General features: G+C 40.6%; 1 protein-coding gene across 1 annotated transcript; it reads right to left on the reverse strand.

Annotated features, from left to right (window-relative positions):
• Window positions 1–2,839: 2,839 nt before the first annotated feature.
• rab26 (RAB26, member RAS oncogene family) lies at window positions 2,840–107,792 on the reverse strand. Its single transcript, XM_083933054.1, has 9 exons — window positions 107,610–107,792; window positions 105,309–105,419; window positions 56,273–56,314; window positions 53,380–53,446; window positions 35,175–35,227; window positions 7,423–7,488; window positions 6,098–6,154; window positions 5,065–5,141; window positions 2,840–2,964 (listed from the first exon to the last, which is right to left on the reverse strand). Exons 1-9 carry the CDS (start codon window positions 107,784–107,786, stop codon window positions 2,862–2,864), a joined length of 753 nt encoding a protein of 250 aa, XP_083789180.1. The 5' UTR covers window positions 107,787–107,792; the 3' UTR covers window positions 2,840–2,861.
• Between the last annotated feature and the right edge of the window lie 4,400 nt (window positions 107,793–112,192).

Here is a 112,192-nt window from a genome sequence, read left to right on the forward strand (position 1 = left end):
ATTGAATCTGTAAAGTATTTCATGATATAATTTATATATTAACATAAGCAGATAGCAGTATGAAACATTCTTTGATAAAACAGAAAAAAGGTGAACATGCCTGTGAAATGACTTAGTTCAGCAAAGATCCAATAGCAATGGCTATATCTCTATGCAACGACAGGTATTACAGAACTTCAGGAAGGAAAAAGAAGTGAGAAAAACATTTGATCAAACCTTCTAGGTTTCACAAACTCACAACTTGAAAAGTACAAGACTGGCACATTGTATTTCTATTTAATTTCTGTTTAATTTATGTTATTATAAATCGTTGAAATTATAACTGGCAAAGTCAAGAAAAAATCCCATTGTCTAGTGCAGTAGTTTTAAACATTTGTGTCCACTTATTATATTTACTAGATTTATCTGGAGCTTCTAACCAGTGTATTTATTAAGATGTGTTCAGACCAAACGCAAAGCAAGTCTGAGTGTTGAAATGTTTCAACTTGTGACGCTGTCATGGAAACCTTTTAGCATTTTCTTGATATCACTGAGAATTAGAAAAGGAGGACAATCTTTTTGTCGGTGCATTTACATGCAGATTAAAAACCTGATTATAATCGGGTTAAGGGCACACTCCGGTTTCTCAAACACCATGTAAACACCATACACCAGGTAAAATCGGAGTTCTCAAACCCTGATTGACAGACCTAAAGAACGCCTTTAGTAACCGGAGTTCTCTTGCATATAAGCGCTTTACCTGGATTATCATTGGGTTTCTCATCTGCACATGTGCCGGGGTTAGAAATCCCCCGCTCCCCACTCCGCAGTGGTGACTTTTGACCCAGAAATAAACCAGGAAGCAACAGTGCCGAAAAACAAAGTAAAAAAACCAACAACAATGAAACCGAGGGAGGACCTCACAACGGCAAGTAACCTCACTACCAAGAAGACCCGTTTCTGTCGTAATTCTGTCCAAAAGTCGGCCATTTTCCCCCACGCTTGTGACTTGAGAAAGGTGAACTGGAAAAAAAGCTGCATGTTGGCAGAGTGCCACCTACTGTACCGGAGGTCGAGTTACTATTCAAGTTAGTTTTCCCATTCAACCCCCTCTCATGTATACGGGGTGAACTTCAATAATGCGATCATTCCCTTCACCAGGTATAGGCCATTTTCGGGTTACTGATGTGCATGTAAACACACTGACAGTCTGTGGACCACCGAGCCCAACGACCTTATATTAGTACTTGTAGAGAGACATAACAAAAAAGGGGAGGGCATGAAGAAAAGAAAGCAAAGCCATCAGATAGTTAAGTTAAGAAAATATGTACTCATTTAGCAATAGCCTCATAATGTCATATAAGGGTGAATATTTGCAAGTCACAGAAGACATCCAGCGGCCAAATATGCGCAAGAATTTGCTTCGTGTTTGGTCTGAACACACCTTTAGAGGTTCGACTCCATGTGCTCATGAAGTTCTGTAAGTTGAACTTGAATCAAAACATTTTCCAACTCCTATTTTTAGGGTCAATATTTTACTTTTTAAAATCCAAGTTAAGACCATATGTCACAAGAACCATCGCTTTGTAAAAATAATATTTGTGTCTTGCAATTTTTTTCTTTTCTCAGGTTTCTAAATTATTCAGTGCTAGAAGTTCTACAGGCAGAACAGAACCCAAGTCTCATTCATGCCATAATCCAACATTACTGATTTCTCCCTGAATCTGTAAAACTCAGAGAAAAGTAAGTCTTTTTACTGATGATCTTGTTTTTTACATTTAATACGGGCTACTAATTACAGGAGGTGTTCCTGTTAAAATGCTTTACATAACAGCTTTAAAGGAGCAGTGTGTAGGATTTAGTGGCATCTATGGATGAGGTTGCGTATTGCAACTAATTGAATACCCCAAGGGTGGCCGTCAGATAATTTAAAAATGTGAAATGCCCTCTCCAAAGCAAGTGTTTGGTTTGTCCATTCTGGGCTACTATAGAAACATGTTATTGCAACATGGAGGGCTCTGTGGAAGAGAACAGTATCTATGTAGATATGAAGGGCTCATTCTGACAAAAACACACTGATTATGGGTTTCAGGTGATTTTACACTAATGAAAATACAAGCATGAATATTATATTTAATTCATGTCCACACATTGGTCCTTTAAAGTCCAAATGAACAACCTGTCTTTAGAAGAGCTCAAATTAAACTCACACATCAGCATAATGATAGTCATGATCACAGGAATAAGTATTAAAAACAGTTATCATATGATATCCTGTACATAAACAGCACACAGTGCCATTTGGCAGCTTACATTAGGTGAGTGTAACTGTACAAATGTGTTCATAAGATCTATTTATTTTACTGTATTACTTTAACAATATCTATTTAATATTTACCATGTGTCGATGTTCTTCTATTTCAACAAGACAGGCATTTACAAACTACAAAGCTTCAGGGCACAGAAAAGAAATTACATTTAAAATATGTACATCACACTTAATGGATTGAACAGGCCATAAAGTAAACAAACTTAGCTGTGTATATGTGTGTGTGTGTGTGTGTGTGTGTGTGTGTGTGTGTGTGTGTGTGTGGGTGTGTAGATGAATGTGTATGTGCAAGCATGTAGATAGGAGGTATATTACATTCACAGTTGCAGAGGATGGGTGGGTTCGGTGAGAGAACATGTCGGCCATATTACCACTGATAGAAATGTTACAAACACTGAGAATTTCAGGTTTATTCTCAAAAACACCTGCTTAATTACCACTCTAATATAATATACCTGTGTGTTCTCTTTCTCTCTCTCTCTGTCTCTCTCGCTCTCTCTCTCTTTTTCTCTCTCTCTCGAACACACTCACATACACACAGATAGGATGTGGTCTACGAGCGGCAGCAACCGACAGTCCTCATTTCTTTGTCGACGTACTCCTGCAGCTGAAACTTTGGCTCATCGGGCTCCTTCATGGTCCTGTGCTTCAGTTCTCTGAGAGAGAGAGAGAGAGAGAGAGAGAGAGAGAGAGAGAGAGAGAGAGAGAGAGAGAGAGAGAGAGAGAGAGAGAGAGAGAGAGAGAGAGAGAGAGAGAGAGAGAGAGATTATACACATGAGGCTGGGCTTACTCTGCCAACAACAAAGACATATTCAAATTGCAATGGCTTCTCTGCATTATAGAATATCACAATAACAATTTCACTGTTATGACAAAGTGTCGTGGCATTTAAACAGTTAAAAAGGATGCACCATTTCATGTTTTAGACATGGAGTCCACTCATCCACAGTATTTCCAAAGCATACCATTAGGTTTTAGCTCAATGACTGTGAGATTACAGGCGGCCAGAAACATGGCTAATACAAGCTGACGTGAGAGAAAAATTAACTTGACCAATTGAAACATATTCCTAAATATATCTCTCCACTCTGGAATTATACAAATTAAGTCTAGGTTTGATTCATACAATAAAAAGGTGCAGCTGTGAAAAACAAAAAAACAAAACATGCGCTTGAAAATTTAACTTAATGTAAACATCAAAAGTTAGCCCAACATAACATAAATTATATAGCTACACATTTTTTTTCACAGTCCCTGAACACCCACACAGGTGTTTTCAGTAGTTGATTAGACCTCTTCTCAGGACTGTGTGGGTGTGTGTACTTTCTCCAAGGGAGAAATACAGAATAGTTGCAGTTTGATTTAAGGTGGCCCGTATGATTAACAATGTCAACTTATTTAGAAGTTACGAAAACACTCCACCTTAAAAATTCCTGGCTCTGTAAAAGTGTGTGTTGACAGACAGGCTGTCACCCTGCTTATAGAGGGAGCATGCAGCAAAGGACCACAGGTCAGAATCCAACCCGGACGCTGCAGTACTCATTTTAAAAAGCCCGCGCAAAGATACGCGTGCACAGATCAGTTTCTGCGCTGCGTTCTACTACACCATTGGATAAAAGTGACTACTCTCTACGTGTTGTTGTGGCGTCTGTACTACCACACGTCACCCTTCCGCTTAGAGTTATATCAAATCAGCAACTGGGCTTGTCTCGGGGGAGAAAAACGTCCCTGCTCTGCAACAGGGTAAAAAAACAGCCGGTCAAACGGCCACTTGGGGGACTCACATGCAAATTAGGGGCGTTTGGGCGAGAGAGACCCGCCTCATTCCAGGTATTCGACCTTAATGGAAACGCACCTACTGCATTCACATCAGCGGGAGGGACAGATGGACCCAAAAACCCGATGCCCCTGGCCACGGCTGTCACGGAGGCATAAAAAGAGCTGGTCTGATATTCTGTATTTGCATGGTGTGGGCCAGACTGTCATGCTATTCTTGCTAACACCCAACCATGCCAGCCTGTTACCATAACGAGGCTATAAATGTAAAACAACTCCCACACAAACTGTCTGACACTACACATTTCAGTGAGGCTCAACACGGTGGTGTCATTATTAAGAAATAAAAGACAAGCACAACTATTAGATGTTGCTGTCAAATTAAACATTTGGCTTGATCTCATTATAAAAGCTGAATTTCTAATTTGTGTCCCTGTCTATTTGAATGCTTAACGTTAACTTTCATTATCATATCATGGCCTGAGGGAAAAAACAATTTATGTCAAAAAATAAATTGTCAAAACCCTCCTCTCCCCTAACTGCGCTTGTTTTTCAAACTATCTTGAGCTCCGCTTTTAAACGTTTTATGTGGTAGGTCTTAAAAAAGTCCTCCAACTACACCTGCCCCCATTAGTGATGGAGAGCTTTTGAAACAGAATGTGAAGGCTCTCAAATAGATTCACACACAGAAATATAAGGCCTGTTCGGAAGACTCATTTCAGCTGATCAGACCTCTACGAGGGCCTCATCTGTGCAGCTGATGAAGCCCTTGCTCTTCCATTATTCTGGAGTAGATGCCGTAATTATCACCCCTATGTGTTGAATCGAAAATCATTTTGAATCAAATCGTGAGATTCCAAAACATCACACCGCTACAGGGGACAGTACTGTTCCGGTCCTCATCACTGCAAGGATTTGAGAGTTTGTGTGCTCTGTCGTTGTGTGTTCCTTCATACTGTGGTGTTGTGTGTGTGACTCACTTGGCCACTGCTGTGAAGGCCAGCTCCACATTCAGTCCAGATTTAGCACTCGTCTCCATGAAGGGCACTCCAAACTCCTGCACAGAGAAACAGAAAAATCTGTTGTTGTGTGTATTTGTGTGTGTGTGTGTGTGTGTGTGATGCTGACAGAACAATTTAGTTTAAGATTAATATGGGCTTGGAAGTTTAGGTTTAAAGTACCAAGAGAGGGACTGCTGATCAATACCAATAATTGAACAATAATTTTGATGGGTGCTAATAGGCATTATTAGGCATGAAAGATGCTCCCAGGTATAGTAATCTCATTCTGTGTGTGTGTGTGTGTGTGTGTGTGTGTGTGTGTGTGTGTGTGTGTGTGTGTGTGTGTGTGTGTGTGTGGGTGTGTGTGTGTTTGTGTGTGTGTGTGTGTGTGTGTGTGTGTGGATGTGTGTGTGTTTGTGTGTGTGTGTGTGTGTGTGTGTGTGTGTGTGTGTGTGTGTGTGTGTGTGTGTGTGTGTGTGTGTGTGTGTGCACGTGCGTAGAAATGCTGTTGAAATGCTTATGTTTCTTAAGCTTGTGTGTGCATACCATTTCTGTTCATATCTACTCTAACACGCCTCTCAGAGATAATCTGAGCAAAACGGCCTGGAAAATTAAGTTAGCAAGCCCCCGTCATTTATTCCAAACAATAACAACATTATGTGCCTCCATGAAGACGTAATTACACACACTAATCAAGACACAGAAGCTTCATGGGGCGTCTAAGGGCACACATGACTGCGTGGGCAGAGCAAAGCATCTCTTTTATCCTTGTTACGTGTTTCAAATTGACCATGTATGTACATACATATGTATGCTCCCAGGGTCCTCGTTGTGAGACACAGTTTCGAAAACAATTTCAATGGTAAAAATCTTTTAATCCACTGTGGAAATATTGATATCAACAAAAACATTGCTCCTCCATCTGTCCTATTAAGACAATATTGAGCTGGATAACATAGGACCCTGAGAACAAAGATGCTTCCTGTGCATGTTTGTGCAATTTGAAGCTCACCTTTGCTAGCTTCTCTCCCTCCTCTCGCTTCACCATCCTGTCATGTGTGGAGTCAACCTAGAATTGGACGCACAATATCATGTAAGAAACTAGAAGCTCACATCCCAAGTCCTGACACACTGCGTATTATGGAGAGTGGTTAATGAGGGAATTCACATGTTTATACACCTCAGTACTTAGTGATTTTTCATCTGCTTTCACAGTTTTTGTCATTTTTGGCTTCAATTTTCATGACCACTGCTTAGGAAAAACATTTGGGCATAAATGCCACAGAAGATATATAAGATTATTGGTTTTTTGTTCACTTGGAGGCAGGGGAGCTCCATTCAAGCTACACAAAACAACATCTGGCATTTTATCCCCTTAGAAAGCTGCACTAGCTAACGTTCTAGCAAAAAGTTGCCTATCTACACTTTTACCGGACATGTTTTAATTAATTAGGAAACATGTTTCTGGCTTTAGTCTCCACCACCTACTGAGAAAAACATGTAGCTTACAATAGTTATTTGTGAGATAACTTGCCATCTGTGTTTAAATTGATTTGTTTTGAAAACACCAGGAAGCCTAGTTATTTAATTAGCTCAGCTTAGCTTATAGCCTTAACTAAGATTGTCAGACTAACAGACTAGAAACATATGTCTATCTCCTTCCACTCAGCATGGATTATGTGGTTATAACTTGCATATGATATTAAGATAATTTTAAGCCCCTGGTAGTATAGTTTAACATTTCCCCTCTGCCAATACTGGTTGGGCAGGTATCGTCTAGTTGGTCCCCAGAGCTTTTTCTTTGAAAAAAATACCTCCTCCTGCTGTGTCCGGAAACAAGATAGAGGAGCAAAAATGCTTAAAGTTTATATAGAGACATGTTAGCAAACATTACCTATTTACACATTTAGCAACTACGGAACAACAGCATTCATTTAAGTGATGTTTAAGGCCGCCAATTGTAAGAAATTGAAAGCTAAAAGATGCTCATCTGCACAGAGCTGAGTTGAACTGCAGAGTTGTTAATTATTTGTGGGTGGGCTCTATTCACACTACATACAGTCATATGATAACACAAAATGTCAAATATTGATTGAGTTTTATAATTTCATCTTTAGTCACTTTTCCAACAGAATGTCCTATATCTTATATAATGAAAAGAAACATCCCGAGACATTTTGTGACATTTGAAAATCCAGTCTGCAATAAATTTCTTTCCCTGTTTTTAGACACATCAATAAATCTATCCTTAGACTTCTCCTCCTGCCATATCTCCCTCCTTCCCTCCCTCTATGAGTCCATCTGTCCATCCATCTCCCAGGGTTGGCAAGGTCTCACCTTGTTGCCCAGCAGCATGATGACCACATCCTGCTGGGCATACTCGTGGATCTCTGTCAGCCAGGCCTGGAGACGGAAAGAGGAGTGGTGAAGAAATCCAAAAACATAAAAAGGAAAGAAGAGAAAGAAGAGAGTACTGAGTAGATAGGCATTATACAGGGGTAGGGATTAGAGGCAGATAGTGATGACAGAGGAGATAAATGGATCCATAGAGAAGAGAGAGAGAGAGAGAAAGACAAAAGATTCATCGGTTGTTCACTGGCTGCAGTCCATCTTCTCCTCCCTTCCACCCTCCAGATCCCCTCTTCACCCATCTTCCCTGCTCCTGCATCTCAAATTCATCCATCTTCTTCCAATTACAGGCCAGGAGTGTCTTGGCTCTCTTTTACCTGGCTTGGTTAAAAAGCACTTCTCTTACTCTGCTCACATGCACTTTCTTAAGAGATCTCATTGTTAGTTTATTACACCATACGTGCAGCACTCAACTTTAAAGCAAACTTTTGGAATGACCAGGGTCGTCACTGAGCAGGCAAGAAGATGGATGTAGCTCAAACAAACAAGAGAGAGAGGCATGGTCGCTAACCTTCGAGATCTGATTAGTATTTGACAAGTCACTCTTTACTGTCAGTTAATATTTCATTTAACATCATTCACAGGAAACAAAAACAAATAAACGCAAATAGCAATATTCCAGTACACTGATGGAAGGCAACACAATCAGGACGGGCTCTGTTTATGTGGGAACAGAACAGAATTGGATGTGACATTTCTGGGAGGTTGGGATGGATAGATATTTTGCATAAACAACATCTGATGCACAATGACAATGACCTGCTTATAAAAGGATTCAGTCAGGTTGATATTGTTGGTTTTAGGGCTGAACTGAAAAGTTGGAAGCTAGATTTATAATGTTGACATTTGAAATCTAGCCCATTTAAAGTTAAAGTTCAAATCAATATGCCCTATTTGTTCTGTTTAAACCCTGTATTTTTGCACAGTTGTAAATAAAGGTTATGCTAAACTACTATTATTATTCAATTTATAGAATTAGATTGCTGTTTTTTGTACAGTTGTTTTTACACCTGAGGCGAACCTTACTTGAGTACAAATGAAATGTACTCAAGACAAGCTTTTCAAGTCGACACCTGCTGCAGACAGAATGGAGGTAGGCTAATGCCATTAGCTATAGTTACTGTGTTGCAACAGTATCTACACACAAAAGCACAAAATGATAACTGCAAACATGTCCGTCTTTCCAGAATTAAGTTTGATTACATTGCAGCCTGGTTCATGGCTGCTGGCTGCAGAACTCCAACATTGGACCACTTTCAATAACTGATCCCATTAGTCACTTAGACACAAATACAAAGGGAAACAGGGTTAAAAAAATACTTAAATCCCCCTTTAACATTGTACTTGTGTCTTGTTATGATGACCACTTTTAATTTGTAAAATATGATTATTAATGCAGGCTGCAATTATTTACATTAAAGCCGAAATAACTGCCCTACTTTTATGTTTCTAATTAGCCTAGATGATTATGGAAATGATTTGAGTTATGGTAATTACTGTCCCTTAACATTCTCTGAGCAGATGATGCATTGTGTGAGTGCTTCTGTGTGTGCGATTCAATCTATATCCACTTTTGCGTTCAACTGTTATACATGAAGAAAAGTGAAAAGTTGGTTTTGTTGGCAGTAAAATTAGTTCACAGATAGTAAAGATAGAAAATAATGAACCATAGAGGATCACAAGATTTGTATTAACTTTCCAGCCTGCCTCATTTTTGAATTCACAGGATATCCTGGAGGACAGAGATTCTGCCTGCTAAGCCTGGATAAGAGAGAGGAGAAGATGGAGGTAGGTGTAATGAAATGGAGATGCAACAGTGAAATCAGCAAAGAGAGAGAGGTTCATGGTTGTGTCAGAACTCCTCTACGGTTTGAGGTAGGAGAAGAGGAAGGTTAGGCTGTTATGGCAGGGGAGAACAGACATTTCATCTGTATGTCAATTGTATACAGAAAGCTGGAAAAAAAAGATGTCCTCAACAAAAATGTGTGCAAATATTATCATTACATTTTCAGAAAAACAATTACTAAGCAGTGACCTCTGTGTCTGAGAAATTAAGCCAATGCTGAAGTGCCAGTCGAGTGGCCGCTTAAGGCTGGCTTCAGAACAGAGCAAATCCCCATAGATAAGGAAAGCAAATCAAGCAAACTACTACAAACCACACAAGAACGTTCACTCTGCTACTCTGACACTCTCAGGTCAGATGTGTCTGGGGTGGGAGCATGGATGTATAAAGACAACTGGATACAGTGTTGATCAGTCTATAAAATGACACGGTTGATTGGTTGATCCCCGACAGCTTGAATAGGAATTAAATGATTTAATTGGACCGAATGGATCAAATCATGATATGACCACCAGCCATTTTGCTGAAGTTGTGACAATCAAACAAAATATCCACTGAGTTACGGATATCTCCTTCGCCATGTAGTTCATTTTGGGCAACCCTGAAGTTGCAGTTCCACTGTTTGGCCACTATGTCAAATCGGCACTATGTCAAATCGGCTTCTATGTCCAGCACACTTCCTCATTGCTCAAAGGGTCTCAGTGAGGTTGTTTTGGTTCACACCTGCTCTAATGAGCTGGACCGAGGGGGGAAATGAACCAGACTAAACAGAAATCAGAATCAGAATCAGAATACTTTATTGATCCCCGGGGGGATATTCTTTCGTTCCAATGCTCCGTGCACAGTAGAAACAAGCCATAAAGATGAATAAAGTAGAAATAAAATAAAGTAAAGATTCAAATAAAATACAATTAAAATAAATCTAAAGTAGCTAATAAATAGCCAATAAAATACAGTACAAATTGATGCAGGTAGCAGTGATGAAATAATGGCCTTGTGTTGAGCAATCTCTCTAGCTGTCTTTGGTTGAAAGGCATCTAGAGAGCTGTAAATCAGCAATATATTATAATGCTATGAAACTATTATGCAACTTGTACCTTCATTTGCTCCTTTGGTTTTTCAACGTAATCAAGCAAAATTTGGGGCATTTTTCACTTCCAGGAATCCTCCAAAACCCAAGTGTGTGAGTCGTTGTTTTACTTGGATCTTCGAGTCCTTAATCAAAAGATCTGAAGGGTTTTTGTAATCCTTTTCCTAGCAAACCTGGGGGATCAGGCTTCGAATCTCTCAATTTTAAACAGAGCTGTACTGTACATGTCTCTTGAGCTGGTCTTGCTTTCCAACTTCAGATGAAATTCCCTCTTGATTCCAGAAATGCATTATAAACAACTTCCCTAGGTTGAATTTTAGGCCTAAATCAAATGTGCGACTGTAGGAATAAAGTAAATCAATTCATTTTTGTATTTTTCAGATAGAGCAAACTCAGTTTTTAAAAGTTTGCCGCGTGGGCTGTAACAGCGATGTAGATACACAGAAGGAGTATAACCTCAAACATGACAGACGTACAGCTAGACAGACAGCTGCCGTTAACATGTCAAGCATCAATAAGCATGTATTGATCTCTTCTGACTGGAGGGGAGCAGAGGTAAATATATTTTATTGCCGTCGAATGAAACAGCGAGAGAAAGGTCAGGTCTCTCTCACACACATTTCCACCTGCCCCCCTCCATTTCTCTCTCTCTGAGTTTACCATCAGACGAATACCACTCGGATCAGCAGTAATCCTTCCCCTCATCCACAGGTTTACAGTATGCTGCGCTCCCTCCCTGGGGGTTTACATCACTTCATTACACAGAGATTAATGTACAGAGCAGTCCCGACTCTTGACAACATGCGAACCTGCCAATTACTCACACAGCCTTGAAAGATCTCGGCGGCCTGTGTGGGTGGATTACGAGAAAGTGAAAGCAGGAACGCAGCTCCTGTACAGAAAGTGATCAAACTTCAAAAGACTCGCTGTCGACACTGAGCGTTAGAAGTCACACAGTATGTGGAAGCATGGGAGGAAGACACGTGTATGCGTTGGTCTACATGTGATAGCTTTTGACACGCAGTTAGATGAACAGATTTGGTCCAGCCTTTGGCTGACACTTTGACTATCCAACCATCGAATTTTGTGCAACGGGAGACCGACGAATGAGACTGAATGTCATGACCAGACAGGTTTATAAAAGGGGTAGCTGCAGAGTCATGTGATCAGTTTGCTGGGTGCTTATTTTTAGCTCTCCGAAAACATCCAAACAACATAGAAATGTAAAAAGAGTGTATGCTAAGAGAAGATCAAACCAATTGCAGGGTGTGGTTGCAGAGGACATCAGGAGTCACCAGAGAAGGCCACATTCTGACTTTCATAGTTGCTAAAACTCTCTGAAATTTGTGGGTTTCTTCAAAACAGATGAGTGAAATGTATAAATCAGTATTACCATTTTTTCTCCAAATCCCCAGAAGTCGAGAAAATACCCCCCCCCCCCCCCCCCCCAGGTTTGAAAGAGCTGTACTCAAAAATTGAAAAACGTGGACTGGGATTGCTTTGAAATACTGAAGTTTTTTTTCACAGAAAATCAAGAATCATTTTTTTTATTAACCAAGTTGTAACTGGTGAATAAAAGCACATTAAAGCACCTATGGCCCCATATTTTTCACAATGTTCTCATCTGTTTGGTAAAATTTTATGATCCTAATGAAAATATCACTTTGAGTCACCGGAGTTTAATCCTGCAAATAGCAGCTTTAGGTTAAGTTATGAGTTATTATCATGGTTATGCCTTCATCTTTGATGGTACTTAAGGATTTTCCAAATAGAAAAATGTAGCTACATTCCACTTGTAGGTAGTAACAAAACATACACAATGTCTACACAGACTGCATAAATACATTAGCGGAGCAGCAGCAGAACACGAAAGTCACAAAAACTGCAGTTCCTCAAATTGCCACTTGATGCTGGCTCAAAAAATGAGTTGATCCCCATAGACCCCACTGGTAAAATGCACAACTTTACATCAGAAATAAACACGTTTACAGCCTGGTAGAAAAAAAAAAAGGTTTTAGTCTGTAATACTTATTTGATATTCAGTTTTGCATGGTTCCCACGGGTCCTTAAACATTTTGAATGTCTCATCTCTCAACTTCAACCGCTTATCCGGGGTCGGGTCGCGGGGGCATTTTGAATGTAATATTAATAAATAGTTTTAACTTAGGCTACGTTCCACTGTCTTCATGCGTTTTCAGCAGTTGTGTCACTGTTTTACACGCCACCTGTCTTGAGAAAGTGTGATGGTCACGTGTGCATCACTGATTTCAAATGATGCAGGCTAAACAGCAGCAAGCAACCTCTGCCTCTTTTTAATAGTCATATGTGAGTTTCTGTAAAGCTTGCTGGTTCTCATTATGAAAATTCTCAGCAACAGTAATTAACAATGATCCGTGTCTCAAACTATGCCATATGGGTCATTTAATTCAAGGGAATTGGACATGGAAAGGCCTTTAAAGTCCTTATATGATGTTTAAGAAGGCGCTGGAACCCTGGTTGGTGATTATTTGTTCATAAACCAAAGTATTACCAAATGTCTTTACTGTTTGTTAAGACAGGTCACTCAGAACCACAAGAGTCAACCTCATGGTGGTGCAATGTGGAGCTCCAAAGTCATTGTAAATGAAAGTTCCGGATACTCAAACCTCACTGTGGAAAATAGTCGTATGTAAATATGTATTTGGATAAAAACTGAGCAAAGTGGGAAAAAAAGGTTCTCTGAAGTTTTGTTACAGAACGGGCTACATGTCCAATCACTCCTAACTGAAATGTGTTTCTCATGAACCAATACCTACTTTCCTATACGGCTCTTACTTCACGCTATGATGAAAACAGCTGTTAATCAACTTGACTGGTGTGAGAGCCCAGAGTTTCTGGGCGTTAGTTTGAGGAAGTTGTGGTCAGATGTGAGTGGTTTGCTGGGCGGGGAAATACAGAGAGAGACAGAGAGAGACAGAGAGAGAGAGTGATATTAGGAATGATGTGAGAGAAGTTAGTCCAGTTTGAGAACTGAGATCAACACACATCTACAGGTAAACAGTGATTATATTTTACATTGACCTTGATCTTGGACACAAACGTACTCACATTGTTAACATGTCAGTGTTCCTTTTGAAGTTTTTGGACATATTAATTTGAGGTTTTCAGTTTTCAGAGTTCATGTTTCAGTTATTTGGTTAGCCTGCATGTTTATTGTGTGTGCAATACAAAAGTAGTTTCATCAAATCCACTACTCTATTTATATAATTTAATGTAGGACTATGTAACTTTAGAGAGTAATCTTCCTCATAATACGTAAATAATAAAACTCACTATACAAAATTCTGTGCTGCTCCAGCCTTACTTGGTCTGGTATGCTTAGCTTATGTGGCTCTGTTGCATTGTTATTGTTAGCAAACCTAAGGCTATTATATGGTTGTAGTACATAACAGAGTCAGTTTGCTGACACTATGACTCATGTCCATTTGAGCTACTGTTACAAGAGCTTAGCATTGTAGCAAAAAAGCTAAACAGGAGTTATATAACTGTATAAATGTCATTAATGTCTTTTCAAATCAAACAAGTGATTTTCAGTTGAACCACAATGTCCTTTCAAAACTTCCCACGACTGATGGGTGTTGACATTGGTTATGAAGTGTGACTTTTTTTGAGAAGTCCAGATGGGCGTCTCCTTTTCCTCTTTTCTAAATTCAACATCTTGACATCCCCTCCCTCCTTCCGTCCTCTCACTTTCAACATGTTTGTCTTCACAGGGGTACAAACACTGAGGTGAGGTAAGGTGAGCCCCTTCAAGCAAGATGAGTAAATGTGCCGCTATCATAAATGGTGCCGCTAACCCATCCAGTGCTGATGGTAGCTATGCTAAGTGTGGCCAGATGAGTATAAAAGTGTCTGAAGCTAATCACGTGTGCATCAGAGCACAGGACAGACACTGCAAAAACAGACAAGGACCAGCACCTGTCCCAACACGCAGCCAGGAGCCCAGAGAGCGGCCTTTCTCAACAGTCTCCACCTCTAATGTGACCCCATGTTCTCATCAGAGGCGATGGTCGGCAGATTTTTGCAAGTGCGGGGCCTCCCCTCTTATTACTGTGAGGAAGAACAAGAAGGAACCACAGCCTCCTCAGCGTGGAGCATCTCTCCTTCGACCCCACACAGCATCCAATTATTCATCCAAACGCTACTCCCTCCCCCCCATTGGGGTCTTTAGCTCACCTCACCCATCCTCCTCCTCTTCCTCCTCATCCTCCACTTCTTCCTGCTCCTCTACTCCTCCTGTACAGACATCTGTCATCACTGGCCATGACCCCCGAGGATGGAAACTGCGTCCTAAGTCCAGCTCCACCTCCCCATGGGCTCGCACTCACAGGCTGTCTCTGCAGATTCCCCTCCCTGTTATCTTCCCTGAACCCAAATCTAGTCCTGCCACTAACTCTAAATCAGACGCTGCTAATCCAGATCCTTCTCCCAAAATCAAACCCCCTCTCAGACCCAAACCGTCCCGTCGCCACTCCGACTCGTCAGCCTTCCTCAGATCCGCGGGGACCCCTCTACCTGTGGTGACTCTTGAGGAGCTCTGTGCCGTGCATCTCCGCTCTGTCACCCTTTTGGATGAGCCTGATGATGTCTTTAGCGGGGGGTATGAAGAGGAGGTGAGGGTGACCGCTCGGCCGAGCAAAATGCCACCACCTGTTCCAGAAAAAACTGCAGTGGCGAGACAAATAGCACAGCTGATGGCTCATTCACACCAGCACTGTGGGACAGTTATAGCTAATGAGGAGATAATTTACACCAGTGTTATCAAGCCACAACCTACACATTCACACCAGACTGAGGACCGCAGAAGCCTGAATACAAGAAAAACTGGTAAGCAATGTTGAACATGTCCCACTAATTACCTGAGAAGAAGGAATAATAACGTAAACACAACACACACTGTACATCTAACAATGGGGTAATCCAATAATTTAGCATAGTACTTCTTGATAAGTAAAAGGTAAACAGACACTTACAGGATCTGGGAAGGTTCTCTAATGTGCAGATTTGGACATAAAGAATCATTGGCTCATATTTTAGTGCTGCCCTCCAGTGACACTGCTCTACTATCACAATGCAAATAGGGCTAAGGTTATGTAGTATAAGGCAGAAATGAACATGCAGACTTCATTTATGGACGACTTAAAAAGCGCCCATGGTGTTGAGCATGACCATGCTCCTTAGAGAACCAGAGCAATAATTTAACTTCAAACGTAAACGTCACAGTTCACTAAAATAATGAACATACGTGAATGTACTTTTGTGGAGGCTCCCTCCCCTTTTGTTTATTATTACTGAAGCATTAAATTCCAATTCATTTAATTATTAATTCAGCTTTAGCAACAGGATTAGAGTAGAGAGTATCTTTTTAAAGATTATTATTATTTGTTTTTTTGCTTGTATTTGACAGTACAGCTTACAGTAGGATCAACAGGAAAGGGGGGGTCCTTCCACACTGGATCCTTTCCACAATCCAACATGATTATCTCTTTCAGTAAAATGCAGGAACCAATGGAATAGTTTTTACGTTGTGTCCCGCACTGTTGCCACTAGTAGGACATTCTCTGCTGTTTGTGGCTGCAGAGCCGTCAGTGCCTGTTAGTGAGAGGAATCACTCTTTCTCACAGTTCTGTCAGTGTGCAAGAGAAACTGAAGTAAGAAAAGTTAACAAAACAAGACAGTCAAGAGGCTTTAAGGTTGAAAATAAACTTAGATTAGAAAACACTGAGATTATTCGTTTAAGCCATTGACGGTTCCTAACTGTATGTTTTAAGATTGCCTTGTGTTGTTGAGCCAACTGGCTAACTAGCATCTTGAGCCGTCTTTTCGCTCTCCCAATTCCCATTTTGAATCACGAATACAGACTACCGCCGCCTGCTGGTATGGAGAGTAATTTTCTCTCGCGCAGGCGCAGAACATATGTGCTAATTGTTGCAGTCTTTGTAGTGTATTCAAATACCTCTTCTGGGCAAGACACAGGCGACGGGACAGTCAGCCTTCTTCGCCACTAGCTCTTTGAAGTTGGCTCGGTATGATTCTTCCTGTCAGGTAATGACTTCCTTTGAAACCCCAGCTCGTAATGCTTTCCATTAAAAAAAAGTTCTACTAGCTGAAGCCATAATACCCCTTTATTACATCCTCAGAGGTACTTCCTTACACTTCCTCCAGGACGACGGATGACATTATATACTGTAGCTAGATTTATATACTGAGAAATGCTCCTCATGATGAGAAACTGAAGTAAAACGGCTGGTGCCCCTCTTTACACAAAGAGTAAATACATATAAGATATGATCTTTTGTATATACAGATGATACACAGCACTCTTCAAAGTTTGCAGATGATCCAATTGTAGATGTCCGAGTGCCTTTCACCCTGATTAGCTTTTGATTGATTTTCCTTTACCATGTGTGGAGAGGAGAGGAGAGCTGTTACAGGGTCCATCAATAGTAACAGCATTTTCGGTGTCTCAGCAGGGCTGTGTGTGGGCACCAGCTGCGACAGGGAGAGGTCCACTCCACGCTTCCCTGGCGGAGGAGACTGAGAGAGGAGACTCCTTCAACCTTCAATAATTGTTCATATTACAGTATGTGTATTGTATGTGCTGTGGATGGTATATCATGGCATATCAGCCTTCATTTGAAGTTTTTAATATTGCTAAACTCTTCCCATCTCTCATACAAATGACAAACTACTTCAGTATTGCATGATGTTTTACCTCTCTGCTATACATGTCTGTTGAATATCTGCTGTAATTATTTGGTTAACTTCTCTCTGTTGGGGAAATTTTACTTCTCCTTTGTGTGAGTTCAGGCAAGTGTTGCTTTAGAGCATGTGATGCTACTGTACTTGAGTAGGAAGAAACTAACCCTGCAAATGTTGTGTTGTAATTCCTGCTGGTAGCTAATAGAGATGATAAATCCCAAAATGTCGCTCTAAATTACTGTTGTATATTTGCTTGTATAGCATATGGTATTTGGCTGGTGTATGGCTCTGTTGGCTGTCAATATGATAACAGATATGACATTCTTTGCAGTAAAACAAGTGCATTTGTACTAGAAAAGAGCATTGATATTAGTTTATTAATGGGTTAATTAACCGACAGGAAATAAACTGTTAAATCCTAAATTAGTATTCATCTCAGTTTTTTTCAGTTATGTATTTGAAGCTGGGGAATGTATATATAATAAATCCCTTTCCTTTCTGCACAGCACAGCAGAGCTCCACATATAGACTATCATTTATGTTTTTAGTGAGGCTAAATAAATAACTGTATAAAACTTGTGCTGTCTGGCTGATTTTGTTTTCAAACTTGGCTCCAGTTATGTCGGTTATTATCATACACTGTATGAAAGGGATGGATGACAAACTCTATGCCTTAAAATGTTTGGCAGAGCTGAACACTAAGTCAGTGTCAGTTTCAATGGTGCTGCGCTAAATGCCAAGGAGGGAAACAGGTTAGTTTTAACTGGGTGACATAAGGGCGTCATCCCCATGTTCCCAGAGGGAACCCGGGGAATCAAATCCCTCCACTGGTTTGATTCAGCATTTTGTTAGGGTTACGGTTAGGGTCAGGGTCAGGGGGTAGTGTTAGGGTTTACATAGGCATATTTGCCGGGAAATTCAGCACTGATGTGGAAACAGGGAACATAAGACCCTTTCTGTGACAAGCAGGGTCACATACAAAGCACATACAAAGCGGGGAACATAGGACCCAGGGAACATAGGCACGAGTCATCCAAAGGACTGTTGAAAGTGGGTGAGCGGGGATCTCTGGGTTCTGGCATTGCTCACCTACATGTAGGACTACTGTGACACAAAGCCAGTTGAAAATTGTCAGTTTCCCTAAAGTTAGCCGGTAACTTTAGCTAGCGAGCTTATGGTGTATTTCATGGGAAAAGGTTTTTTTTATAAATTTCCTTACAAATGTATTTCAACAAAAATCTGTGATTGGTGTGAAAAGACTTTTAGCTTCAAGTGTGATGAGCTAGTTTAATACAATATTGATAATAGAGCTTTTTAACTGATGGTCAAACAAAGGAAACCATTTATTACATATTCATCATTTATTTATATTAAAGATATGTTATAGCCCTAAAATGACTGGAGCCCTGTGAATGTAGCAATTGTTTCCTGTTTTAATGAATGTCAAGAATTCATGTTTCTTTATCAGCACATTTCATGGACTGATGTTTCTAACACTCTGCCTCCAAAAGTATTTCTGCTGCTATGCTCCAGTTCAGTCTTGGCAGGCCCTTACTACATACAATACAATGGCAAATTTGCCCGACGGATATACAAATACACACTCACAATGTGCAGCAGCAAAAAAACAACTTACAATGCAATGTGAATAGTACACAGATATCACACGGGTGCAAAGTTCTGAATATCTTGCTGCATATCTGTACCGTCAAATAAACAGAAAAGTGGGCTCAAGACAGCAAAAAAGCTTTACTTATAGAGACCGTCTAATCACAAAGAAACAGCTGCTTACAGGGAAATCACTGGAAAAATAACAAAAAAACAGAACACACGTTACAACAAACAACAATAACAGTCTTAAAAATTCCAACTAATGCCCAAAAGACCCACGGTGTGTTTTTACAGCAACAACAGCAGGGGCAAATATGTAATTAAGATGAGTGAGAGGGACCAAAAGAAAATGCTAAAATGACAAGCATCGGTCAAAATCCAGAAAGTAGCAACTAAAGGACAACACTTGTTTGCCTTTTGGTGCCTTTGCCCAAATTTGCAGACTTACCAAGTATTCACGTTATTAACTTAAGAACAGATTGAGACAGAATTAAGTGTTGCAGGAAACTGAACTGAGTAACACTTCATTTTACAGGTCACAAAGTTTCCTATTCATCTCCTAGAATGGAACTGACCCGGTAATTGGGAAGGTTCCTGGAAAGTATTTAATTTAGTCCTATTAAAGGGGAAATGGTACACTTCAGTACACATCCAATTATTTACTTCCAATTAATTGTTGATGTAACTTAAAGAGTCTTTTATTTTCAGTTAAATACCCTCAAGCCCAGGCCAAGACAATATAACATTATCATAGTTATTTTTACAGTACATTAGTATTTTGGCCTTAGGATAGCATGAGTGAAAAAATGATCTCAATTTAAGGTGCACTTATTTTTTTCAGAGCTTTTAATGGCATCTCGAACCAACACAGGGTTTACGATGTCCTGTGATCATTGCAACCTAGTCACATCTTGCCTTCTTTCTATATTAACACAATGAAAATATTATCCTTCACATTTAAATATTTTGGTTATAGTGCAAAGAAAACCATAAGTGTTAAAGGTGAGATGCAGACAGAAATTTGGATGGAGTCAGTTCTGTGAATCTGGGTTTGGTCCGCGGAGATGAGCTGCTGGTTGTTGAGCCGAGCGGAGACAGATCTGCAGTGTAGGCTGGAAGCAATGCTGCCGGCAGGTGAGCAGTGGGACTTCAGATCATCATACACAAACGCATGCAGAGACCACACCTCCATACACACACACTCTCTACAGCACAACCTGTGCATGCAAATCAGAAGCTGCTGCATCTCATATTTCCACATTGGTTCACTTTTTATTTGCTGAACTACAAATAATGAAGGAAAAGTTGTGCCTGCATGAATTACAGTAGGGTTTATTCCTTTGACCTAAATCTAATCTCAGTCTTTACTGAAAATGCAAGTCCCATGCTAAGATATTTTTCTCTGTTTCTACTCTGCATCAGCTACTGGGAAATCAACTCTTTCTGTCGAGAAGAGACAGCAGCTCTACGGTAAACTCATTGGTAAACAATCACCATGAGGAGGAGTTTGGTCACATGAGAGTCATCTCAGAATCACTCTGCCAACACACAGTACAATCCAACCCCTAGTTTGTTGCCCTTGGTTTAAACAGGGATGGAGAACTTCACTTCTTTGCGTTTTCGTATTTGCTTTGTACTGGACAGTCAGGGGGGCGGCACGGTGGGGTGGCGGTTAGTAGTTAGTAGTTAGGAAGAGATGAAAGGGCAGCATTGTAAATTGGAGATAAGTGGTGTTGTTAACTGTTTACCAGAAGGAACTCAAATTCAGTCAGAGCATTCCATTAAGATGAAACTCAATAAAATAGCTCTCAGTAGCACAGTGTTAGCTGTTCCTGGTCAGAAATTACAGGAGCTAACCTCTGTCACTTCACTCCGCAGCAGAAACAACACATGGTACTCCTCTACGGAGTACCGGTCTTTATTTTCTCTCAAATTGAAAAGTGTGGCTGCTGTACATTCACTTGGTATCTTCACACATAGCTTGATAAACTTTGTATCTCCTCCGGTCGCTCTCTCGCATCCACTCAGAACACATATCCTTTCATATATCATGTCCTTTATTGGCCACGGCCCCAGAGAAGAAGGCTGCGTTGCTCTATCTTTTGATTGGCACACCCGCTGATTCACGGTTGAACCTGTTCGGACTGAAAATAACAGCTATTTACAGGTTACAGTTCGGAACCAACTTTTCAGGTTCTGAACCAAGTGGTTTTTGTTCGGAATGCTACAGCTGGTTCAAACTCTGGTGCACAAACCTGAACGGAGCACGTTCCCTGTCAGTCCAAAAAGGCTAACAGTGAGGTGTCCTTAGTGTACGTATCAGGACATAAAAAGTGGGTTTGATAAACCCCTACAATAAAGTCTTTTTAGGGCATCTTGGTGGATTTATTTTGATCTCAAAAGACATGTTCCCAATGCTCCAAACATAATAGGTGTGATAGAACCTCAGATATTAGCTTTCCCTCAAACTGAGTGATTAATAACTAAAGCGTGAAGGGTAAAAAGGAGAAAACTCTCAGGAATCCAAAATTAGATGATGGGATGCCTCTGAGGAGGATGAAAAGGCAGAAAAGACGAGATCTTTACCTCCTTCAGAGTGAGACAGAACAGCCTGACACAGAACTTAAATATTTAATATTATTTAATATTTAATAAGTCTTAACTGCATGATTACAATATTAACATTTTCCTTAAAGAGGTGGAGCTCTGTTTCAACCATGACAAATAACAACACAGTGGAAAGTACTGTAAAAAAACAAAACGACCAGCCTGCCAGACCATACTCAGGTAAAAATAAACTGAAATACATATGAGTCTCATTACAGAAACTTCCTAACTCTGAAATCCTATTTTGTTTCAGTTTAGGTTGACATTTAAGTTTCCAGCAGCCCCTTTGGCAGTAAGATGTAACTGCGCGAGTCTGTTCTTTCAGAGCCCTCCATCTTGTCTCGTTCATGGTCGCTAAGTTGTTTTTTTTTGGCTCTTTTGAAAATTTTATTGTGACACATTTACATCTCTACTTCCAGTCCGTCCTCTATATTGTCGCTGTCACGCGGAAACCTTATCTCCATTTTTTGACATTTTAATTTTTTTTTCATAAATGTGCGCTATTGGTCACGCTTCACATCTGTATGTGGGTTTTTAGAAAGTTTTAATCAATTAAAAGTATTGAAAAGAGGTTGTGAATAAACCTCTTAACTCCATTGGATCCTCAAACTGACGGCAAAACCTTGCAGCTCCTCCACCCCCTCTCCATTTGGAATAAAGTGACGGCCGAGCTTGAGCCGACAGTTCATCTACTTTACGAGGTAAGTTGATTGATCAGGTCATCGGAGCTCTTTATTAAGTGTTTTAAAATTAGCTAGTTAGTAGCAAACTCAAAACTCACAACCCGTAAGGTTCTGACCCACAACCAGCCCGGTGATCATGAGGTTACTGTACTGACAAAAATCACACAATTCAGGTTGTGTTTCCGTGTGACAAAGCATGAGCCCCGGACCTCCATAATTAAAGCGTTTCCATCCGAGACACGCAAGTAAAAAACATCTGACATGTTCACTGTTAAAACAGGGAGTTAGACATGGTCGGGCTAATAAAGTCAGTGACACTAACTCTGTGTGAACAAGCAAAAATTTAAACTAAAGTGCGATCTCACTTCCTCTGACCACCCGCTGTAAGGGACCTGTAGGTCCTGCGGTCACGCCGCAAAATGCAGACCTCTACTTTGGTCAACGTTTTCAATTACAGTAAAACAGAGTGCACACATAACTACACTAAACTTTGAAAGCTGTATGTTGCTGATAATGGAATGCGACACATCAGACGTGGCCGTTATAATCACTGACGGAAAAAACATGTATCTCCATATTCACTGGTTAAAAACTTCATAAGTCCATTTGAGTTTGATTGTGGTTAAATATTTATAATATAACGATATCTACCAATATATGACCATATATAAAGACACAATAACAACTTTGATGACACAGAATAAATTTGTTTTAAATCTACATTTTTTTTTAATTTCATAAAAAAAATGACCGTTTTGAACATACGAGGTTTCCGCCTGACAGCGACGATATGTTACCCTCTTAAATCACACACATGATCCTTTTACGCTTCTGCCCTTACTACAAGCCTGACTCAGAAGTTGAAAGTTCCCAATTTACGATTACAAGTGAACGCAGCATAACCGGCCCTGACGAGTTCGGACGAGTTCTATTAACAGACAAACTGCTGTCAGCAGACAGAGGGAACCACATACACACAGATTGAAATACAAGTAAAAGTGCTTTCATTAGTGGGTCATACCAACAGTTCGGCGAGGAGATGAGAGATTGAGCGGGCTGATGATACTAAACAGATGGCTCAAGGACGAGCCGTCTGTTTAGACGATACTGCTGAATCAATGTACTTTCTTGACAATTTTGACATCTTTTGGGAATGCAGGCACCTCTTTAAGGCAGGTGGATTTTGCTTTAACAGGTCAGAAGTACAGCTGCTAAGTTCCGACATTTGTTCGCATATTTTTTTGCGCCAGGCACCGGCAGTCCCTGTAAAGGACAAGAGACAAGAAAATCCAAAACAAAAGATAAGATGGTGCTCTGGTGAGGGCGCTGAGATAAGGATGGATCATGGAGAACAGCGGACTCAGAAAGAACCTGCAACGTCAAAATCTGCACCCCAACTAGTGGATTATCCCCTAAAAGGGGCGTCTCCCCCAGCCCCAACAGGAGACTCCCAACCGTCAATACTGGAATCCAACTAGCACAATGCCATGATCTCATTTTTCCCCCATCAACCTCCCACATCATCCACCCCCTCCCACTCCACCACCTCGGAAACAATCCTCGACCAAAAGTCACCAAGCCCCCCCACCTCCTTTGAATCATCATATCATTGTGTCTGACTGGTGGTGGTGGTGGGGGGGGGTTCCTTCATCCTTTATATCTTATCTTAGGATAGGAATTGAGCGAATACAGAACTTTCCTAACTTTTCACCAAGTTAGGAATATTAAAAAGGATGGTATAAATCCTCCGGTCCGGATCGGCAATGACAATGAAGATGAAGAACTGTGTAAGTGTGAGTCAGAATTCAGGGCAACAGCACATGCAAGAGCATGAGTGTGAATGTGTGTGGACTCTTTCCAGGACCTTCACACAGCCAAGATGGAGCCATTAAAGTTTCTGTCAAACCCCCGGAAAGGCTGAATAACCAATGAGCATCCAACTATCACCAGTCTTTGACATCTTGATCTGCTGCTCCTTGTCTTCTACATATTCATGAGACAAACATTGGCCCTTCCAAGCTGTTTTAGCAAACTGACTAAAATTGAAAATGAATTACCAATGGAGGGTAAGACGCTACCTTGGTTGTAAAGCAGCCTTGAAGAACGGGAAATCGCATGGAAAATAAACAGAGTAGGAAGCATAAAAGTCAGCGAAAGTGTGAGGGCTGGCGGGATGTCGCGGGGTAAATGGAGAAATAAACAAATATGCTCATGAGTTTGTGTGAGCAGAGACAGACTGAAAAGCAGAAAGAGGAGGGTGTTGGAAGGACAAACATTATTTGATGTAGCTCAATAAACAGGCAGAGAACTGGAGAGTGTTTTTTTGCATTGTTTTTACAGTACTTTTGCACTACAGTACTTTTGTAAATATAACAATTTTAAATTTGATATTATATATATATATATATATATTTCTATTTCTGTTTCCCCGAATATATAGTATATTGTCCGTATACTGTATATTGTTGTTGTTAAATATGTTGTTTGTATAGCTGAAGTTTGCAATGAAAATAATTTCCCCCTGGGATTATTAACGTATTTCTGAATCTGATTCTGATTGATTTATCGCTTTGGAAAAGACCTTGATGAGCAAAGCATCACCACTCCCTCATGCCAATCAACAGCGGGGGTTTTTGTGTCTTTTTGGTGTCTCTGCAGCTCAATTAGGGAAACAGGCACTGAGATTCATCAACGTCTATGTTGGAACTAGAGAGGCTGTGCTGGAAAATAATTGTTTTTCAAGTCAGCCCCCCTTTTTTTGTTGTTTAGGAAGTTTACTTTATTGTGTGACTGCAAACCTGAAATCGTCTAGACTTTACCAGGAGGAGCTGTATGCGACAATGTGAATCAGCTTGGCCAGACGTCAAACGGATGAGTACAAAGTCTGTGTAATGTGCGATTGAGCCCATATGTGAATAGAGCAGCTCATTGTTGAGTGGGTGCGATGTCATGCAGCTCGTGCGAAACCGAAAGAAAACAAACGTCCGAGTGTGAAGAAGAAGGGTAATTTACAGTGGGGTGGAGTGACTTTTCCACTAGGTGGGACTCCGGTTGGCTCATCTATGTCTATTTCTGCCCCTTCAACTTTAGGTAAACCATTTTGTTCTTCATGTACTTTTTACTGCTAACCCTTCCTACCAAATAGCATCTATATGTAAAGAGGAGATGATTCAAATGTATAGAGTAGTCCTCTCAGATATCGAATTGGACTTGATCAATATTGTATTAGCATATATAAGTAAAAGTGTTAAGTATTTTTTTAACCTGGAAAGCATACAGATGGGTTTCTAGAATAAACAAGACCAGGGGCCATATTCAAAAAACATTTTCTCTTAGTGCTAAAAGTAGCAAAGGAGCACTAAAAGTTCTTGGTTAAGAGTAATTTCTTCAAACCTATTCCCAAAGCCTCTGAGACCAACTTTTACTAAGGAGTTGGACTCCTAAGCTAAGACAAAAGAGGCGGGGTTGACGTAGTTGCTTTGGATGACATCATGTTCATACCTTGTATGCCCACAGTGATTGGCTGAGAGGGAATGAGTCCCTAAGGGCGCACTCACACTGTCCGTCCGTACCGTGCCCCATGCTTTAGGGTACTTGCCCCAGAGCAGCCTTCAGTACAGAAAGTGTGGCCTGTAGGCCTGTTGTTTAAATGCAATGGTGTGAATGGAGGAAAAAAATCATAAGAATGTTATATAATGTTATAAATATTTATTATATACTGGAATATTTTGGATTCAACCAAGACGTGAGCGGCACATAAGCATTCTGTCATTCAATCCGCAATTGACAAGCCTCTGTATGGGGCGAGTTGGGATTGAGAAATGGGCTGGTCTCAGCCGTCTGTCTGCTGCAGCTCCTGGAGGGCTGAGTGGACAGCAGCTGGCTCTAACCTGCCTTTATCAGAATGACTGACAGTAGAAGTATTTTCATGTCAGCTCCACAGGGAAGAAATCAACACTGTTTATGTATTGATTCATTTCACTTCCCCGCCAACCACAAGTGAAGGGAATCTGCCTGTCGTAAAACAGACACACACTCAAAGAGAGATTGGGAGCCTTGATTAATCAATGCAGATATAGTTAATGAGTTCAAAACACATACACAGCAGGATATTTGTGTGATTTAAATAGCTGTCTATGCAGTTTCTGCTTCACTAAACGCGTCAAAATAGACTTAAAGCGCAAAAAACCCTCCGTCAGCCTCACAGAGCCTATATAATGACACATTTAATGAAATGGAAGCGGATCTGTTCAGTGAAATGTGCTAGTGAAGGAGGAGAAAAACGCGTTACGAAAAACGCTCTCAGTGGGATAATGAGCAGAGAGGAGACTACATCAGTCCACGCTCGTCTCCAGAATGAATTGGAGGTATCCTCACTGTCCTGCATTATCATACAGTGTAAAAACCTGGTTAGGGGTTACATCTCTCGCCTACTTCCATACACTGCCTCACTCCCTCTTCTCCTGGCAGTTCTAGCATTAGCTCTATGCTGTTGACTGTGTAGTTGCTGTGGCTGCTTCGACCTACAATGTTGGTGTTAGTTTGCCATCTCTCATTATATAGACTGACTTTCTCTCAGCACCTCCCACTCCTGCTGACAACCAGCGTCCCTGGAAGAAGTATGAGGTAAATGCAACAGGATTCATATATAGGAAAGAAATCACAAATACGCTGTAAGAAAATTCAGCATGCTACAGTCTGCTCCACTTCTCTCCAAACACTTAGCTGTGTGCCAGCTGACACCCGCTGTACCTCAAATTGATTTTTACTTTGTTTGTTGTAGGAATCTTTTGAACAAAAAAGCCCTCCCGCTGTGAAAAGGCTTTCAGTGATTTAATGATTTTTTTCTGTGGCCGCTGCTCCCAAGCATGCTGATCGATTCCAATAAAACCTGTGCGTGTATGCGTGCCACTGCGTATATCCATGTGTGTGTTTGCCATGTGAGTGTGTGTTTAGCCAACATGGGGCATGGTACCAAAGCAGCAGCTGTAAAGCCCTGATAGGAGGTTGTAAAGGATTTATTCAAGGGTTTAAAGGCATCGGGCTGCTGAGACATTACAACTACATCAACCGGTACATGCATGCTGCAATACATGCTGTTTTCTTTCTGATCATCCAGATGAAAATCACGTAAATTGCCCCTCATGATGTGTTGTCTCTATTTTGCTATAACTTAATTTGAATCCATTTTGGGTGCCGCAATGGGAGACAATCAAGGTTGTAGCAAAAATGTTGAAATGGTGCGAAATGATTGCTGCACTGAAGGTAAAAACTCACAATAAGAATTACATGCAATCAATAAACTGTTGGCATGACAACCAGAAAAGCACTTAATTATGATCAACATGTCCTTGACCAATGAGCAACCTGAATTAAATTACAGATATACTCAGTCAGGGCATTATGTTTTAAAATTCCTATCACAACAGAAATGAGGTGTGTGTGTGTGTGTGTGTGTGTGTGTGTGTGTGTGTGTGTGTGTACCTGGACTGTTCTTGAGTGTGTATCACTACATTTGTATTTCTGTGTGTGTGTGTGTGTGTGTGTATGTGTGTGTACCTGGACTGTTCTTGAGTGTGTATCACTACATTTGTATTTCTGTATGTTTATGTGAAAACAGTGCAGCCTTGACATGTATACAGCTTGTATAGTGTGTCTATAGAACATTGATATATGAAGGCTTTCTTTCTTCTTCCGTTACGACAGGACATTACTGTCAAAACGGAAGAAGAAGAAATAGAGACCTCATCATGTTAAGACCTTCATGTATTGTAGGTAGCAGGCTCATAGCAACTATCTTTTTTACTGAATAGCATGAAGATTCATCCCCTTCACTGTTCACAATGAAGCAAATTGAACATGACGTAATTGAAGCAAATTGAGAATAGTGGTTGTGTGACGCTTTAACCTGTTATCATTCTCTATTCGTTACATACGATCTTAGGAGGTTGGGGTGGGGTCAAACAAACACGTTGATTGATTTTAACGATATAGCACAATTCAACAACAAAGCATTTCAAAGTGCTTTACATGACACATTAAAAACATTGGAAAGGAACACATATAAAATGACATCCAAATCGCATAAAAAAGTGACATTTAAATATTATAAAGTGATATTCAAATAAAATAATAAAATAATTCCAATAATAATAAAGCTGTCAATTAAAGGGAATAGCAGTTACAGTTATTCTTTTAGGATTTAGTAATTTTTTGTTTGCTGGAAGGCAGCGGCAAACAGAAAAGTCTCAATTTAAAAGAGCTCAGAGTTGAGGCAGACCTGGGGTTTTCTGGAAGTTTGTCCTAGATATGTGGCACAAAAAACTGAACGCTGCCCCTCCATGTTTAGTTTTGACTCTGGGGACACAGAGCAGACCTGTCCCAGACGATCTGAGAGGTCTGGATGGTTTGTTGCTGAGCAGACACGTGCCTCTGTAAGTTTCCTTACGTGCTTAGTTAATGTCTCTTAAATAAAATATGTGGCAAACACTTGTTTTAACCCAAACCACATTCTTTTCCTGAACCTAAGAAAGTAGTTTTGTTGCCTAAAAGCACATTGAAAAATGACGCTAAAGGGATTCTAGCCATGTATCTGTAAGTGACGAGATGAGAATGTGTTACGACAAAACCTCCATGTTAAATATCCAGCAAATGTAATATACTTATTATTTTCCTTCCCTCCTTACTTTAACAATAACAATCTGCATTTATCAGAATTACTGCAAATGTATTTGTCTTAAAAATAGAATGTTAAGCAGAAAACCCTGGACTACCGAAACAGAAAGGCAGCAGAAAATAAAGACGAAGTGAAACAGCAGCAGAGAGGAGGGGCAGATAGAAAACAGCGCTGGCCGTGGTCATGGTTACAGATGGTATGGAGAGTGGAGAGTGAAGTGAAAGAGCAAAAGAAACACATGGGAGACGGAATAAGGGCGAGTGAGTGATGGAAAACGCTGGGCACAGTGTCTCCATCTCTTTGTCATCCGAATGCTCTCTAGCCTTCACCCTGAGGCTCTGCTGCTAATGGATTTACACGGGAGACAACAGTGGGTGCTGATACAGTGTGCTGCAGTAGCCTTGAATGCACATGGATATTGTGAACACGTATACATTAATCTGGGCTAAAGCTCAAAGGTCTAATCTGCAGTCTTTTCCATACAACTAGATACGCACAGATAGCTTTTCTTGCCGCTCAGGTCTTGTAAACTTTCTACAAAGCCTTCTGTAAGGTTTTTATGATTAACATCAATCAAATATAAGGTAGTAGAGGTAGAGCTTGTTTAAGCAAATCTGTTTATAAAATATTCATGTAGTATGAGGTCCCTAACTTGGAGCCAATCCCAGCTGACATTGGGCGTGAGGCAGGGTAGACCCTGGACAGGACGCCAGTCAATCACAGAGCACATAGGTAGATAAACATAGGAGGTTGCTATGAGGTGTCAGTGCTTACCACCACACCAACGTGCCGCTCAAGTTCCTGAATCTCGTCTTCAAATTAAACCATATGTGACAATGCACTCCCTTTGGTCCCCTAGCAATACACCTGCAAAGTATGAAAGTAGATCGGATGAATGGTTCTCAAAATATTTGAAGGACAAGCAGAAAAGACAGACAGACAGAAAGACAGACATAGATTCCTTGCTTTATAGTTAGATATGAAACTACTACAAGCAGCCTGTTAGCTTAGCTTGGAAACAGTGTAACATCATACATTGTTGACTTGACAGTTTGGCTTTTGTACAAAATTTATAAACAAGATCCATCGATCCATCATCTGCAATCGCTTATCCCTGTCAGGGTCGCGGGGGGCTGGGGCCGATCCCAACTGACATTGGGCGTGAGGCGGAGTACTCCCTGGACAGGACGCCAGGCTAACGCAGGGCTGATATACAGAGACAGACAACCAATCACACTCACATTCAAACCTACACCAATTTCGAGGTGAACACCCACACAGATACTTCTGACAGAACCAAATTAGCTGTTTCCCCCTGTTAGCCAGTCTGTTAGTCAAACTTAGCTAACTGAGTACTGGAAATGTAGTGATTAAAGAGTAGGAATCAATATTCTCATCAAACATTTGACAAAAAAGAAAATAAGCATATTTTCCTAAATAAATGCATATTATTTTACAAAATCATTATGTAGCCTATCTTACATGTAAAATCCATATCTAAACCAGTAAACTTTTACAATAATTGTGAAAGTATATTTCAATATAGCAGGAGGCTGTAAAAGTGGCACTAACTAGCTAGAAATATTCAAGTAAATTACAAAGTACCTAAAACATACTGTATAATTGAGTTATACCTGTATATTCCACCACTGAACATAAAATGTTTAACACATATGTTTGATTTTGTACAGGTCTTCTTGTGAAGTGACAGAAATGCTACAGAATATGTGTGCACTGCATCTTAGCGGAAAATGCTCCATTTTATGTGTGCACATATTGGGCCTGCACAACAGTTGTAATTACAATCGATCGACATTAAGAAGTCCAAATCACCTTTGCAATGTGTGTGTGCATGTGTGTGTAGTTCAGCACTGTGCTGAACAGGTGGCTCTCTCACCCCTCAGAAGGGATTAGACACACACACACACACACACACACACACACACACACACACACACACACACACACACACACACACACACACACACACACACACACACACACACACACACACACACACACACACACACACACACACACACACACACACACACACACACACACACACACACACACACACACACACACACACACACACACACACCGACCGAGTTTGCATCTGCTCTGGAGCATTAGAGCCATTTTTCTATGCTTTTGCTGTTTTTTGTGGCTTAAAATACTAGTAGGCTTACATCCTCATACATGGAGAAATCTCCGCAAGGGTGGCTGCTTTACGCATGCAGAGGATATGATTGATCCTCAGAGGAGAAAAACCGTCTCAGGATAAGGAAGATTTAATGCACAGGCAATACAGAAATATATAAATGTTCAAAAAAATCAATCATCAGTTGTGTGCATGCTCCAGGTATGTGCTCCTGGATCTATACACAATCTATACACGTCAAAAATATCAATCTCCAGTTCCAGTTCCAGTTTTGACAAGCTTTCTGATTTAACATCACCGATACTCTTCCTGTCCCCGTGTTCTCTGATTGCTCCTATAATGCCTGGCAGTGTGACTGGAGATCCCCCTGTAGTTCTCAGGAACGTTCACATCAGAGACCCATTTTTGTGCCATTTGTGGCTTGAGTCATTCCACACAGCAAAGCAGTAAGCTGGATAACAAGGTGAGCTATACGGTATAGTGCACCCAGGCCAAGGACCCATTGTGAAATGTTATACATCTAAAGAGGAGGTCATAGGACAATTTTGTATTTTATCCAGATGATTGACAGACTGTCAACTGGTAAACCATGGGACCAAGCCCACGGTATAACTTTTCAATGTATCTGATGCGCTAGATTGGAACTTTGCATTTGTGTGTTAGCACTTAATGATGTGTCAATCATGTTTCTCCACGAGAATCTAGTGTTATCCCCGTGCAATCGGCGCCTCCAAAAAATGTTTTTATATTTATTGTATTGTGTAATAGTGGCAGGGCCTGTAAAATATGTGCTTTGTTGAGGAAAGTGCAGCTTTGCTCCAGCCCATTGTTTTTAATGTAGAATAACTGCTAACAAAGGTCCACTAATTTGGTGATGAAGACATTTAATTTCCTTAAAATTCTTGACAATAAAAGTCCCCCAAATATTTTTATCATGAAACAGCAAAATCTTGAAAAGCTGGGATTGCATCAGCAGTAACTTAACATAACTCCTTTACAGTTCAAAGCAAGAAAGAAACAGTAAAATAAAGCAGGGAAACTACAAACAGGACAAATACTCATTATGCGTTGTGGAGATGACCAGGCAAGACCTACGTTTGATCATATTGCCCGGATTGTGCCAAAACATTTTCAACACTTATATGAGATCTCAGTGCGAGCCTCGCCACCTCAACATGTGGTCTGGCCAATCAGATCCTGATGCAAGCAAGATCCAACTTCGGAGGGTACAGACTTGACATTTAATGTGTCCTGTCACAACGATCATGTCAGGTGGGAGGCTAAAAGTCCAAGGATCCAGTCTAAGTCTGGTCTAAGTATTGTAAACCTTTGTTTGTGACACATCTTAATTTCTTCAATATTCCAAAATCCAATGGTTTTATAATCCCATCATCTTTTTGTCAAGACAACCATGGCGATGCAAAAACAAAAAATCTCTGCAGAACTCTATTAGACTTATAGCTATTTAAATAGCTATTCTTTGGCTACATTCAATTAAATCTGCTTTAATCGGACAAACAAGAATCGGCCAATCTCCCCCTCTCACCAGGAGAGAAGAAACCTGTTGTCAGCCATGTTGTTTTGTAAGTTCCTGTCACCACTTGGAAAAGTATTTTAAAAAGATGATTGTAAAGTTATTTCGTATAGTATATATGGTAAATTATAGGTCAAAAGACAAATAATGATTAATATAAACTTTTTATGTGACCAGAAACAACCTCAGGCCCAACCCAAGATATGTTAAAAATGTTTGCTGAATAAAGCAATTAAGCACGGTGTCATGGAGAATGTTGTGCCTCATGTTTGAATTTTAAATGGACTTGCATTGAAACTCACACTGGTCTGCCTGTCTGTCTCCCCATGACATCAAAGGATTTAAATACCTACAAGAGTGATTTAAAGCAAACTATTCAAAGGATAAGGATGGCAACCAGCTGTTTGTAAAGAAGATACGCTGTGTCTTTGTCTCTCTGGAGCTGCTCTCCGTCCTCTGTGAAGGTATTTGCAAACCTACACGCACACCTGAGTGCACATGCAGGTCACATACCCATAACCACACACTAACAAAGTCTTGCGCACACACACACTTTCAGGTTTAATGCAAATGCATTAAAGCTAACAGATGGGAGCAATTCCTCTCCTTGATGTGTGAGACACACACTTTTATAATGGCCATATTCTGCTCTTAACTTTACTGTGTGCTAATCAAAGGACAGTAATGCACCTATCGATGAGGGAAGTGGCACCAAATTGGGCAAGAGATGGCTGGAAAATCACAGTTGGATCTGAGAAGAGACACGCAGCGACCCTCCATTTGGGGGGGGGGAATGAGCTCTAATCTAATCCTTTATTGCCCCTGTGGTCATCCTCACTCACTGTCCTCATTGTTCATGATCCAACCCCTGCTGAGTTTGAGTACACGGGCACCTTTGCACATTACTTACAACTGCAACATAAATCTACAGACCTCTCAAACATTGAATTTGTTCCTCCAAAGGGATCAACAGTGATTTCAATCATCCACTATTCATTACACCCTACAATTCAGACAGACTGTTTATTGTTGGCATAGACTGGAATTAGGGTGTAATCCAACTTCTGAATCTTGTTAATAAACAAAATAAATAAATAATTCATTCCATTCAATTCCCCTCCCCCATCTGGGTAGTCCAGATGTCCCTCAGCCCAACAACGTCTTCCAGCCCTTCCTTGAGGATTCCGAAGTGTTCCCAAACCAGATAAATAATCCCTCCAGTGCACTCTTATCGCATGTGCAAACCACCTTAACTTGCTCCTCTCGACGCAGAGGAGCAGTGAGCTTCTTACCCTTCCTCTGAGGCTGAGCCAAGCCACCCTGTAGAGGAAACTCATTTCTGCTGCTTGGATCCACAATCTCATTCTTTAGTCACTACCCAGAGCCCATGACTCATAAGTGAAGGTTGGAGAGTAGACTGACAGTCTTCATGTCAACGGTCTGATACACTGCTGACGCCTCACCAACCTGTCTGTTGACCTCATGCTTCATGTTACCCTGACTCATGGAAAAGACACCAAGTAACTCACTCCCAACCCGAAGGTGTGATATAAATTAATCAACTTCAAATCTTTCTTAAAAAAAAACTTTTTGGGGAAAGACAAAAACCAACTAACCTGACTCCACCAGATGGATTGATTCGTATGATTCGCATTTGCTCAGCATATCCATCTGGGAACTCTCATTTGGAGATCTTTAGGGAAGGGGCGAAAATACTGGTTGCTGATTGGATAAAGCATCTGTCTATCACCAACATACAGGGCAAATCAACCAAAGGGCCGCATTTTGCGACAAAAAAATGAGCTGGCGACTGAATTTTACATCTGGTCGCGCATGTGCAGATGTGTAGTCTACACTGCGGCTAACCCAAGTACTAAGCAAAGACACCTCAGCACCACCACTGCTCTCTGCTAAAATTAACCCCCCTGTAAAGAAAATACTGAAATTTTAAAATAGTGTTAAAATCTCCTCTCTTTCTCAGGGACTCAATATTGTGTATCGTCTCGTCTTGTGAGCTGAGGGTCTCGTCACACCCCTTATTCTGAATGTATGGTATATTTCTTAATATTGTACTGTCATGACAGCGATGGTGCTGTCGGTTTACCTTCTATGTTGCATCTTGAAAAGAGCACAATAAAAATGTGACACTGAATTTGAAACAGCACATTGTAATTTCTGCGTCTACTACTAATTTACCGTGTGGGCCTCTAAAATTTCTGGTTGCGCTCCTAAAATTTTCAGTTGGGGGCCACAGTGCTCTTAGTTGAAAAAGTAAGTCTGGAGCCCTGAGAGTGTTGAGGCAAAGCACAGAAAGTAAACAACATGTTGGTAAAGGATATTTGCCGTTTGTATAATGCAGTTTGCACAATATCAGGTGCCCGGTCCATATTCTAAGAGAAGGACCCAAGAGAAAAAAGCGTTAGCGTGGGGCTTGCTCGATAGCTGCGCTCATCTAATCTGTGGAAGCCGCCATGTTGTTTACACTGCATAGTTGCTTCTTGTTGCGTCACACTTAAACTCGCCTCAAAACCAACGTTGGGCGTTGGCTGGGCAAACATCTCCAAATTTTCTCCGTTGCACAATACCAGACTGATCTGCATGTAAAATACAATGGTCGCAAGATCAGGATGGTCTCACAAGGCTAAAAACCAACAAAAGTGAGCCATATCAAAGAAAGGAAGAAAGGGGGGGGGAGTAGCAGACAGACAAGTACGAGTGTGGTTATTCTTACCCGGATGTTGTCGAAGGATGCTTTGTTAGTAACATCATAGAGAAGGAGGAGTGCTGAGGAAAGAGAGGAAGAAACATATTTAAAATAACTTGACAGTTAAACTCATCCGGACACATTTCCATGTATGTAAAAATACTCTGCATTTAGTTAAACATGGTTTTCCCTTTCAAAAAGTTTTTTTTTTTTAAGAAAGCATACCAAGCATATCTATTCTTCTCTCTAATTGAGAAACACCTCAATAAGCACCAAGCCCAGCCCACCGCTGCTGCCATAGTTACGCTATTGAATGCCCCAGCAACAAGCTGACAGGACTGGTTCCTTAGGTCTGTGATGAAAGAGACCCTGGATCTTTAGCAAATTTCCCTTTAAAAAGCCCAAAAAACACAGTGGTTTTGCTCTTCCTAATTTTCAACATTATTATTGGGCAACCAACCCCAGAGCTTTAATTTTCTGGCAGGATCAGCTCTTTCAACATAGTGAGCTTTGTGATACACCTAAGTGGTTACAGCTTGAATGGTACGCTGCAAGAAATAGCTCACTCTTTTGTTTCGCACAAAATATTATCCTTTGCATTTGGTAGAGGATGGTTTTTTGCTGCATAATTCATTTAGAAATTTTAAAACAAATTAGGAAGGTACTTTAATGACCTGATTTTTCTAAATACTCTATTTGTTTTAACCATAGCTTTGTTCCAGCTCAGTCTGATCAAGCCTTTGTAGTCTGGTGACAAACAGGTCTGGTTACCTTCTCAGACTTCAGCTTCATTCTATTAGTCAAAGGAGAGCTTTTCTCCTCCTCAATGCCACTTTTTTTCCCGCTATTTACAAGTAAGGCATTGTGTTAATGAAAATGTAAATAACTACATAAATCCTAGCATGGAGCACATCTTTTTTGCTATAATGAAACAAAAGCCAGGATCTTAACACCTTGTTTCAAAATTGGTAGCATTGTTTTCCAAAGTTTCACTTTTGTCAACAAACCATATCAAGTCTGCATGGGGGGCAGATCTTGGTACGAGCTGTCTGATGAGGTGTGGAGGGAAGGGTTGGTAAAGATTCCCTTAGGTTCAAGTAATGCCAGGTTGCAGCTGATACAATATACAATCATGCATAGATTACATTACTCCAAGGTAAAATTGAGTAAAATGTATCCTGATATTTCCAATATTTGTGACATTTTCTCTTTGGCTCTCAGCGGAGGCGGTCGCATTTTTCCTTCCCTCCTCTCCCTTATCTTTCCCTGCTTTGCTTCTCTTGTCTCGTCTAGTCTTCTGTCTTATGTATTTATTTTTGAGAGACTCTCTCCGCACTGCTCTCCGAACCTAAAGAATTATGGAATTGATCAACTGGTCTCTGCACGCTATTGACACCATCTTCTCGATGAGAAGCCCGGGTTCGGGGGAACCTGACTGTCCTGCCGGAAAGTTTGCAGCTGGCTACACGATGGACGCGTGGGAGAGGTGGCGGGTCGTGTGCCTGGCGGCTCTTTCTGTGGAGGACGTCGAAGACATCTACCTATTCGGAACCGTGATAACAACTTCCCTGCTGATTGGAATAGGCACGGGCCTGGTTTTATCAGAGAATTCGGGAATCCATGGCAGCTGCCAAGAGCCCCACATGGCTGCCTGGAATGATTGAGGCGGTGCGAGTCATGGGCACTCAGACTGTGGCTTTGCACCGTAACGTGGACAATTTGAGCCGCGATGTGGGTACCATCAAGGAGACGCTCATGGCTTTGCAAAGGAAAGTGGATCGTATTGCTGACCAGAATGGACAAAGAGAGTAGCCGCGACATTGGAATGTGGCTGCTCGTCCCAAACCCAAACAACCCCAATCTTATCCTTTTCGGCCTCCCCAACCAGCAGTGGCCTTGGCCAAGGCTGCTGCTGGAACAACATCTCCCCTGGAGAACACTGCAGTGAGACGCTCTTCATTCCTTCCCCCACCTCCCATGGACACCTGCTGATTGTTGACTCTGCCTGGGTCATGATCAAGGCCGTCTCCGTTGGATCAGACTGAGGCACCGAGGCTGTGACGCCGGGCGGGGTGACGACCCAGGCTCACACATACAGTGACATTATACATTTATACAGATATGCATCCACCCTCCTCCCCTATCCCGCGTCTCTGCAGCTTTGTACCCCCCCCAGTGAGACAGACGGGTCCGTGACCAGCGCCGAATATGGCTGCAGGTCCGGGTGGGTGCTGTCTCTTGGGGTTACACCCCCCACCCTCACCCCCTCCCTGTTGCTAGTCTTGAGTTTTTCTGTTGTAAGAGTGATTATGTGCTTTTGTTGCTGAGGTGTTTTTTTTCCTGTTCCCACACTGCACTCCCTCTGGAGTACAGTCTGGGGGTTGCCTTTTTTTCTCTCCTCCCTCTCCTCATGTTATGCTGTAACTTTCTCAATCCAATTCCTGCCTCCTGTCCTGTCTACCCCTCTGTCACATTGTATGTACATGTATGTTTGGACAGGTGGCGCTGCAATTTCGCTGGTACTTGTGACTAGTGACAAATAAAGGGCTTCATCATCATCATCATCATCATCATCATCAGATGCAACTGAAGAATAGGGACCCTGGGGCAAATGTTTTGGCTATGTCCAAAGATTTTTTTGGCAACAGACTTTCTCATGGTACAGTAATGTTTATGATATGCAGCTGGAACCTGAACTTTTTGTAATGTTTTGTTGCTCCAAAGCCTCTTTTTCACTCCCACGCCCTATGCAGGTGACCATCAGATTTGACACTTTGATGGCAAAAAGGTTGTTACTATCCTCCTAGCTTTTCCAGATGGCTCAGGGAAATGGTCTCAGGGATACGCCTTTAGGGGCTTTGTAGAAATCCAGGCACAGTTACACCATCCGGGGAGTCTGGGGCCCCATTTCTGAACATATTAACATTTTGTCATATTTGTAGATGTTTGGGTAGGGTTTGTGTTTGTTTGTTTGTTTGTTTGTTGTTTTGCTTGTTTATCTCCTGTTTTGGTTTTGTGTGTTATTGTCGGGGGGTGGGAGGTGGGGGGTTTAACTGTTCACTGATCTTGTTTTTTTGTGGTGATTTTGGATAGATTTTTTTTTTAATATAATAAAAAAGCAAATTTCACTTTGAGACAGATAATTAACAGAATGCTCAGGGGAATATGCAGTTCCAAGGTTTATCATTAAATCCCAAACAGGTGTTCCAATCAAGCCACAGTAACTGTTCACTGATGAGGTGGAGCAGATTTTTCTGCAGTCAAAAACATACCGCAGTGGTCGTATCAGTGCACACAGTGAATTACTCAACACTGATCATGACCAGCGTTTATGCCAAGCTTCCAGTAACCCATTGGATAAGAATAATTCTGCTTTACAATTGCAGATCAGTTTCCAGAAAAAGGCAGGAAACTGTGGGAAATACATAAGTCTTAACAAAGAGTGAGAAGACATGAGAAAAGAAGAACAAAATGGAAAACATGTACACTGTGATGTGAACATGGTTCAAGGTTGTGCTGAATCATGGCATGACCCCTATGCACTGCAAACCTTAAATTATCCAGACATTAGCCAATGGGGCTGTATGTGTGAATGCAATTATCCTCAAAGACTGGGTGATCTCAGAGTGGGCTCGTGTGAATACAGCTGCATATTCTCCTGTGTATCCACAGAGTTGAATGGGGTGTTTTGATGACGTTTTCTACCATGTGTCGGCAAACAGCAGAGCAAAACAAACCTTCGACAGTGAAGAAGAAGGTTGATTGACGTCAATGAAAATGTCTAATTAGAGAGACAAGATTCAGAAACTTCTGTCAGTAGGGGCCAACTCTGAAATCATCAGACAAATTCAAAGAATGGCAAGAGATTTGGTTGTTTGTAACCAAATTAAAAACCGGCTTTACCCTCCCAACTGCACACTCTACCCGGGCACCACCCCCTGTGTTTAATCATGAGTGCATTTCCAGTAAGTGAGAACAAGACAGAGAATCTGTGATCGTATGCTGCATAAGTCTAAAGTCAGGGCTATCTCCAGACTTGACATAGTCTGTGGTTCATATGTGTAAAAGGTCTATAGATAGCCACCTTCTGATAAGGTGACTAGATGTCCCCAGTCTCTGGGGACAGTCCCTGGCTACTGCTGTTCCCTGAAATATCCCTGGTCACTGTGAAAGATCTCCAGTGTTACCATTTTTGTTTTTCAGAGACAAAAACAATATATTTTGTCTCAGAATGATTTCAGATCAGACGGTAGGGTGACCAGATTTCTGTTATCACAGCATTATGCATGTAATTCCGTCAAAAACAATTCTTTTTAAAATAAAGTGAACTGGGGTGGCCGGTGGAACAGTGGTTAGAGTAGTCGCCCCATGTAAAGAGGCTGAAGATCCTCCAGGCAGCAGCCGCGGGTTCAACTCTGACCAGCGGCCCTTTCCTGCATGTTTCACCCTCTCTCTCTCTCACCCCATTTCATATCTGTCCTATCTAATAAAAGGCTTGAAAACGGCCCAAAAAATAATCTTTAAAAAAAGTATTCTATAATACTGTCTTTCATCTCTGGCTTTGTTTATCATAAGCAGCAAAGCTGTAAATCAATTTCTGTCCTGTCTCTGTGCTAATTCATGAAGCCTTTGATCCAGTAACAGAGTTATCTACAATGCCAAGTCACATGAAATTGGATGTTAGGGTGGAGATATTCAATGTTCAAAATGATTCTTAACTGTTGCAGTTGTAGTAATTTACAACTGACCAAATCTAAATCCCAAAGGTGGCATTTCAAGTTAGAATTTAGTTATAAAAGCCTGATGATTATGCAGCCTTTTGGAAAGTCAGCCCAGTGAAATCAAATGCATTTCATGTCTTGTAATTCTTGACCCTAGGAATATACCACTTTCGAATCTGAAAAGGTAAACCAATGGTGAAGTGCCTTAAACCTCCATTCTTTCTTATGTCCAGCAGGGATGACTCGAGTAAATGTGTGTGTGTGTGTGTGTGTGTGTGTGTGTGTGTGTGTGTGTGTGTGTGTGTGTGTGTGTGTGTGTGTGTGTGTGTGTGTGTGTGTGTGTGTGTGTGTTTGTGTGTGTGTGTGTGTGTGTGTGTGTGTTTTCACTTCAAAGTTAACGGTTACATCATGGTTACCTTAAAATATCTTGATCAGCATTCGGTTGGATCTTGCTAACAAAGCTAATGTAAGTTGGCCAGCACTAAAGCTTTTTGACCAGCTCTGTGTCACTGCAGTGAACACAGCCAGTGACTGGAGCTCCTCGCTCACCTGCTGGCAATAGTCTGCCAGATGGCTTGCATCAGCCGGTTGCAAAATCGTCAGTTTCTCTCGTTTAGCTTGCCGCAACCCCATTGAAATGTGTTGAGGCGAAGCTTGGAGGTTACTTAGCGCTCCTCTCTAGCTCTATTTCTTGTCCAAATATGGTCATTTCCCATTTTAAAAAATAAGGTTGACAACCATAATGCCAATCCCCTCTTTTCATACCTATGGACAACGTCACAGTAACTTTGTTCATCTCTTTTACAGTCTATGCATGATACTCAAAGACACTTTACAAGGTCCTTTTGAAAGGGACAGAATGGTGCAATCTCTCATGTATTTGTGGCGGATCTGTCACTCTAGGTTGGGTGCTTGGTTCTGAGTGGTGTAAGGGAGACTTTGGGAAAGAGTAGGGTGGTGGAGAAGGTCAGTGAGGTAGGAGGGGGCCTTGTTATGGAGGGCTTTGTGGGTGAGGAAAAGGACTTTAAATTGGATCTGTCGCAGGACAGGGAGCCAGTGGAGGTTCTGGTGATGTGATTCCGAGAAAGGGAATGAATGAGCAGACCAGCAGCAGACTTCTGGATGTACTGAAGTTTATTTAGAGCTTTGTATGATGTGCCATAAAGAATGCCATTGCAAGAATCAATTCTAAATGTGATGAAGGCATGGATCAAAGTTTCGGAAGCATTCCGTGTTTTAAAACTCATGCGGTAGTGATTTCTGTCATGATTTTGTTCCACTGTCTCTTACACAAGAGAAACACAAGGGAGCAAAACTTCTGTATCGTCTTCCAGTGTTAGCTGAGCAAAGTGCTGAGCTCCACCATATACCAAAGCATTTAGTATTACACCTAACATCACTTGTGAATTCTAATTACCTCCAACTGCACCATGCTGTCATGCAAGAAAATATCACCTGCAGGGTGTGCATTATAAAGCTCTGTCAGACAGAAAAACTCATTACACCTACGATGGCAACTGTAACTCATTTTCTCAGCTGGATCAACGTTCACGTGGAATAATTAGGCTAAGCTAATATCCTCCACAACAAACATCCTCCTACTGCATGTAATCCCTCCAGCCATCTTCTCCTTTATTTACATCACAATCCATCCTCATTACAAAACTCTTTTCTAACCCCTTACCTTGTCTTGTCTGTTCCAGACCTCCACCCCTATTTTCACCAATCTATTTTGGATTAAGTCCACAATTTGTTTATTCCAGTCCGACAAATCTGTGAAGGGTGTTTAATTAGTTGTAATTACTGTGAGCATGGCCTTACTCTGTCAAACTGGGAAAACACAGAGACAGGGTTAGAAAAGAGGGAGGAAAAAGAGACAGCAGAGAGCAATGGCATGCCCCACAAGTTAATATCATCTTGCATGGCTCCTGTGTTTACCAGTATACTACAAAGAGTTGCTTTCTTTCACCCTACCCTAATCCAATTACATCTTGCCAAGTGCAAAAGACAGATGACGCTAGAGAGTTTTGTCATCACAGGCACATTGTGGTGCCAAAACAGTATAAGACAGAAATAACTCTGAAAGATGGAGGAATTTATGCTAAAGGGCACAGGAAGAGATAAAAAATGAAGAGGCTGGCGATAGTGAGAAAAGGAGGGCAGAAGATTCAGACAGGCAGAGACAAAAAGGTGAGTAAGATTAAGCATGTTAAAAGAAGCTAGATATTTCATTGATCGACCTGTAACCTCACCAAGGAACCGTGAGACAAGACCATGATGACAAATATGACAAATATGATAATGAGAGAGTCTGAGAGAGAATAAAAATTGAATTCCTCTGTGGTTTGGTGTCTTAAAAAGTAGGTTGAATACCAAGCCCCCACCAGAGGGACTTCCTTGTTGATCCAATATGGTGGGGCCAAAAATTGCAGTTCAGCGAGTGTCCACTAGGGGCTGGTTTCATATTAGAGCCGTCGTCACATCAATGCCCTTTTTTTGTAAGAGGAAGTGAGGAGGAGTTAAAGTCTGACAAGCTGGCGACTCCCTTAGGCGAGTCCGATTAGATCGGATGTAATTTGAGAGAACTGACTTCAACAAGTATGCTATGTCCATTTTTTATACAGTCTATGGTGAATACACACACTTGGTTCCGGGGTTATAAAGCTATTATACAGCATAAAAAATTAAGTAAAAAAAGCGATCAAATATTATTTTTTCATTTTTTTAATGAAATACAAGTGTTGAACTGCATCATTTATACTTTAGTGGCTGCACAGACAAGTCCCAACAAGCTCCTCCAGTTCTGATGTGTGTTTCAGCTGCTGTGCAAAGACCCAACAATAACTTTGCTTTTTTTGACTTTGTCCAGGAAACTAACCTAAACTTTTACAATGCTGTTGTATGTATGTACAAACGTTGATCACCACCAGCACACCAATATCATAACAATATCAACTACTGACTTGACTTTGTGAGCCACTACCACCTTAAGTATCAAAGCTCTTGCAGGGAAACCTGAGCAGCAAGAGAAGTGATTCATAAAGAGCACTGCCATCCATCATCACTCATATCTGTGTCAATAATCACTGGCTGACCTTTGCTGCTCTCCTTCCCCTGAATATGTCACATAAAGAAGTGATGAACGCAGACATATGCATACAAATGCAAATACACATAGGCCTGCAATACACAGTGTTTTTAAATGATAGGTGACTTTTAGGTTATGCTAAATATTGTTCCTAAAATCATACCATCTGCAACTGCAGCATCAACCAGTTTTTACTTTTACCTTTATTTAATGGGGTGTGTGGCTGTCCTACTCCATGACATCACAAATAAAATATGTTTTTCTTAAAACAAGACTGTTATCATACAGACTTGTGGCTTCTACAGTTGCATGAACCATTGCTTGACAACCTCAAAGCGGTACCTTTTATGGTTGAGACATTATGGCTGGAAAAACTATTCAGCACTTTTTCATTTGAAATTTAAAAAGGACATAATTTTCATTCATGTACAATAAATATAAAGCTAAAGCCAATAGATGGTTAGCTACAAAAACAGAGGCAAACTAGCCTGGCTCTTTCCAAAGCTAAAAGAATCACCCTCCCAGCACCTCTGAAGCTAACTCATTAACATTTTCTATGTGGTTTGTTTAAAACACAAAAAAATCTGAGTGTAAAAAGGACATGTTCTAATTTTACAGAGGGATCTGTGCGGCACCACCATGGGGTTGCTACAGGCCCTGTGGAAGTGCTCTGGTCTTAGACGTTGTAATTCCACCATTTGGCCCTATGTCAAATTGGCTTCTGCGTCCATCACATGATGCCTTAGGGCCAAGAAAGACTTTTTCCAATTGACACTTGGAGAAAGTGATGCAATTTAGTTGTTACTTTTTCAAGCAGCACCGCCAATGACTAGTTTTGCTATCAGAATTTGAACCACTCAGTCCGATAACGTTTCAAATGTCTATTAAATAATGTCTATTAATGCACGATTAAATCATTTAATACTCATTTAAGCCAGAGCACTAAACCCAACTTGGTTAGCAGCCTAATCAGCCAGCGTCTCTTGTGCAACTGATATATGGGCCCAAGAGAAGTAGTGCTGATCATCCAGGTATTTTAAGACGCAGCAATTTAACTTTTTGGGTTTCATGTGCCACTGAGCAACTTTCAGAGGAATGAACAGGGCTCCTCCTCAAACGCTGTATCCAGTTTTCTTTAAACATTCATGTGTTGCCAGGTAACCTGCGGAAAATTCAGGACATTAGCTGACCATGGAAAAAAAAGGCTCCAGCACATAACTCCCTGTGAAAACAGAGCTAGTTGCATTTTTGTACATGAAACTTTGTATGGAGCCAGCCTAGCTGTTTCCCCCCTCTAGTATTAGTGATAACTTATGCTAATCACCTGCGGTCGAACTTTACCTTTAAGTACATTAAGCTGACAACACTTCTACTTGTTAGGAGGCAAAGATAGGATTTCAGATGCTACTTTTCTAGATCGACTTACATGCACATTAAAAATGCAGCCTGAATATTTACACCAACTTGCATATGACTGCTATGTATAAACAGTCCTTCTTCTGCTCCATTACTGCCTTGAAAATTAAAAGCACACCTACTAATGCTCCACTGTGCATCTACTAATGAAAAGTGTGCGTCACATCTGACTGATGAGATTCAATTTATTCCCCCAGGCAAGTTTCTGTCCTGGCATTAATGTTACCTTATGACAAAATGAGAGTGATGTCTGAAATTGCTACCTGCATCCCCTTATTTCATCACCTTCATTATTCCTGTGACAGTTCCAGCAGCAGTTGTCATTTCTACCTTCTTCTAGCTAACCACAGCCCACGGAGTTCCATGCTACAGTCTCCATTTTAGAAAGGGGTGGAAATATCATGATGACAAGCGATTACTAAACTCCCCAGGTGTAATAACAGCTGAAGTGATTAATATTTGAAGCCAATCTTTTAAGATAAACATTTAAGGGATATGAACAGGTAAAGTATGTGGAATATGATAAATGGATCATATTTAAAGATGATGAAGTTAGACAGACATTTTAAAGTATAGACAACAGTGAGTAGGCTAGGCGCGCGCGTACACGTACACACACACACACACACACACACACACACACACACACACACACACACACACACACACACACACACACACACACACACACACACACACACACACACACACACACACACACACACACACACACACACACACACACACACACACACACACACACACACACACACACACACACACACACACACACACACACACACACACACACACACACACACACACACACACACACACACAGCCCCCCACCCCTTCTGCGCTTCCACTCAACTCACTTCACACAGATGCCCCAGACTAAGCCTCAAAGCCTTAAAAATGCCTTTGACTGTGACCTTGTATCCGTTTTAATATGCAGGAAGCTAGTGAGATGTGTGTGTACATGTGTGTGCGTGCATGTGAAGAAAAAGACAGAGAGAGCCCGATGATGGATCGCACAGCTAAGGGCTCTCCCTATAGTGGAGCAATATCTTCAAGGTGCGTTTCCAATCGCTGTTTCTCTCTTTTCCATACCTCTCCCTGCTTTTCTTTTTCCCTTCATCTTTTCTTTTCTATCATTTCCATCAATCCCTTCAAACTTTATCGACTCAACTCTTGATCAGTGCTCCCTCTGCAGCTGTCCGTCCTCCTGAGTCAGATGGGACGGGGGGCAAGCCCACATGAGCTGCTGCTGATTGAGGCCTCCAGTTGCTCATTAGTAGTGAAAGTAGTGACCCAAGAAGACCGAATAGAGAGAATATAAAATGATGAAGGCGGCATGGGATGAGGCAGAGCAGACCGGCAAAATGATGTAATGACACTGATTGAATATGCAATAGATGTAGTAGATGTGTCTTCCTGAGTCCTTCAATTGTCATTTGTCACTATGTTTTCTATGTTATTTTATTTTACCTGTTAAGCTCAGTTGTGCCATGCTAGTGACATTGTGGCACCCAGTCAAGAACAAGTTGAAACTCACACTGAGTGGTTAGTAACTACACTGCTCAAAAAAAAAGAAAGGGAACACTCAAACATGAATGAATGAAATATTCCAGTTGAAAATCTTTATTTATTACATTGTGGAATGCGTTGAGAACAAAATAACATGAAAAAATGATAAATGAAAAATCGAAATCATTAACTCACGGAGATCTGGATTCAGAATCATACTCAAAATAAAAATGGAAAAATACGATTTCAGGCTGATCCCCCTCGGTGGAAATTCAAAATGAAGATCAGTAGTGTGTGTGGTCTCCACGAGCCTGTATGCACTCCCTACAAGGTCTGGGCATGCTTCTGATGAGACAGATGTTCTCCTGAGGGATCTCCCCCCAGACCTGGACCAGGGCAAGCCTGGACAGTCTGTGGGTCGACATGCCGTCACTTGATGATACAAGACATGTTGTCCCAGAGGTGCTCTATTGGATTCAGGTCTGGGGAATGGGCAGGCCAGTTCATAGAATCAATGCCTTCTTCATGCAGGAACTGCTGACACACACCAGCGACATGAGGCAGAGCATCGTCATGCATCAGAAGGAACCAAGGGCCCACTGCACCAGCAATGGGTCTGAGGATCTCATCCTGGTACCAAATGGCAGTTAGGGTACCTTTGGCTAGCACATGGAGGTCTATGTTTCCCTCCAAGGATATGCCGACCCAGGCCATCACTGACCCACCACCAAACCCGTCACGTTGGACGATGTTACAGGCAGCAGAATGTTCTCCTTGGCGTCTCCAGACTCTTTCACGTCTGTCACATGTGCTCAATGTGAACCATTTATCATTTATCCGTGATAAGCACAGGAACCAATGGAGAATATGCCAGACCTGGTGTTCTATTGCAAATGATAACCATGATACAATAACCAACTGCCTGTTGTTTTTAGAACAAGGTTTTCAGAACTGGTTAGCAGTTTCATACATCAGTGTTTAATTCTGCAGAAGTGCACCAGCTGAGTCCATGGATGAAGAAAGTGTCTGTAATCTAAACAGCTAAAGTCAGTTAAACAGGTGAAGTGAAGAGAACATTGTCTGTAGCCAGTTACATAATGACCGGTAACACAAGGAACGCTATTGTGCTGTTGTATCTTTTGTTGAGCTAGAGTGTCACAGGATAAAATAGAGTGTTGATGCCACCATTCTCTGCGAAGGAAGTGATGCAATTTACGGTTAGGCTAAGTGAGCACTGCGCCAGACTCCATTTAAAAAATAGCCTTTTACATACTATGATATATCGTAATTTAAGAGGAAATCTGGTCTTGTGTGCTCTGAATACTTTTGCAGGCAGTTAACACACCAGTCATTTAGTTTTAATGAAAATGATCACCACAGCTTTAGAAGATGTGTTTTACAGCAAGTGGAGTGATGGATGTGAACGTGGTTCATGTGATTTTCAAAAGGAACTGACAAATATTTAAAGACACATTTGAGAATAGTATAAGGCTAGGTGTGGCAGTAGATTGTTTAATTGTATCAGCCCCGCGGCCCAAAATGAAGTTTTCCCTTGCAACCAGAATTTTAGAAAGTAAAACATAACTTAATACCTTCACCTCTACCACACTGAGAGAAGCCGATTAAGGCCATTACAGGGAAATGAAGCAGCCAAAGCTCCCCATTCTGAGCAATACAGCTCCAACAACCCTTTTAATCATATACTACCATTAGGAGCAGACATGTCTAAGGCAGCCATTACCTGTGCCATGAAATGCATTAACTCTGTCATTCTGTTTCTTTTAATTCCTCATGCTGGGTCTTTTTAAGGTAGTGGGAAAGGACATCTGAGGACTTTCCTCCATCATTTGAAAATTTGACATTTCTGTTACAAAGAGACTGACAGAGTTAATGGTAGTGACAGAGCATTCACTAGTCATTGCTTAGGAAACACAGTACACAACTACATTAAGTAATAATGTGCCTGCACATAATTTGTTATAAAGGATAAGTGCATGAAAGGAATGTAACAAACCCGCTCACCTTCTTCCATTACCTGAGCACTCACAACATGTAATCCCATTCTGCTTTAATTCCTCTGTACTCATAAGGTGCTATTAGTTATAATGTCGCTCCATTACAAGGCAAGCTTCTATTAAAAGCTATACAATGGTTTTTCTCTACCCTTTCATTCGCCCTGCTTTCCTTCTCTACAGTTGTTGAATAGTGGTTGTTTTTTTTTATTACATATTGGAACTGGTCTGACTGCTTTGCTCCCCTGGACTTCTTGTTTTCTTTTTATATCCGCGACCCGACCCCGGATAAGCGGATGAAGATGAGATGAGATGAGATGAGATCTAACTTAAAAATTCTCCAAATTTTACCCCTCATGCTTGCATTAGGTTTCAATCCATCTATCTTCTCTTTTTTTACATCTCTACCCCCCCCCCCCCTTTTTTTTTTTTCTTTTTCTTGTCCAGCCCCTTTGTTACTCGTCTTCACCAATAGTCTACTTTTGCATTTTTCAGAACACCCTGAGGTATTGCTTCATGCTGTGGGAACTGACAAACTGTCAGCTCCACTCAGGAAAAGGGAATAAAGTGGGTTTGGTTGGTTTCTGGACCCAGTAGGACCTTCGAGGCTCCCCACACACCAGCTGAGCCAAGCAAATTGCACTGGGCTTCGAGCAATCACCAGCTCATTTGCACTGATTGTCTGGATCTTCTTGCTCTTTCATTAAGGGTTTAATGCCAGCCAAGATTGGGACCAAAGCTGAATAAAATCAATAGTTGTAAAGGGGCAAAGCATTGTGGGAGAGAATCCTCCTAAACAAGATGAAACTATAAATCATCAATATAATCAGTTTGGTTTTAAACACAGCAATGCCCTGCATCTGTGCTTTGAAAGAAATGTTAGAAAGTTTTAGTAACTGCTTTATAGATGATACAGGCCTTTCATCAAATCAAGTCAGGACAAATTATTCAATAAATTGTATCTTAGAGAGGTCCCTAAAAAAGAATTCTTGTTTACTGGTATGCTTATCCAGCCCAGTATCATGCCAAAGCCTGAAATAGATACATTGGTCCACCTCACAAAGCTTGTGAGTGTCACGTTTTGCCTGACCAAAGCGTGCAGAGTACACGCTGTCTTCCGCCCATCAATTTTTTCCCAGCATTTTGTGCAATGGGAAAGCATGAGACATAGTATAAGAGCGCACTCACACTGTCCATTCATACCGTGCCCAAGCCTGTTTCACGGCCAAAGTCAATTTCGTTTGACCAGTGTTAGTGCACAGATGTACATGTACGGGCACGAGCGCAAGCATTGACGGCGGTCCTGATGTCTTTTTATATACCGTATTTTTCGGATTATAAGTCGCAGTTTTTTTCATAGTTTGGCCGGGGGTGCGACTTATTCTCTGGAGCGACTTATGTGTGAAATTATTAACACATTACCGTAAAATATCAAATAATAGCCCGGGCTATTATTTATGTCAGTCACGTAAGAGATTAGGCGTATATCAGCAATCGTCACAAACATGTCAACCAATCAAAATTCGGCGGGGGCGGGACATGGCAGAAGTGCATTGTGAAAAAAAAGATGCTACCTGCTACTTGGAGTTGGCGGAGTTGTTCAGAAGTGACACAGAGGAAGAAGAGTTCATTGGATTTAGTGATTAGGAGTGACAGATTGTTTGGTAAACGTATAGCATGTTCTATATGTTATAGTTATTTGAATGAATCTTACCGTAATATGTTACGTTAACATACCAGGCACGTTCTCAGTTCGTTGTTTATGTGTCATATAACGTACACTTATTCAGCCTGTTCTCTATTCTATTTTTATTTTAAATTGCCTTTCAAGATGAAATGTCTATTCTTGGTGTTGGATTTTATCAAATAAATTTCCCCAAAAATGCGACTTATACTTTAGTGCGACTTATATATGTTTTTTTCCTTCTTTATTATGCATTTTCGGCTGGTGAGACTTATACTCCGGAGCGACTTTTAATCCGAAAAATACGGTACGTTTTCTTGTGACAGACGTTTAAAAGATGCCACGAACGGTTTGCGGTGGCCTGATGTGGAGGAGAAGTGTTTACTGCAGATTTGGTAAGATAAAACGTTCAAAAACAGTTGGACAAAACTAAATCTCCAAGGGGTGATGACGTATAAGCAATGGAGCCGCGGGGGAAGAGGGAGAGGGGTCAATCACTCTAAAGCACGGGCACAGTAGGAATGGACAGTGTGAGTGAGCCCTGAGACAGCCTAAAACACAGGACCTTAAGCCAAGGGAGTGGGGTTCAATTCCCCTCTGTATTAAATCAATCCACCACCTTTTTTCTAATCCTTACCAAGTGTTTTTCATGACTAACCCTTACCGTCACCTTGTGTTGGCAAAAGTTGTTGTTTTGTTGGCTAAAATCGTTGTTTTTTGTTAAAATTGTTGTTCTTTGTGTGTTGTTGCACTTCCGGGTTGGTGATTTAGTTTATATTGGAAACATTAAATCTCTCTCTCTCCCTGTATTGGTTGTTGTTGTCTCTCGTCTTACCTGGGTGGTATGGATCAGAGACGCTGCAGTCAAATTATATTGACTGATATGATTAAAACAAAGGTAACAAGTAAGGAGCCCATTCAAATTTTCATTATCATCCATCATCATCAACCGCTTGACCCTAACGGGGTTGCGGGGAGCTAGAGTTGATCCCAACTGACATTGGGCGTGAGGCAACAGACAACCACATTCCCATTCACACCTACGGGCAATTTAGAGTCATCAATTGACCTAACACCTGCATGTCTTTGAACCCAGAGAGAACCCATGCAGACCACCACACCACTGTGCCACCCTTCTCAGTTATCATAATTGTGCTATTTAATTTGAAAAAGTAATTCATTATGTACCCAATAGCTCACCTGGTAGAACAGGCACCCCATATACTGGAACGTCATCACCACAGCAGCCCTGGTTCGACTGCGGCCCTTTGCGTCTCTCTCGCTCTCTTGCAATTATTTTATGAAACTGGAATTTCCGAGTAACATACCTTAAAAAAAAATTTGATTTTTTAAAAATTTTGTCTCCATCATTGCTGCCAATCTTTCAGTGATGGAGTTTTTTCTTACTAACTCCCTGTTACCAGATGATTCATGCAAGGTATGTCTTAAGAAAGGGTGATGCTGGGTATATACCAGCCTCCATCAGAGAGAATGAGCCCACAAAGCAGACATTTATTCAGAGGAAACGACAATGGATTGTGATTCATTTATTGTAGAATAATCTATTTTAGCTTGAGGAGTGACATAACCCACCGTCTGGAGTTGTTCCTGTTGCTGGCAGGCTGTCTTGACATTTTCATTGAGACTTGTGGACACTTTTCAGTTTAGCACCTTATGTGCTCATTTTTTTTTCTTAATATAGCAGATGGCGGTTTAGCTGTTCAGTGGCAGAAAACATTGGCTATAGTGAGGGGCTCCAAAGAAATATCTGTAACCGGGAAAGCAGAGCATATGCACTTGGCCAATGTTGCATGTGGAGATGAAAAAGAATAAGAAATACTAGCAAGAAGAATGCATGCAATCTACATAATTAGTGATTCTGAGGCAATACACTCATATAAATGAATCCATATAGATTTATGAATAATTTATAAAAGGTCTGATATTGTAAAAAGTGAGATGGCCATGCCTTTTTTGATTATAAAGCAGGTGAAGGTGATATATAAATACTGTGAGAGTATCAAAACACTCAATCCAAAGAGAAATGGACACTGCCGGACTGCTGGTTATGTCACTCTTCAAGCTAAAATAGATTGCTGCAATGACAGAAGAGACGCAGTGAGCACTGATGTGGATGACTTATCAGAGCAGACTTGGCTGCATTTTATGGCACTACCACACAAAGATTCCTCAACAGAGCAGCAATAAAGGTACGCTGCAATGCCGGCTTTTGTTAATTGACACAAAACCAAGCAAAGGAGGTGTAAAGCCACCCCAGTGTGGGATTTCTGATAGCAGCCAGCATTCTGGAAGCAAAACAGGCATCTGCATCTCGTTTGTGTGTGAGCCAGTTCGCACTGTTAATCTAACACTCAAACCCGTAGACTGTCAGTAGAAAGAAGGACAGAGATGGACTGAGAGAGGAGAAGAGATAATGGACTATGGAACGCTGTGTTTCTGTGAATTATTAATCATTTAGGCTACTGGGGATGCTGCTGTGTCACTTTTTGACCCTTCTGTTGACTCGTTCATCACTACTGCATGTTGTTCCGCCCTGCCGGCTGTCCCTTTCACCCAGACTTTGGTCAAATACAGAGTACAAAATACAAGTATATTCAGACAGACAGTATGAGAAATATAATGTGTGTTTTGAGCATTAAAACATGTAAAAAATGTTCTACTATGTAGGACTAGTACCCAAAATACAAGTATGGACCTGGAAATTAGAATAATATGTGACCTTTAATATGATCACTATTGGCTTTATTCAACCAGTTTTAAAATGGAAACTGACTCCGCAATTGTTTTGTCTTTTTTAAGACATCAGACTTGTTCACTTGTACCTGTGGATGCTCAGTAACGAGGCAGAGCCCTCTAACTGGCGGATGTTTACAGTACATTTCAAAGTCCAAGTCATGGAAAAACCATCTATTAGTTCACAGGAATTGCCATCTTTCGTGACAGCTACATTCAGGCTGCTTCCTCTCCCCAGACCTTGCCCGTCACACCGAATGAGCTTCATTTAAAAGTCAGTAACAGACGGACAACTCGGAGGAGCTGGTCCGAAGCTCCCTGGGTGCCTTGTTAAATATCAGCGAGGGTAAACTGTTGCACTGACAGATCTGAAAAACAACGGGCAACTGGCCAGCCACACGCTCACACATACACAATAACTTACAGATAACTGAATACATATATAATTTCATATATTTACATACTTACTGAAAACACATGCAATCACATACACTCATACATAAAGGTACAACAGGACCACATTCACAACAACCACTCATAACGATGCTATTTTTGTACGCAGCTGAATGTATTCTAAGTGTTTGTCTGCGTATGTGTGTTCCACAACACCTGCTCATTTAGGTCGGCCTGAGGCACACTGCTATCTGTACTCAGTGGGGTTGTTTTCATGATATAACTGTTGCAAACACACAAACTCATAAGCACACACAAGAATAGCTCATAGCTGTCCCACATCCTGCTGAGTGAGAGGCAGGCTCATTTTCCCACCCAGAGGTTAGCCTCTCACTTCAGGGAACCTGCACATCACGCAGCTTCATGCAAATGTCTGCACACACACATGCACACACCAGCCTAACAAATGAGCTGCAACCTGCGTGCTTTTTGCTGTCCCAACAGGGAAGGAGCTACAGTGAGACCACCGTAGTCAATAACACGTTTGAAGAAAACAAAGGCAGTGATAAAAAGGTAGAAGGGAGGATGTCAGTCACAATCAAATAGGGTCATACTAACAAACACAGAGGAAACCTACCGTTAGCATCGCGGTAGTAAGCATGTGTGACGCTTCGGAAACGCTCCTGTCCAGCAGTGTCCCAAATCTAAAAAGGAAGAACAAAAGGTCTGACCTTGCAATTTTCCTTATTGTTCTTACAATACTGCAATTAGCACCTATGGTTTGTATTGCATGATATCACTGTGGCAGTGACAATGTTGAATGGATGTTATAAATGGCATTCACATTTTTATCTAACCACCATCTTATTCCTTTATTCCACTCGCTGGGGGAACTTTGGTACTTTCTCTGACATTGTTTTCCTGCTTGATTATTTCTCTGTCCTTTTCCTTTTCTCACCATTAACTACGACCATTTAGACAATTTAGCGGAGGAAAAGGCTAATATTTCCGGTGTAGCCAGCTGATATTCGGGCGAAGACGTAATGAGCGTCATTCACTGTTTATGGTCCAATTATCAACTTGATACGCGAGAAAGGACAGTGTCTCTATTATAGATATTTGCGTATGAATGCAGATGAATAATAACAAAAAGTTGATAAAAAGGTGAATCGTCGCCAGACAGCAGCCAATTGGTTTTGACTCTTTTGCTCTCCACACAGACTGTTGACTGTTATGCAACCAAAGCCTGCTCAAAAATGATTGTTCAATAATACCGGGGCTACAAAAGGAAAACCAGACTGCTTCTTCTACTCAAATCGCTTGGCCTACATATTCTACATTCACCTGCTGAATCTGTTTATATAGATTACTTTCTCACAGGCTTGTGACATCTTCCATTTAAGCTCAAGTAATGTGTTCTAATGTGAAGCAATTCAAAAAGAGACAAATTATAAGAAGTATAAAAACAACTGTGCCGGTAATTAAATCATGCTAAGAGGATGCATTTTAATATAAAACAGAGTCAAGGAACAAATGCAACATGTCCAGCAAATGTTGAAGAGGAAATTGTAACAAAAGAAATTAAATTAAAAAGAAAAAAATTCTAATCTTATCACATCACACAGCTCTGCAAGTCCCCGCAGATTTATGAACCTTATTATCATTTTTCAGCTCATTGTTTTGGTTTCACAGTCCTCAACTTTAATGTTTTGATTTGGTATCACCACTGTCATCAGTTTCAAAAAGAAGCAGGCAGCGGATCAATCCTCTGATAATCCACTGTAACAAAGTTGGCGACTAGCTGGTGAACATAGTGGGGCATTTAGCGGGTAAAGAAACAAATTATACCCTCAGGAGGTGGTGGAGACCAAAAACAGAGCTAAAAGAGGAATGAAGATTAGATCTGCAGACGTCAGGTGGCCAAAAAAACAATAGAGAATGAATGCTAATGTTTCTCCATGTATGCTAGACATGTAAAGGTGCAACTGTTTGCTAACAAGTATGGTGACAATATGCCAGTGTAGTATTAATAGCTTAGTAGAATGCCCTCAAGTGACCTCGAACATTAATCAATGGAGGTTTAAACATTATCACAGGATACACAAATACGTAGAGAGGTATCAGTGTGGTGCTAACTAAGGGTTATATTACACATCATATGTCTAATAAGTCTTGTGACCTCACCAAAGTTCTAATTGTGATGTTTCCATAAAAGGTTTCCTGAGAAGCACAAGGGATTTCTGCTCTAAACATTCACAACTAAGGGGTTTTCTGAAATTTTCAACGTAGTCCTGTTTAGAATGACGCTTATTATGAGTATGTCAAATTTGAAGTAATTTTACTGTACATTATTTTATAAATTTGAAGGGAAAGTCAACATAGAAAATGTCATCATATTTGATCTGTCAACAAACCTCTTGAGGTGACTTATCATGTACAGTAATGCACAGTGAAAATACTTATGGTCAGTCAGAAACATTTTAATCGAATCCATTGCGGTTCTCAGCAAACCTGTTATGGAAACATATGTTTTAATCAAATTAGGACTTCTTTGGTGACATCACTTATTTAACAAGACTAAAATGATACATGTACACTGGGCTGGGTGACAGCGTGGCAAGCACTAAAGCGTACATGTGCTTTAGAAATTTGCACGTGCGACTTACTAAAAGGCGCATGTTTGTCTTAATTAAAAAAAAATCCTTTCCCTCCGAGGACTCTGTACTATTCTGATCCCATCCAATTTTTGCCATTTTTAGGTACTCTGGCATAATCTGATTAAATCTTAAAAAGATTAAATCTCAGAACAGGCTTCCTACGTCACGCCTCTGTCCTTCTGTAAAGCACCCACCTTAATGCAATGCAATTACTTTTTAGTTTCGCCACCCACATCAAGCCAATTAAAAAATGAACAGTTATTCTAAGGTTTGTTAAAATGTGAGTTGTGTCAAAGACATCAAAACAGCATTATGACATATTTAAAATTAACCATTCTATTATAGAAAGTTTTATGAAGTTTCATAAAAACTCTATCCCAGGAAAATCACCTAAAATATTACATTTGACAGATAGACTGTTGGATGAACACAGATCCATTAAAAATGAGAAAGATGGAGGGAGAGAGAGTGCGAGTGTTGTGTAACTGAAGTGAAAAACCCACCAGACAGTATCTGATGCGGTTTTTGAATGAAGATTCATCGGCATCTCTGTCTGTCTCTCACTGATAACTTCCAGGCTTGATAATCTGGTGGAAAGGCTGTTATTTCCTCTAGCGTCTTCAGTCATGCAGAGCAGCAGGCTAATTGACTGAAAAAGATTAGCTAAGGCCTGATTAAGTCATTGGCTGGGCGTCTACGCCCTCCCACAGCACCCAATAAAGATGTTTCAGAGGGATCTACACCATGGGAAACTGGTTGATGGTAAATTTTTATTAAAAAGAACACACATATATCGGCACTTAGACAAAATCAAAGCAGACTCTCTATCAAACGGAGACTAAAAGATCCATAGAGATGCATTGTTGTTCTTACCTGCAGTTTGACCTTCACAGCATCAATGGTCATTACTTTATTCTGAAAGACAAAAGAAGAAAACATGATTACGTATTTGCAGACATTGAAAGTAAGGCAACAGAAAAAACGAAGTAAAGCACTCAATTAGACACGAGTGAGTAACAACAGCTATTCAAAACCGTACAGGCCAGACTGAATGATGCTTTCAAGGGATGGTAGTACACTTTTCTAAAAGGAAATAGGGTTTGAAAAGCCAATCCAGTGGCGTAAAGCTGTATTATGGTTCACTTTTTGTGACCACAGTTGGCCTATTAAAAGGCTTGGCCTCTACCGTAATGCACTCCTTTATCACTGTGATGTTATCTGTGCACTATCTAAGCAGGCTCTAACGAAATGTACACGCACACACCTTTTGTTATGATGAAGACCTTTCATTCAGGGAGGGAACACCGTAGCTACCAAGCACTTTAGCATAGTACACACACACCCACACACACATACAAATAGCACTGCAATACCCATGTTATACAGTATCTTTTCCTCAGGAAAATAACTTTTTGTATGGATCTTTTCAAAATAACACCAGGTTAATTGTCTCCTGCATAATTTTCAACTGGTATACTCGATAGAGAGCGGATCTAACTTTGCCATCTGTCATTACACGGTATGCGATACCATTGGCAAACAAGATGGATGAGCGCACAGCCTTGGTTCAGGACCCAGTGGGAATATCAGCAATCCTGCTTAATGTGTTTTGCGGAGATACAGGTTTCTAACTGGTGCAAACGCATAACTTGTTTTTCTCTGCATTTCAAACATGCCTTGCTATCCTGTAGTGAAATATTTGAAATCCAACCCACATCACCGCCATCAAATGCTTGCTTGGATGTTATTGCTGTGTCTGTGCCTTGATGATGATGATCCCTGGACACATAATAGGTTTGTTCCTTCCTGACAGTCATTCAATATCTGTCTCTTAAGATAAAGGAGAACTGGCTGGTAGAATATCTGCATGCAGATGCTAAGGGTGCATACACTTATGTCCTGTGTATAATTAGACTACAGAATTTGCAATTAAGTCGCATGCTTTGAGATCTAAGGGGCAAAAGATGAAGACCTCTGAGAGCTCTCCTACTACTGCATCAGAAAAAATCAGTAAAAACAGTTTATACAGTGCATAACCAAGAGCCTTAAAACACTGCTAAATAGGAAGATGGCTTTACAAAGAAATCTGACAATTAAAGCTGAACCCCTTCCCCAAACTGCAATTATCCAGTCATAGCTTAGCAACCATAACTAGGCACAGCTTTGGATATCTCCACACATTGAAACAGGGTCATGGGGTTCAGGTAAGGGTGTACTTGCCATTAGGGATGCAAATTTTAAGCAATTTATTTAATCTATAGTCAGCTGCTTTAACATGGCAAAATCAGAGTAGGCTACATTAAGAGTTAAAAGAAGAACTAACAATCAAACACCAAGTTGATAGCCTAAAGTCAATGACACAGAATAATAACAAAATTTTAAATTGCTGAGCTCTTGTCTGCAGTCCTGATCTATGATGCGTTGTTCACTGTAGCTAATGTTAGTCCAGCTGCTGGAAACAGCTGCTCAGCTAGACGGATGCTCGGGGACAAACAATACTGTCGCTCTGACTTTATCTGTCCATGTCACAGCTCTCACTGTCACGAGTACAGTTTATCACTTTGTGTTGACTTGGTTGGAAGCATGTGTAATTAGAGTCCTGCTGTCTGACACAGCTATCAGCCTGCATTAACCAAGAGGCTGCTTCTCTTCCAGATGCTAGTTTAGTGTTAGCATGAGCCTCAGATAGCTAAACCACACAGCTCCCAACAGCTATTTGCATTATCGGCCAAAATTTTGTAAATCTGTTTAGTTATCAATGCCGATTAACTCGATAATCTATTCATCATTGACTTCCCTTTGTGGCATAGTATCCTGGGTGCCTTTTTTCCTGCCATCTAAAATTAAAAACACAAGAGTAAATGTGTAAGGAAAGGATTAAACAATGAGGAGTAAGAATCTTCAGCCTCCAAGACACGTTCCCCTATCGGTAGTTTAAACATGTAAAACTATGAAGACACATTTTGAAAGCTGCACATTATCCTGTCCCAGTGTTCTCAAACAAGGACTGCAGTAACTTCATTTCTCCATTTCTTTGTCAATAAGATTAGAGATGTCAGGGTTAGCATCCTCCCCTCTGCTACTCCATGTTCATCCAACTCAGCCATCAATTTTGAGCTCTCCTATTTCCCAGCATGACCTCAGCGATCTGGTGAGCAGTGTGAAATGTTTCTCATGCCCTGCAGATATTATACCACCTACCTTACTTAAAAATGTCTTGGGGCCTGTTGATATGTGTTTGCTCTCTATTATTAATAGTTCTCTGCAATCTTGTTCAGTGCCATCATATTTTAAACATGCAGGGGTTCAGCCTCTTCTGAAGAAAACTAATCTGGATCCATCCTCTACTGGTGCAGTCCCAGGAGAGACTAAAAGATTGGAAAGAGGAGAAAAAACAACAACACTGTATAGAACCACTAGAGGCTTAAAATGATTGACTAAACCACCGCTGCCAAGCAGCTGACTCAAAAACACCAAAATTGTCCAGGAGACCCAGAATACACTAAACGAAAGGCAAAGGCTGCCCAGGAGGCTGGCGTCACAAAAAACTCTCCAGCGCACCTAGAAATACACTGTGAAACAGGTAATTGACATCAAATACACACGGTTCTGAGCTGGTGTTTGTAGATACACTAACAATTTGAGAAGCCACAGGGAGAACCTCTCACTACCTCTGAAGGTAAGATAATGAGTCAGCAAAGAGCACTGGAGACTCAGGGTTTATGAAAACTCCCCACACCTGGGCTTAATCAGAGCCAATCAGTGGCACACACACCTGATTGCAGTGAGTTGATTCTCTCACCACTCTCACTGAGCTGAAAGATTGAGAGCCCTCACAGTAAAGGCCAAAACAGAAGCAGGAGATAAAAATGGCAACCAAGTCTTTTTATTTTAGTGAAGTTTGAGAGAAACTGGTAAACAAGAAAGAAAACTAATGGCAGTTCACTCAGACTAAAAGTGATGTTTGGTCAGACGACTGCATCAAAATTTCCAGATGAAGCCTTAAGGATAGATTATTTGGATTCCAAGGACAACAGGAAAAAGGTCTGCAAACACCTGGGGCCGTATTCCTAAAGATTCTTAGTGCAAAGAGTTGCTCCTAGTGGCAAAATTCTAAGAAAATTCTTAGAATCCTGATGTTTTATTAGAATTTCCCCTAAAAGTGAAGAGTAGATCCCAGTAAAGATAAAAGCTATTCCTAAAGAATCTTAGCTTTTAAGAGAGCTCTTAAGGTGAGCTTTATTAAGAGCAGGGAAGAGGACTTTTAAGCGGCTTAGGAGTTCCCTAAGCAGAGGACAAAATGGCGGACGGAAGAGGCAGGAGAGATATTCTCCAAACACTTGATGACACTGAATTAATGAAACGCTACAGATTGGACCGTGCAGGAATCATGTTTGTGGTTGATCCCATTAGAGATGAACTTACTTCTCCAACCCAACACCACAATGCAATACCACCCGAAATGAAAGTCATCACAACACTGAGGTATTTGGCAACAGGAAAAATGCGACAATGCAGCAGTGATGACTTGGGTCTGTCACAACCCTCCATCAGCAGGGTCATTAACCAAACACTGACAGCATTGTCACAATCTCATATTGTGACACAATTTGTTTAATTTCCGCTGGATGCCCGCACTTTAAAAGCTCACAAAAAGGGCATTTATGGACATCGCAGGATTCCCCCGTGTTGTGGGTGTAATCGATGGGACACATGTTTGAATAATTGCACCGTCAGAAGATGAAGCCGTCTTCGTGAACAGGAAGAGATTTCACAGCATCAATGTTCAACTTCTTTTCAATGCTGACTATAAGATTTTGGACATTGTTGCTAAATGGCCAGGCTCAACACATAATGCCAGAATGCTCTCTGAGAGTGGCCTCAGACAGCTTTTCGAGGGACATTATGTGCCAGCCAATTGCCACTTGTTAGGGGACAGTGGCTACCCGTGCAGACCATGGCTCCTGACGCCTTACCTCCAACCACGCCAAGGGCCGCAACTAAACTACAACAGGTAACCCAAACAATATAGAATTATGCATGCTAATAAAATGTAAACAGCATGTTGGAGTATCCTAGTAGTTTAAATATTTACCTCAAAATAGTGTACATTTTGATTATGTCTGTAATAACATGTAGGGCCCAAAAGACAACAAGGGCAGTCGTGGAGCGTGGCATTTGCCAACTGAAGAGGCGCTTTCATGTTCTCCACGGAGAGGTGTGGCTGACTCCTGATAGTCTGCAAAGTCATCATAGCCTGTGCAATACTACACAACATTTGCAAGGCTAGACAGATTGCAGAACCTGTTGAGGGTGATGATGATGAAAATATTCACTTTCCACAGGGGAACTTGGCCCAAAGTGGGGTCTGTAAGGCAGTCCACTTTGGGCCAAGTTCCCCTGTGGAAAGTGAATATTTTTGTAGGACCTCATGAGGAAAATGCTGTTCAAGGAGTTTTTGTGTCTGGCTGTCTCCTCAGCGTTGCAGGAAGACAATGTAGATAAGACATTTGTATGCTTGTTTCGATAAGAGATAAGGTTTGGTTTACAACCTCGGACCCTCCTAGGGTAATAAAACCTAGAACTCCAGGATAAAGGACCTCCTTTTAACCTAAATCAACGTCAAATCTGATCGCATTTCGAACTGGAGGAGCTGTCTCTGTGAGACAGATGGACTTTCATTAATAAAATCTAAGCAACAGAACGTTGTGTAGATGTTTGGAAAAACAGTTAAAGTTTGATGTTTCATCTCAACTGGCTGTTCAAAGACATTCTCGCAAGTGTGTAACAGTATATGCATTATTTGTATCTTGTTGTGATTATGTTTGTGTTTTCAGAAGTGCAAAGTCTCTGTCTAATTCCTGAAATAATTTGTGTTTTAATAATAGGCCTGTCACTATATCCAGGAGAGTGTGATGATGATGTGTAGTATCTGTATCTGTTAAAACTGTCTGCCTAAAGATTTTGGTTAAATTGGATATCAGAAAGCTTAATAACAGAAAAATCAACCAGAGATAGTTTAATCTTCCCTGTTAGAATTCCGGCATAAAAAGCAGTTAAGTCACTCAGAACCAGAGGGCTGGGTCAGAAAGAGCAGCCTTCTCAATACCCACGTAGATAAGAGAGGGACAGCTCTTGACCTCTCTCTCACTCACTCTGAAACTTGCTCCTGCACCTCTGACCCCCCTCTGTTACTTCACCTCCTGCACTTATCTTTTCTCCCCTCTTCATTTCCTTTGTTCTTTTGTCTAACTTTGTTAACCCAAAGTTAGCAAGAGACGTTGTTTCCTTACTTAAGTATTTTTCGTTTATTAATCTATTTTTAACACGCAACTTTATAAGTTTCTACGACACGTTTTTAATTTTCCTAAGTATAGTAAAACCCCTCGTGCCGTCTTTTCCTTTCTGTCTGGCCGACAAATTGCATCAAATTCTAGTTCAGAACCGGTCAGAATTTTTGTCAACCCACAAACAACTTCCAGAGGCAAGCCACCTGTAGAGCTGAATTCAAGTCAGGACAGGAGCAGACGAGCCCGCCGAACCAACCACGCAGCTGACCCAGTCTACAGAACCAGAACTAAGGTCCGCCAAACACCGGGACGCGGACCTACGAATCTGCATCGGTTCTGTAAGACGCCAGGGCAACTGTAATATCAACTGCAAAGTAAGGTTGGCCTTTTAATGCAACTCTTGGTTAAACGTTGGTGACAGTTAAATTCTGATCCGAGTTCTGTTGACAGTTTAATTAGAACCAGTTTCGGTCCGCCAGTAATATTATATGTCAGCCCGTAGGTCAGAATCACTCTGGTCTTAAACTTTTTCATATCCACATTTAACCCTTTTTCACTTCTCTATTCAATTTTGCACCGTACTGTATTCTCTTTGTTAAGTAGTCAAATAAATGTTTATAACCTTACGTCGTGAGAGTCTCTCTGCAGTTTCTCTGCAGAAAGTGTTGGTTACTGATAAGGCTATGGTACAAATTAATGCGATCAAGACGAGACTGATAAAATTTAACAATCAATTACTTTAAATAACTAACAGGTATTAAACCTACACCAAAGTTTAATAAACATCCTGTCTTAATTTGGTGTGGTGCCCTTACTTCGAGGTAAAATAAATCCTAAATTTTAACAAGTCGAGTTAATTCATAATTAATTCAGCGACTGATATATTTTAGCCATAACAAAAGTAGACTTAATCTCTAATTTTCATCATCAATACAAATACAAATTCACATTTCAGGCAAGTTACAGTATATGCAATTTGAAAACGTGTGACTGCATTCAACTAATGTACCACAGTTTTACTACACATCACCTACAATAGTTAAATACACGACACATATTACTCAAAGACACAATATCTATTCGTCATTGGATTTATTTTTTAGGAGATCAATTTACAGTCGGTAGTACTCCTCCTGTAGGCATAGAACTTTTTTTCTGCTGTCTGAAGACATCCATTGCCAACGCCAATCTTCTGTCCTGCAGGTATGGTGTCGAAGCAGCAGATGCAGCAGCAGCGGGCAGGCTGAATGCTTCAGGGTGAGGATCGTGGACCTGCAAATTTGAGGGGCCCGGTTCCTCTGATAGCACACCATGCTACAGAAAGGGAAATACATTTAGTTTAATTATTGTTTTGTATTAATTGATTTAGTAGAATGAGCATGCACAAGAGATATGAGAAATGGCAATGAATAAACACTGTTCTTAATATTTTGTTTACCTGCCTGTTGATATATGAAAACTCGTTTGTCCTACCTTTGTTGCATTTCAATGGCCTGCATCATTGAAGAGTCAATGCCTTCCCTCAGCCAGGTGATACTAACTTCTGACTGCCCCAGTGCACCGTTTCTGCAACCTGGGACAGCTGCCTAGCAGGTGGTCCCCCCCTAAAAAGAAATCCAGTAACCAATATGTACACAATAAGTAAGCATTTACATTAACGTTACCAGCAGGTGTAAGTAAGTGGTATATTGCTCACCTGTGCATGAAGATTCACATTTGTGTGCTGCAATCTCCTCTTTTGCTTTTGACTGCAACACATACCACCGCTTTTCACAATCCTCACTTGTCCGCACAACCAGCAGAAAAGAGGCATTTATCTGTTGTGCTATAGTTTCCCATGCTTGTTTCTTGGCTTGTACTGTGACACTGGGGCCAAATTTACCTCTCAAAACACTTTTATCCTCATTGACCAATTGAAGCAAGAAGCAAACACTGTTCCTCTGTCCATTTGGGTTTCCTTGTTATTTTCTTCTCCATTGCTGGTCACTGGTTTGTAGTAGATTTGAAAACCAACCAACACTGCTTCTTATAGGTCGGTCAGCAATCACAGACATTGATGAAAGCTGAGCCATTTTACCCTTGTTAATACCAAATTGAGTTGAAATGTTGAAAGCGCAAAAATTACCAGCATAGCAGTTAATATGAGCAAAAAATTATAACTATAACTATGTGAATACTGTGCAAGTGGGCCTAAGTTTTCACACATTTTGTGGGATTATTTTAAAGTATAGCTTACTATTCATTTAACAGATATTTTATTTCATGTGCAATATTATTTACAATAACACAGTCTTCATAAGATTAGATTCTATAATTAAGATTTTCGATTTGAGGGTCCATCCTTTGCCCATTATCATCAAAAGTATATTTTTTATCTAGCTTTTAGGATCAACCATCCACAGCTTTTGAAATGATGACTCATACAACAGGGTCAATCACACCTCCTCACTAAGATAAGAGTTTCTGTCCATTCCTTGCTTAGAGTTCTCTGAGAATGTTCTGGAATCACTCCTAAGCTAAGACTCCTTGCTAGGAATGTTTAGGCTAAGTTAGGAGCTCTCTGAGAGGATTCTCAGAATCTTCAGGAATACGGGCCCTGATCTTTTGGCCCAGTCTCAAAAGCAGAGAAATAGAAGTTATTATTGCTTTTCACTCACATGAAATAACCTTTTTCATTGACTCTTCTCTCAAAAATCTAACCACAGTGGGCAGGTTGGCAGTTCAAATAACAAGATGAGCACCCGTATAATGAAAGAAAGCAGCTGAATATACAGTAAGAGGGGGAGCAATCAGTGTTAAAAAGCACATCAACATACACACATGTAATACATAATTCCACTAAATGGAATTGAATATCTGCCAGTTAGGTCAAAGTGGATTGGAGTATGAAACTGAGTAACAAATCAAAGGCTGGAGCAACCCTGCAGGCACATTACGTGTATGAAGATAAGCCAATCACAAGAGCAAATAAAGCCTAATTTATTTGTTCACTGTACTTATTGCTGCATCACCTCCACCAAAAGTTCTTTTTGGCTTAAATACAGTTCTCTGATTTGCAGTTAAACTGTAGAACCAGAGGCTGTGCTGGTGGGTTTGAGACCACTCTCCGACAATGTACTTTGCCTCATTCTTAATGTATTTCATCCATACTGCATGGGGTATTGTGACTGATTTTACCTTACAGATGGGAAACACTTCACATCTTCTAAACCTAATTTACTGCATATTTACAGCAGTATAGATATGGAAACAGTACCTGCTCAAAGGTAGCCTCTGGAAACAAACAACTCTTCTATGAGGGCTGTTGGAAGAGGGTACAGATTATAAAATGTATTCAAAGTCTAAGAGACTCTCTACCAACTGGAATTTTGCGATATCACAAGATCAGGCAAGAAGCGGGAGGATCCCATATCACAGGAAAATTCTTTTTGCAAGGCTTTAAGTAATGTGTTTGCGTTCCGAGCTATGGTGCTCCTCATAGCACAATGAGGAGCTACTGGCAGTTGAGGGGTAAGGGGAGCAGTGGGTGAAGACAACGTGAGAGGCAACTGTTGGTTCAAAACAACGATTGTGGCTCCTAAAGAGGTTAGCGTAGATGATGCAATAGCTTCAGTTTTATCATAACTGGGGAGTTTTTCTATATTGAAAGAAGAGCAAATAACAGCACTTTTCTCAATGGGAAATATATTTTCACTGTATCCAGTTTGACTTCAGCAGCCTGTGATAGACGGATGGTTTATCCAATCACCTGCCAGGTATGTTTTGAAAGTGCCTGCCCTTTTCCAAACAGTTTTCAATAACTGCTCCTCAGATCATTCTGTGTAACAAACCATCCTGCAAATCAGGTTAACAGTAACCTACCTCTCCCCAGATCCCCAGACTTTCGTTTCGCCTTGTTATCCGTCTTGACTCCGCCTAGCTCCACTCAACTATCTGGATTTGCTCCATAGGAAAGTGATTTCAGGGTTTTATATATGTGACATAGCGGAGAAACGACTGTGGCGGCTCGCATCGAGGAAGTAGACATCATCATCTATGCTGCTATTTCATCTGCGTTGTCCAATCTAGCAAATATTTCTTTTTTAAAAGAACACCATAGAAGGACTTTGAAGGCTATTGTTGGTGGAAACAATGTTGGCTGTTCTGTTTGGCTTTTCCCCGCGTCCCAGATTGGTTTCGATGTGAGTGGTTGAAGTAGCACATCAATAAAGATGACGGACAAGTGGTTTATCCAATCATATGCAAGGATTTTTGATAAGGCCCAACCTCTTGAAATCGCTTCCCAGTCAAGAGATCCCAGATGGATGAGTGAAGCAAGGCGGAACAAAATTCATCTGGTGATAGTCAGGTTAGGTTAACAGAATAGCTCACTGAAATGTATGTTTTTGTTTTAGTCAGAGGAATGGGCCCATCACTGCCTCCTGGTACCACCTGTATAACTGGATTTTGTACTAGCCCAGCAATCAAAACTCAGTCAGCGTGGAGTTTCAATGCATAGCCTTTGTTTAATTCGCTGTATGCCATATGCCACTTTCTGACAGACAATAACCCTGCATGAAAAAGCAAAGCACCTTCATTCATTTAAATAATGCCACTCCATCAAAACATCTGAGATGCAACAGCATTAAAGGCCATTCAGCAAAACAGTTCTCTCAACTTTGGCTTAAAAACAAGAGACTGTCCTTCCAAGAAGAATGACAGAATCAAATAATTTTAGCAATTCATTCAAGTGACAAATTTCTCTAGCAACCATAGGAATTATGACTGGATAACACATCATACTTCTACACCATGGTCTACCATGACCATGTTCGACAGTGAACCTTAACTAAAGGTTCAATATTGTAACAATGATGACGAAGCTTCCTTAGCCTTAACAAAGTAGTCATTTTAATAAAAACCATGATACTTCCCTAAACCCATGTCGTTGTTGTAACAAAACTAAACCAAAATTAAATTGTACTGTTGAACAATGATTTATTCGTAACAATTTTGAAAGGTTCTAAGAAATAGTGTTGTCCTGCTGATATGTCAGCTCATAAAATGCCCCTTTGTATACATCTAGAGGGCATGTACATACATTTTTTGTCGTTTAATTTGCAGACGTGATTGGCCAAAACTCAACCATTCCAGGTAGATTACTTTGTAGTGCCAACAGGTAATTTCTGCGGTTGCATGAAAGCAAATAATAATTGTCATCATGATAACTTTCCAGAGTTGTAAAATCACTTACTACTCTGCAGCGTTTGTGACCTGCTACTAAAGCTGTACCTGAAGCAATACAACCCCATCAACACAGACCCTTGTGTCTTCTTGTAACACAAGGTTATTTTAAAGTCTGAACACCCACTTAGTTCAAAGCCAGAGGCTCTAATTCCCTTCCACCAACTAACTACAGGGCCAAGATCATGGGTCAGACCAGGCTGCAGGCCATCAATTTTGCACTCTTCACTATTAGGCCAGGAGGTTAAAGCCACTTAATCCACAAACACTGTGAAGTTGAATATATCAATAAGGTTTATACTGTGATCTATGTAAATACACAAATTGGCTGCAACTTCCATTAAAATGTGATACAAGACACCTAATAAGTAGTTCCAGTGAAACTGTCTGTTCTCCAGAAAAAATGTTCATGTCAAGATGGTGACCCTAGTTTTGTGAAAACTCACAAAAACTCTTGCTAGACTTGCATCTCGTCGAGGTCAATGCCTAGCCATAAAGAGGCCCCATTATGCTTTTCCATCTTTTCTGACCTATGAATGTATTTCTAATGTTTGATAGTCATGTTTAATAATACCAAAGCATCAAATCATGAATTACTCGCGTTTAGATGTGAGCGCTGCCGACCACTGGAGCCGATCCCAGCTGACATCGGGCATGAGGCGGGGAACACCCTGGACAGGACGCCAGTCTATCGCAGGGCACTAGGTTACCATCTAGACCATTTAAAGTGTATTAGCAACATAACAAGCTAACATCTTGTTTACAACCCTGAGTGTAATCCTTCAGTGCCCTGATCCTCTGAACACAACAGTGAGTGCAACACACAAGTTGCAACGAGTAAGTCCACCGCCACTCTGAACTTACATCACATCGATCATCTCACATCCCATACACTGATAAACTCGTTGCTTCTGGCTGCTGACCGACAGCAATGTTGCACATGCCATTTTATTCTTTGTGAAAATTTCAAAATAGATTTGGGAACAATGACATGGCTGGGCAGCGAGCAAGTCTTGCTCTTAAACATATTGTCAAATCATATTTACTGTTTTTGCAAGTCATTTACTTTGAATCATGCTAGCATAGTAATGGTAGCTTTTTGTCTCAAAGCTGGGGTGCTATGAGCTGAGTGTACCCGAATAGCTTAGACAAATGTGTTAAATCAATGGTTCAATCCTGATTTCTATATCTTAAAAGTTTTTAAATGATTAGAGCATTTTTTTCTACCAAAAGTCTGGAAACCGTTATCCACGCCTTCATAACTAGTTGATTGGACAACAGTACTTCCTTGTTCTCTGGCATCAGTCCCTCTACTGCCTCCAGCTTATCCAAAGTTTCTGCTGCCAGGATTTTGAGTCAGGGTAGGAAAGATGATCACATTTAAAAACAATCCATATAAAAAGGGTGTGTTTTCATTTTAGCTCATAAATGCACTATATCAGCTGCCATGGGTAATCTGGGTGAATTTCCCTACTTGAAATTATATTGACGTTGCTAAATTGCACCAAGAAAACAGCAATATGTTTGGTACTATATTCCATTTGGTACATGAAAAAGTAGGAAGCTGAAATTGAATAAAAATTACACACTGGGTGAGATGTACAGGTGCAGCTTTTCCAAATCCATTTGCTGCTGCACTATGGCTCCATCAGCACTAACACCATGGCTCCACCAGCACTAGCACCAGCTCCACTCTATTCAGCTGTCTAAGATGTTTCATGGCTTTCAACCATTAAAGGTAGCCAGTAATGGTTGCTTGTACTGACTGGAGGTTCGTTGCATTATGCAGTTTATTTGGTTGTTTTATATAAGAGCCACAACTGAGATGTCTGTTAATGTGTTATGGAATTAGGGCCAGCAGGGATTGATGCTGGGAGTGTTACAGTGACACACAGTGTTACTAATGTTTTACCTTACACCAGAGCAAAGATGTTAGCAGCACTGTGTGTAGGCTGGGTGTTTATGTAACTGTGAGTCCACAACACCATCCTGCAGGATGTTTCAGCTTTGATGTGAAATCTATCAACTTTCTGGGATGAGCGGATGTGGATATGTTCAGCAAGTTCTATGAAGAAATTAATGAATTGGGAATTGGGAAATAATGTTTTTGTCCATGTACTGATGTTTTTATCGTCATACTGGATAAGAAATGGGTCAAGCTTCATTATAATGATCTGTATTTGTGTTGTCTTCAAAACAATTTTTAAATCTGCATAATAGGCAACCTGTAAATAAAGTTTAACTTGACCTTGTCCATAGGACCACTCATTACCACCTTCTACACCATTTTTTGTCAACCGCCTTAATTCTATGTTGTGAGTTAATGTCTTAGTTTTTTAAAACATTTTCACTGATAAAATTCTAATTTTTACACATCAAAATAATAGTTATAATAATAATAATGATATACAGCTTTATTTGATTACTCTCCTGAATCCCATGGCTCCTATCTACTGTGTTGCTGACCTGGAAAAACAAACAGAAGCTTGGCTAGCTTTGTTCATTTGGCTGTGTGACATACAAGGACACATATGTGAACTACACACCTGTACTCATGCGGACACAAACACACACAAAACTTGGGCTGAATCCAAATGTCTGGACTACACTGCACTTGCAGACTTTGCAGGCATGTTCAGGGCAAGTCACAAGTGCTGAGGGCTGTCCGAACCCACAATATAACCAGTCCATATAACTAGGGGCATTTAATGGAGTTCTATTATAAAAAACAAAAACTAAACAAACATAATATGAATCTGTAAAATTACTGTAATAAATTGTTTTTTGAATCATGCAGGCCATAAATAATATTCAACCATATTATGGTACAGATATAAAGAAGAGCAGACAGTAGGGGTAATCAAAATGCTGTGATGACAGTTAACACGTCAACGTACATACAACTAAAGTCTGCGAGGGCTCAGTCCACAAGTCTAGAGTGTGGATATGGATTCAACCAAAGATTACAGGCTGTTTGTCAAGCCTCTCAGAGTAGGAAATCCGTCCCAAATGACCAAGAATGGTCAGAGTAAAAGCATTTAATTAACTTGGTTAACCTGGGGAATGCCTTTTACCTCCTAATCTGTTAAGATTTACAAGGAGAAAATGTTCTTGTTGCATGCTAGAAACATAGCTCTATGTATGACAAAGTCAGTCTGCTGGCCCACCACTTTGATCCAGAATTAAATATCTCAACGAATATTTGATGGAATGCATTAAAATGTTATATACATGTTCATGGTCCACAGAGGGTTACTCCTACCACTTTTGCTGATCCTCTGACTTTCCTCTTGTACCATCATTAGGTCAAAATGCAAGATGCAGCACTATTTTAAAACCATGACAGGGCTGACTAGGATAATGTAATGCAGCTGAGTCTTTCATTTTCTTTAAGCCACTTGCCACTTTTTAGTTATAGCCTGTTAAGCATATGACCTGAATAAATATCATATGATATTTAAGCTTTTCATTAATAACTCATGTGCCCATACATTATTTGCCTGAAGCCTACACAAAGCCAACTTGTAATAAAGATGCACTATTTACTGCATTTTGTAGACAACTGTCAGCACTACAACATGCAACAAGCATTTGCATTTCTGCTTTGCGGCGTTCAGTGTCACAAAACAGTGATGTCACACTCTCTCCAAGGAATATTCTAAGCCCTGAAAGCAAGTTCAGAAGGCATAAATAAATCTTAAGTCAGCCTCTGAAGTATGTTTTTCGTCAGGGCGGCTGTGGCTTGGTGACAGAGTGGGTCGTCCTCTGTTCGAGAGATTGGTGGTTCGATCCCCATCTCCCCCTGGTCCACATGTCGAAGTGTCCTTCGGCAAGACACTGAACCCCGAATTGCTCCCCGTGCTGCGCATGGGTGTGTAAATGTGGTGTGAATGGTTAGATCAGATTAGATGGTATGTAGATGTCCACTGCCATCAGTGTGAATGTCTGTGTGAATGGGTGAATGTGACAGACACTGTGAAGCGCCTTGAGTAGTCAGATTACTAGAAAGGCGCTATATAAGTACAAGTCCATTTACCAGTCAGAACTTTTAAGGCACATCCTTCATTCAATGCTTCTGAAAATGGTTCACCAGTGTTGCAAAAAACCTAGGAAAAGTTTGATTCTCAACCAGAACATTTATACAAATATTGCAGCTGCAAGACTAATTATTACCCCTGTGAACACAAAGGATGATTATGCATGGTATAGTAGACATTAGCATTAAAGGTGTTGTTTCTCTAGGTCAATGTATTCTCATCAACAGGTTTTTCATATAATAATATTAATATCATGAAATGGTGGTTAGTGACTGTGACTGTTAAGTTTAGGCAACGAAATGACTTGGTTACGATTAGAAAAAGGGCATGGTGTGGCTTAATACTTATGCGACACGAACACTGGTTCCCCAGGTGAAAGTCCTGTGTTTTGGGACCCATCCACCAACCCGACCATCCCCTCTACACAGATTCTCTCACCTGATTTCCTTATTTGCTCCGGATTTTATAGTAATAAATTGGTAGATTATATAAAAATTACAGTGCATTACTTTTCATAGGTATATCTATCAATAGTGAATGAGGACAGCTTGTCTCGGTTTATGTTGGAATTGTTAAATGCACTAACAACTCACACACCAAATATTAATTATAATCAAGATTCATTCAACTAAACCAAAGTTAAAACCCAAACTTTCATACTCAAAAACCTCACTGTGGAGATGCAAACCTCCAACTGAACATTGCACACACATACACTACAGTCTGGCCTTATCTCTTATCCTCTCGGATAAACAACAATCTGAATGGCTGCTCTGGTAATGATTTGTCAAAAACTTGAGGCTCCAATTCCATATCATCTTCTCCCCACTCTTTTTTCCCACTGTCTCCTTGAACTGTTCTGTTTTTTTCACTCACCCTCCTTTCACCCTTTCTTGTTTCGATCCTCTCATAATTGTGATGAGGTCTGCTAGAGCTGCTCAAAAACCAAAGTAATGAAAGTGGAGAGAAGGAAGTCTGAGAAACAGCAAAACAGTTCAAACACATCAAAGTGGTTCACAACAAAGAGTTTACTGTGTGGGATTATGACAGATTGACTTTATCTTTCTCCCCATGTAAAACTTCTTAACAGCCATCTGTACACCAGAAAACTACACTCTGCCAGGGTCATTTTTGGAAGAAAATCCACATAACTCAGATGATAACAAGCCCTGCGGTCAGGTAGATAAAAAAAACAGAGTTAAGTGTGTATCTCAAAAATGACCGGGGTCCAGCCTACAGGCACCTTGAACCACATCCAACTTAGATTACACTGATGTGGGTCAAAAGCAAGCCAGCTCATTAGAATAAAAGAGCTGTGTTATGATGATTAGTGGTAGCTTGTTGTGTTGTGTTGTTGCCTGAATAAATGCCTATTTGAGCTTGTTTCATTGTAATGGAAATCATTTCATGTTAATGTTTTTACGTGCTTAATTTGCTGGAATGTAGCTATAAACAATGACACAGACAGCCAATCAAAATCCACACAGCACCACAGCTGTGCGGCAAAGTAGGGGCTACTTTTCAACTGTTTTCTTATTATTCATATTCTAATTAATTAGATTAATGGCCAATAAAAGCCCAATGAAGTGCTTTGTATTTGTCGTATCTGCTTTTTCTGACAACCTCTTTTATGTATGCTAATTTATACATTTACAACAATCAAAGTTAAAGTTTGGGGGAAAAAGATCACAGATCATATATATATGATCTGTGCATCTCCATACTTTTGTAACAATGTATATGGGGTTACACAGACCAAGGCTCAACAGAGAGCTGAGGAAATTGTTGCTCAAAGTTGACACAAAAAGGTCTTTAAGTCATATTTCTAAAGGTGTGAGTGTTAGCCAATAAGCATGGCTGAAGTTAAGTGGCAGATAGTGGAATGGGCTTTGATAGACTGCTGTAGTGTGCTGTGCAGACACCCACACACACCCACACACACCCACACAAACACACACACACACACACACACACACACACACACACACACACACACACACACACACACACACACACACACACACACACACACACACACACACACACACACACACACACACACACACACACACACACACACACACACACACACACACACACACACACACACACGGTATATGTACATACATAAACAACAATTAGTAGAGAATATATACACACATATTAAAAGCCAGATACAAATGCTGAACAACTATGAAAACAAAGAAAATAACAGTTATAGAGGCACAAGACAACACACATACAGGCTGACGATAAACACACTAAGGCCTACACACAATGCTGGTTTATTGACAAATTATCATTAATATTCATCACCAATCTCAGACAGCTCTAAGCTATCTGTCAATCAACCTGCCAGCCTGACCTACACGTATCTTGAATATATATGAGTAATCAGGGCTCACAAGAGGTCCTCCAACTGAAAAGGAAGGGAAAACTTACCTAAAACTCTGCCACTGATAGACTGATACTTAACATCATATATATTCATGTTACTATAGACTTATTATTCTATCTATAACATACTTTGGATAATAGCAAAGGGCAGAGGGATTGGCACAGTTGCTGCCACAGTGTAACATATATTCAGCCTTTGACATGCAGTCTGTATTGGCCTTCAAGTGAAACCAACCAAAACAATGAAACCAGCAAAAAGACTGTTACTGTAGCAGGATTTTCCCATTTAGCTGTGTAAGTTTGTTTAACCCCACATTAAAATAAACTGCTCTGAAGTTTGATTTATCTTTAAATCACTTGCAAGTTTTTTTTCCAAATGCCAGCAGCGAGGTTTAAATACCAGAAATCTGCCGAAAAGTAATAACAGTTGACTCGTTGATTCATCTTTAAATCACTTGCAATTTTTTTTTTCAAATGCCTGCAGCGAGGTTTAAATACCAGATATCTGCCACAAAGTAAAAACAGTTGACTCGTAGGTGTTTATCAATCCATTTCAAATGCTGCACTTATTGCAAGGAGCAATGACAGGTAAACATCTAGAGGTCGGGAACAGTTTGGCAGTTTATGATACCTCGTCTACACTGGCTGGATAGCTAAAGCAGCACATCAGCACCTTGGAGTCTTCTCGTCGCCATGAGGTTGCCAGGCAACTGATGGGTACTCCAGAAAGAGACTGTGCCAGGCCAAGAAATAGCTCGACGCACAGCCCCCTGTTTAAGTACAATGTGTCATTTTTACAAATTGGTTTTGTATGGATTTATTGAGCATTAGATGTGCTGGTATGTGGAATTTGTTACAGAGCTAGGCTAGCTGCTTACTTGTTTACATTCTCTATGCTAGGCTAAGCTAAGCTAAACAGCTGCTGGCTCCAAATTAATATTTACCTTATAGACATAATAGTTGTTTCATTTTGTTCTTCTCAGCAAGTAAGTGGTGAATAAGGGCCCTATTTAGACAATCTATGGCACATGGTTAAAAATGCATGACACAAGTGCATTTTGGGTGTTTGCAGCTCCACTTTGGCTAGTTATTCCGTGCATAATCTGGGTGAAAAGTGAGGCACAAGGGGTTGGAGTCTCTCCATTATTGGGTATGTTTTGGGCATGACATGAATGAAACATTCCCTTTAAAATGAATAAATAAAATGTATATACAATACAATAAAATACAATCCTATAGTCGAACCTAAAAGGAACAATACAGATTCCATCCTGGATGTGGAAGAACGGACCAGCTCTTCACTCTCACAAGGATCCTGGAGGGGGCCTGGGAGTATGAGCATTCGGTACATGTTTTTTCTCGATCTGGAGAAGGCGTATGACCAGGTCCTTTGCAGATGATGTGGTCCTGATGGCATCATCGGTCAGTGAGCCTCAGCACTCATTGACTGATGAGGATCAGCACCTCCAAATCTGAGGCCATGGATCTCAGCAGGAAACTGGTGGATTGCTTACTCCCGGTGGAAAATAAGTCCTTACCCCAAGTGAGCGGGGTCGGTGTTGCAGTCGTTTTACTGCACCGTTGGCACCGTGACGAAAAGATAGTTGAGCTGGAAGGCAAATCTCCCGATCTACCAGTCAATTTCGTTCCTACCCTCACCTACGGTCATGAAAGCTGGGTCAGGAGGTCACGGGTACAAGCGGCCAAAATGGGTTTTCTCAGGAGGGTGGCTGGAGTATCCCTTATAGATAGGGTGAGAAGTTCAGCCATCTGCGAGGAACTCGGAGTAGAGCCGCTGCTCCTTTGCGTTGAAAGTAGCCAGTTAAGGTGGTTCGGGCAACTCGTAAGGATGTCCCCAGGGGGCCTCCCTAGAGAGGTGTTCGAGACACATCAAGCTGGGAGGAGGCTCCTCGGGATCTCCCAGTTAGAGCTGGTTAATGTGACCCGGAAAAAGGGAAGTTTGGGGTCCCCTGCTAGAGCTGCTGCCCCCTTGACCTGACCCTGGATAAGCATTTGTGTTATTCCAGTCTTCAATTATTACACAGGCTGCTTTCAGTGATTGTAAATGTTTCACTGTGCGCAGAAAAGTAGCTGCAGAAAATATCATGCCATATTTAGGCAAGACAACTAAAAACTGTAGTTATAAAATAGGCAAAAGAAACAAAACTAAACTTCTGAAATACAGACAAAATACTCTGTCCATATATTAGAGAATGTTATTAATATTTTCCTTATTAATTATGAAGTATTATTTCACCGAAAAGTTATTAATCAAAATGTTTTTGCTGCTGTTATTAAGATATTTTCATGACCTGAACTTTTATGGCCTGATCCAGGAACCGTGGATATAACTGTAGTTTGTGCTTCATAAATCTTATATTCTGAATAAATCACCCTTTAAATAGTAAATAGTGTGTGTGTGTGTGTGTGTGTGTGTGTGTGTGTGTGTGTGTGTGTGTGTGTGTGTGTGTGTGTGTGTGTGTGTGTGTGTGTGAGACAACATTGACTTTTTTAAACCATCCAACTTTATTACGGACATAAATCCTCCATCCTTGAGAAAAAAACGAGTAGGACAGCATGATGTTTTCTTTGGGTTAGCCCTGAAAGTCGAATAGATATTTAGAGAAGAAAAACAGCCAGGTGCTTCTCTGACAAACTTTACAGACACAAACAAAACTGTCAGCATTTGGCTGTAAGCTGCTGTTCATTTTCTCCTTGGCTTCTACTTCACTATCAGGAGGTGCAGTGAAACAGCCGGTGAACGCTATCAAAAAGCTTTTACAACAAACACACATAAACACACATACACACACACTACCCATGCATGTCTCAACAACTCTCTGTCTAATCAGCGCTGAGTTAATGAGAGTTAATTATTTCAGTATGCTGGCTCTTCAAGTTTTCAGGAGGAAACAAGGGCTCAGGTAGAGACAAATTAAGAGAAAACCTTGAGTGGTTTTACAGGAGATGAATACCGAAACTACCATAGGCACTCATTTGACAATGACAGATGCGCTCTAAAGCGTTTACTGAAACCAGAAGTTCAGAAATAAAAGGAAATAAAAGAAAGCCATTTCCTCCTGCTGGCCTTGGGTTGAAATAAAGCACTGTAGCATGAACACCCACTTAGCCCCTCTGTCAAAGTAACCCCTCCTGACAAAGGCTGTGCGGAAATATGGTTAATGAAGGACCTATTTCACTGACGAGAGGAAAAGGAAATCAATGAATACTTGGTTTCCTTCACACTGTTATCAGTATAATAAGCTCCACTGGTTTTGATAGGGAACTTTGTTCTCTTAACTGCTTCATTGTTGCACTAAATTTTATAAAAATATAACATGACCTCATCTTTATGGGCCAACAGTTCTTTGCCAATTCAAAACCAAATAAAACGCTCACTCTTTTGGCACTTAATTTTTACGCCCCGGATGACCAAGAAACTCTAGCCTACATTGTGGAACAAAATGTGAATTGCTTGCATATTTCCATGGTGTCTACGTGCCATATGTTGCTTAGAATCACAGTCAGGGATTCACTTGTAATGTCCTTGATTACATTCTTCCAGTCCACTTAAAAAATCATCAACATGTCCTGTTGCTCGCATGCACTGAACCATGCGTCCTCACCTTATCTCACTCTGGCCACATGCATAAGCACACGGCTTAAGACTTCCTCAAACAGAAGGAGCAGCCTGTCATGTTAGCTTAGCAGTCTAACGGAAACAGACATTTGTTTTTGATGAAAAGCCAACACAGCCATTCAGTCAATAAGAGAGAAAATTCACTATGTATATTTGTTTTCTGGTTTATCATTAACTGCATAATGAGGGTGAAATCAGCTTTGCTGCTGCAATGTGTCTTGAACAGGACTCTCAGATCACCTGTCAGTCAAATACTCCGGGTGGTATTGGGATTACTTTCTCTTGGACATCCTGTATTGGGTGGATGTGTGTATTTAGATCAAGATAACATCCATCTCTTGTCCCTTTGGAAGCACTCATAAATCACTTTGGACAAAAGTGGCTGTACACTCTTAGTATTTATTTTGCTGAACAGACTAAACAGTGTAAAGAAAAGAAAGTGTTGAGCTCCAAGGATAATTAATTAATTAATTAATTAATTATAAATACTGTATGTTAAAGTTAAAGAGAGCATTTACCAAGTGTCTGTTTTCCAAGTTGACAGCCGACACATGTGAAAACTGGCTAAATGCTGATCAAAGAGTCTACAAATTAATTTCAGTTAACACAATTCACAACACACCTAACCTTATCACAGCTAAACAGATGACACCCAGTTTACTCTCTGTAGAAGAACAAATCTCTGCTGACAGATACATCTCTCAATGGATGTCAACACATTTGAAACTCAACCTAGACAAGACATAGCGGCTTTTACTTTGGGGAAGGGCTCTCCCACCAACGAACCTATTGACCTTGACAAGAAACCTGTGTATGACACCTCGTCACTCGGCTAAGTCACGACTTATTGACAGCTCCTAATTGACATTCGGACAGTAGAAGGTCTACACATCCTCCGCCACAAGCTAAAAACACATCTCTTCCGACTGCCCCTTGGCTAAGAAGTTGCTTTATTAAAAAAAATAATAATTTCACTTACATATTGCACTTACAGTATAGACCAGTCCCAGCCTGGTCACATGCGTACATGAACTGATGAAGTCTCTTGGATGAGAGGTGAAACGTCTTCCTAGACAAATAACCAAGTCCAGTTGCTTTTGACTGAAATTGCTTTGAGGGTAACGATGACCTGGACAAGTGAGAATATTCACGGGCTCACGTAGCACTATTTAGTTTGGCTTATTTGAAGCTAATGCACTTACTTAATTCTAGCTCTTCTGGTTTTTACCCTAATGGTTGATTGCACTTATTGAAAGTCCTTTTTGATAATAACATCAGATAAATTAAATGTAATGTAACCCAGGTATATACACATTGATCTCAGGGCCTGAAAGCCCTAGGGTAATTTTCATTATGCTAACTTATGATTCCTCACCTCTCTACTCCTGCAACCTGGGAATCTTTTCCCCTCTGCCATCATCCCTTAAAGTATACTTGAGGAGAGAGTAGGCTTCTGGAGGAGCTTGGAGCAAGGAGACACTGTTGTATCCTACATAAAAGTATTTTATCAAGCACTGTGATGTATTTGCAGCAACTCGACATGACAGCTCTGCAGCACGTCATTAACAACTGACAGTATGGAACCAAAGTTTTCACATTTGGCAATGTCTCTTCTTCGCATCTCTCTCACATCAACCCCTTTAACACAGAGATTCATAATGAACCGTAATGAAGGTCTGCCATTGCGTTGGCTTTCTTTATTCATACTTTGCGTTGGCTTTGTTTATTCACACTCTTCTTTTTTCTTGCAAAAAAGGTGGCAAGACTTGCTTCCCGACCACCTACACTAACCTTAACCTATCTAAACGTCGACAGATTTTTTCAGAAACAAGGTCCCATGGGGTCCACTAGAATGGGAGGGACTTTGCCTCTCTAGAGGACCAGCTAATCCTGGATTTGTCACCCTCTGTGGCTCCTTCTTTACAACTTCTTCTCTTACTCAATCTATTTCTTTCCTGTGTGTGGCTTTTTTTTCTTTTCATAAACCCCAGCTTCCCACTCGAAACTTAATCTTCCCTGCTCAGTCTGTTTTCTTCCTCCCTCTCCCACCCTTGCTTGATTCGTATTCCCTCACGCTGGGCTCCGGCCTGACCTCTGTGATTTCTTCGCCGCCTCATCCGTCGATCAAGTCTTGAAATCTTTAACCTTGTCTTCCTGCTCGCACATCAAACTCCAGAGGCAAGACCCTCCCTTATCGTTTTCATTTTTCCTGTTTTACAATCCATGTCTTACCCCTCACTCTGCTGACTATACCCTCTGTTAGTCTAGCTGTATATGAAAAATGTCTCTCTGGCTATATATTACAAATCTGGCTTAAGGTTTGGATAGCAACAGACCCATGGGGGCTCCCTCCTTCTCTTTCTCTCTTTGTCTCACAAATCTCAGCAAAGATTTAGAATCAGGGGCAGGCAACCACAGCGAGTCTGAGTTGTCCACTTTAAAGCTTGAGCTTTGCTGCTTGTCTTCTCTTTCCATCTTAGGAGAGAGCATTAACATCCCCCTAACCTCTGCTTCAACACAGGTTCCCAGTGGAAATCACTCTCTGCTGCAGTGAAAGGGCCTAAATGGGGACCTATATCAAGACATTCCATCCATGCTAATGTTCATGAAGCACGGCTATATTACAACATTATGGTAATCATAAATTCAGAATTTTTTCTTTTTCATGTCTTTGTTCCTCAGAAGTAGATATTGAGCATGTAAGACTTAGTTTTTAAGGTAGTTTTTCTTCTATGATTTCATTGACACAATGAATGGTGCTTTGTGATCAGCTACATGACCAACATTTGTATGATCACACCCTTCTAGGTATTATCCTGTATGCTTTTCCTATAGTATTGGGGCAGTGCAAACAACATTGAAATACAACATTAGCATTCATTGGGGTTGTGTTTCTATTCACCTGGAAAATTAGTCCAGTATTCACATTTGTTTTAACTCTGTTCTGGTCACCACCAACTCCTGAGGGAAATATCTGACTCTTAAGCAAGGTTTCTTAATACAAGGGAGCTACGTGGAGACATGTTGAGACATGAGTTCCCCAGAAAGCCACATTTATTAGGATTTTTTGGTGCCACTGTTTTTTTCCTGTATAAAACATTTTTTCTGTAAGCATTTCAAACATGTGGTGTTCAAATCTTATAATCGTAGGGTGTTGACACAGTGTAATGCATGCGTCATGAATCAATGCTTCATCCTCAAGACCTAAGTATAGTTCCCTTCTTTTAAATTGCTAGGTTAAGTGAAGCAGGAATGGTTAACACACAGCCTACTGTAATATGGTGCATTTGCATTGCAACATTACAGCTGAAATGTTTTACCGTGCAGTGAGCACTGGGCCTTGTGGTTAGAAAAGGTTGGAAAAGTTTTTTTCCTATATTCCATAAGACCAACATTTCAGGGTTTTGGGCATGTTCACAATTTTTATGGGATGTAACCTAGGTCTGGTCTGTTTAAAAGAGTAACACAAACCATTTCCTGTCCACTGTGCATTGACATTTATATTGTTTCTGAACAGCAACCGCAAGAGAGCGTCGGCTACCCAATGTGTTAAAGTGACACCAAGGGTGGTCACTGGCACAGTGGTTAGAGCAGTCACCCCATGAGGCGGAAGGTCCTTGAGGCAGTGGCTGTGGGTTTGACTCCGACCTGTGGCCCTTTGCTGCATGTCTCGCCCCCTTTCTCTCACCCCATTTCCTGTCTGTTCTATCTAATAAAAGGCTTGAAAAAATAGTGACACAAAGGAGTTCTGACCATTGATAATTTTTTTTCAGCATCTTCAAAGTTACAATGTATATTTAAGCAATTGTGTAGCAGAATAAGGCAGTTGGTTCAATAGTGCCAACCTCATCCCCAAAAATGTTATTGGATATATATTTTTGACAAGGTATCGTAAGGTGCTTACTATTGGAAGAGACTCAATGGAAACCTTTATTTTAAGTGTACAGCATGCAATGCCCCTATAAACCATTCAACCTTTGCCCAGACATGATGGTATAATCCAAACAAAAAGGCCGTAAATCCTATTAAGGCATATCACATTCTTGAGTGTTATCTTGCCGTAGTTAAAGGATGTAGTATGCAAGCTCTATTTAGGTATTCTTGGAGCAATGTGTGATATTGCAGCATTTTGTTGAGGCTTTGATATTGTTAAGTAAAGAAGGTACAGTCGAGGCTGACAGTTTGATGATTAGTCACTGTGTATCTCTGTGGTTTGACAAAAATGAGGGTTGAGTTTTCTAAAGGCTGCATCTACATGTGGTCCTGCTTGGTTTATGTGTAGGAGGGGATGTGTTTGTGCCTGATAATCAAAAGCTGGAGAGTAAATTAGTTTTACCAAGTAGTACATCTTGGTGGTTTTTGCCTTGCTTTAACCTCTCTGCCATTATTTTTTTTTATAGAGACTAGAGTTTGATTATTGTGATGACTGAGCAATGTTGACATTTGTCATCACACTTTCAAAAGATGGAACAAGGAAAGGAAGGAACAGAAAGAGATACAGCTTAAAAGGCAGTGTGTAGGGGTTGATGAAGGAAGTGAAGATATGAAAGGACAGAAGATGGGAACGATGTCTTGGGCATCAGAAAATATTTATTATGTACGTGCAGTCATGCAGTTCATTGCTTTCTTGCTTACCTGTGTGCACAGAGAATGTGTATGTGTGTGAGTGTTTGCCCCTGACCCCACCACAAGGCCCAGGCCCAGTATTAAGAGGGAGTTTTGTGTCCTGATAAAGGAGTAACCAGAATAGCATTACACAGTCAACACACACACATGCACACTCTGTGTTATACAACTACAGCACTTCTGCTTGTGTTTGCTTCTTGTGTATTATGCTTTTTGAGATATATGGGGTTAACGTCGAACGAATAAAGATAAACCATGTAGTCGATGGGAAGAAGAAAAAGTGGTCATTACTGCAGTATGAAAGATTAGGGCTGCCCACGAAAAATAATTTTCCTAGTTGACCACTCAGGTCCATTAGTTGACGAATCGTTCCATGTAAGGCCTTCATTTTTATTTACAAGTGAACGCCACACATGAGCAAGACACATGTTAATTACACTGTCAGCATTACACCGCCAATCAGCACAACCCTATTGAGTATCTATTATTAGTTTAGGCTGCTAGTAATGAAACTTACCCTCTCAATTAATCAATCAATCAATCAATCAATCAATAACAAGAAAACGGGACTGGGAGTGAAACATTTCCCAGGAATCCCAGGTCCAGATGAGTACTTGATGTGTCGAACAACCATCAAGGCTAAAATACAACATTTTATTGATGTTCAAAACAATATATAGGCATCTTATCATCTTGTAACAACAACACAATTGCTCTAAATTACCTTTTTAAACTGACCGCATGGACGAAGCATGTGGCCTTTTAACATCAACAGAAATCAATAAAAGCAATAGCCTATTATTCTGATTCTGAGGAGACTGGCCGAACTTGCTTAACCTTAACACCAACACAATAACAAACATATGCTAAATTTAAAAAAAAACTTCCGTAAAACCACGTCAATAAATATTTTTCTTTTTGTTTTATAATATAAATAATATAAACAAACAAATAAATCAGCACACAGCAAACTTAATCACTTAAAAAAAAAGATTATTAGTACCAACACGAAATAAAAATACCAGACCAACCAGCGCAGCCGCTACCTCTGCGTATTTTTCTAAACTAAACTTTGAACTTTTTCTGTAGTCAGAAGCCAAGAGCAAATGAAAATAAAGCACATAAGATTTTTTTTCCCATCACTCTGTATTTTCTTATTATGAGAAAGAAACACAGGTTTGTCTGCGTTGTTGGGGAGAAGTGAGCTCCTTGTCTTGCTCACAATGAAGCCCGCTTTAGTAAAGATGCGCATCGGGGGCATGGATGGAATGGAGTGCACGCGCTTAGCTGCTCTGGAGTTTTGGATATCGTTCCTCATTTTTTTGTCAATGGACCCCTTTCAATCTTTGTCCAGCCCTCTAAGTATGTCTTGCATTTATTGTCTACAAGACAACAGCAGGTAGGCTACAAGAAAGCTGCTGCTTAGTGTGCCCAGCCACTTCCCGTTTCTGTCCTACCAAATTAAATTCCCATACGTTCGAACCGTATAGGGTTTGATTTATTTTGAAAAGGCACAGTTCCTAATAAAGTTTATCTCTTTTTTTTTTCGACCAAGCGGACAATGAAATCTGGTCCAATCAATGACCTTTTTGGGTGACTAACCTTTGGTCGACTACAAGGGGGCAGCCCTATGATAGATAAACTACATTACATCTACATCCAGGTAATCTTTATAAAACACTGGGGAAAATGGGATGGAATTGCCTCCACACGGTTCTCACCCCAATATGTGAAATACTTTAATAATCATTTCAGATCAGAGATCCATTCACACATAGACACAATGATGTCAGATAATATGTCAGTTCAAACATGATGTGAACAGTCTAGGAAGAAGGACCGCATCCATGGAATTAATCGTAACTGAGAATAAAGTCATGTTATGTGAACGCTGATTGCTGTGTTGAGTTTGTTGATTGCTTCAGACATTTCTTCAAAAGAATTGGTCATTTTAAACATGAGAGAAAATTATTGAAACAAACAAAAAAATCTTAATATTTGTTGAATTGTTTGCCTTCCTGTAAAAACTGTTGGGTTTTTTTGTTTTTTAACACAAGTTCGTCCGTAGGAAATTACTTGGAACTAATGGGCATTAACTTTATTAAAAGTGTCATCAATCAAAAAATCATTAAATCACCAAAACTAGTTCATATAAATTGCGAGGAATAATTTTGTATGTGTATTTAACCTGATTTACATAAAGAATGCAGGAATGTTCCATGGCCCCACCATAGAATTACCATGACAGGGATGGAATCATGATGACGTGTGGAATTATCACAGTAGAACCTGACATCCATATTTCACCACCAACATTTATTGAAGCATTTTAACTTGGGACATTGAGGATTTCAACTGATTCTTTTCTTGCAACATTGAAACAAGAAATACGTTACCAGCAGAGCTGCAGATTTCACATTTAAAGATGCATAAATGTGTTTTAAACATAATGCCTGATGTAGGATTTGTCTTAAAACTTGAGACTAAACTGCTCTAAGCCTTGACTAGTCTCTCTCCCTCACTCTTTGTGCATTATATATACACTGATGCCTATGAAGAACAGAACATGAAACACAGATCAGGCAAATGTTAATATCTCCGTTTTGTATCATTTTGTTGTTTTTATTCATTTATTTAAATTGTGTAATGTACCTTCTAGCTGTGTATTGTCTTGATGTTGTATTTGAATTATAAGTGAAGACTTGGGAAACCTAGGGAGAAGGAAGGCAAATCCACATCTGAGGGCAATTGCATTAAATCAAGTTTTCTATTGTTCATGTTGACAATATACACCACATCTAGCAAGAACTGTGTGGCGGTGTCAATGTGTGTCACATGAGATGCCCCTCTGACTTTCTAATTTTTTTCCCCAGTCATGTTGAGGAGAAGTCTTCGCCTGCAGGAAGCAGGGTATTATACAGAGAAAGGAACTCCAATCATTTGCTACAGGGAGATCTTGAACAGGTAAGCTGCTGTTTGTGCACGTTGTGTATTGTATGTGCATATAATTTACTTTGGGGTTAGCACCATCTAAATCTTTCCTATGTTGCATCTTTTAGGGTCTTTCGGAAGAGAGGTCGCCGTCTTATGAACTCTGCTGGCCACAACAACTCTTTTGATGACTACTAAAACAACAACACTCAGACAATTGGGACGACTGGGACTCATAGAACAGATACATTGACCGGGAGGACTCCAGAAACACAGACATTGACCACATCTCACACTCAGACCATTGAAACACTGATCATCAGCTGTTTCTTCCACCTGCTCATTCTGGCTCTTGGTGAGTAATTCAAACTTTCTCCTACAATCATGTCTCGTACACTAGAAAAACATGGGACAACTGCTTTTATTTGAGTCCCTGGTCCAACACATTGAGAATGTCAATAATTACATATTGCTAACCTTTGTGTCCCTCAGGAATCACACACTTCACACACATGCACATGCTACTGAGAGAGGTCCAGCAGGAGGTGCTGCTACTGAGACAGCAGATGACTGTTCATCTGGCAGACACAATACCAAACTTTGCCTTAGAATAGCAAGGTAAGTCATCTTTGTCATCGTCACATTCTCATCGTGACTCTCACACGTGGGTCATTGTGGAACTTGTTTGAATGTTGATTTCTGATGTGTGTCCTTGATTTATATTCATGTAGGTGCCAGTTTTACCTTATTTATCGTCAGACACATGTTGGCCCCAAGGAAGTGAAATAATATGGGATAGAATATTTTACCGGTGGTATTCATCCAAAGCACAGCGAAGAGTGATCCAGGTAGGAATATGACATCCACATTCATAGATTGTTTTACATTGTAATTTTAATATGAAATAACTTGGAGAAACAGTTTTAGTTTGGGAACTGTGGAGACTAAAATATTGAATGTTCTCCCCTCAGGGACATTCGTCATTGCTTCCAGGACAATGCTGGCCCTTTTCAGGTGAAAAAAGGGCATTTAGTCGTCTCCCTGTCCCACCCAGTCGCCATCACTCACGTGACACTCGGCCACATAACAAAGAGCCAGTCCCCGCATGGATATATCGCCAGTGCGCCCAGGGAATTCTCAATCTACGTAAGTCACATTTTCTGACATTATCCTCAAAATGTCCTGCATACTAGTCAGTGTTATATTCACAGAGTGCAAAACTACAGGCTCAGCTCATCTCTGTCTCCTTTTCTTCTCCAGGGAATGAGAACCACAGAGGAGGAAGGCACCTATCTGGGTACACTAGTTTATGATGAAGAAGGAAAAGCATTTCAGACCTTCCATCTGCCTGTGAGTATGATATACTGTAAGTGAGCCAGTATAGCTTTCGTGGCTGTACTGTTTAATTAAGCACAATAATAAACACTGTGAGTGTGAACACGTGTCACTGTTACAGCTCTTTCTAATGACAGTATTTTTCTCTTGTCTCTTACCACCATCCAGACAAAGGCGTCTTCAGACATGTGAAGCTACAGATAAACAACAACTGGGGAAACATGGACAACACCTGCCTCTACAGCTTCAGGGTTCACAGTAAGTGAAAGTGAAGGAATATCAATCTCAAAACATCTGAATTAGGCGAAATTTGACCGTGTGTAATGTGACATATTAGCATAAATATATAAATTAGATTTTTAAAAATAGGATGTTCACAGGATTGTTTTATAATGAAGGTTGTTTGGAATGTTTTGTCTATTTTCAATTATCAAAGATCATAATGTGTCTTTAACTGTAGCAGAACTTTACTTTTATATTCACACTGCAGTTTGTATATCAACAACGTGCCCTCTGGATTTTTTAACAGTTAAAACAATCAACAATTATTCATCAAGCATTACATTTTTACTGTCCTGGTTGCTTCGGAGATTGTTCTAACGCATAGGTGTTTCTTTGACCAAAACTATTAACAAGGATTTCAACAAAAACATTTTTTATTTGTGAGTTAATTGTTTGAAAATGCCATAGTATGCAAGAAGAATTGATTTTGTATATCAGGTGAGGGTAAGAATGTACAAGTAATGGAACACAGCTATTTTCTCAGCCGCTGCAAAGATGTGGACACAATTTTGGACCAGAAGAGCGTTAAAAAGTAAAAATGACAAACAATAGCGCTTAGCCTTTTATTTTGAAAGGCAGGGAACAGAATCAAAACAAGCATGGAGGACAGCAGTAAAGCAGGCGGCCAGTGGAGGGAGAGTAAAGTCTAAGACCTCATTAGTATTCGGGGTCCCGCCACACAATGTTTTTAGCATTAAGCCATAAAGTCAAGTTGCCATTGCCATGTTCGCTTCTGTAAACACCATTGTGGGTCACTTCAGGAGCGTGAGCTGTTCACATTTAAAGACGTAATGTGAACGGCCAAACAAAAAATCTAATTTGAGCAATAAATTGGAATTGTGTATTAAGGCCGGCAGTGTGAATGTAGCTTTAGTCTACCCAGAGTCTGCAAGTTGTCAATATTAAATCATAGCCCTGCGCTAGAATTCAGAATAAATGCACGCTTTTCCTCACTCAAGTGCTGTGTCTAAGTCTAAAAAAATTATTTCCAACATTTGTAACATAAATTGAAGGGTACATAGGATGTTGCCAAGCCACAGAAACAGTGATTTGCTGAGCACTGACAGAGTTTGTTTTAGATTAGCCTTGAAATAGCTACAACACAGAGCCAACTATTTTCAGCAGTATGATGATGTGCTTGTCAGAGCTTTGAGCTCCAGTCCTCATTGTTTAGATCAAATACCTTTTCCTCTTTTTTTTTGTTTCATTCCACAGGAATGAGTTCCATTCATCCATAGTTGCTTGGAAAATGTACTTGCCATGTGAGATCTGTGAAGTGTTGTTTACAAAGCTGCAACCATGTGCTCATAAAACTTAATGTTACAGTGTTTAAATTGTTTTACCTGACAAAACAATAGTTGAGTTCTGTGCTGTGAGAGACTGGTTTGACATAGACTACAAAAGGCCCTATTGTGGTAGAGGAAGAGGCAATAATGTCTTGTCATCCTTTCAAGATGGTGTTCTCATCCTTGTAATCAATGTCAACTACTCTTTAAACATCATATGAGGGGCTATTTCCTGCTACTCGATACCTGTGTTTTGGGATCATAACCCTCAAGGACGTCATATCCTGACATGGAGGTCTTAGAAGGTAATAATAAATGAATTAGCTTTCTAAGCAACGGCTTAAAAATCAATCAAATAACAAAATTGTAATACAGCCATTAATAAAAGTTCAGTTTTCCACAGAATGTGAGAACAGTGATTCAAGCTGCTGAGAGATTACAGTAACTGCAGTGAACACACAGTGTGTAGATACATCTTAATTATATAACAGTAACAAAAAGAAAAGGTAAACATACAGAAGATCCTAACAGGTGCAGTTGCAAAACACATTCAGTAACATTTTCCTGGGAGATTGTACTTTATGGCAGATAGAGTTGCACAATGAAAGCGAGACTTATAGGGAACCAATCTAAATACTGGTGGTGTCATTATTCCATAACCATTACATTGTGAAATGAAGATTTACTTTATTATGATAAAACCTATCTATTGCCACTTTCACGTAGCTGCGGATGTGGAGGTGAGCTTAACATTCTTTTCAACATAAGCAAAGAGCCTTAGTCAGAGGAGGGAAAGTGTCAAAAAGTTAACAAAATAAAGTTTTATTCTGTGTTCTTCATTAATTCGTAACTTAAAAATATTGTTAAAGATTGAAAGAAAATATCCTGAAAAAAAGTCCTGCTTTCTGAAATAGAGGTTCGGAGCTACGGCCACTGGACTGCAGCTGCTACATGCTCTTGTAAACACTGATCCAAAACAAAAGACATAATGTCTGTCTTTGGAGGCCAGAAAAAAAGTCCATTCTGATTGTAAGTACATGTCTGTGACCTGATGCTATTTTCATTTGCTGAGCTCGTCCCACAGTGAGGCTGCGACTTCTAATTTGGTGAGAACACTGGAGTCTTTACATGTAAGTAACTTTATTCTGAAAACAAGGGGCATGTAAGACTTATTATGAGACACTCCAGAACAGCTACAGATCCAGTCAGACAGACCCTGCGCCCCAAGCTGAAGACATGAGAGGTTCAGCCCAGAGAAGAAAGAGGGTAAAGGCGCACTCACACTGTCCATCCATACCGTGCCCAAGCACGCTTCACAGCTAAAGTCTAGTTCGTTTGACCAGTGTGAGTGCAACTGTACCCCACCCAGGCACGGCACGCTTGCTGGCCGCAGCCAGGTTTAGGTAGGTGGGCTTTTGTACAGGCACCCATGTAACCCATGCACCCACACACATGCACACGCATATATATCTTTGTTGTGGTAACACCACAGAACAGCATAGCACAGCTGGAAGCGAGGAGCCAGGAGCTGTCTGAACTGTGATCAGTTTTGTAGTAGAGACAACCCACCACAGAAGACTGCATATTGTGCCACCCTCAGCGAGACCAGCAAGGCTTTGTTTGTTGTTGTTTTTTTTAAGAAAAAAAAAAGCTTTACTATTCAGTATGTTCCTTCCTATGTCTCTTTTATTCTTCATAAACTGCTAGTGTGACAGGTGTAGGTAATAATCGCAATCATGATAATTAGTAGTCGCAGTATTCTTATTAGTTGCATTATTATCATTAGTAGTAGTATCATTATTATTATCATTATTATTATTATTATTATTATTATTATTATTATCTTTATTAATAACAGCATCAGTAGTAGTTTTGGTATTATTATTATTATTATTATTATAATAAAAATGGGAGGGGCAAACTACCACATGTCCCAAAGGTGACCAATGAGTGAGGGATTTCCTGTCCAAGGTGATTTTACTTATGAGCTGTCTGTGGTTTCATCCAATGGCTGTTTGTGTCATTCAGGCAGGCCAGACGATTGTGACATTGAAATGCTAATTAGAGCCACTCGCACCTAGCGGGGGTTGCGCGTATACCCACCCACCCCCCCAAATGGTTTCAGCAGTTATCGACAGTTATGAGCACGGGTGAACTTCCCAGTGAACTGCTGATAACTGCTAGGAATCCCGGAAGTTTGCGTGAATAATCAGGAATTCACGGGCCCGACATTACATGTACCATGCAATCCATGCCGTTTATTGATGAGAGAAGACATGGGCGTGTTCACAGGAATCTGGCGCAGAGGAGCTCGGTGGTAGAGGGGGCGGGGCGTGAGAGTTGTAAACATTCAAAATTTGACTGAGTCAACTCGATCTGACAGACTTGCCGACTGCAGCTTTAACTGATGAAAACACAAAAACACTCTAAGATAGCTCTGGATAACCTTTCTTTAGTAAAGTTTACTATCCTCCGTGAATATGCTATTGATAGGAATGTGGGCAGGTTTTATTTTGGCTCTTAATCTTCCTCTGAACGATCCCAAAAGGAATAATACTATCAAGTTTTTAGCTACTCTTCTCAAGCTAAACCTGACAGTGAATAGTATGTAACCATGTTAATTTGCCTAGACAACGCCTGGACATAAAATATTAAAATATTATTTAAAAAAAATTACATACATTAATTACTGTTGACTAAAACAATAAATGACTAAAATGTTACAAAGGTAAGGTCACATTTTCTTTACAGCATAGCAACATAGACACACCACACTGAACTAAAATTAGATATTTTATATTTTCCCCATTATGAATTATGTGTTTGTATGTTTATGTGAGTGATGGTACATTCTACTGTGCTATCCTAAAGTGGTGGAGTGAAAATGAAAATGATATCCGTGCCAACTTTAGAATCACCTTAACATAAAATTAAAAAAAGAAACATAACCCTGTTGCTGTCTGCAGCAGAGCTTGTCCATATCTATGATTTGTTAATATCATTGTTGTGGGATTAGAGATTATTCATTATGGTTGGCGGAGTGGTTTCTGCATTATTTCCAAAGCAGACGTCTCGCGGGAGAATTAATTGATCACCTAGGTACCACCTTGCACTTCCACCACGTTAATAATAAGGATTAAGTACGAGGGAGTTTTGATCTATCACACGAAGCCGGCAGGAGAGAGTAGATAACACACAAATGGCTTCTTCTCGCTCTGTATTTAAACAAGTAATAATACATGCTGGTTTTATATCATGCACTTCCTCCTCCCTTTCTCAGGGCGTGATCACATTATCCTTTTGGCCGCGGCCAAAACCGGTTTTTCAGCTAAAGTCTAGTACCTTTAAGTAGTGTGAGCGCACCCGCTCCGCGCTCAACTGGGGCCAGCTGGGCCGCCACGGCCCGGTTGAAAGAGGTGGGCTTTAGCGGAGCCGTTTGCACATGTACGAGCACGAGCGTGCGCACGTGCACGCGCACGAGCACGAGCCCTACGGCAATAGCGTTATGTCCGCCTGTTCGGACATGTAAATAGAAGGACGGACCATGCGCGGACATTTAACAACAACAACAATGGTGGTGAAAGGTTCATGTTGGTGTGGTGCGGAGGTGGAGTGTTTACTGCAGATTTGGTCGGATGAAAATATTCAAAAACAGTCGACAAGACGCACAAAAACTGTCTGTGGAAAGATTTGTAAACAAAGCCACACACACGCGATCAATGCGTGTGACGTGTTACGGCTTGAAGGCGTATGGACAGCAAGAAGCATTGGCCGAGGCCCTGGTAGTGTGAGTACAAACGGGGCTGGGGCGCGGGGGGGAGAGGGAGGGGGGACAAGTACCCTAAAGTCCGGGTCTCGGTCCGGGAGGATAGTGTGAGCGCGCCCTCAGAATAAAATACTTCATGGTGGTAACTTTCAATCCAACCACAAATGCTAATTAGTTTGGAACCTCTCAATTTATTTTTGATTTCCAAAGGACGATATCAACGTGTTAACAACATGTGATGTAGGGCTGAGCAACCAGTGACCAGGTCTGCTTGGTGTAGATGGCCAATCACATTACAGTAGTACTGCCAATCACAGGACATTAGGATTGTTTTGGTGCAAAGCAGGTGGGGCAAAAATAACCAAAGCATAAGCGGTGGACAATGTACACTACTATATCAGGCAGAGATGAGCTGGCATATGAGGTGGTAAATTAAACTTTTACCAAATCTTGTCAGAAGTGCGGAAACAATTTTCAAGAAAAGTTGTAAGTACATTTGTGTACTATATATTGTGTACTATATACCATCCAGTGCGGTAGGGGCTCCGGAAAGGTAGAGTTTTCGCCATCTTATTCGAAAAATGTCTTAATGGGGCCATAGACATACTAAAGATGCATTTCAAGCTGCACCAATGTTATGAAATGGTATACACAGCCAGTCTCGTTTAAAAGTGTAGTGAATATTGAATGGAAGAATGAAAATTTATGTGCATAATGTATTCATATTTTATTTTGCTGAAACTAGATTTTTATATAGCTATCAGCCATATTTAGCATTACAAAAGTTATCTATATGACACGTTCGCAAATCTTAGTTGACGTTAGCTTAGCTGTGTTCCCAGATTCACAAGAGTTTTTTGCTAAAATAGAAACCGGTCCCAAACAAAGCTAATGACTGACAAAATAAATTTTAGTGGAGATAGGTGGATTATGAAAAATGGGTCCAATATTAAATTCTGTGACTATTGGGCAAAAGAATCATTCATAATCTGTGTTCATGTTCACCTACTGTAATCAATACACTGAGGACCTGCTGCTAGTCTCCTTAAGAAGCAGGGCAGTGGAGAAACACATGTAGATACAGGAAATGACTATGAGTTGCGCCGTCTCGCTACTAAAACGTCTCTGATAGCGCTCCTTTGCACAGTCATTGTCTCAAACAAGTTCCATGTTAGATTAATGGCTGTTAATGGCAGTTCTCATGGAAATCTGTCTAAAGTGGATGGGGACCAGACGCAACTGCCAGAGCAAATAAAACATGAGCTCGCAGATTAATCTGGTTCCCAGGCAACTGCTCCAGTAGGCCACCCAGCAAATGGCTAGGCAAATGAGATGTAACTGTGACGCTTGTGGACCGTGATGAACTCTGATGAATGAAGTTTACTTCATGACCGGTAGGGGTTTTCTCTCAGCTTTTAATACATAACTTTGGGTGTACTGACAAGACTTCCCATCAATGTGCAAATCTGACACTAATATTTAAAACAAACAGAATTTGTCTCACATAGAAAAGTGTCTCACAAAGCTGGGATTGGGATATTCTCTTAGATAAAAGTTTTTACCGATAACAGCAATAACAATGGCTACATCACCTTGGTTTGCCTATTAACCAGTAGGAGGTTTCAATGCAATTTAGTTTTTTTTATGAAATTAGTGGCTACAGATGGTGACAAGGTAAACATTAAAAAAAAATAATCAGATACATAGATATATATATATTGAGAAACAGACTGCTCACAAAATACCCATAGAGTCTTCTTTTGACTTCAGCATCATCTCAGCCTTTGTTGAGGGCTGTGATGTATCAGTAATTCTTTGAATTTTGTTTACCGTGTCAAATCTTTTCATCGTTTGCTCTGATGCTCACTATTTTTCTGAATACTGAGCTCCTGAAAATAAGCCAGAAAGCATGTCCTCTTACTTTGCCAACCAGCAACTGTGGAATGTCATGTCATTAGCTGCAGCATAACTGCATATTGAACATTCATTATAGCCATTTGGATATTCATTGCATTGTATCTTTTTCACCCGTTTTGACATGTTTGAAAACAACTAAACTGTTAAGCAAATAATCTCTCCGCCTGTCTGTCTTTCCGTATGATCTTCCCATATCTCGAGAACCGTTCATCAAATATACTTCACATGTAGAGGGGGAGTTGCCGGGGACCCAAATAAATGCACTGTCAAATTTGGTACAATTTGACAAAATGGTTGCGCTATAACAACAAACTTTACGTTTTGACCTGTAACTTTGGAACTGGTCCAAGCCAAAAAAAGTTGCTTTTAGGGATTTTTGATATTCCATACGCATGAACGCTTTGTGCTATTGCAACCACATTTGCTGGACATGTGTAGATATGATGTCTGAGTGGTCATGAGAAATATGGTGCCATCTGGCCAATATGTAGCACTGTCACACCACCATCTAACTATAAAGGAAGGAATCTCTGTCTGTGTGCATGTATGACTGCATATCTCAAGAACCACTCATCCAATTGCCTTCACACTTGGTAGTTGTATTGCTGGGAACCAAAAGTGCAGTGTCAGGTGTGAAGTCGATCGGATGAGCATTTCTTCTCGCAGTAAAAATCTAAAACGTAGTTAATGTCAATGTTGGAGATGTTTTTTTTATGTGGTGAAAGCTTATTAAAAGCGCATATATCTGTTCGAAATATTTAACTTCTGTCAATTTTGTCATGGGAGTTTCTTTGCAAGAGCTGATTTTGGATGTTTCTTTACTACGTGTGATTATTTCTGTTGAACTTGTGTATTTATGTTAGCCTGAAGTGTGCACATCTATCGTAATGAAACTATTTAAAAAGATTAATTTCAGAGTAATGTTATGCCTTCCATAAAAAGCCATCTAGATATATCTATTCAATCGTGTTTCCCATTTAAAAGATAATTGGACTTCTTCCCTATGGACATAGATTGGGGATTTCTTTGTTTTGTTCAATGGGAGGAAATGTGATACAATTTGCCCTTATGTCCCTGTAGTCTCTGTAACCAATTTCCCAAATGTTCTGGGACATCACGAATGTTAAGGCAATTGAAAGTTTTAGTGGGATGCTGTGCACTGGTGAGCGGAAGCAGCAAATTCAGACGAGATCACAGATGGAGAGAACAGAAGTGAATACAGCTGTGTTGTGACTCCTCATAACTGTGGCAAATTAGGTCTGAGCCTTTCCTAACACAGTTTTAAATAAAGGAGTTTAAAGTTTTTCTGTCTGCCTGACTTTCACTAATTTACTCACACACAAGCACACAGAAACATCATCTGTCATCTCTAAGCAGAGCAAGTGCCAGATAAAACTGCACACTCACACTGTTGTTGAATTGGAAAGCAATTCTTTTGATTTATTTTCCAACACCACCTCCTTACTTTAAAATGTCTAATTATAAATCTCAGTGACGACAGTAACCTGAGGGGCAGATTTATTTATAAAAACATCACCGAACAAGTTGATCAAAGGCTGTACAAAGCCAATAAAGATATAAACGCACAGGTTAAAGACTGATAGTTTGGATCCCTGCACTGTTAGAGAAAAGGTGTATGTGGAAAGTGTTTAAGCAGTGTCTGCTTCAACAGCTGTGGTGTGCTTCAGGAAGCCATGAATGTGTATAATTGAATTGGGAGGCTACCAAATGTGCAAGAGATGAAGAGAAAGCATAATGATACAGATGCACAATAATATATGTTTAGTCATCTAAGTGGCAACTTCAGTGCCAATGCAGATAACTGATGTTTTCATAGAACAGAAAACAGGATTTTTTCCTATGTCATACTACCTTTTTAAAATGTGTGTAATGGTGAAAATTGGATCATAATGTAGGCTGTAGAGGAAAAGCCTGAGTTAAAATAAAATGTCCTCTGTACTGTTTTACATTAAATAGCAATAGAAAAGTAACTTATTACTCACATAGAGCGGGAGAAAAATATCTACTCTGTTACAGCCTTAGACAGCTTAACATGTGCAATGTGTGTATAATTGTGGAATGAATGAACTCAGTAACTATCCCATCATGTGTCATAGAAAGAAATTACATCTTGCGTGGTGCGCAAAACAACACTTCACTCCTGACTTTGCTCCAGTGGAGCTGTTCTGTGGCCTTCAGCTGAGGGCTGTGCTTGAACTGGAATGCTCCCAACTCTGGGCACATTGAACTGTGAGAATGTGAAGCAAAGCAATGCTGAGCCCAAACTGTCCTGAATGAACACTGGCTAAAAACCCATCTGTAAATTTGTCACCAAATGCAGATTTCGTCACTGCTTGCTCTATGTCTGCAACAACAAATCAACCTTCCCCGTCCCCAGCTGAGGACCTCTGTCAACCCTGAAGCTCGAAAAAGCCTGACAGCCATCTGCCAGCAGAATCTGGTAGAAGCCGTTGCCACACATTCATTGCTTTGCATCGTTGTTATGGTTACTGGTCCATAACAACCGTCTCCTGGGAGCCCAACAAGCACTTGAGGAGTCGTGTGACGCAAAGAGGAAGAAGGTAAAATCAAGCAGATCAGCAAGCCTGCCAATGAAGGTGCTTTTGTCAACTGTACATCCGTCACCTGGTCTTCACATCTACTGGGCTGCTTCACTACCAACAAAACTGGATCATATTACATAAGAATACTTTACCAGGCTCAAAAAAGGGGAAAAGTATATGTAAATGAAACCCTACAGCAGAGAGGATTAGGGAAAAGGAAGTGGGATGATCGGTTATGTAATAGGTTGAGAAAATGTGGCTTTGACTTTGTACAATTTCTGGTGTTGTTTGTCCCACAGCGGCTTATTAGCATGAGTGTATTGTATCATTTTGCTTATTCATGAATACTGAAGTGCATCTGCATATGGCTTACTTGCAGCAGACACTGCAGGAGAAGAGCAGACCATGTAGTGCAGACTGACAGGCAGCTTCTAAAAGCGATAATGATGATGTACTTTTATTTGTTTGGTGGTTTTTAATAGAAGTTTGACTGTCGTTTGAGTTTATTTTCACTTTAGAGCATTTTGAGGTTTTCATCATCTGTGTCAAGTTCAACTGAAGGAAAATGATAATGCTTAAAACCTAGAACCTCTCTCCAAAACAATAAGTATGTGATTATGCTTGGTACAATTATATATTTTTAATACGATGTAGTAGTATGGATAGAAATAGAAAACGCTAAAAACTTTTCGGCCCTAACCTTTGTCCACTGTGTACCTCCACACACTAATTATGGGCGTAGTCTCTGTGACGTCACCCATAGAGCCATTGTGAAGCTCATTGTTGGTGGCTTCGGTCATTGCCATCTTGGCCTGACTCAACCTGCTTCTGGCTAATCAAAAAATGGGCAAAGAGGTGGTGCGTAGATGGAGCAAAGGCAGGCTGAATGAAGCCTACAGGCTTTGCTAGATGGCAACAACCTGTCACTCAAAGCGGCCACACCCTGAAATATTCAGCACTTTAAACCTCAAATTATTTTAAACAGGTGAGAAAAATTCATCCCCCGTATAGTTGTCATGAATGGAAAGCTAATCTATAGAGACCAAAAAATCCTTTTTGTACCAGGCTGTAAACATGTTTATTTCTGCTGTAAAGTTGGACATTAAAACATAAGGATCCATGTGGATTGACACTCATTTGGAGCAAGCCTCAAGTGGTCTTTCGATGAACTGCAGTTTGTGGCACTTCTGCATTCATTTCTCAGCCCTTGTGGTTGCCTATTGTGTACTTCAACCAAAACCTTAAGGGTTGGCGGTTAAATCCCTGGCTGAAACTGACTACATGCCCTTTAGCCCTTTAGACTTTTTGCATTTTTCTCACCTTCTGTAAAAAAAAAAAAGGAAACATTACTGTCAACTGTTAATTTCTCTGTTAAGTGATTGCTTTCCCAATAAACATATTTTAAAACAGCATGCCCTGTAGCCAGACACTGAGCCCCAAATAGCTGAAAATAGTTCAGTTGATACCATAAAACCTCTACATTAATGCAGTCCACTTGCAGGAGTCTTCCCACTACTATATGGTGTTGGCTGAAAGACCTTCATCCTAATCATCACCACAGAGAACCCTGTTTGTGCAGCCACCTCACATCACGGAGAGTTTACACTCTGTTATGTAAACTGACAAAACCATAAGCGTCCTTATGCCAAAAGTGCTGCATAAGTGAATCCTGGTTAAAGCAGGTCACAGATAATTGTAAACAACTCCAAAGATATACCTACATAAAACATGGATGTAGAGCGGGGCTGCAAAGATGTAAATGATTCATCCCACACGAACGAATAAACCAAACAATATGGAGTTTGTGTTTGAATGTCTTTGCCAGCGCACGAGTAATGGTGGACTACCTTTCACCCTTTACATATTGTGGACAGAAAATTGCCATTGGTATACCTGTGCATCGTTACCACGACAACCACTGTTGTCGTGTGTGGTCAGTGAATTACAAAGTGAACCGTCGAGCATAAAGATAGTTTAAAAAAATCGTTACAGTTTCCTGCAGTCTGGGAACTGCTACAGTCTTTACCAAAGGAATTAGGATTCACAGCCACAAAAAGGCGCTCCAGGATCGATGGACGACGTCTGGGAGCCTGAGGAGCCACTGAGGGACTGCAATCATCATCAGTCCTCTGCTGACTGATTATTATAGTCTGTCGATGAGGATATTAAGGCTGCCCCATTACATGACAGGGATATACGCACAGTCCTGCATAAAAGTGCAGTACACGCATGCAGGTGCAGGTATTAAATTAAGTGCACATACTAAGGTTATCATTAATAAAAATCAAATTCACAGATTTAATTACTAAGACCATGGTCAAGACAAGCTTCTTATTTCACACCAGTGGTATTGTCAGCTTAAAACTGACACATTTCCTATGAACACTGTTGCTTCCCAGTTTTGTAAAGCAAGAGTGACTCTCACAAGCTTCATGTCCCCTGCAACATTTTCATCCTCAAAACATCCAGAGAATCTACTGGGTCCAGCTACCTGACTATTCAATAGGCTATGGGAAACAGTTTGGACGATAACATCTGCCATCACCACACACTCTGAAAGCTTTAGCTCCATTTGCTCAGGAGGAATAGCTACTCCTTTCACTTGTGTGCCATGAAGCAAAACAACATGAGTCGTTTAGGAGAAATGTTGAACATGATGCAAATCCAGGGCCCATCATGCTTTTCTTGCTGCAAATCTAGTCCAAATTCTGTTAGTCGTTAGTGAAGAGGAAACATATTTTGAAAGTTATTTCTGCACTGCCACCAACTTGTAAGTCATAGTGTTCTTAAGGCATGGTAAAAAATTGCTGTATACTGTAGGTCGCTTGTGTGAGCATCTCATTACGTCCCATATTGTTTATTGACGACGGCAACCTCTAGTGGCTGTAGTAATTATTACAGGAGCAAAGGAGGAAGTCATGACGTAGAATATGAACGCCAAAGTCTGTGTAGGGAGCAGGGCCTGGTGGATGGATGGATCAGACAAACACCAGACTTTCCACCACACACTACTGTTTGTGTCCCGACACGTATGTGACTCATTTTAAGCCAATCCATGATCTTTTCCTTAACCTTACTAAGTAGTTTGTTGCCTGAAGTTGACCAAGTAGTTTCGTTTCACAGAGTTAACCATGTGTTAAAAACTGTGACTGTTTACCAAAATTAAATAAAACGGTCATATATGTTGTTTTGGGAGCCATTGGCAAAGAACTTGAGTCTGTTGCTTAGGATGTGTTGGTAAAATTCACATCTGCTGATGGAATCGCATCAGCCACAACAGGCGTACAGTGGGGGGCCTCACCTACTACCTAGCCCCTTACATCTGGCACCCTTGCTCAGACCACACCCATTTTCATAGTCCAGCTTTATTTTGATCTTAGCTACACACCTGTACCTCTAACCTGTGACTGCATCTTGCACTGTTGTGATGCTAGACAGACACCTGGCAAAATACAAATACCTATAAATATAATAATAAATATAATATATATATACCTATAAATACCCATATCTAAAGGGTAGTGAGGATGGTCAATCTTATCTTCCTGTGTGTGTGTGTGTGTGTGTGACACACACACACAAAGCCATCTGCGTCAGTCCGAGCTGTGCAGCAGTTTGTTTAATGATTAACCACTCCAGTGCCTTGCTGCATCATTTTAAGCAGAGTGAATAGGTGGTGAAAGGCCATACGTTGGAAATGAGAGGTAGCTCCCATCATTAATTGCACACACACACACACACACACACACACACACACACACACACACACACACACACACACACACACACACACACACACACACACACACACACACACACACACACACACACACACACACACACACACACACACACACACACACACACACACACACACACACACACACACACACACACACACACACACACACACACACACCATGGACAGTAGGGAGGAGAGGCAGAAATACACCCTGCTATTCTAATTATGTGGAAGCAGACTAATCTCATCAGCAAGTCTAACGAATTTCTCCCAGGGAAAGAGAGAAAAGAGGAGATTCTGAGAGCGAAGTTTGATTTTTCTGTCTCATCATTTCATTCTGTCAGAAGAAATATCAACAGATGGAGCAAAGCAGGCTGGGGTTAGGTTGCGCAGACTCCTATCCCTTATTATCTCAAGTGTATACAAGGTCACGCTGTTGCCCATTCCTCACGTTCTGAAATATGCAGGTTTCATATCAACTTTTAGGTAAGGAGCAGCACGTTATCATTATGATCTATGACACGTTAGTCTGACCCCATATCCAGTGTGGATAAAATCAGGATGGAGGACTGTTCATTTCCTCCAAAGCTGAACAGTTGGGTGATTTAGCCAATGTGCGAACGGATAACAAGCTTGTTTTGTTCCCCTACTGATATCATTTTATATCTTTAGAACTTTCTGTCAGAGGTTTGTAGCTTAAGCTTCACACCGCCCACAGTGAGAAAAAAGTACATAAAAACTATTGACCAAGTAATTTAACAGCTGAAAGCCGAAAGTCATATCTGTGTGAACATTTCACCTCAGATAAAAATACTTTTTTCCCCTTGTTTCAATTAAGCACAGAGATAATGTAGAGTCGAGATGACCTCTGCTGGAATCTCCTCAAATCTCACTGAACACAGTGAATTAAATCTCACTTAGCTTTTGGGATATATTTGCCCTCTGGTCAAGTATTATGGCGTTAAGAGAACAGAGACACCCAAAGCATCCATGAGTCCCTGGAAGATATCTGGCCACAGTAATTATTTTTAACGTTTTAGATTGTTTAAATGACTGGCATTATCTGAAGTAGAGGGACTGAAGAAACAAAGTTGTTCATGGTCTTACTACGGTAGATTGTGATCTGCACGCCCCAAGTTGGAGAAGCAGTGAGGAGGACAAGAACGGAAGCTAAGACAAACAATCCCGTTAAAAGTTTACACAGGGGATACTGTAAAAATACTGTGAAATTACTGTTTTTGTGGCTGGTGGCTTTAAAGAGAGCATAGAAGGCTTCAGTTTCCCCCACGGAAATTTGGTTGTTTGTCTGCAAGGTAAAGCGGTGAAAATATTCTAAATAAAGCATACACTTAAACTGATTTTTTTTTCTTCGTTTTTTAGGCTTTTTAGGTTACTGAAATACATTTAGCTGCTGCCATCCATCGACTGCAGTTCTCCCGCCTGCTTGGCCGAACTGCGGGCGTGCCGACACATATGGACTGTAGGTAACACGCTGACTATGGATAAGTACCTCATACAAGTCCACTTAAAAAAAACTGAACTTGCCCTTTTACTCAACACAACTACAGTAATGTAACCAAGTAAATTGTTCACAGTATGGTTATGTTTAGTCATGTGCAACGTGTCAATGTTTACACATGGTCTTTCTTTAGGTTCCATGAGAAAGAGCAAGTGCAGTAAGAAAAACAACAACAATATTACAAAGTGATTCAAAAAAGTGCCCCCACCTTCTGTTGTAATTTGGACACCCATGACAGCAAGTGATTAACCCCACTGCCTCCACTGCTTTTAGATACAAAGAGAAGTGTCCTTTGCCATTTAAAAATATATCATATCATGTAACACCTACTACACAAGCCTTTAGTGCAGATACAAAGTGCATACTTAAGTGCCAAGCATGCAGAGTCTACGTACAAAATGCCCTTACCATTAAATAAAGCGATGAAACAGACCGATTTCAAAAGACTGCATGAGTGTTCTTCAATCCCAACAGCCCCAATATTCAAGTTTCTAAAAGCTTCAATCTTCAACTAACATCAATATATATTCAAAGAGAAGCAAGCTTGAGCAAGCACATTGCGACTCTGTATGTGAGCTCTTGTATGTCTGTCTTTGTAAGAATTTGATATTTAGACCTTGAAAGTAAGGACAGCTGAGTTCCTGCTTATAGTGACTTCCTGGACAAGTAACCAGCAGAGACGCAATTTCTACAATTTTTGTAACAATAACAAACATATTAATGTTAATTAGTGATGCTGCTAGGCAGATTATGTTATCTTGGTTTTCTATTTTGGTCAGAGCCAGACTAGTTTTTTATGCTAAGTTGGGCCATAAAGAGTTTTTTTCTGAGCCTTTTTGTATTTCTTTTTCAAATCCTAATAACTAGGGAGCACCCCCTTGAGAACAAGAGCTGCACCCAGCATGTTTTTTCAGTGCAGAGAGCATTTTTAACATCCTTCACTTGCGCATCTCACATAACAGATTCACTTCCATTTCATTAAATGGATCAATCCACATTGATTTGTCTCACAGAAGCCCCCCATACTCTTTAATGATTCAGGTCTATTTTTTTTGCTTTTAGTGAAGCATAATCTGCATAGACAGCTGTTAAAAATGACATACAATTACAATACCCAACTGTTTATGTGATTTGTCTGCGTGTTCCAAACAGATTGCCCTAATTCGCTGCAGTGGATGGGGAAGTTGAATCACATTTCACATTTCTTCCCATGGAGCTGAAATGAAAACATTTCTGCTATCTGTCAGCCTGATGAAGGCAGTTTAGAGACAGCCACTGTCCACTCAGCTCTCCAGGAGCTGCTGCTGATTGAAATGCACCAACCAGTTCACAATCCCACCTCGCCACATACTTGTCTGAGAGTGTGGATTGGATGAAAGCGAGGCTGACATCTCACCTGAACCCCAAAAATACCAGTATAAAAAATGTTGTAATGATTGTGGTGGTTAAGGTTAGAGACTATGAATTGAATTTTGCCAAAAATAATACTGTATAGAAGTGCAAATAAGTATGCTGGGCGATAGACAAAAAGCCAAAGAAACGTGTAATTAAAGTTACCCATTTGGAATTGTGTGGCCTTGAAATGACCAATAAATTATTCATTATAATAATATGCTCATACTGTCACCTTTCAGCAACAGGAGAGACAGCCCCATTGGCACTGTAGGAGTGATAATGAGGGCAGAAACAGACAAAGCAGATGAACATTGTAAGACTTCCAATAAATTCAATGAAGTAACATTTCTCATTTCACAAGGCTTTGTCAGGCAAACAATAAAGACTTTTGATCCAGATACTGTAAAACTTTTTGAATGTGCATACGCAATATATTCTGTTTGTTTATGGAAGCGATAATGACTCGATATTCCTGCAAAGTGTGCAAAGACTTTCCTTCACGGATGCGCATAAAATACTTGCCTATGATACTTCTTAAAAAAGACTGTTATGTTTTCTTTGTCCAAAACATGTTGTGGCTGAACACTGCACTAGCCTACAACACTGTTCTATTTTCAAGTCATTGCCGCAGGAAAGCAGCATTTGTTAAAAAGTTGCTCCCTTGCTGCGTACATCTTGCTGATTGTACTTTTACCTCTACTGTTAGCTGATATGTTGCCTAAGAGACTGGATTCCCAGGTGGGGAATAAGGTTAATTAACAACCAAAAGCCTCCTGATTACACCAAATTATTTTGTGTGCTTTATATGCAATGTAATCATGCTAATACCCAGAAACAGCAAACTGACATAAAAGAACTAGCAGCGACAAAGGCTGACTGTTGTGCTGCTTCACACCTTCACACACAGGGTGTCAAGTAGCTCACTTGGTAGAGCATGTGCATCATATACTGTACAGAGGCTAAGTCCTTGTCGTAACGGCCCAGGTTTATCTCCGCCCCGCGACCTTTTGCTGCATGTTGCCCCCTCTCTCTCTCCTTCCTATTTCCTATCAACCTTCAGCTGTACTTTCAAATAAAGGCATAAAAAGCCAAGAAAATAATGTCTTTAAAAAAGTTGCAGACACTACAAAGACTACCGCCAACAGCCAATTTGCTTCCCTCCTATCGTTTCTCTTCTCTAATTCATTTAAAAACATATTTTGCTGCTTAAATCCAGCTCTGTGTCATGGCAGTGTGTGCAGATGAATGGTGTTTGGCTTCCTTATGAATTTGAAGTCCACCCTCTAATCGCTAATAGCTTTTGCACTATTTCCTGCTAGCAGAGTCCTGGAATTCATCCTCTTTATCGTTACAGTTGTTCTACTGTAACGTACTGTGGATGGCAGCATCAGAAAAACAAGGCTGAGAATGCCTCCTTTGGGAAGGATTTTTCTAAAGGCTGTGTCAGTTTCTACAGTTACAGTGAACTTGCTTCTGGCAGCAACAAGACAGGAAAAGACTGAAGGGGTCACTGCTTCAAGTCCACTGCTGTGACACTTAAAGCTGATTTTTCTGCCACTGTAAGTTATCTGCAATTTCCCCCAGGGCACAATAGGCAGAAAATGGGTTAGCCATTTGCAGTAAAATAAGGATTAGCCCGTCAATAAATAACCTCACTTTAAATTACCTCTTTAATTTAGCTTGACTCAGCTAAAATGGGTTGTGTCCTATAAGAGAGGTTTGGGGTTGCTGGCAGTGTTCTTTGCAAGTCACCTTCTTATATAGCGCATAGATAACAGCATAAAAACCTTTTAAAGCTTGGTTGTTACAGCTGCATGGAATTTCTAAAGGCAAGAACCCACATCCTCTTAAGGCCAAAAGACATAGGGAACACGGAATTTCTAATGTCTTTTGGCTGTGTCAGAGTTTTTTACCTGCTAGACTCCGTAGTTAGCATGTGTCTGCTGCTAGCTTCACTGTGTGCCATTAGGTTTTAATGCCGTTGTTTCTGCAGGTTTGGAATCTATGCTTCGTTAAGCTTTCATAAATGGTCAGACTGACATGTTGTGCCACGTAAATCCCCCAAAAACATACTCTAAAAACTAGGGATCAACCGATATAAATTTTTATTTTGTCAGCCTCAGCCGATGACCGATACAGAATGCCGACTTTCTTGAGCCGATATTTGGAGCCGATAATACTTTTGCTCCCTCAATTTACATCATGAAAATTGTTATTGAAATTAAAAAGGCATCTCCAGCAACACTGAGCTTCCTGTGGACGCCTGTCTGTAAATAATGCTGGGAAAAAAGTATCGGCAAACTCAGCAGCCTGCAATGGCTGATAAACGTAAAAAACGCAAATATTGGCCGCTAATATTGGCCGACCAATGTATTGGTTTGTTCAATCGTAGCTTAGCAATCTGCACACGCTGAAGCGACATACAGTAGATGGGGCTTTAGAGAAAGCAATACTCGCAATCAAATATTTTTATTTAGCCTCTCCAAAACCAAAAGAGCCAAAGTTGATCTTATCCAACGTAACGCAAATGTTAGCATACCTTGCTAACTAGCTTACTACAGTAGTAACCTCTAACCAATATCATTTCTAAGACAAAGGAGAACTACACCTTGTGAGGTTACAGGCTATGTCAGAAAAACAAGCTGTCTAGTCTTAAAGAGAGCTTACACACAGATGCCATTCTGACACATCCATGTGTGTGTTTCTTTTATACCTGTGAAGATTGAGGGTAAAACACACATGTTCACTAGGAAGGATTGTCAAGTTTTGCAGACAACAACATAGAGAAATAGAATTGTATTTCCACCCTGACAAAATGGCCAGTGATGGGTGACAAGGTTTCAATATCTCAGTTACGTTGAGCTGCAACTTGGGGCCGAAGTTGGCTAAAGCAGCAATGATGAAAACATTCATTCGCCTTAATTTTCTACATTGTTCCTCTGTGCATTGGCGTGCTTACCCTGAAGTCGATGCCTACTGTGGAGATGAAGCTCCCGGCTAGAAAGGCTCCATCTTTGAAGCGAACCAGCAGACAGGTCTTCCCAACACCTGAATCCCCCACCAGCATCACCTGAGACACAGACAGAGACAAGAGAAGAACAGGCTTGGATGATACAAGTCAAAGCCCTGTGTGTGTGTCTTGGAAAGTGTTTGAGGTAGGGGAGGGAAACAGCTCAGATGAAAACTTAGATACACAGGAGGCAGCACAGCACAACACAACACAACACAACACAACCACACACACACACACACACACACACACACACACACACACACACACACACACACACACACACACACACACACACAGATATAGCTTACACATTCCCCAACCTCTCATCTACATAGGAAACAGAGCGTTACATTCACTCCACTGGGAGAGAGCAGATTGTACAGACCAATGGGACACAGAGAGAGATGGGACCAAGAATTTGCCCCCCCATTAGAAAACACAAGACTCTGCTCACTTTTGTACCTTTTGTTTGTGTATGTCATAGTCTGTATAAAGAAGACGGACATCTGAAAATTCAAAGTTGCAATCCGTAAGATTTTCATCAAGTTAATTGTCTTTTAAGTGACTTTCTATCAAAGAGTGATCGAAAACAATGGTGATCATATGACACACTAATGAAAGCACTTGTTCTTGCCTCTTTGCCGAGTATTCCGATCGGTGTATGCTTTAGGGCGTGCTACCTAGTGACCGACAGGTCACTGTGGTAGCACAGCAGAGAAAAAGCACCATCAACTAGTTTTTGGTTGTTGTTTGTGTTTTGTTTTTGTTTTTTTACCCTTTGACAGTTTGGTTTCACTTCATGAAAAATAACATTTTGGTCTACAAAACACCTTGTTTAGCGCATGGTTGCACCTTGCTAACCAAGCTAGCCAGCTAGCGCTAGCTGGTAACCTAGATTTTTAACTGTCTCTGTATTTCTACTGTGTGGGCAGTACATGCAGATGAAAAGGTAACCAGAAAATGATTACTTTAAATGGTTGATAATTATTTTACATAATTATAAATCGAACGTTCTGAAAATGTGTTGGATTGTTAATAACAGAAGTTGGCTGCATTTTGGGATCTGTAGTAGCATCCAGATATTTTGCCATTATGTCCACTGCTGCTAAATAAAAAGCCTCCTCGTATGCTGGTAATTGATCTCATACATAACAGACACGCCTCCCCATCATCTCCTTTCATTGCTGCACTGGACTATAGTTATGGAGCATCTAACTTAATGTTCCTGTTGGCTAATATATTGTAGTTCTCAAACTCCAGAGTAAAAGCACACTTATTATACTTTATTGCATTTCATACATGCAAAATGAGTTTTGGGAGTAAACATGTTGGAAATACACAGCTAGGGACAATTTATTGACATGGACGAAACATTATTGCTCATTTTGGGACTGTGGCCTCATTGGGGAATAACAGTGAAATTAACATTTTTCTGCAAGCCTGCAGAAAAATATCCACCGATTATCCACACAGACACAGCACTGCACAGGCACTTTAATGGAAGCCCATTTCAACCAAGAAAAGAAAAATAGAGGAAAAGCTATGCAGAATGCAGCATTTATATAGCAGTAAACTAATATTTACTATGTAATGATCTGGTGGAGTCTCTCTCTCTCTCTCTCTCTCTCTCTCTCTCTCTCTCTCTCTCTCTCTCTCTCTCTCTCTCTCTCTCTCTCTCTCTCTCTCTCTCTCTCTCTCATCTCCTCTCTCATCTCTCTCTCCTCTCTCTCTCTCTCTCTCTCTCTCTCTCTCTCTCTCCTCTCTCTCTCTCTCTGAAAATTGTGAAAAAGCAAAAACTAACATATAAAGACTTTTACTTTAATAATAATTCATTATTAAAGTAAAAATATTTTTTAATTCACGTAGACAATTTATTCTTTCCTTTGCATGAATGGGTTTCCATACCCACCTGTCTCTCAAACATGCTTAGAAAGTGTTTACAAAAGGACAACTAAATATCCAACCTAACACACAGTTAATGCTGCTGCCTTACAGCGCAAACCATGTCGTATCTGTCTTTTCCTTGAGTGAAGGAAAAAAGGATGCAATTCTTGAAACGACAATGCAAACTTGTGGAATATCAACTTCGAAGAAAGAAGACTATTCTACTCCAGTGTAAATTTAAAGTTTTTTTTATTGGCTGCTTCAACCCTCACACCTTTGTCATATTTACTCATTGACTGCTTGGTTGAATGCATGCCCTAGAATGTCTCACTTGACTTTAAAAGGCATGAGCCGTCAGCTCACCTTGAAGGCGATGTCATAAAACTCTCCGCTGTTGCTGATGGACGGTCTGCTGGGGTAAACCAGTCCGGAGGACGGAGCGGCAGCGGCGCCCAGCCCTTTCCCCGTCCTCCCGCTGCTCGGCGACGCCTTGGGGCTCTTGGAGCTCCCTTTGCCTTTCACTGCCTTCTTCCTGGACATGGCTGTGATCACCTGTTCAGCTCCGAGCAATTTAGATGGAAGAATCAGGAGGAGAGTTTCAAATATGGGCTTTATCTCAGTTCTTTAACACTTTCCCTCGTGGAGTTGTGGTCGGAGCGCGTTATGGCAAAATAAGTTTACCTGTGCGTCAAAATCATGACTTTGCGCGAAGCGTAAAATGGAAACAATTGAACGGGCAAAAGCTGGCTATGGAGCGAGACAGCTGTTGTCCCGGTGGTGCAGCTGGATGACTATAAATCTGACGTCTGCTTCACAGTGTCAACAGCTCCAACTCCGCCCTCTCTCGTATTGTGATGTTGGGAGCGCGTGAAGGCATGGTTTATGTTTCCGTGCGTTTCTAGGGAGATTCCACCCTAAAATGGAAATATTGTCCTTTTACACTAATGCGCAACATTAGTTAATACCAACAAATGAACTCTCTCTAACACGGCAAAAGATAACCTACCGTTTTGTTAATAATGAAACATTAGATGGCACGGATAAAACTCTTGACTTTTTTTTCTAAGATTTTTTTGTGGCATTTTTCCAGCCTTTATTAAACAGGGCATACTTGGTGAGAGAGAGGGAGAGTGAGGAGGATTTTTCATCCTTTTGAATAATACTTTGGGTTTTCAGATTGGAATTAGTGCCTATCACAATAGCAAAGCAAGATGTCCAATATATTTGATGAAAACCTGGCAGCTGCAGGATTTGTAATTATACTGTTCATCTTAAGAAGAGACTGGGTCCAATTTATACCCTATGTTTTAAAGGTAGAGTGAGGGTATAGTTATCATATAAAGCTAGATGGCCTAAGGAAACCATGGTTTCAATTGTGTTATGCTAGCTTGCAAGGCTGTAAATAACGTGTAGATAACAGTTGTTTTGGGTACCTATGAGTCTCCCCTTTACAGGCATGCCCACTTTATTCTAATCACAAGCAATTTGGGACAAATCATGCCGTTTTTTGTTTGTCTAGGTCTTGGTGTCTTAATGTGGAATTTTGCAGGGATTTTTGAGCATTTTTATCAATTATTGAGTGGTTTAAAATAGTTACATTGCACCACCTAAAAAGTCAAAAAGGGTCAATGGTGGGTTTCTTAGGGTTAGTAGATGTAAGTAGTGGAGAAATAAATTGTAAATCAATGTTACCCCCACGTGTGTGTGTGCACATGCATATACTTCATACCACCCCATGTCGGTGTCCTACCTGGGTCACCTAACCCAAAGAGTCTGGGAATGCCACTGATACAGTCTAGTATTAAAATTCTGATTTAGGGTGTAATTTTCTTTTAAAGGTGCAGGTCTGTGTGACAGCTTGTTATAGGAAGCTTCACATTTTCTCCACAGAAAATTCAAGGCTGCATCATTTAATAAAATAATATCCAGATAGCTCCCTCTGGGCTACGGTGAAGCAGCAGGCACACTGTAAAATGTAGGACTTTACGGCTGTATTCACAGTGTGGTCAGCAGGTGCATATTTTACATGAAACATTTGAGATTCAGAGTTGCTCTCAAAGCAGGAAAATAATGTCATTGGTTAAGCCTCAGTGGCTACAGGTAATATGACTGAAGCCCAAACAGTCATCTTTTAACAGTGGAGGACGTGAAATGAATAGAAGAGTTAGGCATGACTACACACCGCAGGACTTGAGGACTGTGCAAAAGTATTGAAGACTGGGACAGAGACTGGGTGGCGTCAACATATTATCACACGTTTATGGAAAATTTCAGAATTCAAGTGAGAGTGTCCATATCTGTCACATATGCCTGTTTATGTTCATGCTATACTGCAAAATAACAAAAGCAGAAATCAAAGTTTAACAGGGTAAAGGCTTAGAGGAAATGAGGTTGAATGAGCTAGCAAAAACCACCATAAAATGAGGATCAGTATTTTTACAATAGATCACATAACTACTAATTTATGAACAGAGTTGCCCATAGTGACGAACCCACAGAGAATTATCACCTGATTGTCGGCTCCAAATGACTGTAATGTTCTTCTGTAACTGCTGGATGTGTAAATGAGAAACTGTTCGCTAACAAGTTCACCATAACAACTTAAAAAGGCGATAATCATAGACTGCGTATGAAGATGAAGGGCTTGACAGCTTCCCAAAAGTGAAGCCAGAATACCACATTGGCCCCCTATTGGCTGGCTGCAGTATCCGGCTGTTAAGTCTGACGTAACACCCTTTCAATATATGGTTTCCGGGTCCAACCGCCCCGTCAAGACAAAACAGACACAACGGCCGAACACATGTACAATTATGATCACCTCTGACGTCAGTTAGACACCTTTTTCATCTATAAGAAAGAGGTAAAATGACAATTACGTTGTTTTTTTAAGCTCAGATCTGTTCAAACAACAGGGAACACGGCACTGCGGCGTTGTAGAAATACGAGGCGTCGGCTTAGACCAGGAAATCATATTTTGAAAGGGCGTTACTTCACAACGTAACATCCATATAAGATCTACCCCCTTCATTTGTTAATTTAGTACGCTTAGTAAATCAGTTTTTTGATGCTATAAAAACAGGGTGAAACGTCATGATTGACAGCTGTGGTTGACTTGAGAATGGTCAGGCGGGTGTATGGGCTGGACTTCAGTACCACCTGATAACTGTGGCAAGCATGACAACGATCCCAAGTTATATCCAGGACATTGTGGTTTCAGGAAGTGGGGATGAATCGTCTATACCAGGGGTGTCCAACCCTGCTCTTGGGGAGTTTACTTTCCTGCAAGATTTCGGTTTCTCCCTACTCTAGAACACCTGATTCTAATGATCTGCTCCTCATCAAGCAGCAGAAGCTGTGGCCAAATCACTTATTGGTTGAAGGAAATATATCTTATATTTTTATTTTTATTTCTGCAGTAGCGAGATAAGAGTCCTGACACATTAACCGAAACACCAGCAACGTAGTATGTGAAGTGTATTAAAAGAGTGTTTTGAAAGGCTTACCTGTTGGCCCCGGTACCAGCTGCTCCATTTAAGTCGATGATCAACTACAATCCAAAAAGAAGGAGCCCATTGATGATTTATTCCAGCAAAACACGTAAACGTTGACGTTTTAATGCATCCAACTCGCCGCCCCAAGCTAGCGTTAGCCGCGGCAGGCTGCTAGCGTTTCTCCAGAAAATTTTACACCGGAATTTTAACAGCTCAAAAGAAAAGCTGGATTTTCCCATTAATTTCAATGTAATCAAATGGAGACAGCATCTACAGATCAGTAGAGAAATTACATAAGGTAACTCCACATCAACTTGAGGACGCTGCAGCTTGTTTTCATGGTAGTAGTGAGTGTAAGTAATTTTAGCCACAGTTCAAACTAACCACTGTGGGTTGACCTCCATGCAGTATGAATAACATGGCCATGAATTAAAAGTATAGGAGAAAGTCTCCGCTATATGTAGCTACCAGATTGATGTAAAAACACCACATGACTCACACCTTATGTTCTTTATCCTTCAGCAAGCAAAAAGTTATTTTTCTGCGTCCACTATGACGATACATACTCCATAAAGCATTTTACGTAACCATGAATGGGATGAGATCTTCCACTGCACTGATGACTCACTTTGAGCATCTTCTTCTACTTTAGTTTCAAACTTTCACACCCAAGAGCTGCCCAGTACAACCAGTAGACACTATTCATTGTGTCTTGATGGCTGTGATGGGATTCACACACACTTCTACCGTCTAGCTGTTCCCAGCAGGGAATCGAACCGACAACCCACACCCCTTTTGGTCATAACCAGTCTTTGAGCACTGCTGCCGCCTCCACTTTAATATTTTATCAGAGGACAACAGGGAAAATTGCAGGAGCCAAACCGAAGCTGTAGAGATGAGACAGACACACGTCCCTGCTGTCTGTTACACAATCAGAGCACAAAAAAGATGGGCGGCCATGTGATTCAGAGTATCTGTAAGTTAACCATCAAAGTCAGATACAACTACAAGAAACGCTGCAAAAGCAATTCTGCGGGGATATTTATTTGCAGTCCGAAGGCGGGGAACACAACAAACAGGATGCAGATACGTTTGATGAGGAGACTATTAAAAACGCCCATGCTGTGTGAGCAGTGCATCGTCAAAACTAGTGAGCTGCGAACAACAGGAAGAGCACACACACCCATACACCACTGATGTTATAATACAGATCCCATACCTAGCTGTTTGTTTTACCCTTTGAATAATTTGCCACTTTGTATCATCCAAAGGACATATTGATGGAGTCCTAGAGTTCAATATTGAATAAATAAACAAAACATTAAGAAATAATCATCGGTAAACAGTGTGAAAATGAACCAATAAACTGTGAAATAAATGAGGATATGATTAAATTCTTACCAAGGGTTATTTAAGCATTCATTAGAATATATAAACAGTTTAATTTAAATTAAC

The sequence above is a fragment of the Echiichthys vipera genome (genome assembly GCF_963691815.1).
Source record: "Echiichthys vipera genome assembly, chromosome: 18".
NCBI lineage: Eukaryota > Metazoa > Chordata > Actinopteri > Perciformes > Trachinidae > Echiichthys > Echiichthys vipera.

Bases quoted from the DNA above. Each gene is read 5' to 3' on its own strand.
- rab26 (XM_083933054.1), bottom strand. From the start codon at position 107,786: ATGTCCAGGAAGAAGGCAGTGAAAGGCAAAGGGAGCTCCAAGAGCCCC. The intron at 35,228-53,379 runs GTAGGTTTCCTC...CTCTTTCCTCAG, and splicing joins TTACTACCGCGATGCTAACG to CACTCCTCCTTCTCTATGAT. The intron at 6,155-7,422 runs GTGAGACCTTGC...GTCCAATTCTAG, and splicing joins TCATGCTGCTGGGCAACAAG to GTTGACTCCACACATGACAG.